The 144179-nt window shown below is 39.3% G+C and overlaps 3 protein-coding genes and 1 long non-coding RNA gene across 5 annotated transcripts; 1 reads left to right on the forward strand and 3 right to left on the reverse strand.

Moving 5' to 3' along the window:
* The first annotated feature begins 15134 nt into the window (after positions 1-15134).
* LOC118909796 (uncharacterized) lies at positions 15135-49802 on the forward strand. Of its 2 annotated transcripts, none has more exons than XR_008992040.1 (4): positions 15135-15855; positions 23797-23934; positions 27001-27082; positions 49701-49802. It is a non-coding gene; the product is annotated as an uncharacterized LOC118909796 (long non-coding RNA). The 2 variants fall into 2 exon arrangements; XR_008992041.1 differs by lacking the exon at positions 49701-49802 and adding an exon at positions 36732-36862.
* MARCOL (MARCO like) lies at positions 33464-41528 on the reverse strand. The gene is made up of 3 exons (XM_057486800.1): positions 41383-41528; positions 36640-37631; positions 33464-33678 (listed from the first exon to the last, which is right to left on the reverse strand). Exons 1-3 carry the CDS (start codon positions 41429-41431, stop codon positions 33670-33672), a joined length of 1050 nt encoding a protein of 349 aa, XP_057342783.1. The 5' UTR covers positions 41432-41528; the 3' UTR covers positions 33464-33669.
* Positions 49803-49854: 52 nt separating the features above from the next.
* On the reverse strand, positions 49855-61047 carry LOC118909798 (serine protease inhibitor Kazal-type 12-like). Its single transcript, XM_057486802.1, has 5 exons — positions 60505-61047; positions 59044-59069; positions 56722-56748; positions 50218-50342; positions 49855-49973 (listed from the first exon to the last, which is right to left on the reverse strand). Exons 1-5 carry the CDS (start codon positions 60563-60565, stop codon positions 49928-49930), a joined length of 285 nt encoding a protein of 94 aa, XP_057342785.1. The 5' UTR covers positions 60566-61047; the 3' UTR covers positions 49855-49927.
* Positions 61048-76923: 15876 nt separating this feature from the next.
* LOC118909795 (serine protease inhibitor Kazal-type 6-like) lies at positions 76924-91328 on the reverse strand. The gene is made up of 6 exons (XM_036880529.2): positions 91235-91328; positions 90908-91058; positions 88098-88120; positions 82543-82617; positions 80241-80356; positions 76924-77252 (listed from the first exon to the last, which is right to left on the reverse strand). The coding sequence occupies exons 2-6, from the start codon at positions 90963-90965 to the stop codon at positions 77207-77209; spliced, it is 318 nt and encodes a 105-aa protein (XP_036736424.2). The 5' UTR covers positions 90966-91058; positions 91235-91328; the 3' UTR covers positions 76924-77206.
* Between the last annotated feature and the right edge of the window lie 52851 nt (positions 91329-144179).

The following is a 144179-nucleotide window of genomic DNA, read 5'->3' on the forward strand; positions in this document are numbered from 1 at the left end:
ATATTTTCTGGCCTCCCGGAGACGGGAAAACATTCCATTTATGAGCTCTTAGAGTGCTGCTAGAACTTATCATGACTGTTAGTTTTAGTTTAGTTTAATTTTACTTTTAATCTAATTATGTTTAATGTGTTTTCCTTCCAGTAGGTTATAAATTCCATGAAGGTCAAGTATCTGGTTTTACTCAACACTGAATCTTATCTAACACAGTGGATGACATAGCAATTGTTCAATAAATATTTGTTAAATCAACAACCAGAAAGTTTGCAATACTCACTTGTTCATTCACTGTTTCCAATGCAGAGTATATATTAACCAAATGCAGAGTAATCAGGTTTCTTTCCCACTAGATATGTTAACCTCTTTAGAATTTGTTTCAAAGTTAGAACCATTCAGAAAAAAATCACACTGTAAAGAGTCTCTTCAGTAAATGTTGTTGGGAAAATTGGACAGCTACATGCAAAAGAATGAAACCAAACCACTGTCTTACACCACTTCCAAAAATAAACTCAAAATGGATTAAACACCTAAATATAAAACCTGAAACTATAAAACATAGTTGTTATAGAACTAGAAGAAAACATAGGCAGTAAACTCTTGAACATTCACATTAGTAATTTTTGGGGGGATGTGTCTCCCCAGGCAAGGGAACCAAAAGCAAAAATAAACAAGTGGGACTACTTCAAACTAAAAAGCTTCTGCACAGCAAAGGAAACCACCAACAAAATGCAAAGGCAGCCTACTGTATGGGAGAACATATCTGCAAATTATATATCCAATACAGGGCTAATAAACAAAATATATAAAAAACTCATACAACTCAACTCCAGAAAAATAACAAGTAATCCAATTAAAAAGTGTGCACCATACCCAAATAGACATTTTTCCTAAGAAGGCATATAGATGGCCAACAGACATGAAAACATACTCAACATCACTAATCATCAAGAAAATGCATATCAAAATCACAATGAGATACTTCACACCAGTCAGAGTGGCTACTAATATCAAGAAGACAAGAAATAACAAGAATTGGAGAGGATGTGGAGAAAGGGAACTCTCCTAAATTGTTGATGAGAATGTAAGTTAGTGCAGCCACTATGAAAAGCAGTATGGAGGTTTCTCAAAAAATGAAAAATACCATACAATCTAGTAATTCCACTTCTGGGAATTTAACCTGAAGAAAACAAAATCACTAATTCAAAAAGATATATGCACCCCTATGTTCACTGCAGTATCATTTACAATAGCCAAAATATGAAAGCAATGTAAGTGTCCATCACCAGACAAATAGATAAGGAATATGAGGTACATATGTATATAATGGAGTACTACTCAGTCATAAAAATGAATGAAATCTCACCATTTGCCACACAGATGGACCTAGAGGATATTAAGCTAAGTGAAATAAGACAAAGACAGATACTGTATGTGGAACCTAAAGACAAAACAAATGAACAAAGAAACAAAAGAGAAACAGTTTCATAAACACAGAGAAGAGACTGTTGGTTGCCACAGGGAAGGAGAGAGGGGGATGGGTGAAATACACGAAAGGGGAGAAAATTAGTTAGAATGTCTGATATCTTGATCTCAGTGATAGTGACATGAATATATACACATGTCAAAATGCCTCAAGCTATACACTAAGATTTGTGCATTTTATTGTAGGTATCTCAATTAGTAAAATACGTGTATCAATGAAAAGTCATTTAGACTAGGTTTAAGTAAAAAAGAATTGCTACATTTTATAAGCAATATAATAGGGATTTATGACATTTTTTGAAAATTACATCATTCATACAATAAGTGATAAACTATGCATTAAAATTTATTAACAAATGTTTCTAAGTGCCATACCCTGCTGGTGGCATGAGGTAACTATACAGCATTTGCTAACCACTGTAAACCAAACTTAACTACTAAATTGCAGAGTTGGTACTCAGTTGCACTGCATTTCAATCATGGAAGAGTTAGACTCCAATTTTAAAATTCCAATTTAAGAAGTTCTATGCTTGCCAGTACTGCATTAGGGAATTTTTAAAAGCAAAGGGAATGTTTCATGCACTTAGTTTCATGCTGATACCAAAAAAATGCTTTCCTATCCTTTTTTTTCAGTATGTATACTGACTTTAGTGCTTATCCTTCAGTACACTGACTTTTACAGTACCAGTGGGTAGGCAGTAAGAAAATTTGAAAAGCTCAGTGTATTAAAAAACATAAGTATATTCACTTTACATAAAAATGCAGTTAGTTTTATTTTTCTCATGACTACTCACCTCAAGCACTTTCCTCTGAGCATTTACATTTTTGTTCCACTGACAGCTAGCGAGCTACCAATAGCCTTTCAGTTAGGATTTAAAAGGTTGACAATGCATTTGCACCTATTATGAAGCTGGTTGACAGATAACCCAAAAGTCAACAAACAGGCCTAAAACACCCAATATCATCAGAAGGCCATGCACTGTTTGAAGGCCAATGCATTTTTTTTTTTTGATTTTTCAACCAAAAGCACACAGAACTATCACTGTTAGAAATGTGAAAAAAGTATGATTTTGATGGAGGGGAAGGAAGGAAAGAGAAATAAAGTGAGCGGGAGAAAATAGTGGCATAATAATGGAAATCCTATGTGCTGACAAAGAAGAAATAAAATGAGAGAAACGACAGGAAAAAATAAGAAGACAGAAACTGAAGGACAAATTCATAAGTCATCACTAAGACTGACAAGCCCAAGCTGAGCGCTTCCAAACAGCAAAAGAACGCATTTAATATAATCTATGAGAGCGGGAGGAGGAGTGAAGATTTGCACACAGGAGCACACAGCACATGTGCTGGAAGGGAGGCGTCAATGAGAACCCAGCCGTGCAGAAGCCCTCAGTTACCCTGGTAATGTAACCTGCATCACCTCTTCAGTTAGACAATGACACAAAACGGGAACCACAAAGAGCAAAAGCCAGCAATGTCCAACTCAAGGAGATTCCAAGAAGAGTTCCCCTGCTCAGAGACTTAAGAAATCCAATGTGTACTGGAATAACTCAATAATGGAGACAGATGTATCATAACTAAACTGAATCATGCAACTAAAACAAAACCCTTTCGGTGGTTCTACATACCAAGCAGCTAACGTAGGTCAAAGGAAAGGAAAATAATGTGTTTTACAAGGTGAACGCTCCTATCTACATTAGATATATTTCTTAATAAGCCAGCTTTCTTATGACTTCTGTAAGCTTATGATTAATGTGAATTTGCTTTTGAGAGAATGACCTATACTTGTGGGGTGACACGGATAACACATTTCTGATCTACAAAGCTGAGAGCAAACATTGTAAAGGAATGCAGGAAACACCCTAGAGCGAGAGCCACCCAGTTTCCATACCCTAAGAGGGACGAAACTCGTGACAAGACATTAAGGAATGCTCGTGCAAAGGTCAGGCAAGCGGCGGGTCCTCGTTTCAACTTTATTGGTTAAAATATGGGATGTGTTTTAAATTCATTGGTTGTGGTAATGTGTGGGCTTTGGTGCAACGGCTGTGGAAATCCTATATAATCTATACCTAAAGTTGCTTGAAGGTCGACAGCTCGGACTCGACCTGCGTGTCAGGGGAGGTGCTGTCGGCCCCAGCTAGCTGGCTGAATAAAGACTTTGCTTGGATTTACATCTCCATGCCTGTGTGGTTTGTTCTCTGGAGAAGCCCCGGAGTCCCAAACCCTAACATTTTGGGGGCTCGTCCAGGATCCGAGCGACTTCCCGGAGAACAAGGGATGGCTGGAGGCAAGGTCTGATTGTCCGGATGGGGCAGTGTAATTCGAGGTTTGCCCTCTCGTGTCTGCATAAATCCAGTATAAAGGAGTCGCCATCCCATGTTTGGTCTCGGGTTAGTGATCCCGAGTAAGGAAGTCCGGGTTGGTAGTCCTGGCCCCCAGGTTAGTGACCCTGGGTGAAGCCCAGGTAACCAGTCCTGGCCCTAAGGTCCGAGTGATTCGGCCTTAGGAAGGGAAGTCCGATCGGCAGGAACCTGGTGCCCGAGGAGGAAAGGATCGAGCTTGTCACCCTGCGGCAGTCCGAGTGGACGCCTTTCGGGAGAATCACAAGAGTTCTTGAGGATCCTGAAAGTGGTGAGTGTGGTGCGCACCAGAGTGAGAGAAGGACCGGTCCGAGCGAGTGCGATCAAATGTGGTGTGTGTGTTTGGTGTTATTGTTGATTGTTTTATTGTGTATTGGTTTATATTTCTTTTTGCACTTTTCCCTTTAAGTTTCTCTTACTCTGAGGCTCTCCTGTTCCTGTTCTCTCTGTTCCTCCTTTCTGCCACTAAATCATTCCCCTGCGGGCACGGGTCAGGCAGTTAAGAGCCATTAGGGTGCCCACCGCTGGAAGACTCCCGTGACAGGATAAGGGGGTCACAGCCACGAATCCCAGGTAAATTCGCGTCCCCCGCAGAAGAAAAACTGTGCAACGACAGGCACCCGTCCACAAGCACATACACCAGTCATCATCTTGTTTAAAGTGGCACTTCTACTTTTCGCCTTTTGTCTTCCTTGCATTATTCACCATGGGCCAGACTCAGGCTACTCCTAAAGGTCTGATCCTTTCCCACTTTCCAAAGGTCAAGGAACAGGCCCTAAACATGAGTCTTAGTATCAAGAAAAGTAAGCTTGATACCTTTTGTTCAGCTGAGTGGCCCTCCTTTGGAGTAGGCTGGCCGACCCAGGGGTCTCTTTCCCTGGACCTTACTGGCAAGGTCAAAGCCGTCATCTACCGGCCAGACCCTGAGGGCCACCCTGACCAGCTTCCCTATATTCTTGTCTGGGAAAATTTGGCCAAGAATCCCCCTTCCTGGCTGAGGCCTTTTTTGGTGGGGAAATTTCACACTGACCCGCTAAAAACCTCTGTCTTAGTTGCCCAGGAAGATCTAAAACCCCCTGATCATAGAGCCAGAAACCCTGTGCGCCCGAGTGCGCCACCTGTTCTCCCTGACAGTTCCCCCCCTACCCCCCTCTGCCGATTGAGTGGCCACCCCCGTATGCAGGAGAAGGGGGTGAAGTTGCCGGGGGGGTAGAGAACGAGGTTGGAGAGCCCAGCAGGGATCTGGCAGCCACAGCTTCCCCAGACTCTTCAGCAGAAGGCAGGAGGCCAGAAAGAGCTTCCTCACGCTCTCCCGCCCTAGCTCCACACTGGGCGCCAGGTAGAGCAGGAGGAATGCAGTTGAGGCCTCGAGGGGCGAGGGAGCAAGAAGGGGAGGCCCCCTCCTCCACCTCAGAAGAAGCAGTGCCGGTTCTGCCCGTGCGTGCCATCGGTGCAGGCGGTCCGGGCGGAGCTCAGCAATATCAGTATTGGCCCTTTTCATCTAGTGACCTTTATAATTGGAGGACTCAGAATCCTCCCTTCTCGGAAGACCCCAAGTGTCTTATAGGGCTGGTAGAGTCCATTATGTTCACCCATTGTCCCACATGGGACGACTGCCAGCAGTTGCTCCGCACCCTCTTCACAACGGAAGAGCGAGAGCGCGTCCTCAATGAAGCCAGGAAAAATGTCCTCGGAGAAAATGGAAGACCTACTACCCTCCAGCCCATCATTGACGAGGCGTTTCCACTTACACGCCCAAAGTGGGACTTCAGGACTGCAGAAGGTAGGGAGCGTCTCCGGGTCTACCGCCAGACTCTGATGATTGGTCTCCAGGCGGCCGCCAGATGGCCCACTAACCTAGCTAAGGTAAAAACTATTGTTCAGGGAGAAAAGGAAAGCCCGGCCGCGTATCTGGAGAGGCTGTTTGATGCTTACAGGCAATATACCCCCATAAACCCAGAGGCAGAGGAACACAGATCAGCTGTAGTCCTCTCATTCATCAACCAGGCAGCCCCCGAATCCGGAGGAAACTCCACAAGCAGGATGACTTAGGAGAGATCTCTATTAGAGAAATGCTGCAGCAAGCGGAGAAAGTCTTCAATGCTAGAGAGACTCCGGAAGATAGGGAAGAAAGGCTGAAGAAAGAGAAATGGGAAGTGCAGGAGAAAAACAGGAAAGAAGACAGAGAATTTCAGAAGAGGGAGAACAAGAAGCAGAGAGAGGAGATCGCTAGGATATTCTTAGCTGGAGTAGAGGGGAGCCCTAGATCTCCTCGAAGAAAGGGACCCCGCCCACCCCGGCTAGGACAAGATCAGTGCGCCCTGTGTAAGGGATATGGGCACTGGAAAAGAGAGTGCCCCAAAAGGAAGGAACAAGGAGGAGGGAACCCCGTTAAGACCCTGCACCTAGGAGAGGAGAATTGACGGGGACGGGACTTGGCACCCCTCCCCGAGTCCTGGGTAACCGTATGTGTGGAGGGGACTCCTATTGGGTTCATGGTAGATACGGGGGCACAGTATTCAGTTCTCAACCAAGCCCATGGTCCCCTAAACCCAAGATGCACAAGTGTAGTCCAGGGAGTAACAGGGTACAAGAAATGTGCCTGGACTACTAATAGAAAAGTGGACCTAAGAAGACATCAGGTCTCTCACTCATTCCTGGTTGTACCCAAAAGCCCCGCACCGTTACTGGGCAGAGACTTATTGACCAAGGTCGGGGCGCGCATTCATTTTGAACCCGAAGGGATAAAGATCATGGACAAAGAAGGGCAGTCCCTACAACCAGTGCATGTACTAACCCTATCCCTAGCCGACGAGCATCGCCTGTTTCAGGCAGATCAAGAAAAGGGGGGCCAGGGAGAAATAGACTCTTGGTTGCAGAAGTTCCCTTCTGCATGGGCCGAAACCGGAGGAATTGGTCTCGCCAAACATCTGCCCCCAGTTGTTGTTCAGCTCAAAGCCGCGGCCCTGCCCATTCGAGTCCGGCAGTATCCAATACTGGAAGAGGCTAGGAAAGGGATAGCACCCCATATCCACAGACTGTTAGAGGCTGGAGTCCTTAAATCCTGCCAATCTGCATGGAATACGCCCCTGCTTCCAGTAAGGAAGCCTGGCGGCAGAGAATACCAACCGGTGCAAGACTTGCGAAGGGTTAATGAAAGGATCGAGGACATCGACCCCACAGTGCCCAACCCTTACACCCTACTCAGCCACCTGCCACCCTCACATGTGTGGTATACTACTCTGGACCTGAAAGATACCTTCTTCAGTATCCCCCTTTCTGAAGTTAGTCAGCCTTTGTTTGCCTTTGAGTGGCAGGAACCAGGGGGAGGAAGAAACGGGCAGCTTACCTGGACTAGACTGCCACAGGGTTTCAAAAACTCAATGAAGCCCTAAGCCAGGACCTGGAGCCCTTTCACAGGAGCCACCCCCGCGTGACACTGCTGCAGTATGTGGATGACTTGTTGCTGGCCACAGAAACCCGTGAGGAGTGCGAAGAAGCCACAGGGAACTTGTTGGCTGAACTAGGCAAACTGGGATATTGAGCCAGTGCCAAGAAAGCCCACATCTGTCAAAGGTCAGTGATCTACCTGGGGTACAAAATATCTAACGGAGCCAGGTGGCTAACGCAGGCCATGAAACGAACTATTCTGACTATCCCCATCCCTTTCTCACCCCGGGGAGTGAGGGAATTTCTTGGCTCAGCCGGGTTCTGCAGGCTCTGGATTCCAGGGTATGCAGAAATAGCCCGACCGCTATATGAGGCGACCAAAGAAGGGCAGGGCTGGCAATGGACTCAAGAACAACAAGAGGCTTTTGACAGACTAAATGAAGCTCTCCTCCGGGCCCCCGCCTTATCTTTGCCAGACCCAGAAAAACCCTTCATCCTGTTTGTAGATGAAAAGAAAGGAGTGGCTAAAGGAGTCCTGGCTTAGCAGCTAGGCCCATGGAAAAGACCTGTGGCCTATTTGTCCAAGCGACTAGACCCCATGGCCTCCGGATGGCCACCTTATCTGCGTATCCTAGCAGCCATTGCTCTACTGGTAAAAGAGGCAGACAAGCTCACTTTTGGCCAGAACTTGAGGGTAACAGCCCCACATACTGTGGAGGGGATCCTCAGACATCCTCCAGGAAAATGGATGACGAATACAAGACTCACCCACTACCAAGGGCTCCTACTAGATTCTCCACGAATTGCCTTCTCCGACCCTGTGACCTTAAATCCTGCCACCCTTCTGCCGGACCCAGATCTGTCAACCCCCATCCACGACTGTAGAGACATCCTCTCCAGAATTATCCAGATGCAAGCAGACTTGAAGGACACACCATTACCGAACTGTGAGGTAAATTGGTACACAGATGGGAGCAGTGTGAGAGTAGAAATAGGTTAAATGTAAGAATAGAAATGGGTTAGCATAAGAGTAGCCATCTTTAGGGCCTAAAAGCCATTTCCTGAGTGTGTGTGAACTGAAACTGGGTAAGGCTGGGAAAAACAAGATAATCAATCATGAACACTGGAATAAGGCAACGGTGACCCTTGGTCAGCTAACCTTGGTCAGTAAAACCTACATACCAAGCTTATCGTGCGGAACCACCCTGACAATTGAGGGATGGTCTTACCCTGACCTCTTGCTTAACCCCAGGATGTATGTCCACCCTGACAATTGAAGAATGGTTTTATCCTGCCTAACCCCAGGATGTAGTATATATGTCTTGCAAGAATAATGTATAGCTGTAGGAAATTACTATGAGTTAAGTGCTTTGAAAATGATATATAAACCCTTGGTTTCGAATGCTCGGGGTCCTTGCTGGAACCCGCTGTGTCGGGCAGACACTTGGACCCCAGCTAGCTGGAATAACAATAAACCTCTTGCTTGTTGCATCGATCTGCCGTGGCCTTCATCTCCTCACTGGGGGGGAGCGCAGACTGGAATAAGGCCTTTGGGTCTTACAGCAGCTTTGTGCAGGAGGGAGTCAGGAGAGCAGGGGCAGCGGTGGTGACCCACGGGGGGCGGGGGTAGTCTGGAGCGCAGCCCTGCCCCCTGGCACCTCAGCACAGAAGGCGGAACTTATTGCTCTTGCTGAGGCCCTGGAGAGAGCAGAAGGCAAGCGGGCCAACATCTACACAGATAGCAGATATGCCTTTGGCACTGTCCATGTCCACGGTGCCATTTACTGGGAAAGAGGATTCCGCTCCGCAGAAGGAAAGGAGCTGAGGAATCTACAAGAAGTCCAAAGATTACTGGCTGCTATCGAAAAACCGAAGGCAGTAGCAGTTATACATGTACCAGGCCACCAATCAAAGAAGACGCCTGAGGCCATCGGCAACAAACATGCTGATGCGGAAGCTAGGAGGGCGGCCCTCTTGGACTCCCTTGTACTTGCAGCCCTCGAGGTACCCATACCTGAACTGCCCGCCTTGCCACCCAAACCTGAGTATTCCCCTCAGGATCTTGAGTGGATTAGGAAACAAGTCTCGGGTAGAGTATTTGAGGAGAGAAATTGGAGTAGGGACCAAGAAGGTAGATTGATCCTGCCAGAAGCATTAGGACAGTACATGCTTGCTAATCTGCATAAGTCCACCCATCTAGGCTGGAAAAAACTGCTCAGCCTTTTCCAGTCTGTGCAGTTGGTGTTTCCCCACCAGAATGAGGCAGCTCGTCAGATCACGAGAGAATGCAGCAGCTGTGCAATGCTGAAACCAGCCCCAAGAGGGCCCCACCTGACAGGTACTCAGGAAAGGGGGAGGACTACCGGGAGGAGCTGGGAAATAGACTTCACCGAAGTAAAACCAGGGAAGTATGGGTACAAGTATTTGCTAGTTATGGTAGATACCTTCTCAGGGTGGGTGGAGGCTTTTCCAACCAAGCATGAGACAAGCCAGGTAGTAGCAAAAAGATTAATTGAAGAAATTATCCCCCAATATGGGGTCCCTGAAGCCAAAGGTTCAGATAACGAACGGCCCGGCTTTCGTTAGCAAGATCCTGCAGGGACTGGCCCAGGCTTTAGGGGTAGATTGGAAGTTACATTGTGCTTAGAACCCACAAAGCTCTGGGCAGGTAGAGAGAATGAATCGGACCTTGAAGGAGACCCTTTCTAAATTGGTATTAGAGACTGGCGGGGACTGGGTGACCCTCCTTCCCTTAGCCATCTTCCGTGCTCGAAACTCCCCCTATGTACATGGTTTAACTCCATTTGAGATAATGTATGGAGCTCCTCCACCCATAACTCGGCGAGTACAGCTTTCCGGGGCAGGGGACCCGGCCCCTGACTACCTGAATGTGTTGCAAGCTCTCACTAAAGTGCAACAGGAAATCTGGCCCCTGATTAGAGCATATTATGAGGGCAGGAAGATTCCGAGCCCGGAACATGGCATAGTCCCAGGGGACATGGTGTGGGTCAAGAGACACCGAGTGAGGACACTCGAGCCCAGGTGGAAGGGACCTTACGTTGTATTGTTTACCACCCCCACTGCCCTAAGGTAGATGGTATCGCTCCCTGGGTGCATCACACCCACGTTCGGAAGGTCCTGCCTCATAAGGATCCAGGAGCCCGTGAGGAAGAGTGGAAGGTGCAGCAGCATCCTGCGAATCCTCTAAAACTACACCTAAGCCGAAGATGAAGTAGATCCTGCTGATAAGCGCCTTAATATGGACTTTCGAGGGAACCACATCTGTGAAGCTGATTCCAGAACCCGCAGGAAGACCAGGTTTGAGTCCGTCCAGGTTAGATAACCCCTTGTAGGAGATGGTGCAGGCAGTAGCAGAAACTCTGAACCACACCACTCCCTCCTCCACTGATCCCTGTTGGTTGGTTATGCTACCCAGGTTCACCCCCCTTCTATGAGGCAGTTGGGATAAATGGCTCCTACACTATCAACGACTCCTATCCCACTCCTTGGGACAGGGGACCGAGGGGACTTACGATCGCTCAGGTCTCAATCGCTGGTACATGTGTGGGCACAGTCCCTACGGCCCAGAGTCAGTTATGCTCCTCCTATAATAACACCACGTGGGAGCCAGGAAAGTGGGTTATACCCTCCTCGGGTTGGTGGCTCTGTTCAAAGACAGGCCTCACCCCAGCCCTATCCACCCTTGTGTTCAATGCTAGCAGTGAGTTTTGTGTGCTTGTGGCCATTCTACCTCGCCTAATATATCGTTCTCATGAATCCCTCCTTTCTTTTTGGGAAGAAGTGCCGAGCCCCCACCGGAGAAAGAGGGAGCCTGTTACTGCCCTGACAATTGGGGCCCTCTTCTCCCTAGGGATAGCAGGGGCAGGCACTGGGGTCGCAGCTCTTGTAACTCGGGAACAGGGGCTCACAGCCCTGAGGCTGGCAATTGATAGGGACCTAGAACAACTCGGACAGACAATGTCAGACCTGGAGCAATCCCTCACTTCCTTGTCGGAGGTGGTTCTACAGAACCGAAGAGGCCTGGACCTCCTGTTCTTAAGAGAAGGTGGGCTGTGCGCAGCCTTAAAGGAAGAATGTTATTTCTATGTAGACAAAACAGGTGCAGTAAGAGACTCCCTGGCCAAACTGAAGAAAGATCTAGAGAAGAGACGTAGAGAATATGAAAGTAGGGAAGGATGGCTTGAGTCTTGGTTCAAATACAAACCTTGGTTCGCTACCCTCCTCTCGGCCATTGCAGGGCCACTGGTCATCCTGCTGTTGCTGCTTACGATTGGCCCATGCATAATTAACAGGCTTGTTAGGTTTGTGCGGGAAAGGATTGACACTGTCCAACTTTTAGTCCTTCATCAAAGGTATCAGGCCCTAGATGCCGCTGTGGAAGATTCCTCAGTTTAGTCAAGAAAAGGGGGGAATGTAAAGGAATGCAGGAAACACCCTAGAGTGAGAGCCACCCAGTTTCCATACCCTAAGGGGGACGAAACTCGTGACAAGACATTAAGGAATGCTCGTGCAAAGGTCAGGCAAGCGGCGGGTCCCCGTTTCAACTTTATTGGTTTAAGTATGGGATGTGTTTTAAATTCATTGGTTGTGGTAATGTGTGGGCTTTGGTGCAACGGCTGTGGAAATCCTATATAATCTATACCTAAAGTTGCTTGGAGGTCGACAGCTCGGACTCGACCTGCGTGTCAGGGGAGGTGCTGTCGGCCCCAGCTAGCTGGCTGAATAAAGACTTTGCTTGGATTTACATCTCCGTGCCTGTGTGGTTTGTTCTCTGGAGAAGCCCCGGAGTCCCGAACCCTAACAACATAATGGTAAAATCTACTTTGAATCGACTTTCATTTGGCTATCTGCTGGCCAGTCAACTAGCCAGCCTCTTTTGGTAATGCACTGACTCTGCCATGCATTTTAATTAACCTGCAACAAAACCCCAGGGTTCTTAGCAAACAATTATTCCAAGAGCTAGAACTCTTCTAGGGAAGCTTGCAGTACGAAGAAAAATGAGTTATTAAGGATCATAAAAATAATGCCTCAAGTTTTCATTCAACAGATAAGCACTGAGGATATGATCAGTAAGCAAAAATTTACTGACAGGCGGAGGGCATAAGACCTCTCTCTCATGCGCACACACACAGAGAGCAATGACCAGAAGTGCTAAATAAATGGTGCAACAAGAGCTTATAAAAGGGGTAAAAAAGTCAAGAAAGGTTTCCCTGAAAAAGTGAAAAGTAAAGTAGAAGTATGAAATGTAATAATGAGAGGAAAAAGAGCTTCGGGTAAAAAGAACACCACGCGCAAAGGATCTGTAGGTGCTGTGCTGGACAGTGGAGGAAGGCCAGCGCAACTGAAGCACAGAGACTAAGGAGGATGTGGTATATCTGACACAAGGGGAGAGACTGACCTCATTTAGACTGCTCTTCACCAAAACCAACGGAGCTACCAACTAGGTTTCAAGAAAGGGGTGGGGAGGTCACATGATCAGATTTATGTTTTGAAGACAGAACGCCAGCTGCACTAGAGAGATCAGATTAGTAGTAGTGAAGGGTCAAGGAAAATAGCTGGGAGTTGGTGGGAGATACAACCTAGACTAGGATGAGGGTGTTGAGTAAACAGTAATGCAGAGATCTGAAAGATAATAGTGAATTTGAACTCTTTTTCAGATACTTTTTTTTTCCCTTGAAGTTAATTCTTTTGCCAGTTTTCTATGACACATTCTCTTTAATTCTCATGAGCTATTTTATAGTAATGACATTAGCTGTTTATGTCATATTTGCTGTATTTTTTTTCTAATTGGTTGTCCAATTTTTTTCCTTTGGCATGTTCTTCAGTTTTTCTGTAGATGTATCCATATTTTTTTCCCTTTGTAGTTTTTCTTTCATTTATTTTCAATTTCAACACCTTCCCTCCTCTCCACTTTTTTCTGTCTTTTTTCCCCCCACCTTCATACTAGAACATAAAAAATTACTTCAGTGTAGAATTTGTATAGACATCCAGCAAACATTTACAGAGCACCTACATTGTAGGGGAGAAACAAAACAGAGAAACAGGTTCAAGTGTTTCCAAAGTAGAAAGCACTCTGGCTGCACACAGAACAGACACCTCGCCCAGACTGAGCAGAATTAGTCAAGACTCCCTGAAGGTCAAATTTTAACTGTTCTGAAGGAGCCAGGAAACTAAGTGCAAGAAGAAAAAGCCTTAAATGAAGAGAGGTAAATGACTATCACTCCTACTCTTGGAGTAATTTCAGAATTGAATGGGAAGCTCACTAGCATTTTCCATGAATTCCCAGGGATATATCATTCCAGGTAAGATCTCAGACTACCTCAGAGGTAACCTAACGAACGGTAAAAGCCCACCAAATGTTTTCTGGAACTAGCACAAGCTTAATGTATGCTTATGAATATATACTAAATGCCCTGTTTCCCTTTTCAGTATATTTAAAATGAAATCTAGGCTTAAAACCTAGCAGCAAAGCAATAACATATTTCAGTTTTATTTTCCTATTTCACCCCACAAGTTCCCATCAATGGAGAGTTATCTATCCCTATACGTTCCAAGAGGCTTCCTACTGCCACCTCTTCCCTGCTTATTCCAGTCCCTCTGCCTGGAATGCCCTCTTCCCCTTCCCTAATCACCAACTGCGATTCCTGTGTAAGATCCTTAAAAACCAAGAACAAATATCACTCACCTCATTTTGCTCTGGGCATTATTCTATATCATAAGTGGATGTTTCTTACCCTTTCCTATCTGAGTGTGGCTTGCCTGACTACTGAAAGGGTGTCATACACAGCTACATAAAGTATGAACAGTGACTTACTCACGGGCAGACACCTTCATACCCACTGAATAAAGATAACAAAAAACTTCCTTTGCTGTAGCTGTGAGATCCTCATTTGACCCTTGCTTTCCCAGATGACTTTAGGTCTTCAGATGACCTATGACTCCCTTGAAGAGAAGCGGAAACTGGAAAGACGATAGGCGCAGAAAGGGTAGCCTACTGATATTGACACGTTATGGTGGAGATGATGAGAGCAAATGCCCGATTTGGGGCTGGATTTACTAAAGAGAAAGAGAAATGGATACAGCACGCATCAACAGCTTTCTCTTAAAATTTCGGTGTGAATGGAGAGAAGACATGCGGCAACGAACACACACAGTTATAAACAACACGGTCTCTTGCAAGAGCTGCCGTGTGTTAGGAAGAACGCACGGGTCCATCCCGCCCTCCCCTTCCGGCGGCCAAGAAAGGCGGGTAACGCGGAGTGGCAGTTTATTAACTGTTCGCACCGCGCGCCTCACGGACTCCAGTCAACCCAGCTCTCACGACCTTGGGAGGAAAGCACCACGAGCTTAGTGTACAGGCAAGGGCACCGAATGCAGAGGCTAAATCATCTTCCCAAAACCCCACACAGAAATCCACGGGGTCTAGGAGCCAGACACACGCCCCTCGTGCGGACGCCTGCAGCCCGAGGGGGGGCGTTCCCGCTGCCGCCCTGCGGGCCCCGGGAAACCGCCCGCAGCCGCGCTCCCCGCCCTCGCACCGCGTTAGACCGCGCGCCCGCCGGAGGGACGCAGAGGGGCCGTTCCGAGGCCCGTAGAGGCCACCAGACCGCGGCACTTACCTCGTTACTGAGGCTCGGAGTCCCCGGCGAGGCCACGACGAGTCCAGGAATGGGGCAGCCCGCCGCCGCCGCCTGGCAAGTGAATCGCACCGGCCGGACGGCGGCTGCGTGGCCACGCCCCCGTACGGCAGGCCCTTCAGTCCAAAACTCGTCAGCAGGCGGCTTCGGCCGACGCCTGAGGAAAAGTGAGACTGGCTATGACGCGAGAGTGGTACTGAGGGGAACCACTTCCGGAGCAGAGGGACACGCACCGGAACTGCGCGCTCCTCTGGAACCCGGGCTCCGGCCGGCGGCCCAGAGGACGCTGTTCCCGCAGTGCCTGCACTCTGTAGGTGTTCAGGATGCTCATTTTATTATACTCGTTTGTAGACGTGGCCTGGGTTTGGAAGGACATTGGGTTTGTGTCCCAATGTGAGTGAAGGAGCTTTGATAGAAGGATTAATTGAGTGATCAGTCTTTGTGCCGAGTTTTTATCTAGTGTTTGTGATGATTCCTGCCCTTCTAACAACCACACCTTATCGTCCAGCCTTACATTATAGCTCAGCCTCGGACATACTCTTCTGCACACTGTAAGATTTAAATTTAGATAGTAAATGCTTAAAGCAAGACCAGGATGCACATTTACTGCTGCCTGTGGAAATAACTGTTTTGAAGGATTAGCCTGCGGAAGAGGAGGCGTAAGGAAGTGAGTCTGAATTAGAAAATATATTAATAGTTAACACCTGGTTTAAGTGAGCGTTGAAATGGGTCAAGCGCAAGGGCAATCACTTTGCATGAATTATCTCCAAAATATTCGTAGATATCCAGTGAGCTAGGAACTATTATCATGATTTTACAGATGTAGAAACGGACTTCGCAGGAGTCAACTATTTTATTTAGCCAGAGTTGACCAGCTGGGAGCGATCACTGCTGCTGAACTCCAGAGCTGGTTACATGGTCGGCGAGGCCCAGTGCAAAAAGAAAATACAGGAAACCTCATTCAAAAAGTAGGAAAAATGTCTTCTTTTTTCCGTGGTGTCTTGGTGTGTCATGTGTTTTTATTTGGCATTTAATCTGGAGCTCCACAAGCACAGAAATACTAATGGGGCTCATCTAGACCCTCACCTGTGCCTGGGACCCCTGCCGCAGGACTAAAAGAGGCGGGTCCTGGAACAAGAGGATGGTAGTTTCTGGGCAAAGACCCGGAGGTGGGAAGCCTGAGAACCCAACTGGGAGGATGTGGGAGGCAGGACACCACACGACCTGAAACTAAGACCTTGACAGGTTTTCCATTGGCCCCCTACATACAAAACTCAGAATTCAGATGAAATTATTGAGAGTTTCAAGACTGTGGTGAAAGCACATTTAAGCCAGTCCCTCTTATGACACTCTAAGAAGACAGCCCTGTGTGGAGCCCATGTTCTTCATTTGTGACTCTGTTTTTAAATTATGGGAATTCAGACTTTTATTTGGATTGGTGTTCTAGTTTCATGTGTGATTTGGATACAGATACTTTAATGACTTCTTCCTGTTTGACTAGTGTCACATAAAGATAATTTTTGCCATTAATAAATCATACACTGAATTGTAATTGTCTCCTTATTCATCTACTTCCCATGATTAAAACTGAGCTCTTGGAGTGTAGGGGCTTTTAACCCACGTGGTCGTAGGCACAACATACAAAAATACCTAGGAAAAGACATCTTAAAGACAAATGTAGAGCTTTATGGAAAATGCTGCTCTTGTTTGGGAGAGAGGTGTTAAAAAAATTGCTTCCATGTTGCTTCGTGTACTCTTCATGTTCTGTCTACACATGTCACAGGCTCTATAATGCTTTCTCTTGAGCACCCCTCTTGTTCTCCAGCACCTGGTTTCCCAGCCACCACAGTGTCCTCGAGCTCAGCAAATTTGTTTTTTACCTTTCCATAGCCCAAGCGCTCTCCTTGGCCTGGGATGCCCCCCTACCACATCTGGGTTCTCAAGTGCTACTTTTCAAGACCAGGTCAAATTCCACCCATCCTTTTTAAGAATCTTATTAATAGCCCCAAAGCAAGTTAATTTTTCTCATCAGCAGTTCATTCTTATATTGTTTTCAATAGTCTAATTTGAAATTTCTTTTGTACTATTTTTTTTACATTATAAGCTCTCAACAACCTTAGGTAGTCATTTTTAAAACAACTAATAGTTTTTCAGTGTCTCTTGCGTATTATTTCCAGGTCAGTCTATTTCCTCCTTTTGGTGCTAAAATCTCAAAAATTATTTTCATTCCTTACAGAGATTATTCTACTAATCTGCTCCGATTAAGCTATGCACATTTCCTCTAGTAATAATAATGTATTGTATTAATCAGGTTAAGTTTCTCTAGAAAGCAACACATCAAAGCCTACCTCTACATTTTATTCTTGAAGGTCTGATCTGGATCAGTTAAATGCTGTCATGTATCAGATAATGAAATTATTACCATTAAAAGCATCTAGTGTGAGACTGTTTCTCCTCTTTATTACAGTGTTCCAATTAGTGGAAGTAAGGATCCACCAGCATGTTCAGTGGGGGCTCAAGTTTTTTAATTTCAGTTTTCTCAAGAGTTTCTCAAATCCCACTGTATGTGTCTACTTGGTTACCATAACAAAATATCACAGACTGGGTAGCTTAAACAACAGAAATTAATTTTCTTTCAGTTCTGGAGGCTAGAAGTCCAAGATCAAGGTGCTGTCAGGGTTGTTTCTGATGAGAGCTCTCTTCCTGGCTTGTGAAGGCTGCCTTCCTGCTTTATCCTCACGTGGCCTTTCCAACGTGAGGGTAGAGACTCTAAGATAGAATCTGAGATGCAGACTCCTCTGGGGACTCCTCCCCTTCTTATAAGTATACCCATCCCTTTGGATTAGGGCTTCACATTTGTGAATTCATCTCATTTCCCTACCTCTCTAAAGACTTTTGTCTCCAACAACTATCACATCAAGAGTTAGAGCTTCAGTGTGAATTTGGGGGGACACACTTCATTCCATAGCACCCACTTTCTTTAGGAAAAGAAAATTACCCCAAAAGTAATCTTTTCCTGACAACTTTTTTTGCACTATCATTTCACTTTCAAAAATTGTAGCCATACATTTCTGGATTACAAGTAAAATCATGGGTATTTAGCAATCAGAAGGAAATTGAGAAGTAGACCCACACGTACATTGACAACTGATTTTCAAAAAAGTTGCAAAGACATTTCAGTGGGCAAAGGTAGTTTATTTCAAAAATTGTTCTAGAGCTATTGGACATCCACATGAAAAAATTTGACATTGACTCATATCTCACACCAATACAGAAACAATTTAAAAAGGATCATACCCCTAAATGTAAAACTTAAAACTATTATACTTCTAGGGGACAACATAGGACAAAAACACTGTGACCTAGGGTTAAGTAAAGATGTCCTGGATATCAAACAAAAACAGAATACATGTAAAGATACATTAATAAATTAGAGTGAATCAACATTAAACTTATACTCTTCAAAATACACTCTTAAGAGAGTGAAAAGAGAGGCCACACATAGAAAAATTTTGCAAATAATGTTTTATAAAGGACTCATCTATAATATGTAAAGAACTCTCCAATCTCAATAAGTAAAGAAACACCTCAATAAAAAAATAGGCAAAATATCTGAACAGATACGTCACCAAAAAAAATATGTAGACAGCAAACAAATTCATGGAAACATATTCAACATCATCATTAGGGAAGTGCAAATTAAAATCACAGTATGATATCATTACACACCTATTAGAATAGTTAAAAAGTCTGATCATATCAAGTGCTGGTGAGGATGTGGAGCAACTGGAAATCTCAAGCATCATTTGTGCACATGGAAAATGGAACAATCACTTTAGAAAGAGTCCAGGAGTTTCTTAAAGTATGCATTCAACACCCATATGATCTAGGCTTTCTCCTCTGAGAGCAATAAAGAAATGAAACTAACTCCATATAAAGAATTGCACATAAATGTTCAGAGGAGGTTCTTTTGTAATATCCAAAATATAGAAAAAAAACTCATTTCCATTTAATAGAAAAAGGAATAATCTGTGGTGTACACACAGACATGCAACAAACCAACTATCAGAAATAAGAAAGCATGATATACGCTACAATATGGATATATTTCAAAATAATTATACCAAGAGAATCTAGACAAAAGGAGTACATACTGTATTATTCCATTTATGTAAAATTCTAGAAAATGCAAGCTAATGTATAGTGACAACAAATAGATCAATGGTTGCCTGAGGACATGAGAAGGAAGGATAGAATGACTGGAGAGAGAAATTATTAAAGTTCATCAGGAATCTTTGGGAGTGATACATTATCTTGATTTCAAGGATAATATAACATTATATACATATATCAAAATATACCAAGCTGTGTACATTAATTTTTGCAGTTTATTCTTTCAGTTATACCTCAGTCAAGCTATTAAGTATATACACTTACCATTGAACTAGCGATTCTACCTCTAGAAAAATATGTAACAGTTATATTGGTTCAAATTAATTATTCATATATATATAAGGATATTCATTACATAACTATGTGTAATAAAAGATTGGAGGCAACCTGCCTGTCAACACATAACTGATTAATGGATACATGAAGAATAATAATCAGCTATTTATTTACTGGAATGGAAGGCTCTTCATAATAAATTGTTTAATGAATAATTCAAGTGGCATTACACTATAGTATGCTATTTTTTAGTGTGTTTGGAGGTAAGATATGTACATACAAATATCATATTTACTTGTTGGTATAGCATCTTGTTCTCTGGAGGGCAAGTCAGTGCCAGAAAACATGCATTAAATCTTTCCACTAATGTGCCCTTTTATATCTTTGAAATTTTGTACCATGTGTTAGTATAAACTTTTAAAATAATTTTTTGTTGCAGCTGTGAATTGAAGGCATATTTTCTCTCATTTCTGCCTATATTAACTGGCAGTGCCAGTACAGATACAAGCTATGATTTTTTTGATGTATTTATTGTTCCATCACTTACCCAAATTTTTCTTTTTGGAGAGAGGAGAATTTTCTAGGTATACAATAAAATATCAGAGAATTACATCTATTTTTCCAGTTTTTATTACTAATTATCTCATTTTTTGTATTAAATGTCCTAGAACTTTTAAAACAATGATAAGTAATAACACTAATAGCATTCATAGCTTGTTTCTGATTTTTTTTCTAGTTTTATTAAGAAATAAATGACATATATCACTATGTAAGTTTAAGGTATACAGCATGATGCTTTGCTTTACATATGTTGTGAAATGGTTACTACAGTAGGTTCAGCTAACATCCATCTTCTCTCAGGTAGGTAAAATAAAAAGGAAAGAAAAAAGAAAAAGGAAAAATTTTTCCTTGTGATAAGAGCTCTTAGAATTAACTCTGTTTTAACAACTTTCCATTGTATCATACAGTAGTATTAGCTATAGTCATCATCTTGTACATTACATCCCTAGTACTTATTTATCTTATAAATGGAAGTTTGTTTCTTTTGACTACCTTCCTCCAATTCCTCCTCCCCCTTCTCTCCACCTCTGGTAACCACAATTCTGATCTCTTTTTCTGTGAGTTTGGTTGTATGCGTGTAGTTTTTGTTTTGTTTTGTTTTCATATTCCACACATAAGTTAGACCATACAGTATTTATCTTTCTTTGTCTGGCTTATTTCACTTAGCATAATGCCTGTAAGGTCCATCCATGGTGTTGCAAATGGTAGGATTTCCTCCCTTTTATGGGTGAAAAATATCCCATTTTTTGTTTAGACCACAACTTCTTTATGTATTCATCAACTGACATACACTTAGGTTGTTTCCATTTCTTAACTATTGTAAATAATGCTTCTGTGAACATGGGGATGCAGATATCTTTTTGAGTTACTGTTTCTGTTTACTTTGGATGTATTCCCAGAAGTGGAATTGCTGGACCATATGGTATTCCTGTTTTTAATTTTTTGAGGCTTCACCATATTCTTTTCCATAGTGGCTATACCAGTTTACAGTCCTTTTCTCCATATACATGCCAACATTTGTTATCTCTTGTCTTTTTCATGAAGACCATTCTAAAAGGCATGAGGTGATATCTCACTGTGGTTTTAATTTGCATTTCCCTAATGACTAGTCAGTCATGTTGAGCATTTTTTCATGTACCTATTAGCCTTTTGTGTATCTTCTTTGGAGAAATATATATTCAGGTCCTTTGCCCATTTTTTAATTGGTTTGTTTGTTTTACTATTGAGCCATATGAGTTATTTGTGTATTTTAGATATTAACCCCTTATCAGATACATGGTTTAGGAATATTTTTTCCCATTCTGTAGGTTCTCTTTTGCTGTGGAGAAGCTTTTCAGTTTGATGTAGTACCGCTTGTTTGTTTTAGATTTTGTTGGTTGTGCTTTAGGTGTCATATCCAAAAAATCATTACTAAGACTAATGTCAAGGAATTTTATTCCTATGTTTTCTTCAGGAGTTTCATGGTTTTAGGTCTTTCATTAAGTCTTTAGTCCATTTTAAGTTAATTTTTCTGAGTGGTGTAAGAAAGGCTTCATTCTTTTACATGTGACTATCCAGTTATCCTAGCATCATTTATTGACGAGACTGTACTTTCTCCATCAAGTATTCTTGGCTCCCCTGTCAAATATTAGTTGACTGATATGCTTGGGTTTATTTCTGGGGTCTTGATTCTGTTCCATTGTCTATTTGTCTGTTTTTCTATCAGTACTATACTGTTTAATTTACTATAGTTTATCGTAAAGCTTGAAATCAGGAAGTGTGATGCCTCCTGCTTTGTTCTTCTTTCTCAGAATTTCTTTGGCTGTTTGGGATCTTTTGTGGTCCCATATAACTTTTAGAAGTGTTCTACTTCTGTAAAAAAAAATGCCATTAGAATATTCCTAAGGATTGCATTCAATTATGGATAGCTCTTGGTATCATTAACATTTTAATGATATTAATTATCCACTGCATGAACATGGGATGCCTTTCCATTTATTTGTATTTTCTTTGATTTATTTCTTCACTGACTTATAGTTTTCAGAGTAGAGATTTTTTACCTCCTTAGTTAAGTTTATTCCTAAGTGGATTTTTTACATTTTTTATGCTGTTGTAAAAAGGATCAAATTTTTTTTCCAGAAAATTTGTTGGAAGTATATAGAAATGCTACTGCATTTTATATGTTAAATTTGTATCCTGTAACTTCAGTGAATTCATTTATTAGACCTAACAGTTTTTTAGTTTACTATTTAGATTTTTTTAATATATAAAATCATCTCATCTGTAAGTAGAGACAATTTTTACTTCTTCATTTTCCAATTTGTATACTTTTTCTTGCCTGATTACTCTATCTAGGACTCCTAGTACTATGCTGAGTAGGAGTGGTGAGAGTGGACATCCTTATCTTGCTCCTAATCTTAGAGGAAAAGCCTTCAACCTTTCACCATTGAGTGTGTATGATGTTAGCTGTGAGTTTGTCTTATGTGTACTTTATTATGTTCAGATATGTTTCCTTCTATGTCTAATTTGTCAACAGTTTTTATGATGAATAGTGTTGAATTTTGTCAAATGTTTTTTCTGCCTGTATTGAGATGGGATCGTATGATTATTTTATTCTATAAATGTGTTATGTCACATCGATTAATTTATGTCATATATTATGTCATATATTGAACCAGCCTTGCATCCCTGGGATAATCGCACTTGACCATTGTGAATGACCTCTTAAATGTGTTGCTGAATTCAGTTTGCTAGTATTTTATGGAGAATTTTTGCATCTATATTCATTAGGAATATTGGCCTGGTCAGATGGGGCTGCAAGACACTCTTCCCAGTGAGGGGGGCTATGTCTGAGCCCCCTTGCCTGGGCAGAAGGAAGAGGGATTGTTCCAGGCTACTCTCAATTTCCCAAAGAGGCTCTTGGGTCAGGAAGAGCCACAGCTACCTGCTGCCTTGTCTGTAATTTGATATCCCTCGTGTGCATAACACAGGAACCTTCCACACCAGGTACTTGCTTTTCTCTGGGGACAATCAGGGCTGCTCACCTTCCTTTCAGCTCAAGCTCCACTGAACTACACCATTTCAGGACTTTGTCACCAGCCCTTTTGGTCAGATGGGGCTGGAAGATACACTCCACAGTGGATGGGACTATGATTCAGTTACTTGTCTGGGTATGAGCAAACCAGATGTTAGGGCCAGCAAAACTGCTTGAGGATCCAAATCAGGCAGGTCTGTGCCCCACTGAGTTCCATGATCAGATTACCTCCACAACTTGGTTCTGCTGATGAGCAAAGCTGCTGGTTAGAATTACTCCCTGGGCACTGCAGGTATGAACTTAGTCTGCCAAGATCCCTTTGCTGGTTATTGCAAGCCTCTCCTCTCTTTTCCATTGTGGTCAGGTTCCAGTAATTTTCCCCACAAATTCCTCTTTAACAAAAATTCCCCAAAATGCTGCAAGCTTAACAATATATTCCTAAGTAATCAATGGCTCAATGACCAAATAGAAAAAGAGATCAAGCAATATATGGAGACAGATGAAAACAACAACACAGCAGACCAAAACCTGTGGGATGCAGCAATGGCCATTCTAAGAGGAAAGTATATTGCAATACAGGCCTACCTCAAGAAAGAAGAACAATCCCACATGAACAGTCTAAACTCACAATTAATGAAACTAGAAAAAGAAGAACAAATGAGGTCCAAAATCAGTAGGAGGGACATAATAAAGATTAGAGCAGAAATAAATAAATTTGAGAAGATTAAAACAATAGAAAGAATCAATGAAAACAGGAGGTCATTCTCCCAGAAAATAAACAAAATAGATAAACCCCCAGCTAAAGTTTACAATATAAAAAAGTTAATTGTTTATCTTCTCCACTTCTATCATGATTAACTTACTGTAAATCTGAATTCTAATGCAGGTCCAAAAGAAGTGTTTGCAGCCAACACACAGATGAAACAGTTAAAAATGAAGAAAAAAAGAAGAAGGAGAAGGAGAAGGAAAAGGAGGAGATGGAGAAAGTATGGGAAGAGGAGTGGGAAGAGAAGAACCATCTTTGGTAAACAGGGCTCATATTCTTAATAGCAGAAATCTATGCAGCTTGCTCACTCAAGACCCTACAATAATGAGGCAAGCTTTCATGTCATTATTAGCAAAATTAAGAATTCACAAAATAACATCAAACTTGGAAACACATTAAAATTCCCAATTATTCTTACTCAGTGAAAAGTAATTTTACATATTATTTTTTAATAATACCTAACATCCTACTTTAAAGATATCATTATTTTTTTGGTTTTGGGGTTTTTTTTTTAATTTTTATTAAGGTATTATTGATATACACTCTTATGAAGGTTTCACATTAAAAAACAATGTGGTTAGTACATTAACCGTATTATCAAGTCCCACCCATACCCCAATGCAGTCACTGTCCATCAGTGCAGCAAGATGCCACAGATTCACTATTTGCCTTCTCTGTGCTACACTGTTCTCCCCGTGACCCCCTACACCATGTGTACTAAACATAATACCCCTCAATCCCCTTCTCTCTCCCTCGCCACCCACCCTCCCATACCCCACCCCTTTGGTAACCACTAGTCCCTTCTTGGAGTCTCTGAGTCTGCTGCTATTTTGTTCCTTCAGTTTTGCTTTGTTGTTATACTCCACAAATGAGGGAAATCATTTGGCACTTGTCTTTCTCTGCCTGGCTTTTTTCACTGAACATAATATCCTCCAGTTCCATCCATGTTGTTGCAAATGGTAGGATTTGTTTCTTTCCTAGGGCTGAATAGTATTCCATTTTGTGTATGTACCACATCGTCTTTATCCATTCATCTACTGATGTTCCATATCTTGGCTATTGTAAATAGTGCTGCGATAAACATTGGGGTGCGTATATCTTTTTGAGTCTGAGAAGTTGTATTCTTTGGGTAAATTCCAAGGAGTGGGATTCCCGGGTCAAATCGTATTTCTATTTTTAGTTTTTTGAGGAACCTCCATATTGCTTTCCACAATGGTTGAACTAGTTTACATTCCCACCAGCAGTGTAGGAGGGTTCCCCTTTCTCAACATCCTCACCAGCATTTGTCATTCTTAGTCTTTTTGATGCTGGCCATCTTTACTCGTGTGAGGTGATATCTTATTGTAGTTTTAATTTGCATTTCCCTGGATATCACTGTTTTTATAGATGAGATATCCTAGACAGGACAATGCTTTAGAGCATGTTGCTTAAATATGAAGAATTCAGTTAGTAATTAATCAGTACTCTGATTCAATGTGTGTGTCTATCCAATACCTCACAGATTCCTTATTCTGAAATTCATGGCCCACCTTGAGCTCCATGAAAGATTACTTTTGCCAAAGGTGTCAATGTGTTCTTTTCTTAAGCAAAGGCTTGTCTTGTGGGACACAGAGTAGGTGACCAAAAAAGAATATCAAGCAATGCCAGACCTAGTAGAGATCAGTCCTCCCCAAAGATTGCATTTAACAACCACGGAATCTAACCTTCAAAAAGAAAAAAAAAAGAATCTAGATAATTTTCTTTAGTAATAGATGAACAAAGAAGTTCTACTACTCATTCTAAATTCTAAACCACTACTCTGTCTTCACTTGTCCAAAATGGGAAATGAGAAAAAGCAATCCACTGATATAATTTTAAAAAGGCATTTGTAACATGCCTTTTTCACTTTACCAGTTTAAGCTTTAGTTTTAAAAAAGCTCCTCCATTGTTGTTTCCTGCATTTTCTAAGATATGTGAAATATTTCACCTTAGACTGGAAAATAAAGAGGAAATTCCAAGGCGATGATAAAAATAGCTTTGAACCATGATCCATCATTTTATTAAGTCTGTGAAAGAACCTTTGGCATGTTTATATCACATGGCACAGGGGAAATATCCTATTTCCAGATATGTTGAAAGAAACCCTTTCATCCTCCCGCAGCCACCAGATTCCTAGTTAATGTGAACTATTCTCTTTTTTCTTCCCCCAACTCTCAGTGAACACAAGGCCAACTAGAGATGTGAGAGCATTCCCAGGACAAGTCCTCTTTGCACATTTACACAAGGACCTGGCTGTATTTAAGGAAATGTACACATTGAAGTCTCAGTTTTTCCTTGGAACATAGAAACAGTTATTTCAGGAAGGACTGAACTGGAACAGGCCTCACAGCAAAGCTGCACACCAGGGCCCCAGCTGTAGATTCCCTGCCTGACCTACCTGAAACAGAGAAGCCAGTAGAGAGTGAGGGCTTCAGTTCTAGGGACTGCCTGTTTTGTCCACCTTTCCTTCTCAACCATTTCCACCAGCTGAGGAGCCTCCTTTATTGGAGTGTTGGTGAGGAACGTGATGGGATAAACAGATGGCCCAAGGCAGATAAGACCCTGAGGCATTCTGTGTTCTGCCTCATAAAGATGTTCCAATAGATCTCTCAGCAGGAGGTTTGGAGAAATTTGATCTGATGAACACAGAAGTATGAGGATTCAAAAAGATAGTGAGACTAGTTATAGATCCTAAGATAGACAAAAAATATATGTATGCTTTCCAAGCTACTGAATTGGAAAAGACAAGAGAATCAAAGCCAGCAGAGAAAAGCAGTTTTCTGAACCATAATTGGATGCATACACAGGTCCTTAGTATTTTGCTACACTAGAACATAGTAGACTCAATTGGAGATTTGTTTTAAATCTAAACTCTCCTTAGAGTTTAAATTTAAGCTTTTTATTTCAAGATAGTTGTAGATTCACATACAATTGTGAGAAATAATAGAGAGTTCTCCTTAAACCAGTTTCTCCCAAAAGGAATGTCTTGTAAAACTATAGTACAAATTCCCAACCAGGAATTGATGTCAACTGGAGACCTTTTATCAGTGTCTGGTCTCACCACCAAGATTATGAACCAACTGTTTGCATGTGAGGTCTAGACAGTGGGATTTTTGGAAAGCTTGCAGATGAGTATTGGGGCAGCCAGCCAGCTTTGATACCTGGCCTAGAGGGTAGCATGTGAATAGTAGGAACAGGAGAGATAAACTTATTGAGGTGATCATTTCTCAATAGATACGTATATCCAATCATCATGCTGTATACCTTAAAGTTACACAATGTTATATGTTAATTGTATCTCAACAGATTTGGAAAAAAATAAAAGAAGATTCACAGGAGTGATCTTGAAACCACATGGAGCAATGCCTTAAATTACATGTTAAGTAAGGTAAGTAGGTGACATTGGAGGCTTTGAAGTAGGGTAAAATTTAATGAGTTATTGTCTCCCTAATTAACTATTCTCCTTAACAGTCTGATTTCTGGAAAAAGTTTTGGGGGTTGAAAGATCTGAGCTCAGTATGCATCTACCACTAAATAACCTTAACACAAGAGTTAAAATTTCTAATATAACCTTTTTTATTTTAAATTGTGGGAGTAACAATTCCTATCTCTTAGATGTTTTGGATAAAATATTTAAACAGTCTACATTCAAGTTGTTCTACTGCAACTTGCTTCACTTAAAATGTTTATAATTCAATGAATGGTACAACCACACAGCTGGTTACACAAGTCAGAAATTACACATCTCTTTGATGCACCCATTTATCCAGCTCACCAACGTTGTGCTTCTGTATTCTTTCAAATCCATTTATTCTCTCAGTCTTTACTAGCAACCAAATGGTATAGGATACTATATTCTCTTGTACTATTACAATGATCTTCTAAGTATTTTGCATGTATCCATACAGCCTGCTTTATCCCAATATGGACTCTGTGTGATATATAACCACAGGGATATTTTTTTAAGGCAAATCTTATCATAGCCTCTCTTTCCTTAAAATAGTTCTCATGCATCAAAGGCTCAAGGCAGATGAGCACCATCCTTATCATGGCTTCAAATCCTGCATGTTTTGCCCTTCTTTACCTCTCCCCCTATACTCTATACCTTGTTTCATGTGTCCCTTTATTTTCTGTTCTTGACCTTCATATTTCCTTATTTACATGGCATGCTACTTATGAACCCTGGGCAAGGAACCCTATTAACTGCTACACTCTAAAATACCCCTCAATGGACCCATTCTTATACTAGAAAGGTACTCCTCTGATGGTTGACTTGTTCTCATAAATTGCATAATGCTTTCCAAAGCTCCTTTACAGTTCAGGGTAGTTCAGGACTCTCCCATCCAACCTCTTGTCCCTCACTCTTTCATGCTGAAGGAGTTCGTGGTCTAAGATTCTACAAGCCTCCTGTTTTTCTGCCCAATTTTTCTTTTCTCTCCCCACATGTATTTGGTCCCTAATGACTTCTTACATCTGGTCTGAAAACTGGGTGAGGACTGAGCAAGCAGAAAGTGTCCAGTGGCCCCAGAGTGAGGAGAAAACATATGCAAGGACAGTAAACAGCTGGAGACCAGCTGCTTGAACACATGGAGTACAGCCTTTCACTGTATCTGAGCTCAAATATTTCTTATTGAGTAGCACTTTGTGCATTTCCTAAGGAGCTTGTGTTCTTTTAAGTATTTCTTTTTCTTTGTTTCTCATTCTTCCTTTATGGGAAAAATGGTGGCATATTTAACTTTCCTCACTGTGTAAATGGCCAGTATTCAAAATTTGGTTGGGTTGTCAGCAAACCTCTGAGATAAATCTCAACAGCATCTTCCCCAAGATCAGATCCCTCAGTGTAGACTGATATTTGGAAAGCCACAAAACCAGAATGGACAGCGATATCAAGATCAAGATGACAAGATACAAGATGGGAAACTCTCAGACTCCACAGAAATTAAATGGACAATGACATGACTTGATCTTGAGGAAGAGCAGGCTGGCTCTTACCCTTACAGGTACTCTTTCTTCAGGTCAAAAAAACAAGATAAATGTATGCTGCTTCAAGAAAAAGACATTAAATACAGATATGGATAGATTAAAAGTAAAAAGATGAGACAAAAATACACCATAATGAAAAAAAGCTAGAGTGGCTGTATCAATATAAGGCAAAACAGGTGCCATAGGAAATCATATTACCAGAGATGAGTTAGGTCATTTCTCAGTGATGAAGGGGTCAGTTCATCAACAGTATTTAGCATCCAAAATGTTTGTGAACCTAATAACAGAGCTTCTACATAAATGAAAAAACAACTAACAGATCAGTGAAGAGAAAGAGAAAAATCCACTATTTTAGTTGGCTGTATCATATCCTTTTCTCAAAAATTAATAGAATGGGTAGAGAGTAAATCAGTAAGGATATAGAAGACTCAAAGAACACCATCAACCAACTTAACTGAATCTACATTTATAGAACAAATAACCTAAGGAACTAACCAAATAATCATTCCTTTCAACTGCCCACAGAATGTACACCAGGATAGGCCATATGCTGAGCATTAAAAGCAAGACGCAAAATTTTAAAGTAGATTAAGCCATTCTAAGTATATCTCTGTACTAATTAAGTTAAATTAGGAATCACTAATAGAAGATATCTGAGAAGTCCCCAAATATTTGAAAACTAAACAAAACACTTAGGTCAAATAAGTAATCTAAAATAAAATTAGAATATATATGCAAGGACTAGTCTGTGCCAAAGGAATCAGACACATTACCTTTATCTAGCTTAAGACAGAGTAGGGGAGGCAGATCTCAATCAATAATTCATACAATTACAAGTTATCTATGCCATGAAAGAAAAGTATATTGTGTATTTAAAGGATATTATATACCAAGAGGACAGTGGATATGGTCAGGGAAGACATCTATGAATGAAGTATTCTTAAAGTGCTAAACAAAGACTAAGTAAAGCTTAAATAGATAAGGTAGGGTGTCAAATAGTATGTTGAATTTCTGAGAGGACAAAATGTATAAAGAACGTGTTCAAAGCAATAATGGAAACTTCTAGATTTGGGGGGAAAAAAGTCACCACCATGCCTGGATTATAGCTTATAAGGAGGAGTTTAGTACAAGAAATATTTTAATACACTCAACGACTTGTACATCAGGCATAGAATGTGGAGGTTGTCCCAAATATTAGGGGCCCAAGTGTTACCAGCTAAGATAGTAGAAGTGACATTATAAGATTTGCATTTCAAACAGCTCATCCTTGCTACTCTGTGAGGAATGGATTAGAAAGATGAAAAGTAAAGGTATCCAAACCATTTAGGGAGATCTTGCACCATTCAAGGAAGAGCGAATAAATGGCAGCTTGCACAAACACACAGGCAATTAAGGATGCAAGTGAACAGCACCTGTGTCCCTGGTACACTGCTGCATTAATCCCTCATTGATTTATTCATTAAAACAAGCTCTACCAAGTTCCTTCTGTGTACAAAAAAAGAGTAAAATTTTCTCCCTGAAGATGTTCACTGTATATTTGAAAGATGCCATCAATATCTTTTCTTGTGATTATCATCAAATGCCTCTCTGTAGTGTATCATCACAGCCTAATTGTAGTGAACAGACTCAATTGTGGCTTGAACAAGAAAATACTTTCCTGAGATAATTCTTATGGTAAAACATACAGAAATAGCTATTTTTGTTGTGTGTATGCAAAAAAAACCCTCTGGTTTAAATATTGAACTTCATCTTTTATCCTCAAGTATTTAAGGAAAAGTTACAAATTCTGTCTCTGCAGTGGAATCTGTGTATCTGAAGGCTGAGGTCTATGTTTAGTCTAAATTGTATTGCTTGCTAATAATTTGAATGAAATTAATTTATTAAACAATAAGTTCTGAGGTATTTTGCAGCATTAAATTCTTTTCTTACTATGAACATGTATTAATTTCAAAATACTTATTCACTTCCTACCATATGAGGCATTTTGCTCAGAGCTCATTTAATTAAACTCTGTTTAATCTTCCATTAAATCATATCATAAGGAAACATGTTGGGGTACTGGGACTAGACCAACATAGAACAAAGTTTATCTAGAGTCTGTTGATTGAATTTGGGATTGAGTTTCCAGCTGAACCTTCATCTTCCCTGAGCCAAACTTATGAGGGGATTCCACATATGACCTCTGAGTTTCATTCATTGCTAGTTAGATGTAGGATTGAATGCCCTTCATAATGCACCTTTTTAAGGACCTACGTTTCCTTCAGCTATAGCCTTCTGCATCTTTTCTTCCTCGCTTTTCTAGACCATAGCTCTCCATAACACTTGGGGCTGCTGTTATGTTTCCTTTTCCTTAGATGTAACCACTTATCCTATCTGATTCTGCAGCCTCTGCACTTTATCTGGACCATGTGTCCTGTTCCATGGTCTGCTTTTCTGCTACATTTGTTGTGTTGGATCCATACAGTCCAAATATAAGTTGCTGTCTGAATTCCCTACTGCTAAAAAGAGCTCCCTTGGATATAAAAGAACTTGCATTTATCACTGACCTCCAGCTCTTGCTTCACCTCTCTGAAGTCATTTTCATTTAACTATTCTTTTTACCAGCCCTGGTTGATGCCGGGGTTCTTGAAGCCGAAGAATGATCTTCACAAACACTCAAGGTAGGAGAGCAAGGTACAGGCTTTTATTTAGAGATGAAGTGAGAGAACAGAGGTCCCAGCTCATGCCAGGAGGGGACAAGAGAGTCCGTGGTTGGCTCATTGTCTAGGGGTTTTATGCATGGTTGGGGATTTTCAGGAATGAGGGTAAAGGGTTAGGGGTGCAGACTTGTAAGACAACCTGCCCTGCCCACAAGGTGGTCTGGGTTGTTGTCTGTTTGCTTGGGTTGTTTATAGTTGAGATTGCTTGCCAAAGTAGTCTTTTGCCTAGGTTGCAGATTACTTGATTATGATTAGAGAATGGAAAATAGCACATAGTTACAGTTAAAATAAACTGGGCCTTTTAGCAGGATAAAGTAAAATTTACATTGTCATGATGTAATTGATACAACAAAATGATGGTTTATGCTGAGATACTTTTCTTTATCTGCAGAACACTCAAACATTCCAGGCCAAGTTGCTCCTGGCCTTTTGAGCTTTAAGCAATTTCACTAAAGAATGTCTATATTCCTAGTCATGTATACAAATCTTTACCCTAGAGAATTAATTAGTGTGACTCTGACTTTACATAATGCTTAACACAGAGTTTTGATAGGGACTTCTTTGCATATTGTTACATTGTTCTGAGTGTAATTATCTTGCTCTGCTTTTCTCTGGAGGCCCTCACCCTACTCTGCCTAATCCCATGGTTCCTGTCTCATGGTCCTGTCATCATGTTGGGTCTTGTTTGCTTTCTTGAGCCCCATGTTACTAACCAATATGATAATGTCCTGGTGAAATCCTTCTAACCATCTGGGTTTTACATTATGCCAGACTGTAACTACAATGGGAAAATATGTTCCCAGCCTGGGGCAAATAACCTTTAAAGCCAAAATCAGCCAAACGGAGAAATAAAGTGGGAGAAACCCATTTATTGCTTACAAGCAGTTCTCTACTTCTGCTTGCCATGTCTCTTGCAACCGGCTGCAAAAGGGGCCCCACCATACCTCTCTGGTCCAGATCTGCCTTTGTTTCCCTTGTAATCACTTATTGATATAGAGATGGACTACTTCTCTCCACCCCTTGGAAACACCTATTGTTTTGGAGATGCACTAAGGCCAGGTGAGAGAATGTGGAAATATTGCACATGGAGATTCTGGAAATATTGTAATTTTACCCACACAGACTTAAAATACAACTCAGATAAACACATTAAATTTCCACGTTTCAGTATCTTGTACGTCAGTTGTTTTTAAATCTATCTGTGCCCACATAGGGTTATATATCCCTTTAAGAATCTAATGAGAATTTTGGACACTCTTAAGAAAAAAGTACATAGAGAATTTATTTTGCATTTGGTTCCATGTTTTAAGAAGGAAAGGACTTGGCTTGGTGTCGCAGGGAAGTCAGATATAGTGAGATGAGAGACCAAAGTCAAGAAAGCAGAGTCAGTTTTAATGCACTCAACACAGAGCAGCAGAGAGGGCCTGCCTAAGATAAGACAGGCAGGCATGGATGCTCATTATGAGGCTTCTTTTATGTGGTTTTGGCTGGGCAGAGAGGTCCTTGATTGACAGTTGTCAACTCTCTAGGCTTCTTCTCATTGGTGAAATGGGGATGGGGCTGTGCTGTGCCTCTGATGTTTCTTATCTGGGGGACCCAGGACATTTCCTGAGTCACTCTTGGACCCTGTGGCTTTATCTGATTAACTCTTTGAGTCATTTCTGGCTTTCTGGTTCTATTTGATCAACTCCCTGAGTCATCTTTGGGGGGCCCTTTCTCCTTTTCATCCTGCTCATTTCTGTCTTTCTGCCTAACACATGGATCCTCTGAAGCACATCAATACATCCTTAAAAAATCATAAATCAGTTTCATGTCAAATGTCCAGAGACCACCTTCATTAGAAACACCTGAAATGTGGTTTAAAGCTGCAGTTTTTTTAACTCTATCAGAGACCTACAATTTCAATATTTCTGAAGTGGGAAATCTTTATGTTTGACAAGCAATCCGGACACTCTTACATCTACGAGGGTTTACAAACTGCTGTTGTAGGTCCTGAAGTAGTAACCATTTTGGTGTGTTGGGCACAGATGGATCATAGACACAAGGTTTCAAAAAATCTAGAAAATAAATCTCCCAGAAATCAGAAGCAAGTCTGGACCTGACTTTATTAGCAGTGGAACAAACTTGAAAATAATGCAGGATCCATCACACCTTAAGAACTCTTGCTGACCTCGGTGAAACTCCCAGGGAAATCCATTGTTAAGAAGACTTCAAAGTAGATTTTGAGGTTCCAAGTAATTTGGTTCCTCTAAATACTTAGCATTTCCCTTCATGGTTCATATTCAGTTTTCCATTACTCAACCTGAAAAGAAGATAGTGAGAAAAGCCAAGGGTCAAGTAATTGTATCACCACCATAGAGAGACAATGTGATTATTTAACAATCACATGAGAAAAGGCAGGCTTCAGCTCTGGCTCACCTGGGTCACCTTGACTACTCTGAGAATTCATGCACTTTATACAGATTTCTTGCCCTTGCACCTTATCTATAAAATGAGAGAATGGGTGTCCAGTGTCCCTTCCAAGTCTAACTTTTAGACCATATAGGACACTTACCTTAACATTTATTTCTGCAATAATGATCCACCAAGCACTCAATAAATTTTGGAACTATTAAAAATGAGAAAGGTATAATTTTCACTTTATTCCTACCTTCATAGATAAACATTCATTAATTTTGAAAGCTGAGGTATCTCTTTTTTTGCCATGTGATCTAATTTTAAAAAGCCTTCTTATCATCTTATTTATATATAGAGTTGTTTGAATGGCTCATCAGATCCAACCTTTAATATTGTTATTCAAGTTTAAAATATATTTTAGTGGTCAACACTAAGTAATCCGTGGGATTCATAATGCTCTTCATTCTCTGATATATTTTGATTGTTTGCTGTCTTCTGCAAAATGACAGCTCCATGGAAGCAAGAGGCAGGAGATTTTATATGTTTTGCTTACTACCTTACCTCTAGTGCTTAGAGCAATTCCTGGCACATAGTGGGTGTTTAATAAATACTGGCAGATGAATGACTCAATAATACATTTATTCCTACTTAAAAGCTGAATGTATCACATTTTCTCAGAAAATGAGTTTACTATTCAAGTGCTAAATATCCTCTTATGTTTCCTTTGGACAAACACCAAAGGCACATTTGAGAGAAAACTAGAGACACAGAAATATGTTCTATTACTCCCTCTGGATAAGAATAGCACTTCCTGATACAATGAAACATAACATCCTGACTTTTTGCCTCATTAAAGAGGCAGTGGTTGCCACAGGCCTTCCCATCAGAGCCACAGACGTGTTGGTAGGCAGATTGACTGTTTGTTTGTCCAGTTGGGTTCTCGTTGCTGGTACTGCCAGTCTACAGTAATGTTTAAGACCATTAGGTGAGTATAGGGAACTTAGTTTAATTCTGATATTGTAATAAAATTAATTATTGATTAAGCATTGTGCTAAATCAATCATTTTGTGGTCCTTTGTATTTTTATTTAATCCATGCAACAATATTGAAAGGAAAGTATACTGTGCCCTATTGTATAGTCTCAGGCACACAAGGTATTTCAGTGACAAGCCCACAACAATATGAGGATTAAATACCCATGCTGGGATCCAAACCCTGAGTTATCTGACTCTGGAGCCCCTGCTCTTACTACATGCCAGACTGCTGCCACTTTAATTCTTTGTAGACAAGCCTTTCCCTACCTGAGGAAGCAATAATTAAGGAAAAGTCACATACATATACAAATACAAAACACAAATGACCATATTTTTTTAGCCTTTCTTATTTTATATCCCATGAAAGAAAATGAATCAGGAGGTGGAATTCTGCAGAGTTCAGTTGAGTAGTACTTGAAGCATTTTCTCAGAATCAAGTTATAGAATGACAAAAGCCTGTGAACATAAAGAAGCTTTGACTAGCGGATGAGGACAGAGACACTACATGGAAGGGTGAGGAACTTCAACAGAAGGCTCAACGCTCTTACAACCAAGGAAGATGAACAGGTCTCTTGGTCTTTTCCATTGGTTCTAGGTAACCATGCTTTTCATACTAATCCATTACTTTCACTCACACATACTCTGTGAAATGGACAGGGTTAGCATCCCTGTTTCAGAAAAGAATATACAACTGAGAAATTTTAAGTGACAATCTAAACACTCAAAAACCTGCTGGTGGTGACATTAAGGTGTGGATGATATGAATGTCCCTGGGAGATTACTGCTTCATGCCAGCCTAGACATAGACCAGGAGGGACAGGCATATTTCATTTGAATGGATGTTGAGGAATGATAAGTTATGAGTTTAAAAACTCAGTTTCTGTTAAGATAATGTGATGTAGTAAGTGTTCTTGAACACTATTGGATGTGTTAAGTGTAGTGTCTAGGGTCATTGTTAAATGGATTTAGGAGACTGGTGGTTGGGAGAAAGACTGGCTAGGGAGGCAGTGCCCAGCAGGACTGAGAAGGGAAGAGATGAGCCACGGATGTGCACATGTTTGCAGTGATGACTTACGAATATCTCTTGTTCACTCATCTGACAAATAGCTCACGAGAATCTATTATATACCTGCCTTGTTCTAAGATCTGGGGATATCATTTGAAAAGAAATGCCACTTTAAGGAGTTCATGATACAATTGAATAAACAAATCAATTACAGAGTGATATGACACAGTCTATGTTAAAAGCAATCTTTAGATTTTCCAATACTAATTCATGGAAAATCAAAGGATTCTGTACAATGTGGATGATATCTGAGTGAGAGTGACATGAAATATCCAGTCATGTCCAATCATGGACATGGTTTAATCATGAAAAGTTTTAAGTGCCATGCTTAGGAATTTGGATTTTATCTTCTAGGTAGTGTGACACTACTGAAAATTTTTCAACAGGGTAAAATACATTAGATTTGTGCTTACAAGTAGCACTTAAGTGGTTTGTATATCATAGATGGGATGGAGATGGGCATGAAAGTTAAATTTGGTGGAGATATGGGCTCAGTTAATGAAGGTCTGAGCTAGTTCAGTATAGGTAGAAATGCTTGAGTGAAAAACAGAAGGCAATGAGAGATGAAATGGAAGGGCATACTTGCTACTCCTTAATAATCTTAGGTGTATACAAAAACAATCATCTCTAAATTCTTTCTCATTTCATTGAATTAGTGTCATTAGCGTTTATCATTAGTTCAGTGTTTCTGTTAACTATTTCAAGTCTTGAAAAATATAATGGCTGAGGTAAGTTACTGAGGGGAAAAAAAGAAATTAACACTAACCTGAATCTCCTTTAGATTGTGATTCAAAGGGTTGTCTACACTTTTTCTTTCTTGTTGAGTATAAAAAGGTCTTGATCTCTGTTGTTGCCTAGACAATCCTGGTTTTCCTTGCTGGCCAGAAGATCCTGGCTTCCCTTGCTGACCAGAAGATCCTGGTTTTCCTTGGTGGCCAGAAGATCCTGGTTTTCCATGGTGGCCAGAAGATCCTGGTTTTCCTTGCTGGCCAGAAGATCCTGGCTTCTCTTGCTGGCCAAAAGATCCTGGCTTCCCTTGCTGTCCAGAAGATCCTGGCTTCCCTTGCTGGCCAGAAGATCCTGGCTTCCCTTGCTGGCCAGAAGATACTGGCTTCTCTTGCTGGCCAAAAGATCCTGGCTTCCCTTGCTGTCCAGAAGATCCTGGCTTCCCTTGCTGGCCAGAAGATCCTGGCTTCTCTTGCTGGCCAGAAGATCCTGGCTTCCCTTGCTGGCCAGAAGATCCTGGTTTTCCTTGCTGGCCAGAAGATCCTGGCTTCCCTTGCTGGCCAGAAGATCCTGGCTTCCCTTGCTGGCCGGAAGATCCTGGTTTTCCTTGGTGGCCGGAAGATCCTGGTTTTCCTTGGTGGCCGGAAGATCCTGGTTTTCCTTGGTGGTCAGAAGATCCTGGTTTTCCTTGGTGGCCAAAAGATCCTGGCTTCCCTTGCTGGCTGGACAATCCTGGTTTTCCTTGGTGGCCAGAAGATCCTGGCTTCCCTTGCTCATTAGAAGCCTCTGGATTCCCTTCCTCATTAGATCCTCCTGAATTCCCTTGAAGACTCCCAGGCTGATTGGAATCCCCTGGTTCTCCTGGCTGGTTAGGATGCCCTGGTCGTCCTTGCATGTTGCTGCCTCCCAGCTTAGTCGATTCCTTTTGTCCCCTTTGACTGTTAGCTTCGTTTGTTCCCTCTAGAATAAGTGCAGATTCTGGACCCTCTTGTAGTTTAAAAACACTTGTTTTCAAAGGTTGGGTTGAAGATACTGGAATATACCATAAACACAAAAGTAAAAATGAAGTTATTCAACTTAAAGAATTTAAATCAATAGCATTCATTCCCACAATATAGTATGTATTTAATGCCTCTTTGATTTTTTTTAACCAAACCTCAAGGCAGAATCTTCCCATTACATCTCATAACCTGAATATTTTGGTCCCTTCATTTTTTTTCTTGACCGTATTACACGTTTTCCAACAATCATGGGATCAAGCAGGCTTGTCCTGCTTCTAAATTGGAATCTGAATTATTTGAACTGGGCCTTCATACTATCCCAAGTTCCTTTTAATGATTCCCTGATGAATCAAGCATGTGCTCTGTAATGCCTATTAAAACCTTCTTCACATCACAGAACCCTTTCCAATATTTCCAGCCTTACCCTACAGAAGATGCCATCATAAACATTCCAGACATAAAAGCTGTCAGGCATGAGCTCCCCTCTGTACTCTCTTCATCTCTCTGCTTTCTGTGGCCAGGTTCTTCTCCCTTGCCCCTGTCCTAAAGGCAGTGGTTTCCCTTCTTCAGAACATACTTTCTTTTTCAGTCAGCTTTAGGTCCACCATGTCCCATTAAGGCCCTAGCATCAATCAATCAACCATACTCTCTCTGGTGGTTACTTGTTCCTTTCTTTAGTGGGCAAACTCCTCAAGGAGATGTTAGATATTATCTGACTATTTCTTAAAACCTACATTTCGTAACTCATCTTTTCTACTGCTTCTCAAGTTTATTGTGGAAGTCCATCCATCACTATATATATATATACATATGTACAATTCATATATTCCAAAATGAGAAGCATCTAGAAAACAATGAATAAGAAAATGGAGTGGCTTTGGGGCCACTGAATACAATGGTATCCACTGGGTATTATGCTTCTTGTTCTCAGTTTGGTACAAATGTTTCTTTTTGGCCTCCTTACCTTTTCCATTTGATGATTCCTCTTTCTTCCCTCACTTCTTAAGTTGGGATTTCCTCAAAAGTTTTATTCAGTCAGGCTCACTTTCACAAGGTTCCTTGGTAATTTTTTCAGTTTATACAATCTTAAATTATTTCAATATAAATGGTTCCAAATCTATACCTAGGGTTCCACTTGCATTTACAATTGCCCTGCTTTACATTCCAGTGAGTGTACACACTTGTGCCTTGAAATAAATTTAACTAAGGTTAAATCCATCCATTGAGCATCCTATGGAAACCTACCTTGTTGGTGGTTAGGGTTCTAGCCCAGGCACAGAAGTTTAGATCAGTAACCTGGCTTACTAAACTGTGATAGAGCATGGAGCAGGGTCTGTGGATGTAATCCAAGCATTCATTCAAATTCACCAAAAACATTACAACAAATTTAAAGTCTATTACTATGCCAGAACTATAGTAAGATTGAGAGAGACAATTATAAGGCACTTATGGTTCTGCCCTCAAGAAACTGACAATCTAACAGTGGGTGCAAACAAACAAACAGGAATTTATAGTAGTATGATCAATGCTACAATGTAAGAAGTAAATCAGACAATAGACCCAGAGTCAAGATAGCAGAGAGTGGGTATCATTTCCCCTTTCTGAAGGAGGTGACACATAAGAAGTATAGGCTATAGTCAGAAAAATGGGTAAGGAAAGAAATATTTTCAGCTGAGAATTGAGTACATGATGTGATTTCTAAGAACCAAACATCGCTCTTAACAAGAACTAACTTCAAGTAGACATCAATTAAAATAGAGAAATAGATAAAATGAGGGAAAAAAACAGATTGGTGATCTTTTTAGTTGTTAATTGTGTTTAGCTTTTTAGTAGGTTATACAAGAAAATTGAATCAAATCCTAAAGATGAAAAGGGTAAACAGTTTAAAATAGCTTTCTCTTCCCAATACCCTCCATCTCTCTCCCTACCTAGAACCCAGTTATATGTACCAGGTTTTTCACACAAAATACATTATCGATAATGTATTTTTAAATATATTTTAATGTCTTTCCACACAATTGGTAGCACACTGTATACACTGTTTTATTCCTTATTTTCTCCTTTGACAGTGCAATGAGGATATCTCAATGTCAATGCATATAAAGCACCTTAATTATTTTCCCTAATTAGCTGTTTATTATCTCAGTTGTTAAGTTTATTATAATTTATTTAACCAGTTTCAAGGAATGAGCAGCTAGTTTATTTCCTCTTCTACTATTACAATGATTTCATAAAAATCCTAATAATGCATCATTTCTCATATTTATACATTTGTAAGATAAAAATTAGGGGTGGAATTCTTAGGTAAAAAAATAACTAAGATATCAAAATGTGGTTTTGATCATCTATTTTTTAAGTTAAATTTTTATAAAATAATTATCTTCAATTTTGTAGTGTATTTTTCTCTTCTGATTTTTACAGACTCTAAATACATGCTGGGCCTTGCTTTATTGTAATAGGCATTCTCTCTTCTTCACCCTCCAGGTCAATATAACCACTACATCTAGTATTAATATACTTTCTTCCAACAACAAATACCTGCTGAATACATACTAAATGCCATTTAGCAAGACACTGAAGTACATAAGAGATGTGGTACCTGCCATCATGGAACACACATGTCCTAGTAAGGGATATTATCTGCATGCTATTTTTTCTCTAATATATATATATTATATACATATACGTATATGTATATATACATATATGTATATAATAACCACCAGAAAGAGTATGGTTTTATATATATATATATTCTTTTCTCCTCCCTTTTCTATCCCATCACTTAGCTCTATATTCTTATTTCTTAACTCTGTTACTACAACAGCTCCCTAAGTGGCATCTCTGTACAACTTTTCTCATACATAATCCATTTTTGATATCACTACAGATTGATATTTCCCAGCAGAAGGGTTCTGATCACACCTACACTTAACAATCTGAAACAACTACAATGTTTTCAATGAAAAGAGAACCACTATTTCTTGTGTTCCAACTACAAGGAGCTAAAGGTCATAGACACTTTACTTTTGGTATTTCCTTTCACTAGATGTAAGAAAAAATTGTCAATAGGAGGTCATAATTTGGAGATAAGTTGGATTCTGTTTCATTTATTGTAATCTTACATTGAAAAACATATACTATTTGTGCCATTTATCTTGAGAAATCTACATCACCAGCTGAAAATTTCCAAAACAGATAACCTAACGGTACTAAGGTAAGGAATACAGAAAAGTATGTTGAGTGATAGGCACTGAAGAATTCAAGTAATGGCAGCTGGTGCTAATGTACACATGATTCCTGTAACAATCTGTTATTTCTATTTTAAAAAATGAGAAAACTCAGGCTAAAGTAAGTTGTATTTTCCAAGAGCACATACATAGAAAATTGTAAACCCAGGATTTGAACCCCTTTCTATATGACCATACAGTCCTAGATGATTATGCAAAAACCATATCCTTAAAGGTAGATGAACCTGAATATTCACAGACTTCATAATCCTTTTAGACAAGTTTTCTTTCCACTGTAATGTTTTGCTTTCCCTCTTCCCTTCCCCTGTTTCTCCTAAGCCACACCAAACTATTCATTGTTATATCATCCAGTTACTGGTTTTATGCCTCTTGTCTATATTTATGTCATCTGAAATTACTTCTTCCATCTTTCTGTGTGGCAGATATTTCCCATTTAAAAAATTTCTGACAAAGTATTACTAAGTCACTCAACATTTCTACTTCTTTACTTTGAGAGTTGAAAGCAAAGTCATTGAATGTGACTTTTCTTACCTGAGAATATGGCCAAGAACATCAAGGGAAGGAAAATGGAAGCCCCCATATTAGAGTCAGTTGTTTCAGACTTGGTTGTTGGATGGTTCTAAGGATAACTCTTCAGTAGATCCTTTCTGAATAAACCATGCTGATCACCACCATGTTATATATTTGAAAAATCCTCCACCCTAATTGCTACACATTGTCACTTTGTTAAAAAATTACAGAGTAACATTCACAAACTGGAAGGTGTTGCTTCTTGAGTGGATTGTCATTTTTAAAATTAGCTTCACACCCCAACTCCCATAATAACCAGACTTTAATATGCTTCTATCAGATATCTTCCTCACAGAAAAAAAAGAAAAAAAGGTGAAACCCATCTGAGAAAGTGGTAAATTCAATGTTTACTTTTTTATTGTTGATAGATGACTTATCTTCAGTCAGTACTGTTATTGACCCAGTAAATTTTTATATTCACAATAAGATTCCCATGACATTTTCCAGCAAATCAATTATGTGCCAATTATTTACCTCAAATTATATTTTAAAAGCAAGTAAAAATGCATTGAGTGTTGGTCATTAGTAAGTGATGAATGCATCTAGTATGGAATGATGATAGGTAATGCATTTTTATGAGGTAACAAGGGACAATAGATCTCACATTGGAGAACAACATTACACCGCTGGCCCTCATGCTTCAAGCTATTAAGCCAAACAGAAACTGCTGTGAAAATCACTTTGGGCTCTTAGTCTGTCATAAACTCAGTATTATAAAACACTGGAATGCTGTGTTCAAGACTGGTTGCCTTATGTAAGAGAAACTTGAATTAGTGGAATCATGTCCAAAAGAAGATGACCTTGATAAGTGAGGTCTAGAAGCCATAAGGCATGAGGTTGGTTTATGGCAGGCAGAAATATAAGCTTGAATAAAGGCTGACTTAAGAGTGATGTTGCCACTGGGTTCATCACTGAAGGGCGTTGACATGGAAAAGGAAGTTATTATTTTATCTGAGTAGATCCAGATGGAGATGCAGGATAAACATTTATGACTTCTAAAGAAAATTTCAGTTTTAGGAAGGGAGGTGAGCTAGATGATTCTTACAATCCTTTCCAATTCTAAAATCCTCAGATTTAGTGTTTCTGGATTGTGTTCGATTTTCACTTTAGCTTATTTAGAAGAGAAATTTTGAAAATGAAAAATTATTTCTTTTAACAAAGCCAACAATTTCAAGACATCAAAAAGGACTGGTTTTAAATTTTTCTCTAGTAAGCAGGAAACATTTTTTTACTCCTACATAAACACTCTCTGTGCTAACTGGGATTCATATAAATGTCAAAAGAGGCTTAGTGAGCCAGAACCTTGGATTATGCATATATATAATATACTTCTATTTAAAGATCAGATAATTTCTACCAAAATTTCATCATGAAGTTTCAAAATACAAATTGAAAGAACTGTACAGTGAAAACCCATATACATGCCACCAAGATTCTTCAATTAATATTTTGCTACATTTGCTCAACCATATGTTGATCAAAGGGTAAATTTGATGCAAGTTGTTTTCACATCCAGATATTCATGTCAGAACTCAGTGCCGTAAATTCCCAAATATCAAATGGACCACAATAGCTGAATTTGCAATTTGCTCAAACAATGCTTTTTACATACTTAATGCCATCATCTGTCTTATCTATGGTTTTTAGTATACTAGCACTGGCACACAGCAGACATAAATAGTATGATGTGAGTGCCTTGTACTTGAGGATACTGCAGTGAGACAATAAAGTCTCATGAAGCCTATGCTCTGTGGTCTCAGAGACTACCTCCGCAGGTTAGTTGAAGAGTTTCTTGGTTGCATTAAGGCAGTGTTCTCTCTCTTTAGTTTCCAAACCATTCCAAAGGTCCTTTGAATAATTGCTTTGAATCCTCCTATTTTCTTAAATGAACATTTAATTTCTCCTTTAACGATGGGAATTCTCCCACCTTTAGAATTGTCTTCCATTATCTTCCTTTACATCTGGAAATATGATTAAAATTCTGTCTTGGAGTAGGCTCAGAAAATGCTCACCACAGCCACACATTAGGGAAGGGGGAGGGTATCTCACATATCTTGGATTGGGATTCTAGGTCAGGGCTGTTCTTTCACTAGTCATCATATTTGGGTGGAAGTAACAAAAGCAATGGGGTCAGATACCTGAGGTATCTGTTCCCCTCCTTTTTAGCTATGTGATCTTATGCATGTTAATCTCTCTCTTTCCATTTCTCTTTTTTTCTAATTTTTTTCTCCCTCTTTTTTCTTCCTACCTACCTTTCCTCTTATTCCTAAAATCATGATAATAATACCCACTGAAGGAGTATGTTACTGGAATTTGGTGGGGAAACTTCTTATGTGCAATTAAGTGACCTTGGTTTCTGATTGTAAACTTTTATAGTTTTCTGTGTCCAGTTACCTGATTTGATCCTATCAAACCATTTGTCATGCAGCCAGAGGGAAGGGAACTTTGAACTCCTTTTTAGCTTTCTTTTGTTGAATACTTAAGCCGCTATGTTTCCTTTCAATTCTTCCTTAGAAAAGAATAGGACATGTCGCGTTTGGTTCTTTGGGTCCCAAGAGGTGGGTAAAGATTGAGCACAGTAAAGGAAGGAAGGCATCAGCTGTATAGCATTCATCGGGATATTCAGATGTAGACACAGATAGGTTGACCTGAATCCAGCAGACAAATTGAATGTTTGGTCAGGACTTTTAAATATAATTAAAAATACATGGAAGACGTAATTCCTCTTAAATTCAGTATCACCTTGCCTAAGTTGTCAGAGGCAGACTTGCCAGTTTGTTACCAAGTCTCATTAAATACTTCAAAGTATTAGGAAAGACACCAAAGGTCAAGCATTAGGTAACTGCTACCTAATGCAAGGCCCTTTGCCATTTCTCACCTGACTTACTTATTTGATCATTTCACCCAGTCTGCACCCTCACGGAGGCACTAGTTTCATAATGCCGAGTCATGAAGGGTAGCACATACTTGAGATAGAATCTTGGGTAACTTCTCTGCTTTGGGCATCAATTTCTTCATCACAAAATTTCAGTGCAAACTGAAATTCAAATGTATTCAGTTTCATCATTTATTGAGATGATACATATGTCTGACACACACACTTACATGTCCCATTAATGTTCGCTATTGTTATTATACTTAGGTAAGCATCTGAGATTAGAAACATAACCTCTGCCACCTTCACTTCAGTTGAATACACATGCGGTAACTAAAGGACAATAATAAAAAACAGCCCATAATTATAATAGTCATGGACTAAATTGGCTATAATAGGCACTTACTGACTTATTCCTGAAACTTTCATTATGTGGAAATTTTTTGATGTGCAAGTTTGCAAATATAGGGATAGAATCTGAAATATAATCTCTCTCACACCCCCAGATTACCCTGTTTATCACTGCCACCATAAATTATTATAGTGACTTTTCTTAAAGATCTCATCTTCATACTTAAAGAGAAAACAAGTTAAATGACTTGGTCCCATGTCGCTTATCAGATTTATTAGTTTTAGCCATTCAGGTCCAGGTTTTCTATAACTCATTTCTCAGACTTTACTTCCAGTTACTCTCCATATTATGTCCACTCCTAATCAGTCTTACAATTATATTTCAAAGGAAGCAGCATGTTTTTCAAGTATTATTTACAAAGCTTGACATCAAAAAGTCCTCACATCACTCTCATGCATGTCACACCTCTCCTAAAGAGGAGCTCATGCCCCTTTCCTGCCCTCAACCCTGAGCCAGTCATGTCACTTTCTGCGGCTGTCAGAACAGCAGATGTGAGGACATACCAATTTTAGGTCTAAGCCATAAGAACCTGGCAGAGCTGGATGAGAGATTATGGAAAGAGAGACAAAGGCAGAGACAGAGAGAGGAATCTCTGTAGCCACCCCACTGAAACATCAGAGTTGTGACTGAAGTCACTGTGGATCCCAGCAGAGCCACTCAGCCAGCATACAGAGCAGAAGTAGATCACACCTGCTGAGCCTGCACAAACTGCACAACTGTGGGCCAATGAGACGGTTTTTGTTTTAAGCCTTTAAATCAAAGGTTATTGTTGTGTAGCAATAGATAATTGTTATAATATTGTTGACAAAACAATGATTATTTTTTCACATTGAATCAAGACCCCATAGTAACTATAATAGGTACCATTTATTGAGGTACTTTATATGCTTTTAATACTTGATTTAATACTTAAAACATTACTTTTGTAGTACTAAATATTTAATGAGGAAAGTGGGAATACCCTTCCTAGAAAGAGAGTTTTGGAAAATAAACATTTGATTTAGAGATTAGCCTGTGAGTTCCTCAGTTGGAGATCAGCTGGTCTTTGGTACAGAACTGCATTTCCAGTGTAAGTCAGGGCTGGAAAGAAATCTTGGTGCAGCAATATGGAAAAGATTTCTGAGTCTCCTCTAGTACACACTGGGTTATACCTCACATGTTAATGCTAGTTTACATCTCTGATACCAAGGGCAAATCCTTGCTCAGTGGAGATATGGGAAAACCTCTAGCATAGTGATTTTTAATTTGAGATAAATGGTTCCATTAGTCTATGGAACAAAATTTCCTGTGTATGTATATTTTCATTTCCTGAAGAGCAAGCTTGTGGATGCCATTGTATTTTCAAAATATCTGTGGCCATGAAAAACCACACAAACAAATTAGTTCTATAATCTATTGATTGGGGAGGTCCCAAAAAAGAAATCAGTCTTTCTTGAACAAAGTCTACATGTTTTTTGGCATATTACCTGTTATTTTAATACTTTTTTCTTTAAATTGATTAGCTATTTCTGCTTACAGCCATTTTAATATTACTTGTTTATGGGCTACTTATATTTTTCTAAATCCATCTTAAAACAAATGTATTACTATTGATTTTTTCCAAAAGAGCATATTATATACTAGATAGCAGAAATACCAGTTAGGTATTTTAAGAAATATTGTGTTACTACTTCTGCCACCACATTTTCCAAGGATTTGAGGATGTTACATTTTTATTTCAATGCTTCATACACTGATCAACACCTACTATATGCAAAGAACTTTGGGAGATGTCTTAATTACAGAATTACACAACTATAATATACCTTAAAGAACATCCAGCCCAAATCCTAGATTTTACTTACGGGAAAGGGAGGATCAAGAAAAAATCACTGGTGTTCCAAATGTAATGGCAGAGCTTGGGCTAAATTCCTACTCCAGTGTTCCCTCCTCCGTGCATTTGCTTACCGTACAATGGCCACAGGATATAAATGGCCACATGTATGAATATAGGTATTATGAGTGTATGTGGCCCTTTATGTGCTATGGCCAGGTCAGATATGGACAGCCTATGATGTCTGATGCCATCACATACTTGAGGCTGTTTTCTAGACTCAGAAGTCTTGGAACAGTGAGCTTGGTCTCCATGGGACCCCACAGCCCTAAATGTGGCTGTAAAAGGGAAAACAGATTGCCCAAGGACATAATGTTTTTTGTTCTCATATCATCTCTGTCGCACTTGTATCCTGATTCACTGGTCTTTTCATAATATTTTGCTTTCTATTTCTATATCCTATATTAAAAATAACTAATATTTATTAAAAACTTACTAAGGACCAGACACAGTGCCAAGTACTTTACATGAGTAATCTCATTCAATTCTTTAAATAACCTATTATATAGATACTATTTTCATTTCTCTAATGAGAAACAGAGATTGTCATAGAATTACATTGTGAGAGAGTCCATGTTCTAAATTTTTTCTCTTAATTACCATAAAATACCACCTGCTTGTATCAGAACTCAAACAATACAACAGGTTCTTCATCTTTATCCGATGTCACCCACTTGGTGTAGTATGACGCTCCAGGGTGTGTTGGGGGATGAATATTTCATAATTGGCCTTGCAGGTTTAATGCTCAGGCCTATTTATTTCCTTTGCTTTTCGTTGGTACCTTGGAACACTTTAGACACTAACTTAATAAGTCCATGAAAAGAGTATTTACACAATTTTTACATTAAGGGTCAGTTTGCCTGAATTTAAATTCTGTCTCTGCCTCTTATTGACTTGGTTACTAGTCACAGACATCTGTGTATCAGAGTCCTCTGATGTAAAATAAATATTATACTACTACCTACTTCATTGGGCTTTTGTGAAGACTTAATGAGTTAATGTACATAAAGTGCTTAGAACAGTGTCTGGCACATAGAAAACACTAAAGTGCTCCGTGAATGTTAGCTAATATCACTAATCACTGTATCCATAAATTGACACTAGTGTAAGCTGACATTATGGAAACAAGGGATTTTAAATGACTGCTGATACAGCTGATGATATTCTATTGTAAGAAGGCAAGCCTAGAAAATATTTGAAGGCAAAGTGTGAAAAGGGAAGTGGAAGGGGCGTGCACTGTGTGTCCCTCTGTATGTGTGTGTGTGTGTGTGTGTGTGTGTGTGTTTCAAGGTTGTTAGGAAGCCATTTTTGGTGTGTCATTTTGAAGGAAAAAGAAATATTACCACTTGGTGAAAGTGATAAAGAGGCAAATACTAACTCACTATAAAGAAATCGTTCTCTAGTGATAGAGTGGGCTGCTTCTTTAGATTGTGAGTTTTCCAAAATCCAGAGTACTCAATGAGATGCTCAAAACTGTTGTGGCTTAAAGTAGAAAAACAAAACTCATGTGCCATCAGGAAGCAGAACCAGCGTGAATGGGTGAAGCTGATCCTGGGGACACTATGTGAATAACTTCAACTAAAGGATCAGAAGTCAGCCAGTTGTGGCTTAGTAAGGAATATGGATGCTGTATAAGCAGATTTCATTTTTTAAGAGTTTCCAAAAATCCAGTTTTTTATGGAAACTTTTTTAATTTTTAAGTATTGGCATCTAACTGAAAAACAATAACACCATGTAATCTAAAACATCCGTGAGCCACATGCAGCCATTTTGCCATTTGTTGGAGACCTCTGCTTTAGAAGCAGTGTGTTAAAGCCTCTAATTGAAGTGCCCCATCTTGGGTTCTGACCTTGCTTTTTCCACATACTTGGTCAGAGACTTCGGAAACAACCTTCTCAAAGACACCATTTTTTCACCATGTTTCTGTTGTTTTTTCTTCTGCTTAGACTCTTACTCCCTTCTTTTCAACTGGTAAATTTCTCATATGTCCTGGAACAGCTAAAAAAGCCATCCCTTCTGTGAAGTCTTCCTTTAATGCACTTCAGTTATTTCCTGTAACTATTAGGATGAGATCTGAATGCTTTGACTGAGCTCCCAGGGCTCTATGAACTGGCTCCGGTTACCCTTGATCCTGCCAACCTTATTTGCATTTCAAGACTTTGTGGGGGGTTTTTTTTTTTTTTTGGCATTTTGTTGTCTTTACGTTTGTTCTCTTTGCTTGGAACACCCTTCCCCCAAATCCACATGTGCCTGCATCCTTCTCAGCTGTCAGGAGTCAAAGTAACCAACTTCAAATGATTCCTCTTTCCAAACTGTACCGATTGTATCTCTCATCACATGTCTCAATTTTGTTTGCTTTCTAAATGCACGAATAACTGAAAGGTATTTTCAAAATCTATTTTTGTGTACCCACTTAAACCCAAAGGCGGAAGATTCTTTAATGTAGGGATCTTGTCTTTGCAATAGTATCTCAGCTATCATGAGCACTGAATAATTATTTGTGAAATTAATCAATGGAATGCTTCATTCCCTGGGTTTTTTAAACTATATTTTAGTTAGTTGGTGTATATATATATATATATATATATATATATATATATGTATGTATGTATGCTCTCCAATTGTAAACACTGAAGATGTTGAACTTGTCTGTCCATTTTTAGGTTTCTAAGCATCCACAACATACCAATCAACATATACTTTCAACCTTTCTCACAGCCACACATTTAAAATTATAACATGTTATGTATTTACACTGCAGTAAACTGACAAAAGCAGAGACAACTAGCCTAACAGTTTCAGGTGTCCCACAACCTGTTCAGCTGCCCCAGCGATTGACATGACCAACATTCTGTCTCAGTTGTTATTTATTGTCTTAGCATGCAATCTGAGAAGCTCTAAAACAAATTCAGTGTGTCCCTTAGGGCAAAATGCTCCCTGAATACACCATATACTATCAAATACTAATTTATGACAGATGGTGTATGTTTCCTTAGGTAGAGCTTTATTGACCTTGAGTTTATCTGCATAATTCTGAGGAATTGAGACTCAAAGCACCAATTGGAGAACTCCTGACCAGAAAAGTGTGGTAATATTCTGTGCCCTGTGATCGTTTCCAGGTTGCATCATTTCATAGGAAGATGGTCCAGCAATTACAAAGTTGACTCTATCATTATCTAAAAAACACATCAATGTAGAATGTCAGCCAAGATAGCTTTATTGAAACTGCTTTCTGTTATGCATAATAACTGGTGAGAAATACATTGCAAGGAAGTCTGGGTAACAGGGAGTTAACCTGTGGCGAAAGGCAAACCGAGACCCTTCCAGCATTGCAGCATCAGAGGAATCAACATTTCCCATTGTGTTTGAAACCAAGCTTTCCATTTCTTTCCCTGAAACAAAAGAGATGGTGCTCAGAATGAAATGCAATGGAAATTGGTTAAGCCCAGGCTGGATGAACTGGGAAAGGGTACTCACACTGTGTAGGTCTGCTTGGGGATAATACTATTGCCTTTTTAAAATAAGAATCATCTGTAAAATACTTAGCACAGTAAGGCTTAATCAGTAATTTCACTGACTCATACCCATTAGCCCAACCTAAGGGTGCTGTTCTAGTAGCTTCCTCCATTTGCTTACTTAGCTGCTTTGCAGAATTCACAGCGATTATGGTAAGTTTGTTCATCAGTACCACAAACTGCTTTGTGGATCTTGGGACAGGGTTTTCCACCTGTAGCTAGTTGCTCATAGTTGCTGCAAAAAGCCTGTAATTTAAACGAAGTTCTTTTTTTTATTTCATGGATAATGGCATTGACATCAGTAGCTCTATCAAAGAATGAAAAAATATGCTAAATTTATGCTTAGAAATTCTTTTTAAAAGCTTAGATTTTATTATTACAATTAAAATACATGTTGAAAATAAAAAGTAGAAGTCATATATGTAGTCTTAGTGCCCAAGAATACCCTTTCTTAGCATTTTCTATTTTTATATCTATTCTGTATGCATTTTATTTCCATTCATATAACATTAAAAATAGAACTACACTGTATATATGTTCTATTTATTCTTTATCATTTACCATTTCTATACCATTATGCACATTCTGAAAGGTGTGATTTTGTGGCATAATACACCACCATAAACATATGAAATTATTTACTTTACTAGTACTTCAGTGCTGTATGTTTTTTTTTTAAAGCAGTTGGGCTGGGAAGACCGTTTTACATATAAAATACTTGTATATAACATAATATAGGGGGGCACAGGGAAGGCAGTACAGCACAGAGAAGACAAGTAGTGACTCTATAGCAACTTACTATGCTGATGGGCAATGACTGCAATGTGGGGGAGGGGCTTGATAATATGGGTGAAATAGTAACCACAATGTTGCTCATGTGAAACCTGAGCATAAGATTGTATATCAATGATACCTTAATAAAAAACATACTTGTACATATTCTGTATTTTCTAAGGGTATGTTTTTTGTTTTTTTTTTAATTAATTTATTTTTTTGTAGATAATTATTTTTTATTGAAGGGAAGTTGACACACAGTATTACATTACATTAGTTTCAGGTGTACAACATAGTGATTCAACATTTATATACATGACAATTCTAGGTACCAGCTATCACCATACCAAGCTATTACAATATCTTGACTATATTCATTACATCCCAGTTACTTATTATTTTACCATTGGAAGTGTATACTTTTTTTTTGAGGGCATCTCTCATATTTATTGATCAAATGGTTGTTAACAACAATAAAATTCTGTATAGGGGAGTCAATGCTCAATGCACAATCATTAATCCACGCCAAGCCTAATTTTCGTCAGTCTCCAATCTTCTGAGGCATATCAAACAAGTTCTTACATGGAGAACAAATTCTTACATAGTGAATAAGTTCTTACATGGTGAACAGTACAAGGGCAGCCATCACAGAAACCTTCGGTTTTGCTCATGCATTATGAACGATAAACAGTCAGTTCAAATATGAATACTCATTTGATTTTTATACTTGATTTATATGTGGATACCACATTTCTCTCTTTATTATTATTATTTTTAATAAAATGCTGAAGTGGTAGGTAGATACAAGATAAAGGTAGAAAACATAGTTTAGTGTTGTAAGAGAGCAAATGTAGATGATCAGGTGTGTGCCTGTAGACTATGTGTTAATCCAAGCTAGACAAGGGCAATAAAACATCCACGTATGCAGAAGATTTCTCTCAGAACAGGGGGAGGTGAGGTTCTAAGCCTCACCTCTGTTGATCCCCAATTTCTCACCTGATGACCCCCCTGCGACTGTGCCTGTCTTAGGTTGTTCCTCCCTTGAGGAATCTTACCTGTCTCTGGCTAACCAGTCATCTTCCGGGGCCATACAGGGAAATGTAAAGTTGATCAGTGAGAGAGAAGCCTTATTGTTTGAAATGGTTAGCTTTTTATTTCTTTGCATATTTATGCCCTGTAGCTTCTATGCCCAGCATTTGTCTTGAGGTATCTTTACCACTTGGAAGAATTATGATACTCGGTAAATTTGATATGAGGCACGAATTTTATTTAAGGGTTGTAATTAGGAAGGAAGAAGAAAAGCTATAGAAGTAGCAGGCGGAAGAAAACATGGGAAGATTGATTATTTCTTTGACATATCTTCTTGTAGAGTAACTTCAGCATGTATAGGTTTTAAGCTACTGCTTAAATTGCACACACACATTAACATAATAGGAGTATAGCTACATAACCAAAGCATACCTGTAATTACCAGCCATCTCCAGTGAAACCAAGAAAACCAGTTAGGCACCTTAGGCATTTGTGAAAACTTATCTATGATATGGTGGATATTGTCCAACTGAACTTGAACAGTCTGAGAGAAATCAGACAAATTAAAACAACCCATTCCTGGGGACTGTTCACATCCCTTATGTTCTTTTAACAGTAAATAGTCTGTAGTTGTAAGATTTTGGAGCGCTACAATTTGCACTTCTCCTAATTCTTGATTGAGTTCCAACAGTATAGATCCAGTCAAATTTGTTGTTTTACTGTATGCACAGGCCAGCTTAGATATCTCCTTCCTCATTCCCATGGCAAGTCCAGGAACTGGTGGGATGAGTGCATCTACAGCTGTAGCAGTGTGTGGATCTTTGTTGGGGTTTTTGATGATCATCTTCTGGCATGAGTCTTCCAGAGAGTGCTGATGTTGGAAGTTCTTTTTCATATCGTATCTTAGTTCATTTTCGGGGTAGCCCAATTAGGCTTTGATCCTCTGTATAAACACAAACAGACCCTTTGCCTACACTTTTATATGCCCTTTATACTCTTGTGTTGAACTCATTGGAGGTTACCCACAGGAACTGCCCTTTTTTTTTTTTTGTATCACTAATCTACACTTACATGATGAATATTATGTTTAGTAGGCTTTCCCCTATACCAGGTCCCCCCTATAAACCCCTTTACAGTCACTGTCCATCAGCATAGCAAAATGTTGTAGAATCACTACTTGCCTTCTCTGTGTTGTACAGCCCTCCCTTTTCTCCTACCCCCCCATGCATGCTAATCTTAATACCCCCCTACTTCTCCCCCCCCTTATCCCTCCCTACCCACCCATCCTCCCCAGTCCCTTTCCCTTTGGTACCTGTTATTCTATTCTTGAGTTCTGTGATTCTGCTGCTGTTTTGTTCCTTCAGTTTTTCCTTTGTTCTTATATTCCACAGATAAGTGAGATCATTTGGTATTTCTCTTTCTCCGCCTGGCTTGTTTCACTGAGCATAATACCCTCCAGCTCCATCCATGTTGCTGCAAATGGTTGGATTTGCCCTTTTCTTATGGCTGAGTAGTATTCCATTGTGTATATGTACCACATCTTCTTTATCCATTCATCTATCGATGGACATTTAGGCTGCTTCCAATTCTTGGCTATTGTAAATAGTGCTGCGATAAACATAGGGGTGCACTGATTTTTCTCATACTTGATTGCTGCATTCTTAGGGTAAATTCCTAGGAGTGCAATTCCTGGGTCAAATGGTAGGTCTGTTTTGAGCATTTTGATGTGCCTCCATACTGCTTTCCACAATGGTTGAACTAACTTACATTCCCACCAACAGTGTAGGAGGGTTCCCCTTTCTCCACAGCCTCACCAACATTTGTTGTTGTTTGTCTTTTGGATGGCAGCCATCCTTACTGGTGTGAGGTGATACCTCATTGTAGATTTGATTTGCATTTCTCTGATAATTAGCGATGTGGAGCATCTTTTCATGTGTCTATTGGCCATCTGTATTTCTTTTTTGGAGAACTGTCTGTTCAGTTCCTCTGCCCATTTTTTAATTGGGTTATTTGTTTTTTGTTTGTTGAGGCATGTGAGCTCTTTATATATTCTGGATGTCAAGCCTTTATCGGATGTGTCATTTTCAAATATATTCTCCCATACTGTAGGGTTCCTTTTTGTTCTATTGATGGTGTCTTTTGCTGTACAGAAGTTTTTCAGCTTAATATAGTCCCACTTATTCATTTTTGCTGTTGTTTTCCTTGCCCAGGGAGATATGTTCAAGAAGAGGTCACTCATGTTTATGTCTAAGAGGTTTTTGCCTATGTTTTCTTCCAAGAGTTTAATGGTTTCATGACTTACATTCAGGTCTTTGATCCATTTTGAGTTTACTTTTGTATATGGGGTTAGACAATGGTCCAGTTTCATTCTCCTACATGTAGCTGTCCAGTTTTGCCAGCACCATCTGTTGAAGAGACTGTCATTTCACCATTGTATGTCCATGGCTCCTTTATCAAATATTAATTGACCATATATGTCTGGGTTAATGTCTGGATTCTCTAGTCTGTTCCATTGGTCTGTGGCTCTGTTCTTGTGCCAGTACCAAATTGTCTTGATTACTATGGCTTTATAGTAGAGCTTGAAGTTGGGGAGTGAGATCCCCCCTACTTTATTCTTCTTTCTCAGGATTGCTTTGGCTATTTGGGGTCTTTGGTGTTTCCATACAAATTTTTGAATTATATTTTCAAGTTCATTGAAGAATGTTGCTGGTAGTTTCATAGGGATTGCATCAAATCTGTATATTGCTTTGGGCAGGATGGCCATTTTGACGATATTAATTCTTCCTAGCCACGAGCATGGGATGAGTTTCCATCTGTTAGTGTCCCCTCTAATTTCTCTTAAGAGTGACTTGTAGTTTTCAGAGTATAAGTCTTTCACTTCTTTGGTTAGGTTTATTCCTAGGTATTTTATTTTTTTTGATGCAATTGTGAATGGAGTTGTTTTCCTGATTTCTCTTTCTGTTGGTTCATTGTTAGTGTATAGGAAAGCCACAGATTTCTGTGTGTTGATTTTGTATCCTGCAACTTTGCTGTATTCTGATATCAGTTCTAGTAGTTTTGGGGTGGAGTCTTTAGGGTTTTTTATGTACAGTATCATGTCATCTTCAAATAGTGACAGTTTAACTTCTTCTTTACCAATCTGGATTCCTTGTATTTCTTTGTTTTGTCTGATTGCTGTGGCTAGGACCTCCAGTACTATGTTAAATAACAGTGGAGAGAGTGGGCATCCCTGTCTAGTTCCCAATCTCAGAGGAAATGCTTTCAGCTTCTCGCTGTTCAATATAATGTTGGCTGTGGGTTTATCATAGATGGCCTTTATTATGTTGAGGTACTTGCCCTCTATTCCCATATTGCTGAGAGTTTTTATCATGAATGGATGTTGAACTTTGTCAAATGCTTTTTCAGCATCTATGGAGATGATCATGTGGTTTTTGTCTTTCTTTTTGTTGATGTGGTGGATGATGTTGATGGACTTTCGAATGTTGTGCCATTCTTGCATCCCTGGGATGAATCCCACTTGGTTATGGTGTATGATCCTTTTGATGTATTTTTGAATTCGGTTTGCTAATATTTTGTTGAGTATTTGTGCATCTATGTTCATCAGGGATATTGGTCTGTAGTTTTCTTTTTTGGTAGGGTCTTTGCCTGGTTTTGTTATTAGGGTGATGTTAGCTTCATAGAATGATTTTGGGAGTATCCCCTCCTCCTCTATTTTTGGAAAACTCTAAGGAGAATGGGTACTATGTTTTCCCTGTATGTCTGATAAAATTCTGAGGTAAATCCATCTGGCCCGGGGGTTTTGTTCTTTGGTAGTTTTTTGATTACCGCTTCAATTTCGTTGCTGGTAATTGGTCTGTTTAAATTTTCTGTTTCTTTCTGGGTCAATCGTGGAAGGTTGTATTTTTCTAGGAAGTTGTCCATTTCTCCTAGGTTTCCCAGCTTGTTAGCATATAGGTTTTCATAGTATTCTCTAATAATTCTGTGTATTTCTGTGGGGTTCGTCATGATTTTTCCTTTCTCGTTTCTGATACTTTTGATTTGTGTTGACTCTCTTTTCTTCTTAATAAGTCTGGCTAGAGGCTTATCTATTTTGTTTATTTTCTCGAAGAACCAGCTCTTGGTTTCATTGATTTTTGCTATTGTTTTATTCTTCTCAATTTTATTTATTTCTTCTCTGATCTTTATTATGTCCCTCCTTCTGCTGACCTTAGGCCTCATTTGTTCTTCTTTTTCCAATTTCGATAATTGTGACATTAGACGATTCATTTGGGATTGTTCTTCCTTTTTTAAATATGCTTGGATTGCTATATACTTTCCTCTTAAGACTGCTTTTGCTGAGTCCCACAGAAGTTGGGGCTTAGTGTTGTTGTTGTCATTTGTTTCCATATATTGCTGGATCTCCATTTTGATTTGGTCATTGATCCATTGATTATTTAGGAGTGTGTTGTTAAGCCTCCATGTGTTTGTGAGCCTCTTTGCTTTCTTTGTACAGTTTATTTCTAGTTTTATGCCTTTGTGGTCTGAAAAGTTGGTTGGTAGGATTTCAATCTTTTGGAATTTTCTGAGGCTCCTTTTGTGGCCTAGTATGTGGTCTTTTCTGGAGAATGTTCCATGTGCACTTGAGAATCAGGGTATGTTCTTATAAGAAGAGTTGTTGTCTCAAATATTACAATGTTTAAAGGCTTACAATGCTGATTATCAAATTGCTTTGTCATAGTGTGTTTCCAAGTATAAATTCTTTATCTCTTTCTCAGAATTTCTGGAGATATTTGTCTACACCCCTCTTTTATGTCACCCCTCAACCCATCTGGAAGCATATTACCTTTTTATCCAATTCCTGGGACAGGTCCTGGTTAAAGTCAAATGTTGAAAAATATTTATTGAATGAATGGGAAAAAAAAGAGCAGAAGTTAGAGTGTACATTGCAGATATCAGTGTTACAACTGACTTGCTTAATTGGCAATGATTCTTAGAAAATTCACACCACACCATTCAAAATCCTACACAGTATGGCCCCCTCTATACATTTCCAACTGTGCCTCTATTCTGTCCCAAATAAAAATATCTAACATTTATGGAATGCTTACTATGTGCTATGCACATAAAATACTTTCAATGTAATTATCCATTTTAATCTCCTCAGCAGGCCTATGGAGTTGTTATTATCATTACCACCATTTTACAGATAAGGAAAACAAGACCTAGAGAAGCTTTTTCAAGCTCACATAGTTATGAAGTTGTAGAACCAGAATTCAGTGAGAAAAGTTTAACTCCAGAGCTTATGTTCTCAGCCATTACAACATTATGGCCATCTAAGAACCCACTAATTAAACCAAATTGGTTCATTAATAAGCATTGAAAACTCTTTGCTTTTTTGCAACACTATACAACTCCTTCCTCCTGGAATAAGTTTTCCTTTTCATATCTTTAAGGTACATCTCAATACTGTCTCATACTCTGAAATTTTCCTAGTAACACTCAGGCAAAAGCGAATCGCTCCTGTTTCCAAATGCCTACAACTGACACCAACCTTCAGTAGCATAAACATGTTATCTTTTTTTTTACCTTTTTTTTTTCTACTTTGAATGCAAACTCCTTGAGGAAAAGGATCATAAAATACATATATATATATAACAATAGCTCTATCATGGATCTATTCATTAGCTATCTCTCTCTCTACCTATCAATTATACAAACAATGCATATTTATAATAGAACCTCTAGATTCTATTTAGGAATTTATTTAAATCATAGTAAAGGAATTTATTTAAATCACCCATAATCTATTATCCAGAAATTTGCACTATTTTTGCACAAACTATTAACAAGTTTGTGTATCTCATCCCCTGATATTTTCTGTTTAAAGATTTCAAAAAGATGATCACCCAATTGATAGCATTTTATAAAATGTTTTTCAAACTTGAAATATGCTTCCAATACCCTATGTCAAGTAATATACATTCTATATTACCATTTTGAGTAGTTACCATGTGTTATACAAATTATTAAGCATTTGATTTGTTTTCATGTTTTTTACCAATGCAAACAACACTGCCAGGAATATCTGTATAAATGTATTTTTGGTATATTTCCAATTCTTTCCTCAGGATAGATTTCTAGAACTCAAATCTCTGTGTTTGCATTTGTCTTTTAAAAGAATTTTGATGAAATTATCAAGTAAAAAGTCAGGGATTCTTTTTTCATATTTCTGTTTTCTTTGGGCCTTGAACATAAGAGATGCTCAGTAAACTTTGTTGAATAGTGGAAGGATAGGATAAACATTACCATAAAATTATAAAATTTAATAGATAAACTGGAATAAACTCTAAAATTTTTTCTCATAAGTGAGAAAAAACTTTCAGTGCCCACCTTTCTATCCTTCATTTACCCCTATTTCAACCAGAGAAAGTTTGAATTTATCTGGTATCATCTCTGTATGTTGAGATTTTGCTTCTGATTTTATTAAATCAAAGGATATTTCTTTGAAAAATAATAAGTCCAGCATTTTAATTCTGTAGGTGGGGGCACAGAGGCTCACTTCCTTCCAGAAGATATTCTTCCAGTGTCTCACATGATGTGGTAACAGAGTTAGAAGTAGGTCTTAGATATACCATTACATTGGGCTCTTCTAATTTGCTTCTTATCTTTATTTATCTATCATGTTGATGACTGGAAACCATTTTTCTTAGAGTCTGCCTTTGAATACTAGGTCCCTCCTCTCAAGAAGCTTCTATTTATTCTTATATATCTGTTTGCAAATTATTTGGCATTAAAATATCATAGCAATAATGCAGTTTATAAAGTTGAAGTCATGATATAGTTGCAATAATCTTCAAAATGTATTTCTAAACTTAAAAGTTCAACTTTTAAGGAAAATATGTGACTTCACCAGCCACTTAGGAGTGATTCAAAGAAAGTGGGAGATGATTTTCAAGCTCTTTTCCACCATTAAGAAAAATGCACCTGTGCCAGTGACGACACTGTCAAAATGAGGGTGCCGTGTCATCATTCCCCTTTCTCACCAGACCAGCCGTATGAACTCAGGAGGTTTTAACGGAATAGCCCCTGTACTTCACATCTCGAAATCACCACTGTCAAGACAACTCCTGGAAGAGCAAAGGGCCCCTGGGAGAGAAGCACGTACCCGGCAGCCTCCCTGGCTCACAGCCTCTGCAAGGAGAGAACAGACGCTGGTAAATCACAACAGCTCAGAGAACTTCCAGAATTTTTCTGTTAAAATTATCCTTACAGATATTCCATTACAACTACCTTGCTTTATGAATGAACAACTGAGACCCGCAGAGAAGGGGAAAAAAACTGCTCCTGCACACACAGTGTGTTGCCTTTGCACCTGAGCAAGAGGCTGGTCACAAAGTTTTCACTTCATTTGCTGTTTATGATTTCGGTTGCTTTTATCCAATCATGCTGCTCACTTCTTTAATGTATACCTTAAAACTAGACTATTACTGAAGAAAGGAGGGCAAACTCTAGATCTAGTCTTTGTCAAAGAGGCATGTGTTTAATCAAATAGAAGTTGAAAATTCCAAAATCTAGAAGCCATGTAAATAAAGAAAACTCAAGACGAAATGCAGACAAGGTCTTAATACAATAACTTAATTCAAAACAATTTTGAGATGATTTGAAAAAAATCATGTGATTTGTCACCATCCCCACTAACATTACTAATATCTGCCATCAACTTGGAAGATTTCTGTATATTAAGCACTTTATTAACTCTAATATACATGGAGTAGTCCATTAATCCCATTTTAAAAATAAGAAGACTGAGCTCTGTGGTAAATAACTTCTCTAGTGTCATTCAGCTTGTAAAAGTCAGAGCCAGGAATCCAACCCGGGTCTCTCAGACTCTAAAGCCAATGTACTTAAGCATGACCTTTCATTGAAAGAAATCTTGGAGCATATAAGGCTCACATTCTCTATTTTCATGTAATGAAACAAAAGCCAGAGAAAGGGAGTGAGCTGCTCAATATTAAAGAAAGAAATATTAGCAGAATGAGGATTAGAAGCCAAATCTTAGACTCGTAGTTGTGGACTCTATTTCTCTTTTTCTATCTACCTCTTTATTTTGCTTACCTAGAGTGTAAGAATGACTCAGCTTTCAGTAAAATAGAAGCATCTCAGGAAAATCCAGTTGAAGCTCCTTAGATAAGAATTTCTTCAAGGGGACTTTAAATGAGAATTTATAATTTCAGGTTACATTGTTTCCTTAACGAATGAAGTTTCTTTCTAACCTTCCGCTATTAATGGTGGTCTGCCGAGGGGAACACAGCTGGTCTGGAACGCCTAGACTAGTCACGTGGGGCCCACCTGACTTGAAACAGACCACCCCATGCTACAAGATGTAACATTGTTTTTGCAGTTGGTAAAGCTATCTATTTATAGTTCTAGAGTTATAATTAAAGTAACTCATTTGTAAGAAAAATTCCTTCAAAAGTCAGTGTGATAGGCAGTTACTATCACTAACCCTCATCACCTTCAGCAGCATCATTATAAACTACAACATCACATCATGACTGCCGCCACTTACCAGCCAGCTCCAGAATTCCAATTCATATATAGTTATCTGTACATTCATAGCACTCACCTGCAAAGAGGAACAAATAAGCCACACTGACCAAAAGCAGAAGGCTGCTTGATGGCTTCATGATCAGTGAGTTCTGCAAGCTTTGCAGGGAGAGTGTTAATAGAGTTAATCACTGTGGATGGTGTACAGGCTGTATTTATAAGTGGATGCAAAGGCATGCACCTAAGTACCTATGCATTTGGCAGCCAGCCAGGTTCCCCACCCTAATTGTGTAATCTATTTCCCTAGTGACTAGAGACACCAGAAACCAAAGAAGCTCATTTTTATGCCCTTTTCAAACAGTCAGGAACGATACTCAAAAATGATGTTCAGGCAGAATGAAATGAATTACATGTAACACACACACAATTTGCTTCTGTCAGGACACAGTGATTAACTGCACTCATCATTTTCTTCTAATCTCTAGATTTTGAGTCTGCTCCCAGCAGAGCCTTGGGGCCAGAAAGCTTCCATCAGGCAGTAACCCGTAGGATGGTCTGTACAATTTGTGTACAACATTAATAATTTGGTGTCACGACTACCAGGAAAATAAAAATGTTGATGTGAGGGATTTTGAGGTCGAGGAATTCATTAGATTAACAGCATACCTAAATGGTCATTGCATTAAAAACCCTGGATATTCAAGGTAAATGTAAGCTGGGGGGATCTTTTGTTCAGCCCCTTGCTTTTAAGCAGCACACGCAGGATATTTCCTATTTAACATTTTTGTTTTAACAAGAAGGTGACAGGTGGATTTTAATCATTGTGCATAAATACCTTCTACGCTTGCCTTCTTTCTCTTCCCAAATATGCTATGTACTTTTCACCCTAAGGCTCCTGCTCTTACTGGTCTCTCTGCCTGGAAGACTCCTGGACAAGAAACATAAATGGCTAGTTCCTTTTTTCTAGAAACATTAGTTCAAATGTTATTTGCTCAGTGAAGATTTTCCTGACAATTCATAAAACCTCTACCCCAAATCAGATTGATATGCCTTATTGCCTTCATAGTGCTTTCTAATATCTACAATTATATTTCTCATTTAATTATTTATGTATTTTCTGCCACCAAATATATACATAAAGACACACAAATGCACACACATACATGCTAGGTTATAAGTTCATGGATCATTTTCTCCAGGGTCACCATGCACAGAACAATGCTTTACACATACAAGCACATACACATCATTCTGATTTTATAAATGACTAACCAATAAAAATTCCTTCTTTCTTTCAGAAATAGTAGTTGAGCACCAATTATTCCAAGTATTACTAGACACTGAAAATACAGTAACAAAGACAGATTCATCGAGCTTACATTCTCCATTCTTTTCTCAAACACTTGCTGGGCGGAACCTACTGATTTCAGGAATTTTATTATTCTGGAAATTTGAGGGTGAATAAGAGTAGCTCACAGGCTAAAGGAGACAAAAACGTTTTGATTAAAGTTATACACAGTAAGTAAGGGAGCCCTGAAGGGTGCACATGCACTTGAGTAGGTGGAGGTGTGTGAGAGAGAGAAGGTGGTCATGGCCAGGCTTCCGAGAGGAGCTTTACTCTCAGAGTGGTTAGAAAGTCAAAGGCATTCCAAGAATAAGGAATGATCTGAGAAGAAGAAAATGAATTAGAACCAGCGTGGATTTTAAGAAATTAGTGTTAGAATCAAATGCAGAGACAGACCTTAAGATAATAGGTTTAATAGGCTAAGCTAAGGATTGTAATATTTCTTGCAGCTTGGAGTCCATTAAGATCCCTGGATCTGTAAGTTTACAGTTTTCATCAAACCTAAAAATTTTGTGACTATGATTTCTTCTAATATCTTTTTTGTTCTCTCATCAGCCTTCTCCCAGGCTGCATGAAGTGGTCTCACAACCTACTGATGGTTCCTTTAATATGTTTTTAGGTTTATTTTTCTTTCTGTGTTTTATTTTTGTTCACTTCTAATGCTGTGTTTTCAAGTTTACTAGACTTTTCTTCTGCGATAACTAACCTAATATTAATACATATGTGTATTTTCCTTCTCAAGAACTTTGTTTTCTTTTTCATCTTTAGAAATACACTTTGGTTCATTTTTTTTATATGTTCCATCTATTTACCTAATATTATCTATCTTTCTTTTCCTTTCTTGAACATAAGGGATAACTGATTTAATAGCCTCATCTACCAATTACAACATTTATGTTATTACTGGGTCTGTTTGCATGATTGATGTTTTTCTAGATGCAAAGTCATATTTTCCTTGTTCTTTGTATACCAGACATTGTGAACTTTACCTTTTAGATACTGGGTATTTTTTCTATTTCTGTAAGTATTTCTGATCTCTGTCCTTAGATTGCAATTAAATTAATTAGAAAAAGGAAATAATTATATATATATATATTTTTTTTCACCTCTTGTGACTGGTTTTAAAGTTTTGTCAGATGGAACCAGAATAGACTGGTCTAGAACCAATTTTACACCGCTTCAGAGACAATGACCTCTGAACATTCTACTAAAAGCCCATGCTTTATAAATATTTCCAGTTGGCTAGTAAAAAATATTTTCAAGTCTGACCATAAAACATTTTAACACTGTGTGAGCTCCCAGGATTGTTCTCTACCTGCTTCAATGGGGTGGTTATCTCCTTGTCCTCATGTAGTTTCCCAGCACACAAATGCTGGTAAATACTCAGCTGAAGACTAAAGAGGGTCCCTCTGGAGGGCTCCAGGGCTTTCCCTGCCCTGTGAACTCTAACGGCCTTGTCCTTCTTGATGTCCGCCACTTAAGGAGACCTCAGGTCCTACTCAGCTCTCTTCACGTGCTCACCCCTGGCAGCTGCCCAGGAAGGAAGCTGGTGCCCTCTCAGGGCTCACCTGGCTTCTCTCCTCCCTCTGGAATCAGTGCCCTGTGCCTGGATCAGATCTATGAAAACCATTGTTTCATATATTTTTCCTAGATTATTAGTCATTTCAGTTAGGAGAGTAAATCCAGTCTTCTTCATCTTGGTCAAAGCTGGAATTCTATACTAAAGATTTTGGTTTATCTTATTCTTACTATAAAGGTGATAAAATTTGTATACAGGAATAACATGATTAAAAATAATTACAAAGATTACTTCTTCTATGTTATGGAAAACGGATTAAGGAGGGTAAGGGTGGGGATTCACTGGAGTCTAATTTAGGAAATTATTGTTTAAGTATGCATTAGTAAGTGAGGTCTTCTGTCCTCAACTAAGACATTCAATGTTCACTCCTACAGCTCATCCTCTCTGACTTATGCATCTTATGCCAGCATTGTTGGGGGAGGTGTGGAGGGGGGGTGTTGAGTCTATTCTCCTCTGGTCTTGCCCCCACCACAACAAATAACTGGAGGGCAGAGACACCTTAGTGAAGCAGAGCCGAAGTTTTATTGGAATACACTCCAAGGGAGGAGCAGACCAGAGTCAAGGTAGACAAAGGCAGGTTTACTTGAATAAAGCAGAAAGGAAGGAAAAACAGAGGGAGGAAAGGGAAGCTCATTGAACTGCTGCTCAGCATAAGGCAAACCCTTGCCAGCTCCTATGGCCAATGTCACCTGGGGTCCAGTGTATGCTTGAGTCTGCACAGTGTGAGAATGAAGTTCCTACCTCCCCCTTACCCCCGGATCTGGGGTAGCCGCAGAGCACTGATGGAGTGAGATTATGTTCTGAGAACTTCCTAAAGGCAAAGAAAGGAGATTTCAGGCAGGCTACTAAGAAGCATGACTGTATAGTTGCAGTTCTGTTCAGGTTACCAGGCAATGGAAACTTTCGAGCACAAAATCAGAGCTCTCAGCAGCCCCTCCCTACAAAGAGAGTGACACACTTGAAGAAAGGTGAGCGAGGGAAACCTCAGAGAGGAAGAGGCACGCTCAAAAGCTGGGATTCTGTCTTTTAAGGAGTTTAAAGAATGGGATAAAGGTAAAGGGTCAGGGGCGTGGGTGTAGGCTTGAGAGACAATATGTCACTGTGTGTAGCCAGTCCTCTAGGTGGTTCTGTAGCAGGAACTTTTTGTTCCTCTCCAAGACAGTGGCCTCTCCCAAGTACTGGGAGCACATCAGTTAAGACTGCCTGCCCTGCCTTAGGAGGATAAGCCAGTGGCTGATTACTGAAGAATATGTTAGGAATCTAACCCCCCAACTTTCTACTCTTAGCCTCAAGATAAGTCCTTCTTGTTCCCACTAAGCTATTCACATCTCAGCATTTTTCATCATAGGCAGGAAAAGTTAATCATGATGTTTGTCCCATGTCTTAGCTCACTGAAAAAGAAAAGTTATGGAAAAGTTTGAGGAAGGAAATAATACTAATTATAAGGACAAGTGGTTATCATGCTTGGACACTAAGTTTGGAGCAAAACTTACTGGAAGCTCAGAAAAATAAAGCATGGTAAATAAATGTGGATTATTTGAAAGAAAAAAGAATATAATTGATATCCTAGTTGCACATTTGTTAATATTTTAAAATGTCAAAGTATGTCTCACCTGCATTAGCTGAAGCAAGTCTCAAGGTCAGCCCAGATTCAGAGCATATGGAAGGAACTCACACTGCAAAGGGCATTCACTCTGTCTTTTCTGGCTCTCTGGCTTTATCTGATTAACTCCCTGAGTTCTTGTTGGGCCCCACTCTCTTTTCATCCTGCTTCTATCTGTCTTTCTGCTTAACAGTATCATTGATTCCTTAGTCTCATATTTTTACTTTTGATGCTGCCTCAAAACAGCTTTTGCCCTTTACACAAAACAATTCTTTCAATATTAAAGACCTTCTTTGTTCAAGGTAGGGAAATGGTATTGGTACATTGTTTTACAGGACCCTGCAACTGGTTAGGGATTCCACTCCATTGGTTTTCTGAGACTGAAACAGGTAGAGAATTGGCTAAATTAGAGACACAGTTAAATTCATGTTTGTGCCAGAGGAAAAAATATAGGCTTTAGCATAGTAGACCTGGTTTCTCATTCTAGCTAGCTGAAAGACTTCTAGATAGTTTTGAAAATCAAACCTTATATAACCACTATATCTACTCGTAAGCTTTCTGTTTTCCAGAAAAAGATTTGGAGCAGCTCACTCTAAATTGCATATGCATATAGTTTTGAAAACAGACATTGAAAAAGAAGTTATGGAAAAGCTTGAGGAAGTAAATAATACTAATTATAAGGACAAGTGGTTATCATGCTTGGACATTAAGTTTGGAGTAAAACTTACCAGAATATCAGAAAAATTAAGTATGTTAAATAAATGTGGATTCTCTGAAAGAAAAAATAATATAATTGATATCTGGTTGCACATTTGTTGATATTTTAAAATGCCAAAGTATGTCAAATACACACAGCAGAGTTCCCAAAGCAGTAAACAGACACACATACACTTACCACTCTTGTTTACTGGGAGTTAACATTCCTTGGATGTTTTTATATTTATAAATAAATTTAAAACTTTTTCTAATTCTAAAAGAAACATGGGGCATACAATAATGTGAGAAGTTGTTAGTCAATACAATATTAAAAGAGAAGAATCAAGTCGGAAAATTGACACTATTTGACTAAAGACTTTCTATAGGGTCCCATTTATTAAGTTCTTTGGTATTGGCAGAACAACAGGCAAATAAATCAGTGGAACAGAATGGAATGGAACAGCCAGAAGTTACCCACATGAACATATTAAACTGATCCTGACAATTGAGGAAAGGTAGTTCTATGGAGCATGTATAGCTTTTCCAATAAAAGTATTGGAACAACTGGACATCCACATGCCAAAACAAAAAAGAAGATGACTCTATACACAGACCTCTACATCCTTCACAAAAATTAACTCAATATGGATCATAGACCTAAATGTACAATGCAAAACTAAAAAATTCTTAGGTGATTATGACACTGATGGACAATGACTTCAATGGGGTATGGTGGGGACTCAATAATATGGGTGAATATAGTAACCACATTGCTTGTCGTGTAAAATCTTCATAAGGGTGTATATCAATGATACCTTAATAAAAAAATAAGCTCTTAGATGATAACATAGGATAAAATGTAGATAACCTTGGGTTTGATGTCTTTCTAGATACAACACCAAGGCATGATGTATAAAAGAAAGAATTGGTAAGTTAGACTTCATTAAAATTTTTAATTTCTGCTCTGCAAAGGACAAATGTCAAGAGAAGGAAAAGGTGACTGGCAGAAAATATTTGCCAAAGACACATATGACAAAGGACTGTTATCCAAAATGTACAGAATAAATCTCTTTAAACTGAACAATAAGGAAATGAACAACTTGAGTTAAAAATGAGCCAAAGATCTAAACTTTTACCTCATCAGAGAAGATACACAGAGAGTAAATAAACATGAAAAGATGCTCAACTTCATTTGTCCTTAGGGAATTGCAAATTAACATAATGAGATACCATTATTGTAACTCCAGGGAGAGGAAATCACGGGGTAAAATACCTCTAAAACTGAAATCAGTCAAAGGGAGACATAAAGTTTAAACCCCATTTATTGCTTACATACTGCAGCCTGGGGCCTTCTCTCTTTCCTGCTTCAGCAGAAGCAAACCCAGCCCTCCCCTCACCTCTCAGGTACAGATAAGCTCTTGGTTTCCCAGGTAATTACCCATTGACATGGAGATGAACCTTCCTCCACCCCAACGCCTGATGCGCTAAATCCAGGCGAGATATTCTGGAAATATTACAATTTTACCCACAACTACACACCTTAGAATGGCTAAAATACAAAGCACTGACACCACCAAATGCTGAAGGATGTGGAGCAGTCACAAAAGACAAGGAAGAAAGTTAAATGCATATTTTTAAGTGAAATAAGTCAATCTGGTAAGGTTTGACTTACCAAGCTTTATTATTTGATGTCAAGCCTTATCAGATATTACAGAAATTTTGTGATTTTTCTTATGTATATTTGGTCTTAATCCACAATTGCTGACTTACAGTTCCCAAAAACCCTCAGAATTTCCTAAGTGTTGAGAGTAACAAAGATGTCTTTTTTTATGTTAATGACTTGACTTTTGGAAAGTGCCTAAAGATGGAGGCTGGTTGCCAGAGGATCAAAACCATGTGATTGGAGGGTGGACCTTTCAGTCCCGCCCCCTTGACCTCTGGGAGGGGAGGAGGGCTTGGGTGACTTGATCAGTCACCAATGGGCAATGGTTTTGTCAATCAAACTCATGTAATGAAACATCCATCAAAGGATGGGATACAGAGTCCAAGCTGGTGAACACGTGGATTTCCTCACGCCTTTTGCCCTGTGCATCTTTATGATCTAGCTGGTCTGGAGTTACATCCTTTTATAATAAGACAGTAATCTGGTAAGTAAAATGTTACTCTGAGTTCTGTGAACTGCTTTAGCAAATTAATCAAACCCAGCAAGGAAGTGTGGGAACTTCTGACCTATAACCTGCTCAGGTAGCAATCTGGACTTATGATTGGCATTCTGAGTTGGACGGGGGTCACTGGAACCCCCTGTAGGTCAGGTCACCTTTTAAAATAAAAAAGTGATTCAGTCCTTAGTATAGCGTTTATTCAGGATTAGCAGAGGAACGGCAATTCGGAACAATCAATTTGTGAACCACAGACAAGTCAGGACAACAGAGAAGTGTTCTTTCAGAGAGGAAGGTATGAAGCTGATGGGTTGTTTTGAATACAAGTTCACTGGAGGAAAACGAGAGTTCTAAGATGTGGCAGCTTCTCATTAGGGCAGGCGATGGAAGGGTGGTGGCTGCTTATTGGTTGCAGAAGAGGGTAGCTTGCCTTAGCGCAGGAACTGAGAGTAATTTTCCTTCTTCCTACTCGACTGTGCAAGCTGTGACAGGTGACACGTGCATGATCACCCCCAGTTCATGGCTTCCCGACTCCAGTTTTCAGTCGCGTGTCCATGACACATTTTCAGTCAGAAGCACAGGTGATAATCTGGGCTTGTGACTGGCTTCTGAGGTAGGGGTCGTGAGGGGGCCGGCAGTCTTCTGGACTGAACTGTGATCCTATGAATCTGCTGCTGTTTCCAAGTAGACAGTGTCTGGATTGGGCTGGATTCTGAGGCACCGGGCTGGTGTCTGAGAATTGCTTGGTGGTGGTGTGGGGGAATCCCCTCCCACGTGAAACTGGGAATCAGGAACTATAGATACATAGTCTATGATTCCCACTAAGTGACAGTTTTGGAAAAGGCAAAACTATGGAGACAGTAGAAAGATTAGTGATTGCCAGAGGTTCAAGGGGAAAGACTGATGAAAAGGTAAAGCACATGGTATTTTTAGGGCTGTGAAACTATTCTGTGTGATAAGATGATAGTGGATACATGTTGCTACATTTGCCAAAACCTTGAAAGTACAACAGAAAGAGGGAACCCTATTTTAAACAATGGACTGTTGTTAACAATGATGTTCCAGTGTTCATTCATTGATTGAAACAAATGTATTAGTGGACGCAGTTGGTGGGGGGAGGGGGGAGGAGAGATGTGCATATTAAGGAACCCTCTATTTCCTGCTCCATTTTTCTGTGCACCTAAAAGCACTCTCAAAATAAAGACTATTAATTGAAACAAAGAGGATAAGCATGCCAGAAGCTAAAGACAAAACGAAAAATGTTTAGAAGGTATAATTCATTCTCCTTAAGGCTACTGAGTGCATAACAGGGCTGTTTTGCCAGAGTGGGAATATATTTTCCTTTGAAACGATTATTAACTAAAAACATTTCCTTTTAGGTACTTGACCAAGCACTTTCCAATATGCATGGAAACTTTATACACATTAATTTATTAATTTTTTCTAACATTAAATCTGTAACATCATAACATGATTGTACCTGTGACACTTTTTGAGACTTAGCAAGTTATGATGTAAGTCACAATTGCTAATAGGACTCAAACCAAAGACATCTAATTCCAAATACAGTTTCTTCCAAGGGCTCAGCATCCCTGGAGAAAATAGACTGAGAGACTGTTGACATTACAGAGGTAGCAAGATTACAGAGTGATTTCTAATACAGATGGGGTTGATGAGGGCCCAGAGGCTGCCAAGGGCCCCACTGAGCAGATGACATTTGAGCTAGAGCAGCAAAGAAGGAAATCCATGAAAAAAAATGATTACTGCCTTTTGCCATCTTTTTGTTTTGTTTAGTCTACTAGCCTACAAATTTCCATCAGACTTTCCCTCTCAGTCCGTTTCTGCAGCTCATATTTCTCCTATAGGAAGCATGGAATGGTTTCCTTTAAGGAAGGCATGTAAAGAGCTTATTAGCAGGTACAAGCAAGTCTCTTCCCAAATTTTAGGGTTTGAGGAGCAGAAAGGAGGTGTCCTTAGAGAGGTGGGAATGCAGTCATTCGAGGTGGCATGCTCTTGAGATTTCACAGGTTTCACCTACATAAAAGAGTATGAAGATTTTTAGCAAGTCCCAGAAATTAACCTGTAATTAGTAATGACGCCTGGAGAGGCTCAATGCCTTTTTAAGTACTCAGTAATAAAGTATTTAATGATGTCTGCTTAGATCTATAAAACTGCTTTCAAAGCATTGTGCATCTAGCAAGATTATTACCACAAAATGAGTTAGATTTTATTGGGTGAGCAGTTTTGTGTGTTAGGAGAACAAAGACTGTATTTATTAAGTCAAACTATTCATAAGGGAGGTACAACAATTCAGGAAACCACCACTGCTGCTCTGACCTGAGAATCACGTGATCCCCTCTCCCACTACTGCTTCCTGTGCGTGGTAGATGGTTTTACATACTTTTCTCATAGCACTTTTTCAATACTCTACTTAAACTATAGTCACCATGTTTATAAATAGATCTCCAAAATGTATTCATCGTAAGTTGAAAGTTGGCCAAATTCCTCCTATTTCCCCACCTGTAAGCCCCTGGCAGCTCCCTTTCTTCTCTTTGGTTCTATGAGCTTGGTGTTTTTGATTCCACATATTAAGTGAGATCAGGCAGTATTTGTCTTTCTGTGTCTGGCTATTAAATTTAGCATAATGTCCTCTAGATTCATCCTTGTTACTAATGGCAGGATTTTCTTCCCATTTTTTGGCTGCATAGCATTCAATCAGATATATTGTTTGTTTTGTTTTGTTCTTCTAAGGGTCATGAACCCTCCCAGTGTGCCCAAATCACATACTTTTTGGTGTCGTATGTCTTTTTCCACTAAAATATCAGATACATTGTCAAAGGAGCTAAGCAAGGAGGCCATTAGACTGAGGTGGCCCTAATGCCTTGATAGCTCACACAGGAGCTGAGCCGAAAACTGAGCTGGAGTCAGTGCCCTGGAATCTGCAAAAATAAAACTTTAGAAAAACTCATCACAACCAACTAACCAGGCTTTCCCAAATAAGACTGACTTAAGCTATAACCGATCAAATCATTGCTTTGCTCCCCCGCCTTTAGGAAAGCCCCTTCCTAACCTCAGCTGTTAGAGTGCTTCTGCCACTTTCCTAGTTTGGGGCTGCTTGACTTAAACTGATGTTTGCCCAAATTGTAAATTTTAGTGTGCCTCCATTTATCTTTTAACAATATATACCAAAATTTCTTTATCTTTTCATCTGTGGACGGCCGCGTAGGTTGTCTGTGTATCCTGGCTCTCCCGGAGAGTGCCGGAGGGGCGGAGAGAGGCAGGTGGCCCTTTCGCATCCCGGTACCATTTCCTCTGGACTCGCACCCAGAGGGGGACTGCTGAGCCGTAGGGTAGTTTTATTTTTAACTTTTCAGAGGAATTTCCATACTGTTTTCCATACGGCTGTGCCAATTTGCAGTCTCACCAGTTATGTACAGAGTTCCCTTCCCTTTTCTCCAGTCTTGCCAACACTTGTTATCTTTTTGATGATAGATATTTCATTGTGGTGTTGATTTACATCATCCTTACAACTAGTTATGTTGAATAGCTTTTCATGTACCTGTTGGCCATTTTATGTCTTCTTGGAACATGTCTATTCAGTTCCTTTACCCATTCTTTAATCAGATTTTTTTGAAGTTGCGTGAGTTTCTTACATACTTTGGGTATTAACCCTTTATCAGGTACATGATTTGCAAATACGTTCTCCCATTCCATAGGCTGCCCTTTCATTCTGTTGTTCATTTCTTTTGCTATGAAGAAGCTTTGCACTGTGATGCAGTCCCACTTGTTTATTTTGCTTTTGTTGCTTGTACTTTCGGTATCACATCCAAAAAAACAAGGCCAACATCAGAGAATGCTTTCCCTATGCTTTCTTAGGAGTTGTGTGACTTTAGGTCCTACTTTTAAGTCTTTAACCCATTTCAAGTTGATTGTTGTGTGTGATGTAAGGGTCCAATTTCATTATTTTGTATGTGGATATCCAGTTTTCCTGACAGCATTTATTAAAAAGAGTATTTTTTCCATTGTGTATTCCTGGCATCTTTGTTGAAAATTAGTTGATCACATATGTGTGAATTTATTTCTGCATTCTCTATTCCATACCATTGGTCTATATGTCCATTTTTATGCCAGTTCCATACCATACTTGATTACTATCCCTTTTTAATTTGAAATAAGATAGTGTTATGGCTCCAGCTTTGTTCTTCCTTGACAAGCTGCTTTAGCTTTTCAGGATATTTTGTGGTTCAATTTGGATTTTAGGATTGTTTTTCTATATCTGTGAAATATGCCATTGGAATTTTTATAGGAATTGCATTGGATCTGTAGAACAGTTTGGGTAATACGGACATTGTAACAATATTAACTCTTCCAACCTATGAACACAGGATATATTTCCATTTATTTGTGTTTTCACCAATTTCTTTCATCAATTTTTTAACGAGACAAAGAAGATCATTTTATAATGATAAAAGTTTCAACTCATCAAAAGATGTAAAAATTATAAAAATATATGCATCCAAATTAGACACACACACATAAAGTAAATATTCACAAAGCTGTAAAGAGAAATAGACAACAGTACAGTATTAAAAGGCTTCAATATTTCACTTTAAATAATAGACAGGTAATCTAGATAGAAAATCAGTAAAAAAAAACTTTGTATTTGAACATCTGAGATCGATGGGCTGGGTGGAGCAGAACATCCCACCCAGCAGCAGCAGTGCACACGTTCTTCCCAAGTGCACACAGCACGTTCTCCAGGATAGATCATATGCTAGGCACAAAACAAGTCTTAACAAATTTAAGAAAACTGAAATCGAATCAGGTGTCTTTTTTATCAGAGTTTAATGGAACTGGAAATCAGTAACAGTAGGAAAACTGGAAACTCACAAATATGTGGAAATTAAACAATACATTCCAAAAAAACAATGGGTCAAAGGAGAAATCAAAAGGGAATAAAAAATAACAAAACTTGAGACAAATGAAATGGAAACACAATATACCAAAGCTTGTGGAATTGTGCTTTATTATGTGCACTTTCTTAGTATAGGCATCTTATCAGATTTAAAGGGTAACTGCAGAGAGCTAAACTGGGCCACAAGGATGCCCTTTTCTTAGTAGGTTAGTTATAAATTGTTTCAACCTAAAGCAAGAGAAATCTGTTCTCTGTATTTTCCTTTAAGTCAAACTACAGAACAGACATGAACCAAAATTCTGTAAATTTACAGTTACCAGCTCTGGGAAGACAAAAAGAAAGTCAGAGGAAGACAGAAAACATTTCACCTCATGCCTAGTTCAGAGTCAACAGCCTCTTTGAAGCAGGGCTTCTCAAGCTAGAGCTATAGCCCCACAAAATCAACATGATTGTTCACATATGAGGATACATGTTACCCTCTTTACATGTTTATGTAAGACTTTGTAGAATTATGAATACTTCTATTTCTGAGGTGTCCAAATATATAGGATTAATCCTTTAATTCAACAAATACAAGTCACTCAAATTACTGTGATGACTATGTGAAAGGGAGTTTAGGAATGTGGGATTGACGTGACCATCTTGAGTAAACCTAGACTCTGAAACTCACTGACAGTCATTTATGTCTCTCTACTAAGGCTCCTCTCTTATAGAGTGGGAGTTGGAACTTCACCACTATTGCTAAATTTAAATATAACATTTGGGTACTTAGTACAATGAACATCAGAAATACTCGGTAAATAATTTGGCCAACCTTATTAGTGGTGAATTATTTCAGTCTTTATCTTAGTTATTATTTTCTCTGGTCTTTTTTTCATGTTGCCCTCCTTTACAGTGTGTGTATGTGTGTGTGTGGTGCATATGCTTGTGTATTTCACTTCAAGAAGCCTTTGCATTAGTACATACAAGCCCCCAGACAAACTCCCTTCACTCAAGCCTAATCATTGACACACCATGCCGTTTATGCAATGAAATTAGCTTCAGAAAAAACAAAAAACAAAACAAAGAGGAAAACATCTGAGAAGATGTGACTTGGCAACAGCTGGTGTAGAAAGAAAAATGCCTGAGGATAATTAGTGGTTATGTTTGGTGTGATCCAGTCTGACGATGCTCCCACTGTCATCTGAAGGCATAGTGACAGCTGAGTATTCAGAGCCAGTAAGTTGTTTTTTGTGTGCTTTGAAGAGAATAATACAGACCATACTTAAAACAGTGTGTTCTGTCCCAGGTATCACAGTAATGAGGAACATAAACAGAATTATGAATATTGACTCCTATTGGCAGAGTCTATGGTTTTTCTTTAAATCATTTAACAAAACATTTTTAATGAATAATTTTAAACATGCAGCAATGTTAAAATAATTTTATAGTGAATCCTTGTAAAGCACCACCTGGATTGTATCATTAATAATTTTTAATACTTTTATCACATATCTATTCATCTATCTATCCATTAATCCATCTGTGATGCAATTCAAAGTAAACTGCAGATATCAATACCCTTCCCTTTAAAAACCCTCACATCACGTATCACAGTTAAGACTACACTAAAAAGAATGTATGTTTACATTCTTTTTTTTAAATTTACAGTTTGCAGACTATGACATGCATAAATCTTGTGCATATTCCCTGAGGTTTGACAAATGGATACATTTCCTAACCCAAACTCCTATACTTTGACTATTGATTTTCTATATGTAACTTGCCTCTTCTTTCTAAGAAATATAAGTTTTCTGGTCTTTGTGGTTTATTTTTTATATGCTTCCCTTTCATCCCCCAAAGAATAGCTCAGAACCAGACAATGTATGGTGTTTTGATCATTTATTTAGTTATGGCACCTGAAACAGGCGTTGAGATAAATGGTGGTCTTCAGAGATTTGCATGAGGTCGGCCAAATGGCAGAAGGTGACCCAAGAGGCATTCCAGGCAGGACACGGCAAGGAGGTGGACATGCACTTTTTGTCTAGACAGCTTACAGGAACCTGACCTGGCTAAAGGGGACAGTTCCAAAAGAAGATGGGGTGGCCAGTTGAGAGGCACTATTTTCAAAGATGCACAATGACTCAGTTACCAAACTACATGTAGTATTCTATGTGTTTACACTAGAAGTGTCTAAATTACTTCAGGGAGTAAAAACCAAAGTGGAGAAGAGGGCTTGAGTTACCTAATGAGCAGGGAATTTCATGAACAGATAAAAAGAGGACAGCAAAAAACAGTTGATGTAAATTTTCAAAATGTTCAATGAACAGAAAATGGACATTTAGAAGACTGTTTAAATAAATACTGAGGAAAAGAACAAAAGTATCCTGCTCAGTGAAGACAGTATAAGGCTGAAACTGATGACAGAGTACAATAATAAAAGCTATTCATTTTGAACTCTTTTTACATAGCAGAGACGAAGTGCTTACGTGCATCATTTTCTTAATCTTCACAAAAAGTTTAGGAGGGAGTATCTCCATTTTAGAGATGGAGAAATCATACTACAAAGAAGTACATGTCAGAGCTTATGTTAGAGCTGTGACTCACATTCTAGTGGGTGTGACTCTAAGAGCCATCCTCCTTTAGTCACCTTACCCAAATTATATATTATGTGGTTATTTTTCTCCAGCAAGGGGAATAGTCTTTAAGCTTGGAGAAGGGCAAGTACCACACTTGGAAGAGTAGAAGGTATACATTTTCCCAGCATAACCCAAACCACTCCCTAGCTCTTTATCTGAGTGTCAGATGCTTCCCCTAGTTTGGTGTGGTCCTCTTCAACTATATACATAAAGGGTAATATTTATGTGCGTAAAATATAATTGAGATTATTGAAGTAGGAAACAGTCTTAATATTTATTGTTAACACATTCTAAACATCAGAATAAAGGTGAAAATCTTAACAATGACTACAGAGGCTTGGGTGCTTCCAGCTCATTCCTCTCTGACCCCATCACCTACTTGCCCACTCACTCCACTTCCGTCGCTGCTGCGACCTTGCTGAACCTTGAACAACTCAGGCATGCTCCAGCCTTAAGGACTTCGTTCTGGCTTCTGTTCTTCTGCCAGATATTCGCTTGGCCGACTCTTTCATCTCCACATTCTCCCAATAAAAACCCTCCTAACTACCTGACTTAGCACCGCAGTTGGCCTCCACCTCTCCCCAAGTATTACTACGTCATGTACTTGTTCATCATGTTTACTGTTTTTGTTATTTCTCCCTGTTGGAAGGCAAACGTCATTAAGATATGGAGTTTTTGCCCTCCTCACCCTCTCCCATAACTGTATCCCAAGCACCTTAGAACAAAGCCTGCCACAGAGCAGGCACCCAGTAAATGTTTGTTGTCAAAAGGATGGTTATTACCTAGTACATACATCTAGAGATGTCTTCTATGTGTGTTCATCCAGGAAGATGTTATTTGTAAAAACACGCTGTAGTGCATGAAAGCACTCAGAGGAAGACTCCCCAAAACTTCCATCTGAATTGCTCAGAATGAAATATTTAGATATCAAACTTATCTTCATGGCATTGATACAGCTGCACGGAGACTGAACCCATCAAAACAGTTGTTTTGACCTAGACTTTTCTGCTAACTGGAGCTTTTTTCTTTGACAGTAACTAATTAAAACTTTCCCTGAGCTTTAAGATTCCTCATGATTCATCCAGTTTTCTCATTTCATGATTAAGATCGATTGACTACATCCTTTAAATGACACACTTTTAGGGACTTTATATATCTGTTCACAATTTATTGAATAGTGATTATTTATTAAATGTTTATTCCCTCCTTTCTATCTGCTAGACCCTTTGATATTGGTAGGAAGACATAGTAAATAGTCCAAATCTACCATTCCATAGAAATGAGAAAACTATAGTCTAGAGAGGATAAATGTTTTATATAAATATTTTATTTTTATATAAAATTTTTATATAAAATGCTTTATTTTTATATAAAATAAAAGTAGTTCTTTCCTGAAATTGGGAGAAATGAGTATCACATGGTATAAGACTTAAACAATAGATGTCATAAAATAATTTAAGTGTAATATATGATCATGGTATTAAAAATCCTTCATTATCCACAAGGAAATTCCAAGAATAAGAGAGGAGAAGGATTTTCCCAAGAGGGATTTTCTCAAGTCCCAGAGTGACTGCATGGTTGATTTAGATCAGAAAAAGGTCTTTTTATCCAAGTTTATTCTGGGTGAATTATTCCATATCATATCTGTATGTTTTCTTGATCTCAAAGTAAAAAAATACAAGCAATACTTCTTCAGAATTTACTTTATTGACGAATGAATCAAGGGAAATATATACTGAACTGCCCAAGACCCAGAGTAGAAGATGTCTTTATAAATTTAAGAGATCTGCAAGAGAAAAGTAAAAGCAGAAACAAGAAAAGAAAAATGAGAGACAAGGCAAGTCAGCACAAAACACGGGCTCTAATTCAGCATTTTCCATAATGCTTTAGGCTGATCTTCCCACCACTTTTCCTATAAAAGAGAAAGACAAAAATATATTCATCACAGAAGTTATGTATAGGTTTAGTTATGTCTTAGTCCATGTAGTCACTAGATTCTACAGGTACCCATGTCTATAATTTGGCATAGGTTAATTAAATGCACTTAGAGATCACACCTTGTCAAATTACAGGAAGCATGAATCTTAAACAGTTTTCATAAGGCTTAGAACTTTCAGTTTCAAATGTTCATTTTCTGAGAGTAAATATTCATACAACTGGGAAAGGTAAAAGTGACAGGAGAAATAATGGCAAAGAGACTTTAGTGTCATAGTTCTATCCTGATAGAAGATGTAAGAAATTGAACTAAATATTCAGGCATTTGGCATTTTATAGCACACCATGTATTCAATCCTTCTCAGTGATATGTCCATTAAATTAAATTTCATCTTACCCTACTGTCTTTCTCATAGGAAAAAAATGCTATTAATTAGATATGCTATATATGAATGTAGGCACATATTTATTATGTAGTAATTCAATATTTATTTCATTCTATGTGATTGGCCATATTATTACTATTATTGATAGGGAGTTATACAATCTCCTTGCTCAGGAATTACACAGCAAAAAATGAGGGAAATTAAGCTAGTAGAAATTCTAAGATAAGAAAATGAAGACAGTGGTGAGGAAGTGAGGTAACTTTTATCTGGGTTAAATAAGTGTTATAATTCTCTACTTTTACAGCCAAAACAAATAATCCTAAAATGTGCATTGGAACCACAAAGGACCCTGAATAACCACAGCAATCTTAAGAGGAACAAAACTGGGTGATTTGTTCTTCTTAAAATGTCAACTCTTAGTTTCAGTCTATACTTTTGACCACACTTAGATGGTCAATTAATCTATGACAAAGAGGCAAGAATACACCCTGGGGAAAAGATAGTCTATTTGATTAATGGTGTTGGGAAAACTGGACAGCTCCATGCAAAAGAATGAAACTGGACCACTTTGTATACCATATAATAAAATGGACTAAAGACTTAAATATAAGACCTGAAACCATAAAGGTCTCAAATGAAGACATAGATGGCAAGCTCAGCTTTTTGACATCAGCTTTAATCATTTTTTTTGGATGTCTCTTTACGCAAGGGCAACAAAAACAAAAATAAACAATTGAGGCTACGTTAAACTAGAAAGCTCTTGCACAGCCAAGGAAACCATCAGCAAAACAAAACAACCTACTGAATGGGAAGAAACTTGCAAACAATGTATCTGATAAGGGGTTGATACCCAAAATATATAAAGAACTCATACAACTCAACGACAACAAAACAATGAGTAAACAGTGGGTTGAGGACCTGAATGAGCACAGAGATGGCGAACAGGCACATGGAAAGGTGATTGATGTTATTGGCCATCAGGGAAGAACAAGGCAAACCCATGGTGAGATACTGCATGCCTGTCAGAATGACTGTTATTAAAATGACAAGGAATAACAATTGTCAGCAAGGATGTGGGGGAAAGGGAACCCTCATGCCCTGCTGGGACTGTGAGCTGGTATAGCCCCTGTGGGCATCAGTATGGAGGCTCCTCAAAAATTAAAAATACCCTATGATCCAGAAATTCCACTTCTAGGAAGTGGAATGTTTAATGAAGAAAATGTAAACACTAATTTGAAAATACATATGTACTCCCACATTCATTGCAGTATTATTTACAATAGCTAAGGGATGGAAGCAACTTAAGTGTGTTTGTGCACACACACATGATGGAATATTACTAATCCATAAAAAAGAATGAAATCTTGGCATTTTCAATAACATGGATGGGCCTAGAGGGTATTATACTTAGTGAAATAAGTCAGACAGAGAAAGACAAATACCATGTTTCACTTACATGTTATATCTAAATATCAAAAAAAAGAAACAAACAAAACAGAAACAGAAACAGACTCAGAGAACAAACTGCTGACTGTAAGAGGGGTGTGGTTGGGGAATGGATGAAGAGACGAAAGAGAGTAAAAGGTATAAATTTCTAGTTATAAAATAAATAAGTCCTGGGGATGTAATGTACAGCATAGAAAATATAGACAATAGTATTGTAATCATATTGTTTAGTGACAGAGGGTAACTAAACCTAATGAAGTGATCATTTCATAATGTCTAAAAATATTGAGTCACTATCTTGTATACCAGAAACTAATATATTGTATATCAATTATAATTCAATAACAATAGGATTGATTAATTAAATAAATACATTTTTATTAATTATAAACTGTGTTCCATAGGAAGCTCCCAGTATGTTGGCTAAAATCTATAGCACCTGCTGTGTTCCTTAAAAATATGTGAGTTCAATAAAATTTGGCCCTTTATAAATCTCCCTAGTATACTATCACTAAAGTTTGAATAGTCCAGATAAAATAAAGGTAATCCTCTCCTCTATTCTTTGTTGGAAACCTCTTTTCATGAGACTAAAATAGGAAAGAACGGGAATTGATGTCTGAGCAACATATAGTTTGGTATGAAATAAAATGTCTGAAAATCTAGATAAAATAATATTTTTACTGATGATACATGGTCTCCAAGTTTTTCATGTTTCTGATTTTGATGCATTTTCAAACTTAACTGCATCTCTAAAAATTTCCTTCATCTTTTCCAAAGTTAATAATAATAACAAGAACAAACATAATTGGGTGAATATTATTGAAATTTTAAATTAGAAATAAATGGAAAAAAATGAGAAAATATATCAAAATTCTTAAAGATGTATAAATTTTAAAAAAAATTTTCCAGGATTCATACCTATAATAACAAAGCAAATGATATATGTTTTCAAATAATTTAACATGTACTTTTTTTTAAAACCATTTGTTTTTGATCCATTTTCCTGAAGCTTATTTCTTCAGTCTCTGGGTGTGTATGTGCAGAACTTTCTAGAATATGACAAGGAAAGTGTCACAGTATTATTCTGGAAGGTTGTGCTAGCAAGGGACAGGGTTGGTGAGTGTGATACTTACACCACTGCCTTACAGAAGGCACATCTGTTGCCATATGTCTGGCCATCAGAGCCACAGTGGGGATTCGATTCTCGAGTGCAGAACACATTGGGGTCCTGGAACTCGCTGCAGTCAACCTGCCGAAGTGAGCGCAGTGACATTGACAGTAGTGCATTCTGCCTGAGGGACTGCCCCTCAGAACAGAAGCAAAGCTTCTTGAAATAGAAAATAGCTTCCTGTATCTGCTTGACTAGAACGTATTAAACATAACTGAAACTTTTCCTTGAGACACTGGAAACCTATTTCTGCAGGTTTGTATTCAGAGGAGTTAATGATGCAAGGCAGATGCTATCTGTAGCAGATACATTGTAAGGAATAAGGCAAATTCTATCTATAGACATGTATATTCATCTGCTCCACACTGAATTGTTCCAACTGAGAGCAGTGTTTGTTTTTTAGATGACATTTGCTCCAGGTTTTTGTTTGTTTTGTTTTTTAGTGTATATTATTAATGTAATACCAACAGCACTCGTTCTGCATGCTCGAAGATAGGGATGGTCAGTGCAAGGGCCTCCCAGATGTTAACTGATGGCTTGTTAGTTTCCCTGTGGTGGCTACATCCATTTATTATCTCGTCAAAACAAAATTCAAATGTCTTTTCATTAACTTACTGCCTGAGAGTCTGTTTGGAGAATTTAAACTCTCTGCCTACCACAATCACCCATGAATGGCCACCTAAGCTGCTGTATTAGGAAGGGTTGTGAGGTTGTGTCTAGCCTTGCTGGGAACATGTGCTCTGAGTAATAATTACCATCACAGGCTCTATAGCAGGAAGGCTACCATCTATGCTAATGATATAACCCTACTAATACAGCATTCTCTCAGAGGTAGTCTTAAGAGCTTTATGTTTGGAGTTCTAAGTTTCTGTTCAGTTCAGTGTCAAATGAGTCAGTATCTGGTGTGCAAATGACATTTGAGCCATTTTATTCCAGGATACAGGTAATATGCAATAGGTAGACCTGAACTACTCCAAATGTTAGCTACATGGGATGAAGTGACATTTGAACATGAATAGAGAGACTGTCCCTTTACCCCTATTTTGGTTCCATTAAAATAATACCATCTTACATTTATCAATTGCTTCATAAAACCCAAACTACTCTCATATGGATTATTAACTCAATGGAGTCTCACATTAATCCTGAGATATACATTGAACAATCCTATATTAACCAGTTTACAAATGTGGATTCTGATCCTCAGGAAAATAATGCCTTACCAGTGCCACACAACCAGCAATCAATGAGACCAGTGCTTAAACCTAGTCCTTGTTGCTGATCCTATTTTACCTATTGCATATTGCCTGTACCCTGATTACTGATGCAGAATTTCTAGCAAATCTACTGTGGTTAATTTCCAACTCATCTTCATGGATAGAAGTAAAGATCAACGGTCACTATGTACCCTTGACCACATTTGTAGTTGGGACATGTGGGCTTTATTAACATACCTTATTAGGGGAGTGTACGGGCATAGGTAAGAGGAATCATTTAAGATATCAGTAAGCTGTTGTGTACTGGTAAAGCTCTCTAAAAGTTTTCATGGGGAAATACTCAGCCAGAACCATACAGTTGAGTTTGAAATATTATCACATATATTTAAGCCACCTGAGACCATTCAATAAACATTTTTTTGAAATTTGGCAGTCTTTTAGTATTGAGGTTGGAAAGTGTAGTACAGAGATCTTCTTAGGGCATGATTGGTTACAAGATGCTAGGCTTACAGTCCCACTTTGCAGTCCTACTTTCCCCACAGTTCTTAAAGACAACTGAATCCTCTTGTATTATTTCCAGGACAGTAATCTTCTTTTTAGATCTCCAAATGGAAACACAGTTAGAAAATCTTTAGGGCAGTATAAACCATAGGATAATTTCTTCTCAATTTCTAATGTATTTTCTATTTAAGTCACTGGTGTACAAATTTACAATTGTGTGTTTGAGTCCAGAAAGGACTGTACACCACAGAATCATCACTGATATTTTCATTTATTCCACAGACAGCAGGTAACTATTATTTGGAAGATATGTTGCTAGGTAATGGTGATACAAAGAGGAATCAGTTATAAACACTATCTTGATAAGCTCACCATCTTATCTGCACTAAGGAAGCAGAGAAGAACATGGATAATTGCAGCATGATGTGTAATAAATGCCACAGTGGGACAAGCCCAGGCAATGTGGGAACTGAGAGAAAAGCATCTCGGTCAGATGTATGTTGTCTCTACAGCAGGTCAGTGTGGAAAATAAAAAGGAAAGTCTCTTACATGAAAGAGACACCTCCTTAAGACACCTTTTCTTGGCAATTGGCCCTCTGATCTTGTGATCCAGCCTCTTTTGTCCTTTAAAAGCAAATACGAAAGTGGAACTTGGGGAAGGTGTTCATTTTGAGAGCTTCTAGGCACCACCTCCCTCCCCAAGCCCAGTTTTCTCCTTCCACTGCCCCCTGGGAATGAGACTAGGAAGAAGAAAACATTTCAGTAAATAAAACCGAATCAATCAAATGGCATATGCATATAGTTCTTAGAACATAGATACGTTTCATGCTTTTAAATTGCTATAGTGGCCCTTGGTGATTCCTGAATTAAGCTAAAGACTCATGTTCTAGAACTTGACCGCTATTCGTCATCAGCTCATTGTGTCTTGGGCAAAGTACTCAACATCTGTGCCTCAATTTTCTTCACCAAAATTAAAAAAAAAAAAAAACAGTTGCCATGCTTCTTTCCCAATGTGGTTATAATAAGGATCAAATGTGGTCATACAAAAGTGGGAGAAAGTCGGTGTGGGATATTTGAAATAGCCTTAGACTAAGAGTGCAGGAAACGAGCTTCTGACTGTGGGCCTGCCCGAAATGTAGCTTTCCACGAAAGGGAAAGGTATGTGTAACTCCTATGAAATGCTAAGTACCACATCAGACACTAGAAGGTCTCTAATGGCCATTCCAGCTTTGAGGGTCCAAGACGTAGCAGTGACTTCTTCCAGTGTGGTGGCTTAAATAAAGCTAAGACCTTAGGTCTTCGACTGGGTGGAGAAATAGCAACTACTGCCTAAATGCTCCTTCCTTGATATCTAGAGAACCCTCTTTACTCACTGTGCACCTGGGGACAGAAAAGGGCCACTGAGAGCCCCAGAAGCTAGGAAAGGTGAGTGGGAGCCTTACGGAAGCGACCAGGGTGAGATAGGGGACTGTCAGGGTTGGGACTAGAAAGAGACCACGGCTGGCTACAGTTTCTGAGTGTCATGTGTTTCCTCTAACGAAATTTCCTCTCTTTTACATTTTTATTTAGGCTCCTTTAAATAGAGTCCAAACAATTGGCTTCTCAGTAGAAGTCAAGACAAATCTAGATGTAGGGTGATAGTAGGGTTTTCTTTCTCTCCTTTAACATTTCCTCTATGAGATGTTTAAGAGACCCAGGAGAGCTGAAATCCACTCTCCCACTCCTGCTGCAGACTATTTAAAGTGCCCTAATGCTCTGCAATGGTGGGAGACTGTCCTGTAAGTGGAATTAGACTGACCTGGGTTTGAATTTTGCTTCTCCCACTTATTAGCTGTATTACTGTGTGCAAACACATTGCTGCTCTAAGTTTACATTTATTCATCTTTAACGGGAAGCTGGCACCTATCATCTATGGTTATTGTAATGATAAATCCTTTGGAAACACTGTAAAGTTTCACCTATTGCTATTACACTAGCAATGTAAATTGTATCACATTCTGTAATTTTTGGATCCTATTATTCTTTACTCTATTTTAGCGAGTTTTGAAACCTTTTTTTAATATTTGATATTTAAAAAGAAAAAAACAAGCACCCCCATTTTTTAGTTGGGATGCTGGAGACTACTTGCAGGCACTTGGGTGCCAGTGTTTAGTATCAGTCTGACCTCTTGTGGTTCTTTGAAGCACTGTGCCCTCTAAAATAGCCCGGATGGAGCCTGTCTTTACATCAGTCATCACCACTTATCTTGTCCATAAAATGAGCCTGTATGGGCACTGAATCAGCTGAAGATGGGGATCATTGATATTCTAGTCCAGCGTCTTAATTCCACAAATAAAGCCAATGAAAATTTGCCATCACACCCAAACACACACACACACATACACACCCGGAGCGTGGGGTTTCATCTCTTTCCCTTTACTGAAAAATACTACCTTTGTGTTGAATCAGCTTCTTTCTTGATCATACTAGTTTTCTTAACCCTTCCCTGACTTGGCTTCTAATTCCTCATTTTTACACTCTTTCCATGCCACTAAACGTCTGTAAGAGATGGCACCTCTCAGGGTACACCTATAGGCTCTTGGCTATGTATAAAATGTGCATGATTTTTTAAAAGATACCCTGCTGCTCTCGATCACTCCAGCCTCTTTGAAACTCTTTACTGACTTCTGTAGTATGCCTGTATCCTGATGCCCAACTATTTCTTCTCTATCCCTTTCATCGCCTTTTCTATTTTCCTCCCAAGTATTCATTTTGTCCATTTTCAAGAAAATTGTATATACTTGATTTTTTCTAAGAATATATTTTCCCAGATGATAGTGATGAGTTCCACACTCTTGTTGTTCTTGAATCCTCATCAAAATCTCAAACCTAACTCGTAATTGTCACAAATACACAGTACACCTTTAGTCAACGATTTGATTCACATTTACTACTCCTCTGTGTCCAAAATGTAACTGTATCATTCCCTCCAAACTAGTTTTACATGCCAATTTTTAAAGTTTTTCATAATAGCGCCATTCTTCAGATTCATCAACCTACCCTCAGATTAAATATTACCATTTCTTTCCCCTTGCAAGTGATTCCTTTCATGTATTTCTTTATTTCAAGTCTTCTTCAACAATTCCAAATTTACCACCTATACCCATCCTCAACTTCCCTGGCCTAAAATTCTGCCCTCTCTCTGCTTCCCCCGCTCCAAGTTTCAAAATCCCTCCTATAGGTGGAGACAAGTCATCTTATTTTAAACTACTGTTTTTATTATAGTAATTTGTTGCTTAAGAAGTGAGGATACTAAACACTATTGTATGTTTATTTAGAAAAGTATACTGCTCAAAACACTTCCCCAGGCACTGCACAGGGCTTTCCGTTGCTCACTAGCCATAGCCTGGGGCTATGGATGCTCCATATGGAGGCAGGGGTCCTGAAGTGTTGACCACACAGCTTTACTGCTCTTGGCAAACTTGAGTCACTTAGGTCCCCCTGTTTTCCTATCTGTGCTTAGGTTGTATATGTTAATTAACATCTCCAAATTGTATTTACAGATTCTGTTGGTATATTAATTTTACATGAATTCAAGCCAATTAGGAAAAATGGACAGCCCCATACATACTCAGGTCATGGGGCATTGTTATATTAACTACTAAAATTTACCATATCTTTATCTTAAGATACAAATAAAAATAAACTTAGATATTCCAAAAATTGTTATAAAAGAAAATGGTTGCCAATTATGGTTTTTAAGAAGTTTGTGATGTTAATGCCAATCTGGAATATTTATTTAAACAGCTCTTTAAAGATATGGTCTGTCCCCAGACACACAGCCTGCTGAGAAGTTAGAAAAATAAAGGCCATGTAGTCAATGGTTCCAAAAGAAAAATTTATTTAGTTCAAAGGGCAATTCTGACTCTGAGATTATGTCTTTCAAGCATTTTGGTGTAACACTGTAACTTACTTAATGAAGGCTGGTGATGGTAGATAGTAGTTTTATTTTTTAATTGCTATTATTATTTTGTTATTTTATATTCCTACTTGGCAAATTAAAGAGTTGGTAGCATATTAGTTAGTCATTTACATTTATGGGAAAAATTTTATAGGACCATGAATTCCTAAAGTCCAGGAAGATGCTTTTTGTTTTGCATGAATAATTATTTTGAAAGAATGTGAATCTTTTACAAACCTACAGTGTAGACTGCTGACTATAACTTCCCCTGAGATGCTTTGTCATGGAGATGAGTTCTGACAGGAGGACAGTTTGAGGGCTGGAGAGCTTTCCTCCTTTTGTCTCGTCTGATCAGCATGACCAAGGGTGTCCCCAAGGTCAAGCTTTCTCTGCCCAGCTTTGGGGCTGCCACCCACCTGCCAACCATGCAGAAGATGAATAGCAGCCTTGATACCATCTGAAAGGTGGCACCCTCCCTGTCCTTAGCGTTTGAGTGGGAAAGAGACAGCTGTCTTAACAAGGAAGGCCTGGTTCAGTGATCATTGAACTCAAACCTTCATTTTAGAGAAGCAGGAACAAGTGAATGAGAAGGAAAGAGACACCCCTCAGATCACACAGCCTGTAAGTGTTCGAATGAGGACTCATCTGTGTTGTCTTTATATATCTGAGCACTCTAAAGTCAGTGCTTGCCAGCGCCAGGTAATTATTAAGAATGCAGATTTGAAACTCCCCACCTGTGTGATTATTATTCAGTAAGACTGGTAAATACATATTTAGTAGGCATCCCCAGTGATTCTAAAACAAGCAGTCTATAAGATGTACACTCATCTAAAGGAAGAGAATCAGTAATTAGTAGATTTTAAATGAACTTTAGAAAACACTAAAAATCTGGGAAACTTGTGTGTTAATGAGGAAACTGGGATTAAATTCCATGTGTTTTAAATGTATGTACAATGGTCTTACCACTTTTTTTCTCCCTAATGAGATATAAAATGTGTTGGCTAGATCTCATGTCCTTTCCCTGTTCATTTTGACACTTTGACATATTCCATACTACCATATGTATTTAAACATAAGAAGAAATCAATTTTAAGATGTACAGTTATATATACCAATACAAGCATCATGGATTAGACACATACAAGTGCACATGCACACACACACACACACACACACACACACACACACATGCACCCACACACTGGAGGCTACTTGTAAAGCATCAACCATTGTAAGATGCATCCCAATTTCCTAGATGCTAAAATTTGAAACAAAAAAGTCTTATGCAATGTAGCAGGTAAACTAGGGTTGGAAAATATTTTTCAACTTCTTTGCCGAAGCCAATCAGTTGATAGTAGTGTCTGGAAACTTTTGATTCCAAGTGTTCTTGAGCACAAGGCTAAACAACAACCAGTGCCAAGATCAGGGAGAAATGTTCACTATGGACACAGGTGCAGGACAGGCAGAGCAAATACTTGTTTGTGTTGCCTTTTGGATAGACCAAGAAAAATGGAAACAAGTTGCTGGATTAATTTGGAAAAAATTAGCCCGGCAATGAAGATAATTCTTAAGCCAAATTATTTTTAAGCTTGAGTGAATCTGTTTTTGTGTATGCAGTACAAAATATTAAAGAAGGGTTCTCTCTACTCTTGCCTTACTTCCAAAAAGAAAATAATTTCTGTCATATTAAGTATTCCCAGTCATCCTAAAGCAAGCAGCTTCTATCCTTTAGAAGCTGTTAATTAATAATCATTAAGTCAACCTCTCATAGTTTACCAAATTCTCCCACATAGTTTATGTAATTTAAATCTAATTCTATTATCCCCTATCTATACTTATGTAAATTGCAGCTCAGAAAAGTTGAGTAAGTTGCCCAAGATCACATAGTGCAATCAATAATACATTACCAGAAATTCAACCTATTTTTATTAATATTCATTCTATTTTAACATCTGACGATGGCCACTTAGGTGCTTATAAACTGAAAACAGTTATGCTCACGGAAAAATTATATTTGCAAAGTGCATTATTTCCACTGATTTTTGCATTTGTTTTGTTTGTCCATTGTTTTTGCTCTGTCACCCACCAACAGATCTCTCTGGCCAGGGAATACCAACCAAGCACCACCCAAATCTGAAGAATAGATTTAAAAATATGCACTGACCTGTCCTCCTTGACTGAAGTCACCTGAAAACATAAAATTAGCACACTGTAATCTTTGAAATGTGAAAATAGTGGGATATGCAAAATTAGGAAATCCCCAAGCCTGGAATGATACTTGCTCTTTGTTCTTGACCATCTCAACAAGTCATGGCATGATTGTTCCTTATGTTTATGCCTGCTTACTTATTAGGGAGGAGTAGAAACTTGGAAAGTGATTTAAGAAGATGCACTGTGATGGGGTAATATTTTTTGGAGGTTGCTGTGGGTGAGGGGAAATAGTTGAAAGATCTGGAGATTGATGTTACGGTCCTGACCCAGTCACTGATTTGCTCAGGGAGCGATCTCACCAGCTCTGGTCTCGCTCTGGAGAAGCTGGGCTGGGAGAGTTCCCTCTGGCTGTGCCTGAGCTCACGGGGCTGCTCCCCAGAGCCTTTGTTACAGGCAGGAGGGGAAGGGGACGAATTTGTTCTTTGAGCCCAAATTGTTTTTCTGCCCTCTGTATTCAACCAGCTTTAAAGAGTTGGCCCAAGTATAGACCGGTAAGGACAAATTCATTCTCTTTTCTGTGACTCATTTCTCCTGCTACATCTCTGATTTCCTGAAAGAGAGAAGAAACTCATAAATACAGTCTTCCTTCTCCCTTTTACAGATGATTATACATGTGACTTAATGAGCTCTGTGATTTAAAATGCTGAAATCATAAAAAGTCTTAGGTTCAATCCTTGTAAGAGCTGCTGAATTTTGATTTCTGACTGTTCTGTGGAACTCCCGATGCCAGCACCACCTCCACATGGAAGCCCCATACCCCCGTGATGGGGGGAAGGGGGTGGGTAGGCACTGCCCAGCTCCGGTGCTGGCGACCGTTTGTGAGAGGAGAAATGGAAACGCCATGCAGGGCCTTCTCTGCTGAGGAGAATGAGGAGAGAGCAGGGCTCTTAAATCTGAAAAGAAGGTAGTGATCATCTACTGTGGTGCTTATCAGCCTTATTGCAGTAGTGTGGCTGGTTAATAAAAAATCAAATTTTTAGGACATTTACTTGAAAATTCCATTATATAGGTCAAACAGGGCCTGGAAGTCAATGTTTTCATAATGATTTCAAGTGATTTTTATGCTCAGGGAAAATCACTGTTACAGTTCTCACCAACCCCCGCTGTACACATCTTTGATCAGAAGAGGGGAGGTCTTACCCGACGTGTTATATGCAGAAAAGGGTTAATATTCACAGTGCCTGAGCCCAGCCTAGTACTCTTATTTTAACTTTAAAAGTGGCAATATTCATAGATATTGTTGAACCCCTACTCTGTCCCATCTACTATGTTAAGCACTTAGCATACATTTTCTCACTTAATTACCCAGAAATGGCTAGTCCTTTTATATTCCCATTTTACAGATGAGGAAAAAGGACACTCCAGCAGGCCATCACACCACTGTAAAATGGAAGTGCCAGGACCGAAATTCATTTCTTTTGTAGGCTCTTAGGCACTATGCCTCCCCAAATATGGATATGTCTACGAAGGATCCTGTTTTGGTGTATTTGGTATTAGCCAACCAGTCCCATTAAAAGATCACTTAGTTTTTGTGAAAAGAAGCAATAAGAGTATATCAGTTAATTTCTGGGACCATCTTTGCAAGAAGATTTTAATATAGATCTATTTTTATGCATCTCAGCAGTTGACTGAGCCACTCACTCAAGTTATCTGGCTTTAGTAGTCAAACTCACTGCACAATGTCACAGAAATCTTTTATCTAATCTTTCTTTTTCTCCACATTTCTCAATGTATTTGTTTATGTAAATACGACAGCTCCCAGTGAATAGTCTAACTGACAAATTGTTGTTTTTTACATGTTCAGCTACTTAAAATCTCTGATGGCAGCAAAATTCAACTACTCTTGTGACAGAACATGATACCTCCTACCCGGAAAGTCCCAGGACTCAGTCTCATTTCTCGCCTTCTACAAATGAGAGACCAGGTCAGAGAGCGAGCTTCCCTCGGGTTGACACAGGCCCTGGTCAAGAGTCTCCAGCACGAGCTTCGGCCACTACGGCCACGTGGAATAATAAAGGAGGGAAGAAAGAGACACATAGGACCTGTTCACTCACACGGTCCTGCGATGAAAAACATCAGATTGAAGTGTAATTGTGCTTTGAACACTGTGAATTGATAGGCTACGTGACTGCCACTCATTTAGGTAACCAAAGATAGTCCCCTGCTTCAGGAGAGTACTCCACCAGCAGCAGGTATGGTTCTGCATTTTGAGGTTCAATCACTTTTTCTGAAAGATTCCCTAATTGAGTTGCCTTTTTACCCTTTGTTTCAATTTCAATTATCTGAGGGCAGGAAATCTTTCCTTTGTCTTAAGAAGTAAAACTAATATTTAAAGCAATTACCATCCTCCAGGCTAGTTCTGTGGTGCACACATCATCCGTGATATCTGGGAGACCTGGATTTGAATGCCAAATTCTACTTACTGGTTGAAAGTCCTCTGGCAATTTTCTTAACTTCTTTGTGCCACAGTTTTCTTATATGTAGAATTTGGATTTGAATACCTTGCTGTGTATATTGGAAATAATGTATGCAACCCCTCAGTACAGGCCTGGAGTGTAGCATATGCTCAACAAAATGTTATACTTATCATTATTACTATCACCATTTTCATCCTCACCATCTTTATCATTATGATGATCTCTCAGAATTGATGTTTTGTATCAAAATTGTTAGAATTTTGAAATATGGTAGACAAATACATACTTGTTATTTCCAGTTCAGTATAAATATTGGATTTTAATTTTAAGGAAAAAAAAAACTCACCTGAAAGAAAGCAGAAAAGAGCCAGAGAGAGGAGCAGAGAGACACCTGATATTTTCATGGTGCCAGTTAGCTCACTCAGATCAAGGCTGCCTTGTCCAGCTCTGATTCTCTGTCCAGACACTTCCCAGAGCACTGAACCACACACTCAGACCTATATATAGACATGATTGAGGGAGTTGAGATCTCCACCTTCTTTATAAAATCACATTCTAAAACCATATGCAAATCTATACACTTTAGGCATTTATTGGGACCTCTCACCAATTTAAAGAAATGCTTCATGTTCCCCGTCAACCTGAAAAATCAGGACAATTATGTGAGTCGCACCTTAGATCTTATTAACAGAGGATGTCATTTTCTACCGGTAGTCTACATTTTCCTGACAACCAATATATCCTCCCTGCTCTTCCCTCTTAGGTTTCACTGTATTAAAGGGATGACTCACGGGCAGAGCCCCACTTGATGCCTGTCTCCTTCAGACAGGTCCTGCGGGTCTGTGGTCCAGATGAGTAAGCACAGTGGAATGGAATCCTGGGCGTAACTTGGATTTTCAGCATCCACATCATCCGAGGTGTACCTAAAAGAAGTAGGTATTCTACACTGTCACAGAACTGCATCAGAAAATGCATTTTCTGGGCAGGAATCAGCTTGTAAATTTTTTGAATCATTAGTCAAGTGCCAGTGATTTTCCATTTTTAAGTCAAAACAAAAAAGGGAGTCAATGTTTTTTTTTTGAACTGGCAAAAATACATCATTTGGTGAGGAGCCAAGATGCCGGCATGAGTAGGGCAGCAGAAATCTCCTCCCAAAACCATATATATTTTTGAAAATACAAATACAACTATTCCTAAACGAGAGACCAGTGGATACAGTACAACAGCCAGGCTATACCTACATCTGTGAGAACTCAGTGCCTCACGAAGGGGGTAAGATACAAGTCACGGCTTGGCAGGACCCAAGTGCTCCCCCTAACCCAGCAACCTGGCAGGAGGAAAGGAGTCAGAGTAGGGAGGGAGTGAAAGCTCAGGACTGCTAAACAACCAGCTCTAGTAATCCGCACTGGGAGCACAGACACACAGTGCACAGTGTGCTGGATATTAGAGAAACGGAAAAGCAAAATCAGCGAATGTGTCCCCGCAACCAGCTACCCTGGGACAAAAGAAAAGCGAGTGCTTTTTGAAAGTCTTAAAGGAACAGGGGCCTCACAGCTGGACAGAATCATCCCAGAACACTCAGCCCAGCAGCTGGGAATCCTGGAGAACTCCAGGTGCCCTAACCCCCTGGATGGCAGCACAGCTCTGAAGCCCCTCACAGTGATAAGCAGCCTGCCAGTCATTCCCCCTGCCAGTGCGGCCCCCAACACAGCGGCCCAGTAGCCTGAAAGCGGCGGTGGCAGAGCGGCCTGGAAGAGGGTGAGTGAGCCAACAGTGGTGGCGGCCAAGTGGCCCAGGACCAGGGAGAAGCTGCACACTCGAGGCAGCAGTTGAGCAGCCAGGGAGCGGCCGTGCATGCTCATGGTGGTGGTAGAGTGGCCCAGGAGTGGCCACGCCCCCACCAGCCACCCAGAATGTCCTCCTGGTGCACAGCCACCAGAGCCAGACCCAAAGGCCACTGCCAGCATGCAGCTGCCCAGTGCAGGCAGAAGAAAATGGGGCAAGGTGCAAGGGGGCACCACTCTCACAGGAGAGCACACCAGTATGCCTGCCACTCACTGCAGGGCTCTGGGCTACCCTGACAGTGACCCCAGCAAGGCACCTTAGGGGATTAATCCGGGCCAGCACCAGGAGTGCAGCTAACTGACATAGGCAGCAGAGAAGGGCAAGGAGACCAGCAAACAGGAAAGGACTTTGTTCTCCCAGCTGACACACATGCTGCCTACCTACAACTACCTCTATCACCATGAAAAGGCAGAAGAATTTGATCCAGCCCAGAATTACCTAGACAACCCCCGAGAGAGGACCGGAGGAGATACACTTAACCAATCTTCCTGAAAAGGAATTCAAAATAAAGGTCATAACCATGCTGATGGACCTGCAGACAAATATGCAAGAGCTAAAGGAGCAAGTAGGGAGGGAGAATACAGAAATAAAACAATCTCTGGAAGAACTTAAGAGCAGACTAGACCAGGTGCAAGAGGCTGTTAATGGAATAGAAATCAGAGGACAGGAATACAGAGAAGCTGAGGCAGAGAGAGATAAAAGGATCTCCAGGAATGAAAGAATATTAAGAGAACTGTGTGACCAATCCAAATGGAACAATATTCGCATTATCAGAGTATCAGGAGAAGAAGAGAGAGAGAAAGGATTAGAAAGTGTCTTTGAAGAAATAATTGCTGAAAACTTCCCCAAACTGGGGGAGGAAATAGTTGCTCAGACCATGGAGGCCCACAGAACTCCCAATGCAAGGAACCCAAGGAGGATAACACCAAGACATGTCATAATTAAAATGGCAAAGATCAAAGACAAGGACAGAGTATTAAAGGCAGCCAGAGAGAGAAAAAAGGTCATCTACAAAGGAAAACCCATCAGGCTATCATCAGACTTCTCAACAGAAACCTTACAGGCGAGAAGAGAATGGCATGATATATTTAATGCAATGAAACAGAAGGGCCTTGAACCAAGAATACTGTATTCAGCACAATTATCATTTAAATATGAAGAGGGGATTGAACAATTCCCAGACAAACAAAAGTTGAGGGAATTTGCCTCCCACAAACCACCTCTACAGGGTATTTTAAAGGGACTGCTCTAGATGGAATCACTCCTAAAGCTAAATACATATCAACAGAGAAAATAAAATCACAGCAAAGAAAGCAGACCAACCAAATACTAACTAAAGGCAAAAAATAAAATCAACTCTCACAAAAGCAGTCAAAGGAAACACAAAAGAATACAGAATAAAACACCTAACATATAAAGAATGGAGGAGGAGGAATAAGAAGGGAGAGAAATAAAGAATCATCAGACTGTGTTTATAATAGCTTAATAAGAGAGTTAAGTTAGAAGGCTAGATAGTAAAGAAGCTACCCTTGAACCTTTGGTAACCACGAATCTAAAGCCTGCAATGGCAATAAGTACATATCTTTCAATCATCACCCTAAATATAAATAGATTGAATGCCCCAATCAAAAGACAAAGAGTAACAGTATGGATAAAAAAACAAGACCATCTATATGCTGCTTACAAGAGACTCACCTCAAACCCAAAGACATATACAGACTAAAAGTCAAGGGATGGAAAAAGATATTTCATGCAAACAATAGGGAGAAAAAAGCAGGTGTTGCAGTACTTGTATCAGATAAAATAGACTTCAAACCAAAGAAAGTAACAAGAGATAAAGAAGGACATTGCATAATGATAAAGCGGTCAGTGCAACAAGAGGACATAACCATTATAAATATATATGCACCCAATACAGGAGCACCAACATATGTGAAACAAATACTAACAGAATTAAAGGAGGAAATAGAATGCAGTGCAGTCGTTCTAGGAGACTTCAACACACCACTCAATCCAAAGTAGAGATCCACCAGACAGAAAATAAGTAAGGACACAGAGGCACTGAACAACACACTAGAACAGATAGCCTTAACAGACATCTACAGAACTCTACACCCAAAACCAGTAGGATACACATTCTTCTCAAGTGCACATGGAACATTCTCCAAAATAGACCACATACTAGGCCACAAAAAGAGCCTCAGTAAATTCAAAAAGATTGAAATTCAACCAACCAACTTCTCAGACCAGACGACAAAGGAATAAAAGTAGAAATAAATTGTACAAAGAAAACAAAAAGGCTCACAAACATATGGAGGCTTAACAACATGCTTCTAAATAATCAATGGATCAATGACCAAATTAAAACAGAGATCAAGCAAAATATGGAGACAAATGACAATGACAGTGTAAAGCCCCAACTTCTGTGGGACGCAGCGAAGGCAGTTCTAAGAGGAAAGTATATAGCAATCCAGGCCTATTTAAAGAAGGAAGAATAATCCCTAATGAATAGTATAAAGTCACAATTATTGAAACTGGAAAAAGAAGAACAAATGAGGCCCAAAGTCAGCAGAAGGAGGGATGTAATAAAGATCAGAGAAGAAATAAATAAAATTGAGAAGAATAGAAAAAAATCAATGAAACCAAGAGCTGGTTCTTTGAAAAAATAAACAAAATAGATAAGCCCCTAGCCAGACTTATTAAGAGAAAAAGAGAATCTACACACATCAACAGAATCAGAAATGAGAAAGGAAAAATCATGATGGACCCCACAAAAATACGAAAAATTATTAGAGAATACTATGAAAATCTATATGCTAACAAGCTGGAAAACCTAGAAGAAATGGACAGCTTCCTAGAAAAATACAACCTACCAAGACTGACCAAGGAAGAGTTATAAAATCTAAACAGACCAATTACCAGCAAAAAATTGAATTGGTAATCAAAAAACTACCCAAGAACAAAACCCCTGGTCCGGATGGATTCTCTGCTGAATTTTATCAGACATATAGAGAATACATAATACCCATTCTCCTTAAAGTTTTACAGAAAGTAAAAGAGGAGGGAATACTTCCAAACTCATTCTATGAAGCCACCATCACCCTAATACCAAAACCAGGCAAAGACCCCACCAAAAAAAGAAAATTACAGACCAACATCCCTGATTAACATAGATGCAAAAATACTCAACAAAATATTAGCAAACCAAATTCAAAAATACATCAAGAGGATCATACACCATGATCAAGTGGGATTCATCTCAGGGATGCAAGGATGGTACAACATCTGAAAATCCATCTACATCATCCACCACATCAACAAAAATGGCAGAAACCACATGATCATTTCCATAGATGCTGAAAAACCATTCAACAAAATTCAACATTCATTCATGATAAAAACTCTCAACAAAATGGGTATAGAGGGCAACTACCTCAACATAATAAAGGCCGTATATGACAGACCTACAGCCAACATCATACTTAACAGTGAGAAGCTGAAAGCTTTTCCTCTAAGATCAGGAACAAGACAGGGATGCCCACTCTCCCCACTATTATACAACATAGTACTGGAGGTCCTCGCTACAGCAATCAGGCAAAACAAAGAAATACAAGGCATCCAGATTGGTAAAAGAGAAGTCAAACTGTCACTATTTGCAGATGACATGATATTTACATATAAAACACTAAAGACTCCATTCCAAAACTACTACAACTAATATCTGAATTCAGCAAAGTTGCAGGATACAAAATTAATACACAGAAATCTGCTGCCTTCCTATACACTAATGATGAACTAACAGAAAGAGAAACCAGGAAAACAATTCCATTCACAAATGCATCAAAAAGAATAAAATATCTGGGAATAAACCTAACCAAGGAAGTGAAAGACCTATACCCCAAAAACTACAAGACACGCAAGAGAAATTAAAGAGGACACTAACAAATGGAAACTCATTCCATGCTCTTGGCTAGGAAGAATTAATATTGTCAAAATGGCCATCCTACCTAAAGCAATCTACAGATTCAAAGCAATGCCTAGCAAAATACCAACAACATTCTTCAAAGAACTAGAACAAATAGTTTTAAAATTCATATGGAACCACAAAAAGAGGGGCGGAAGGTGGCGGCGTGAGTAGAGCAGCGGAAATCTCCTCCCAAAACAACATATATCTATGAAAATATAACAAAGACAACCCTTCCTAGAATAAAGACCAGAGGACACAGGACAATATCCAGACCACATCCGCACCTGAAAGAACCCAGCGCCTCGCGAAGGGGGTAAGATACAAGCCCCGGCCCCGTGGGAGCCGAGCGCCCCTCCCCCCAGCTACCGGTGGGAGAAGAATAGGCAGAGCGGGAGGGAGACGGAGCCCAGGACTGCCGAACACCCAGCCCCCGCCATCCGGGCCAGAGTGCAGGGTGCTCGATACTAGGAAAACAGGGCAGCAAGAACAGTGAGCGGGCACTGGAGGCTGGGCGCCAGAGGACATAAGAAAAGCATGCGACCATTTTTTTTTTTTTTGCTTTTTTGCTGTTTTGTTTTGGCGAGCGCTTTTTGGAAGTCTTAAAGGGATAGGGACCCCAATACTAGGGAAACAGGGCAGAAAGACCGGAGAACAGAGGCCTGAGGCTGGTACCGGAGAATAAAGAAAAACGAACAACCACCTATTTTTTTTTTTAATTAAAAAATTTTTTTTTCTTTTTTTTTTTTTGGTGGTCGTTGTTTTGTTTTGGCGGGTGCTTTTTGGAAGTCTTAAAGGGGCAGGGCGGGTCACTTAATCCAGAGGTAGGGAATCCGGGATCTCTGGTCACCCTAAACCCTGGGCTGCAGGGAGCAGGGAGGACCCTTACGGAGATAAATAGCCTCCCAGCAGCTCCTGCTCCAATGCGACTCCACCATTTTGGAGTACTGCCCGAGCCAGGCCACGCCCACAGCAACAGCAGAGATTAACTCCATAGCAGCCGGGCAGGAAGCAGAAGCCCTGTCTGCGCGTAGCTGCGCAGCACAAGCCACTAGAGGTCGCTGTTCTCCCAGGAGAGGAGGGCCACAAACCAACAAGAAAGGAAGTACTTCCAGCCGTCACTCGTCCCAGTTCTGGAGACTATTCCTATCACCATGAAAAGGCAAAGCTACAGGCAGACAAAGATCACAGAGACAACACCAGAGAAGGAGACAGACCTAACCAGTCTTCCTGAAAAAGAATTCAAAATAAGAATCATAAACATGCTGACAGAGATGCAGAGAAATATGCAAGAGAAATGGGATGAAGTCCGGAAGGAGATCACAGATGCCAGAAAGGAGATCGCAGAAATGAAACAAACTCTGGAAGGGTTTATAAGCAGAATGGATAGAATGCAAGAGGCCATTGATGGAATTGAAATCAGAGAACAGGAACGCATGGAAGCTGACATAGAGAGACACAAAAGGATCTCCAAGAATGAAACAATATTAAGAGAACTGTGTGACCAATCCAAAAGGAACAATATCCGTATTATAGGGGTCCCAGAAGAAGAAGAGAGAGGAAAAGGGATGGAAAGTATCTTAGAAGAAATAATTGCTGAAAACTTCCCCACACTGGGGGAGGAAGTAATCGAATAGACCACGGAAATACACAGAACCCCCAACAGAAAGGATCCAAGAAGGGCAACACCAAGACACATAATAATTAAAATGACAAAGATCAAGGACAAGGAAAGAGTGTTAAAGGCAGCTAGAGAGAAAAAGATCACCTATAAAGGGAAACCCATCAAGCCAACGTCAGATTTCTCAACAGAAACCCTACAGGCCAGAAGAGAATGGCATGATATATTTAATACAATGAAACAGAAGGGCCTTGAACCAAGGATACTGTATCCAGCACGACTATCATTCAAATATGACAGTGGGATTAAACAATTCCCAGGCAAACAAAAGCTGAGGGAATTTGCTTTCCACAAACGACCTCCAAAGAACATCTTACAGGGACTGCTCTAGATGGGAGCACTCCTAGAAAGAGCACAGCACAAAACACCCAACATATGAAGAATCGAGGAGGAGGAACAAGAAGGGAGAGAAGAAAAGAATCTCCAGACAGTGTATATAACAGCTCAATAAGCGAGCTAAGTTAGGCAGTAAGATACTAAAGAGGCTAACCTTGAACCTTTGGTAACCACGAATTTAAAGCCTGCAATGGCAATAAGTACATATCTTTCAATAGTCACCCTAAATGTTAATGGGTTGAATGCACCAATCAAAAGACACAGAGTAACAGAATGGATAAAAAAGCAAGACCCATCTATATGCTGCTTACAAGAAACTCACCTCAAACCCAAAGACATGTACAGACTCAAAGTCAAGGGATGGAAAAACATATTTCAAGCAAACAACAGTGAGAAGAAAGCAGGGGTTGCAGTACTAATATCACACAAAATAGACTTCAAAACAAAGAAAGTAACAAGAGATAAAGAAGGACACTACATAATGATAAAGGGCTCCGTCAAACAAGAAGATATAACCATTCTAAATATATATGCACCCAACACAGGAGCACCAGCATATGTGAAACAAATACTAACAGAACTAAAGGGGGAAATAGACGTCAATGCATTCATTCTAGGAGACTTCAACACACCACTCACCCCAAAGGATAGATCCACTGGGCAGAAAATAAGTAAGGACATGGAAGCACTGAACAACACAGTAGAGCAGATGGACGTAATAGACATCTATAGAACTCTACATCCAAAAGCAGCGGGATATACATTCTTCTCAAGTGCACATGGAACATTCTCCAGAATAGACCACATACTAGGCCACAAAAAGAGTCTCAGAAAATTCCAAAAGATTGAAATCCTACCAACCAACTTTTCAGACCACAAAGGCATAAAACTAGAAATAAACTGTACAAAGAAAGCAAAGAGGCTCACAAACACATGGAGGCTTAACAACACGCTCCTAAATAATCAATGGATCAATGACCAAATCAAAATGGAGATCCAGCAATATATGGAAACAAATGACAACAACAACACTAAGCCCCAACTTCTGTGGGACACAGCAAAAGCAGTCTTAAGAGGAAAGTATATAGCAATCCAAGCATATTTAAAAAAGGAAGAGCAATCCCAAATGAATGGTCTAATGTCACAATTATCGAAATTGGAAAAAGAAGAACAGATGAGGCCTAAGGTCAGCAGAAGGAGGGACATAATAAAGATCAGAGAAGAAATAAATAAAATTGAGAAGAATAAAACAATAGCAAAAATCACTGAAACCAAGAGCTGGTTCTTCGAGAAAATAAACAAAATAGATAAACCTCTAGCCAGACTTATTAAGAAGAAAAGAGAGTCAACACAAATCAATAGTATCAGAAACGAGAAAGGAAAAATCACGACGGACCCCACGGAAATGCAAAGAATTATTGGAGAATACTATGAAAACCTATATGCTAACAAGCTGGGAAACCTAGGAGAAATGGACAACTTCCTAGAAAAATATAACCTTCCAAGATTGACCCAGGATGAAACAGAAAATCTAAACAGACCAATTACCAGCAACGAAATTGAAGCGGTAATCAAAAAACTACCAAAGAACAAAACCCCCGGGCCAGGTGGATTTACCTCGGAATTTTATCAGACATACAGGGAAGACATAATACCCATTCTCCTTAAAGTTTTCCAAAAAATAGAGGAGGAGGGGATACTCCTAAACTCATTCGATGGAGCTAACATCACCCTAATACCAAAACCAGGCAAAGACCCCACCAAAAAGAAAACTACAGACCAATATCCCTGATGAACGTAGATGCAAAAATACTCAACAAAATATTACCAAACCGAATTCAAAAATACATCAAAAGGATCATACACCATGACCAAGTGGGATTCATCCCAGGGATGCAAGGATGGTACAACATTCGAAAGTCCATCAACATCATCCACCACATCAACAAAAAGAAAGACAAAAACCACATGATCATCTCCATAGATGCTGAAAAAGCATTTGACAAAGTTCAACATCCAATCATGTTAAAAACTCTCAGCAAAATGGGAATAGAGGGCAAGTACCTCAACATAATAAAGGCCATCTATGATAAACCCACAGCCAACATTATATTGAACAGCGAGAAGCTGAAAGCATTTCCTCTGAGATCGGGAACTAGACAGGGATGCCCACTCTCTCCACTGTTATTTAACAGAGTACTGGAGGTCCTAGCCACGGCAATCAGACAAAACAAAGAAATACAAGGAATCCAGATTGGTAAAAAAAGAAGTTAAACTGTCACTATTTGAAAATGACATGATACTGTACATAAAAAACCCTAAAGACTCCACCCCAAAACTACTAGAACTGATATCGGAATACAGCAAAGTTGCAGGATACAAAATCAACACACAGAAATATGTGGCTTTCCTATATACTAACAATGAACCAACAGAAAGAGAAATCAGGAAAACAATTCCATTCACAATTGCATCAAAAAAAATAAAATACCTAGGAATAAACCTAACAAAAGAAGTGAAAGACTTATACTCTGAAAACTACAAGTCACTCTTAAGAGAAATTAAAGGGGACACTAACAGATGGAAACTCATCCCATGCTCGTGGCTAGGAAGAATTAATATCGTCAAAATGGCCATCCTGCCCAAAGCAATATACAGATTTGATGCAATCCCTATGAAACTACCAGCAACATTCTTCAATGAACTGGAACAAATAATTCAAAAATTCATATGGAAACACCAAAGACCCCGAATAGCCAAAGCAATCCTGAGAAAGAAGAATAAAGTAGGGGGGATCTCACTCCCCAACTTCAAGCTCTACAATAAAGCCATAGTAATCAAGACAATTTGGTACTGGCACAAGAGCAGAGCCACAGACCAATGGAACAGACTAGAGAATCCAGACATTAACCCAGACATATATGGTCAATTAATATTTGATAAAGGAGCCATGGACATACAATGGCGAAATGACAGTCTCTTCAACAGGTGGTGCTGGCAAAACTGGACAGCTACATGTAGGAGAATGAAACTGGACCATTGTCTAACCCCATATACAAAAGTAAACTCAAAATGGATCAAAGACCTGAATGTAAGCCATGAAACCATTAAACTCTTGGAAGAAAACATAGGCAAAAACCCCTTAGACATAAACATGAGTGACCTCTTCTTGAACATATCTTCCCGGGCAAGGAAAACAACAGCAAAAATGAGTAAGTGGGACTATATTAAGCTGTAAAGCTTCTGTACAGAAAAAGACACCATCAATAGAACAAGAAGGATCCCTACAGTATGGGAGAATATATTTGAAAATGACACATCCGATAAAGGCTTGACGTCCAGAATATATAAGGAGCTCACACGCCTCAACAAACAAAAAACAAATAACCCAATTAAAAAATGGGCAGAGGAACTGAACAGACAGTTCTCCAAAAAAGAAATACAGATGGCCAACAGACACATGAAAAGATGCTCCACATCGCTAATTATCAGAGAAATGCAAATTAAAACTACAATGAGGTATCACCTCACACCAGTAAGGATGGCTGCCATCCAAAAGACAAACAACAACAAATGTTGGCGAGGCTGTGGAGAAAGGGGAACCCTCCTACACTGCTGGTGGGAATGTAAGTTAGTTCAACCATTGTGGAAAGCAGTATGGAGGTACATCAAAATGCTCAAAACAGACTTACCATTTGACCCAGGAATTCCACTCCTAGGAATTTACCCTAAGAACGCAGCAATCAAGTTTGAGAAAGACAGATGCACCTCTATGTTTATTGCAGCACTATTTACAATAGCCAAGAATTGGAAACAACCTAAATGTCCATCGATAGATGAATGGATAAAGAAGATGTGGTACATATACACAATGGAATACTACTCAGCCATAAGAAAAGGGCAAATCCAACCATTTGCAGCAACATGGATGGAGCTGGAGGGTATTATGCTCAGTGAAACAAGCCAAGCAGAGAAAGAGAAATACCAAATGATTTCACTTATCTGTGGAATATAAGAACAAAGGAAAAACTGAAGGAACAAAACAGCAGCAGAATCACAGAACTCAAGAATGGACTAACAGGTACCAAAGGGAAAGGGACTGGGGAGGATGGGTGGGTAGGGAGGGATAAGGGGGGGAGAAGTAGGGGGGTATTAAGATTAACATGCATTGGGGGGGTAGGAGAAAAGGGAGGGCTATACAACACAGAGAAGGCAAGTAGTGATTCTACAACATTTTGCTATGCTGATGGACAGTGACTGTAAAGGGGTTTATAGGGGAGACCTGGTATAGGGGAGAGCCTAGTAAACATAATATTCGTCATGTAAGTGCAGATTAGTGATACCAAAAACAAAGCAAAAGAAAAAGGGCAGTTCCTGTTTGGTGACCTCCAACGAGTTCTACTCAAGGGTATAAAGGGCATATAAAAGTGTAGGCAAAGGGTCTGTTTGTGTTTATACAGAGGATCAAAGCCTAATTGGGCTACCCTGAAAATGAACTAAGATATGATATGAAAAAGAACTTCCAACATCTGCACTCTCTAGAAGACTCATGCCAGAAAATGATCATCAAAAAACCCCAACAAAGATCCACGCACTGCTACAGCTGTAGATGCACTCATCCCACCAGTTCCTGGACTTGCCATGGGAATGAGGAAGGAGATATCTAAGCTGACCTGTGCATACAGTAAAACAACAAATTTGACTGGATCTATACTGTTGGAACTCAACCAAGAATTTGGAGAAGTGCAAATTGTAGCGCTCCAAAGTCTTACAACTACAGACTATTTACTGTTAAAAGAACATATGGCATGTGAACAGTCCCCAGGAATGGGTTGTTTTAATTTGTCTGATTTCTCTCAGACTGTTCAAGTTCAGTTGGACAATATCCACCATATCATAGATAAGTTTTCACAAATGCCTAAGGTGCCTAACTGGTTTTCTTGGTTTCACTGGAGATGGCTGGTAATTACAGATATGCTTTGGTTATGTAACTATACTCCTATTATGTTAATGTGTGTGCGCAATTTAAGTAGTAGCTTAAAACCTATACATGCTGAAGTACTCTACAAGAAGATATGTCAAAGAAATAATCAATCTTCCCATGTTTTCTTCTGCCTGCTACTTCTATAGCTTTTCTTCTTCCTTCCTAATTACAACCCTTAAATAGAATTCGTGCCTCATATCAAATTTACCGAGTATCATAATTCTTCCAAGTGGTAAAGATACCTCAAGACAAATGCTGGGCATAGAAGCCACAGGGCATAAATATGCAAAGAAGTAAAAAGCTAACCTTTTCAAACAATAAGGCTTCCCTCTCACTTACCAACTTCACATTTCCCTGTATGGCCCCGGAAGATGGCTGGTTAGCCAGAGACGGGTAAGATTCCTCAAGGGAGGAACAACCTAAGACAGGCACAGTTGCAGGGGGGTCATCAGGTGAGAAATTGGGGATCAACAGAGGTGAGGCTTATAACCTCACCCCCCCTGTTCTGAGAGAAATCTTCTGCATATGTGGATGTTTTATTGCCCTTGTCTAGCTTGGATTAACACATAGTCTACAGGCACACACCTGATCATCTACATTTGCTCTCTTACAACACTAAACTATGTTTTCTACCTTTATCTTGTATCTACCTGCCACTTCAGCATTTTATTAAAAATAATAATAATAAAGAGAGAAATGTGGTATCCACATATAAATCAAGTATGAAAACCAAATGAGTATTCATATTTGAACTGACTCTTTATAGTTCATAATGCATGAGCAAAACCGAAAGTTTCTGTGATGACTGCCCTTGTACTGTTCACTATGTAACTTATTCATTATGTAAGAATTTGTTCTACATGTAAGAACTTGTTTGTTATGCCTCAGAAGATTGGAGACTGACGAAAATTAGGCTTGGGGTGGATTAATGATTGTGCATTGAGCATTGACTCCCCTATACAGAATTTTATTGTCGTCAACAACCATTTGATCAATAAATATGAGAGATGCCCTCACAAAAAAAAAAAAAGACAGACTGCCAATGGTAAAATAAATAAGTAACCGGGATGTAATGTGTAGCATAAGGAATATAGTCAAGATATTGTAACAGCTTGGTCGGGTGATAGCTGTAACCTAGAATTATGTGTATAAATGTTTTACCACTGTGTTGTACACTTGAAACTAATGTAATGTAATACTGTGCGTCAACTACCCTTCAATAAAAAATAATTATTTAAAAAAAAAAATTCATATGGAACCACAAAAGACCCCAAGCAATCCTGAGAAGGAAGAATAAAGCAGGGGGGGTCGCATCTCACTTCCCAACTTCAAGCTCTACTACAAAGACACAGTAATCAAGAGAATTTGGTACTGGCACAAGAACAGAGCCACAGACTAGTGGAACAAAATAGAGAGTCCAGATATTAACCCAAACATATACAGTCAATTAATATATGATAAAGGAGCCATGGACATACAATGGGGAAATGAGAGCCTCTTCAACAGCTAGGTTGGCAAAACTGGACAACTATATGTAAGAGAATGAAACTGAATCACTGTCTAACCCCATACACAAAAGTAAATTCGAAATGGATCAAAGACCTGAATGTAGGTCATGAAACCATGAAACTCTTAGAAAAAAAACATAGACAAATATCTCTTGGACATAAACATGAGTGACTTCTTCATGAACATATCTCCCTGGACAAGGGAAACAATAGCAAAAATGAACAAGTGGGACTATATCGAGCTGAAAAGCTTCTGTACAGCAACAGACACCACCAGTAGAACAAAAAGGCATCCTACAGTATGGGAGAATATATTCATAAATGACAGATCCGATAAAGGGTCGACATCCAAAATATTTAAAGAGCTTACACACCTCAAGAGACAAAAAACAAATAATCCAATTAAAAAATGGTCAGAGGAGCTGAACAGACAGTTCTGCAAAGAGGAAATTCAGATGGCCAACAGACACATGAAAAGATGCTCCATATCACTAGTCATCAGAGAAATGCAAATTAAAACCACAATGAGATATCACCTCATACCAGTAAGGATCGCCACCATCCAAATGACAAAGAACAACAAATGTTGGCAAGGTTGTGGAGAAAGGGGAACCCTCCTACAATGCTGGTGGGAATGTAAACTAGTTCAACCATTGTGGGAAGCAGTATGGAGGTTCCTCAAAAAGCTCAAAATAGAAATACCGTTTGACCCAGAAATTCCACTTCTAGGAATTTACCCTAAGAATGCAGCAGCCCAATTTGAAAAAGACAGATGCACCCCTATGTTTATCACAGCACTGTTTACAATAGCCAAGAAATGGAAGCAACCTAACTGTCCATCAGTAGATGAATGGATAAAGAAGATGTGGTACATATACACAATGGAATATTATTCAGCCATAAGAAGAAAACAAATCCTACCATTTGCAACAACATGGATGGAGCTAGAGGGTATTATGCTCAGTGAAATAAGCCAGGTGGAGAAAGACAAGTACCAAATGATTTCACTCATATGTGGAGTATAAGAACAAAGAAAAAACTGAAGGAACAAAAGAGCAGCAGAATCACAGAACCCAAGAATGGACTAACAGTTACTAAGGGGAAAGGGACTGGGGATGATGGGTGGGAAGGGAGGGATAAAGCGGGTGGGGAAAGAAAGGGGGCATTAACGATTAGCATGTATAATGTGGAGGGGTACGGGGCGGGCTCTACAACACAGAGAAGACAAGTAGTGATTCTACAGCATCTTACTACACTGATGGAAAGTGACTCTAATGGGGTTTGTTGGGGGCGACTTGGTGATGGGGGGAGTCTAGTAAACATAATGTTCCTCATGTAATTGTAGATTGATGATACCAAAATGAAAAAAAATTTTTTTAATCATTTATTTTTTTAAAGTTATGCAGTTGAGGACTATTTGAAATGGGGAAGTTTAATATTTTTCCTTTTTCTGCAAAGTAAAACATAGTCATAATAAAGCTGTTCTTTTTACACTGTGTAAGTTAGATAAATCCCATTACCTATCATGGCCAATTTAATTGCAAAACAAATCAAAGAGTGAGATCCCAAAGCATTCTTTGGGTGAATGAAAAAAATTAAACAATGGTTATACTGATAATGAGAAAGTCTCTAATCACAAACAGCTCTTTAAATTATCATGAATAAAAAATATAAAAATTTAAAGTTTGGGAAGAATGTGCAAAATGAGCCCAATTTAATCACAAATGATTAGTACAATACACATATTCCTGCAATATGCATACATATATATATATATATATAAATAACCCAGAAATCATATATCTAAATATTTGGTTTCCTTTCAAGGTAGTCACTTTTAAAAAATAGATGCATAGTTCAGATACTGTTACTTTTATTTCAGGATGTTTTCTTTTCTGGAGATTATGTGTTTTCAGGAACTTTAATATGATTCATCTCACTTTTTAGGATGAATTTTCTGTCTTTGGAAATAGTGAATATATTTTACTGAATTTGATAAATACGATATTACTGTTTAATCAACAATGAAGTATGATTGGAATAAACATAAGAATTATTTTCTTTTAATTGCTTCTCTGACAATTTTAAAAGACTTTAACTTAAAAGGTGGAAGAAAGAGAAGGGAAGTAGTACAGATAGAAATAAGAGGGAAGGAAAATTATGTGCTTGGCAAGTATTGAAAATGTTTTCATTCTAAGGTGGTGAGATGTAAAACACACACACACACACACACACACACACACACACACACATATACAAAATCTTAAAGTCCTTTCCAGAAGGTATAGGTCAAATGGTAGACCCCCAAAATTTCAAAGATACTAATGAACAGCCTTAAAAGCTATTTTTCTTGAACACTTTATGGAGACTGAAGAGTCTGGCAATATTAAGAAAACAAAGTAATTGGGAACTTGCTCAAGGAAAACAATGAAGTTTTCAAATAAGAACTGTACAATTTTGTCTATTTGTCATTATCTTTAATTATTGTTGCCTGGTTAAATGAGATAATAATACAGAGCCATGCTTCGAACCTTTAAAACTTTATGTGAGCCTGGTTTTAGGTACTGCTACCACCTTCCTCCCTCTTCTCCACTCTGTTCCCAAGGTTTCCTCTTCTGTTTTCACTTTTCCTTTTCCTTTATGAAGTGAGTATATAGGGACAGTCTACACATAACCTTATGTCTGTCCCCCAGTGACAACAGTTCAAAAGTATTAACAAAAGAAAAAATAAAAAGAAGAAGAAAACAATGTAATAGCAGTAGTCGGTGACGTTCCATCCTAAAATCTGTGGCGGTTTTTCTAAAATATGTTTAAACTTCTCCTCTCCCCAAAATTTCCTTTATGGTAATCACTTCTCATACCTTGGTCTAAACTCTAAACTCTCAAAATCACTATTTACCTGAATGTTACTCTCTCTTTAGCTTCCATGCTCTCCCTCCCTACCTCCCCCATCTTTCAAGAGCTTCTCCTCAATAGATGTTTTTGGGTAGAATGAGTCTGCCCTCTTTTCCTGGATGTTTTCAAATCTGTATCTTCCACATCTACCCGGCTCACCACCCCAAAACTCAGGGGCATGAAAATGCTAATTAAGCATTGACTCTGGGCAGATGTCAAGGAAGGAATACTGTATCATAAGCATATGTATTTTAAGAAATCTTGTACCTTGAACATCAACTTTTGTTAGGTTTCTGAGCCCATGTGAAATATTTTTTTTTCTTTTTATAGAACTTAAAGGAAAAGGTGAAAAAAACATTCACTGGGAATCATTTAATTAGCTCCTCAAACAAGAAGCTGAAATAATGGAAGATCGCAGAGATGTTACAGGCAATTATTCACAAACACCAAAGTATGTAATTTTCATCTTTTGGCTGCAGAGTAAGTAGATGAGAATTGTTTGAGTTTTGTTTTCTCTAACACTCTGAAAGGGAAATAGGAAATGTTTTAAAAATCGTAACATTTAAAGGCAAGTAAATGTCAATGAATTGAATCCTGAGGGGGAGAAAAAACAGAAAACGTGAAAAAAGGCCTGGGAGAAGACAGTGCATGCCGTGGATTTCACACTGGAGCAGTAGAAGGGAGTCCAGCAAACACAGAGCTGACTTCCAGAAACTAACTGAGCACATTTCTTTTAGGTAATTAAAGACAGAAACTCTGTAAGATTATATTTTCCATGTACAGTTTATTATATAAACATGACACTTTAATCACAAATATTACCATCCAGGGTAGATTACACAAAGTCATTACATTTTAATTCATATACATTTAAGGAAGTTTAAGGGATTATAGGGCAATTTTGATTCTAAATTTTTTGCTGCTGATTCTATAATATCACTTCACCTACTGAGGTGCAGCTTCATTGCTTTTAGCTTGCTTAGGTCTGGGCTTAGAGATATACACATAAATGTGCTTGTATGTTTTAACATTTTATTCATTCATATATGTTTTCCTTTCCCCAATATTGGTCATGTGTAGTAGAATGTATTATTTGGAAACATCACTTCTCAAACATCTATGTCCCTGTCTCCAAACCCTCGAGCCCTTCCACTATTTAGCAAAGGTCATGAGATAGAACAGCCACCACCTTGATCAAGGAAGTCACTGTTCAGCATTCAATTATGAAGTTTTCAAAACATTCCTAGGCAAACACAGGACTAAAATCAAGAATTTTTTATTTGCAACAATGTATCTTTGTTCTGAGTAAAAAAAATTGTATCGCATTCAAATATTTGTCTCTTCGTTTAGAAATTTCTCTCTTCCTAATTTTCTTTTTTATGTTTCCTTGTATTTCTTCTTGAATTCATTTTTTAAGGTTGAACTTTGTATATGTGTTTTTATATTAGGCCACTTCAAATCTCTTATTTTTCAATTTGAGCATTACAGTTTAGCATTAATTTGGATAAGATTCAAGAGATTATTATAGCATAAGTGTAGGAACGTTACTAAAGGATGACATTATTTATTAGGCATACAACAAACAGGTCAGAGTAACCTTGTTTTCTAATTTAACAAGGTAAATAGTCTAGTAGATTTAAGGTATTTAGTAGACCTTATGGGTTGAATCAGCAAGGCATTAGGTAAAGTCTCCCTTGCTGTAATGGTGAAGGATAAAGACATAAGAATTGACTATTGTAACTGGTTGAACGACTGAACAAAAGTTAGCAGTAGCTGAATTAGCATAACCGGGAGGAATAGAATACTGTCCCAGTCAGTGCTTTTATAACTGACTTAAATGAAGATATAAAAAGCATGCTGTAAATAGGAAGTCAGATCTCTGTCCTCTACTTTTGAGGTTCATTTTCTTGGCGTGCACAGGAAGCATCCGCCTTGCTCCTTTTGGCCAGTCATCACCCCCAATATGTAGAAATCTTTTGGCTCCTGATAGAATCCCACCTTCAACACTGCACTGAACTTACCAGTAAAAATGTTCAAGATGATGGAGTGTCTATTCCTGTGATTATTTATCTCTCTCTTCTTAGAACTGTTATAAATCTGATCCATAAAAGTTGGTCCTGAATTGCTATTTACATCATTTACCAACTGATTCTTGTTTCATGGCTGTATCTACAACATGAAATTATAATGATCTTGAAGGCAAGACAAGGGTTTATCTTATTTTCCATTTAAATTCTCCTTCTTTTCCTTTAATAAAATGAAAACTGTTTTAACATTTATTTAATTTTTAAAATTTGTCAGTCTTTTTGTTACCTTTACCTAGACTTCCTCCGAATTTTCTATGCCACTCAGAACATTTTCATTTTCCAATGGTTTCTATAGGCTGTTTGACTTTGCTTTCTTTATCTTCTCATAACGTCTTGCACATCTTGAACATAGTACTTATAACATTGTGCTATCCCTGCACCCAAGGAGCTGCCAGTTTAGCAAGTCAGATATATACCGCACAGTACAGGCATGCCTTGGAGATAATGTGTACTTGGTTCCAGACCTCTGTAATAAAGCAAATATTGCAATAAAGCAAGTCAAATGAATTTCTTGGTTTCCCAGTACATAAAAAAAGTTGTCTGCACTATATATAATCTATTAAGTGTGCAATAGCATTGTCTAAAAAAATACGTGCATACCTTTGTTAAGAATGCTTCATTTATAAAAATGTTGACCATCATCTGAACTTTCAGTGAGTTGTAATCACTGGTCACAGATCACAGTAACAAATATAATAATAATGAAAAGTTGGAAATACTGTGAGAATTACCAAAACATGACACAGAGACACAAAGTGAGCAAATCCTGTTGGAAAAATGGTGACAGTAGACTTTCTTGGTGCAGTGTTGCCATGAACCTTTCATTTATATATAACAATATTTGCAAAGTGCAAGAAAGCAAAGTTCAATAAAATGAGGTATATCTGTGTTGGGTAATAACATTCTGGAAAATATGTTTTCAAAATTCTATGTGTGCATAAAGATCCAATTAATTTTTCATCATATAATCATTAGAGAAGTTCTCATAAAAAAAAAAGATACACTTGTACAACTGTAAGTTTTGAAAGATAAGTGGGAATTATGTGGCAAAATAAGACTGATTAGAAGTGGAGAAGGGATGCTAAAGAGGAGGAGGATACATAGGCATAGATAAAATTGAGCTAAAATCCGTGGGGATAGGAATGAATGTATGAAGACTACTGACTCTCTGGAAACAAAACAGTTCAGTAGGCTAAAACATAGGATACCTGGTAAGGAAGGCTGCAAAGCAGGCTGGAAACAGTGCAGGACCAAGAGGTTCCTGGAGTGTCATGCTGTCTACAGGGTGTGCAGCGGCTCAAGGTGATTCTGAATCAGACAGCAATAAAAATTCTTGCCGGCATGCTGACTTTCCCTACCATTCTAAATTGGAACATTTATTCACCCTCTGGAAAATGTGATGGAAAACAAGCTAGGGTGAAGTGCACATTGCTAACAATAGTTTCAGTTCAACTAAATGTCTGGCTGTGCCTGTTCCCTCTGAAGCTTAATTATAGCCATCAGAGGAAGCCTCTTAAATGCTTGCTAACACACTCTACAGTATGAGGGGAAGGTTCACCAAAGTCTTTTAAAATCACAAGAAAGCAGTACTGCCCAGGTGATGTAGTTCAAACAAGTCACTATTAGGTTTGCCTGAAACGCTGGAGAATTTATGTCTAAATTCAATAATCCTATTATCTGCTGTACAAATTCTCCCAAGCCTATCAACTAGTCCAGACAAACTACCTGGGGAAAGAAGTGCAGGGAGTGCCTCCCCATTGCCTAAGAAAACTTAGGCAATAAAATTAAAGAGCTTCACTTGGGATTCAAGGTTCTTCTGTGATCTGTCACACCTTCGGTTTCAGTGTCATCTCCCAGTTTCCTTCCCCAACAAACACCAGAGGTTTAAACCACTAGAATCCGGAGTCGCCTTCATTCTTCCTGTACTTCTGCCCATTAATTAATATTTTATCTATCTAAAACACATTGTTTGTACCTCTGTCTGAATCGGACTCAATTTTCCTGACCAAGCTAAAGAAAAGCCTGTTTCTAAAATATTTTTCACAGTTTCCCAAGAAGGAATCAATCTCTGTCTTCTGACTTACAATAAAACATAGCATTTTATTTTGCATGGCATATAGCATATGGTGTATTATATTTACCTTATCAAAGTTATTCACTATTACTTATAATAGATATAATCTTTGAGGATAGAGATTTATTTGAAATACACCAGTATCCTTCATAACCACTAGGAAAAATATTAGAAGTTAAATAGCTATGTTGGGTGGAAGGATCAATGCTGATATGATTCAGTTTTCAAAAGCTAGATTTATTTTATTTAGTTATGTTGCATGTAGAGGGCAATATGTATGACTTGGGATTGTTCCCTGAATGTATGACAAACTGAATCCTGTTATCTATTAGATAATATAACCCCATAACTTCCTTATCTCCATCCCCTTGATGCAGGTAAATTTTGCATCATAACTTTTTTACAAATTGTTTTGATAACAATAATCCCAGTTGATATAACAAATTACTCCTATGTACAATAACTTACATAGGAGGAAGTCTCTTTCTCAATTGTGTAAAGCTGATTGACAAACAGCTTTTGTCCAGCAACGATGAAGAGACCCAGTCTCCTTTTAATTTGGGCTTTAACACATGGCTCAAATCAGCCATGCTTACTTACATCAAGATGATAGGAAGAAGGAACTTATTGTGAAGGCTTCACATGTAATTCTTTACCAACTTGGCTTAAAAGCAAAGCACAAATCATACACTATTGCTGAAAACTAGTTTCATGATCACATGCGTAAGCAATGAGGGTGGAAAAATCAGTTCCCTTGTTGGGCTTCCCCTTTCCAGCTATGATTCTGTATTTATTCTAGCAGTGGAGTATGAATTGTGCAGACAGTTAGATTCTGTGACTACCAGATAACCTTTTTCTCACCCTTAGGATATACTCACTCAGCTCCTCATAGGAAACAATCTAAAGCATTACCCAGTCATTGCAACCAGCAAAAGTTCAGGATTTCTGAAAGCAGCTCTTTATGGAGACCAGTGTGTAGAAAGGATGCTGTCAACCCCATTCCCTCTCCTGTACTCAGTATATGATGGAAGGACTTGGCCAGGACCATCACAGCTCATGCTCTTTATTCAGGACGAGAGAGCAACGAGACACACATAAACGTCACTGGCACACAGCACCGATAAAAATCCACTCTCCTGGACTGGTGGAGGCTCCTGCCCTGGTGTTAGGGCACATTTGTCTGTAAGGCTCTGATTTTGTTATCTGAAACAATGCCCTTTTCCACAGTTCTTTGTGGTTTCTGGCTCCACCCTCCAACAGGATCTTCCCTGCCCTTTGTCATCAGGGACCAACCTGAGACGGAATTCAGAACATGTTCACCTGCATGGCAGGGTGATCTTCAAAACCCCCTTCTTTATGGCCAAGTTCAGAGACTCAGCTTATTGAAGATAAGAGAATCTTTTATCTGGGCTTACAGTTTCTCTGACAGTACAGATCATCAGAACTTAGAAGGTTCCCCAACTATTTCCTTTTACTTGTTTCCTTACACAGTTCACTGTGTTCAAAGTCCTTGCCCAGCTACTATTCTGAAGTCTACCTGTGTCTTTTCTTTCTTGATCTCCTGTCTCTATCTCTATATAGTGGATAGTTGTGATATCTGAAATAATAAGCTTAGATGAGAAATCAGCATCCTTAATATGATCTTGGCAACAAACCTGAGTGATTTTTTAATATGAGAAAATGCATATGACTTCTGTTATTAGAGGGCTTTTAAAATGCTATTTCTTACCGTAGGGGGTCTAGAAGCAAACAACTTTTTAATCTCCTTTGAAGCCTCACATTTCTAGGTGTTCTCCATATTCCCTTTGGTTTCTACTGGTATGCTTCCAAACACTTATCTAAATTCATCACTTTCTTATCATATGTTAAAATAAAAAAGTAAAAGCCAAAACGTACTCCCACTCTGATTGTTTCCAATCTTTTCCCCCAGAATTAGGCACACTAGGCATGTGGGATAGCTTTCAATTTATCCTAATGATGTCATTTTAAAACACAGTCTCAAAACTGCATGTACTTTTCCCATACTTAGAGGTAAGGTCTCTGGCCCATCCCCTTCAGTCTGGGCAGGTCTGGGACTTTGCCAGTTGTTAGAGTAGGTCAGAGGCGAGGCTATGTGACTCCTGAGGATAGGTCATACATGTCCATGCCATGTGTGCCTGGCTGTCTCAGGATGCTCCTCCTGAGAGCACCTTCCAGGACCCAGCCGCCATGCTCTGAGAAGCCCACATTACATGGAGGTGCCCCTTGTAAGTGTTCCGGTCAATAGTCCCAAATGGACTCAGCCTCTGAGTCTTCCTGGCTAGATGTCAGAACCTCCAGATTTCTTTCACATAGATTACACTTACTTGTTCTTGAATTTCCTATAGCTGAATAATATAAAATGTCCTCTTTCTATTGCTGCACATAATGCTCATGAAATTCATACATGTTGATGCATGTATCTGTAGTTCATTCTTCTTAATTATCTAATAGTACATATACCGTGATTTATTTGTCTATTCTGTTGATGGACATTTGGACTGTTTCCAGTTTGGGCTGTTATGAATAAAGCTACTCTGAACTTCTTGTACAAGTCTTTTAGTAGACATGCTTTCATTTGTTTGGGGAGTAGAACTGCTGGACTACAGGGTAGGTAAATTTTTAACTTTATAAGGAACAAACACTTTCTGAAGTGGTTTTTACCATTTTAACACTCCCATCAGCAATATATGAAAGTTTCAGTTGCTTTATTACTCAATATATTTTAGTAAATCAGAGACGTTCCTATTTACTTTTCAATGTCTTCTGTCTCCAGAGACTTTAACAGAATCTTTTTGGTAATGTTAATTTGCAGGTATGTGGGTGTCCAAATTCCAGATGCTTCTTGCCCAGTTTCTAATATGCATTCTCAACATAAACAAATAGAAGCATTTACACAACATACAGAGTCATCTAATTTTATCAAATAGTTCTGTCCCTGAAAAACTTGTTTGTAAGGCTAATTTTTGGTAAATCAAGTCACATACTGAGATAAGTTTCCCCTATTTTAATGTTCAGTTCAAATCATCTTTTTCCATGATGTCTTCTCTTGTCCTGGCCTCAAGATATTTCTTCATTCTCTAAATTTCAGCAGCCCCAGTGATCAAATGTCACTCCTTTGGGCCTTTATCATGCATGACTTGATTGATTAACCTATTTATCCACATGTATACATTTCATTTTCACACAAATATATTCCATACTCAGTATTTTTATTGAGAGAATGAACCACATTTCATACTTAAAAAAAAACACATACTTTAAAAAAATCTTTCATAGGATGCAGTGTAGTTCCTTGTATGCAGGATTTACTGAATAAAATTTCTGACTCAATTAGTTTTCTATTTTTGTTTTGCTTTTGGCAAAGCATAACTTATTTTTTGGCTTAAATAATTACTTGTTTTAATTATATGGTAATTTCCTCAATTTTCCTTTTTTTTTGACTAATGAAAGCCAGGCCTAAAGTTAAGATTGACTAGAATCTGCTTCCCAGACTTCCTTATTTCCTAGTTTAAAGCACACCCTTACAATGTGGTTTGAAATAAAAAGCATGCCATAAGAAGATTAGGGATTCCATCTGGGGTTTCCCTTTAATTCTCCACTGGGGCTGTGGATTGCCATTTACAGGCCTCCACAAAGTACTGGATCCATTTGCCCATCCCTGGAGGATGACATTCTTCAAAGCCCAGCGCACAGATCATCTGCCTCCAAGCGGTTTACTCCTCTTGGATGCAGAGGCCTGTCTGGTGTTTGGTGTACCTACTCTACTCTGTTCATGCCTCCTTTTTAGTACCTGGTACTGTGAAGCAGAATTTATTTATATGTATGTTTGTCCACAATTGGCTATGACTTTTCAGGTATCCTAAGCCTTTAAGGGTTTCTATTTTAACATTTTTTAAAACATGCAAATCTCTGGAGAGGTTTCAGCTGGGGAAAAAACTAATCTCCTTATGGCATTTTACATAACAGGGCTGAAAGTAGAACCATTAATAAGAACAGTATCATCACTCAGAGCACCCAAAGCTCACAGATGAGAAGCAGCCCCGTGACTTTCACTAATGTTTATGTACATGACTTGATTAATATTTAAAGAACATCTTGGTCTCATTTTTACCACTATTAAGGTAACTAACCTGTAATTACAGACAAGTTCCTAATGGGTTGGGTTTTAAAGCTCGTTAGCTGTCTCTGGGGAATGGCGTGCTTTCTTTTAGCGGAGACTGGAGCAGGCCGTTGGGTGCTTCTGTGCACCAGACTCCGCCAGCTGGGTTTTTCGAATGTCATGGCCACCGTCCTCCAATCCGTGGGCCGCCTACCCCTAACAGCAGTCCCCTTCCCCAGCTTTTGCACCCTCATAAAAAGTCAGTTGGTCTTTCAGGTAATGGAGAGACCATGCTCAGTTCGCACGTCTGTCATTGTGTAGACTGGCCGGGGCAGGTGAAAGGGTGTTGTGTAAATGTGGAGTGTTTCTGAGAAGTACAACTAGTAATTACTACACCTAGGGGGTGGGGGTGGGGTCTGAATTTTCAGTCGGGGTGCTGGGATAAACTTGTTAGCCTTTGCTTATCCTGGCATGACTCTCTGATGAGCAAAATGGTATAATTTCATTAGTAGGCTGATCGTGTTGACATCATGCTTTAGAAATTTGCTAAATTTGTGTCCAGAATTCATTGTCTCCAACCCTCATTGCCAAATGAAATTTTTGGAGATGCCTAATTCTGACTTTGACTGTTTGCCCATGAATGCCTATCTGCATCCGTGAGAATGTTCTTGTCTCAGTCCCCGTGATTTTGTATGTGTGAATCTCTACTTTGCTTCTTAGTAAATACTTGAAAATGGTTCATAAAAAGTCTGAGGACTTGGGAAAATAAAATAGTTTAGACTGGCTTATAGTGAAAGGCAATAATAGTCTACTGCCTCTTCCCAGGAGGCAATTATGTTTAGCCCTCTATTTTTATTTCTTTAAGTATTTAGTTCCATAACTCAAAATAATGAGCTTAATATTCCTGTATCTTGGATTTACCAACATTTGGAGTCACACAACTCCTATCTTCCTCCATAGTTTTTGTTATTGAATTTCTTAAATCTTAGATGCCTTTGCTTATATGACTTGTCATTATGTGTGCCACCTAGAAGGTAAAAATATCAGGGCCATGGATTGATCCTGTTGGACCCATCCTGGTTTCAGAGATATTAAAATACGACATATTAAATATTTGTTATGTGCCAGTCACTGATCCATGTGCAGAGCAAACAGGCTTGAAAGAAAAATTATTACTGCCCTTACGTTGCTGAGTGCAGTAGGGGAGATACCCAGCAAGCAAATAAAATTGTATTTTATTTAATCTGAAGCATTTTGATGCTGGTGATTTATAAGCTTTCCAGAGGATAACAGCTAAGTTTTTTCACACAGTAGCAAGGCTGTCACCTGGCTGACTCTAGCTGTAAAATGCTCTGTATGGGGCCAGCAGGAACTGAAGGAAGGTGGTCAGAATATATCCAATTCTGGTTACAAGATAAGTATTAGGGATATAATTTTCTTTTGGTAATTAGGTCTGTCCATACATTGCTATTGTCAGGATTAGATGTATTTTCTTCTGTAACATGTCATAATTGCTCAAAACATGCCACATTTTACTTTCATATTTCAACCCTGATTTCTCTTGCACATTTTGTCCCCAAATAGCCTTTCATTTTTGTTGTTGACTAAGGAAAAATTTGCCTTCAGCATATCTTCAAACTTTTTGATGATATCTAATTGTAAAATAACTATTATATGAGTGTACTTTCTTCCCTCAAGTTTGTTGGAGAATAACCCTAAGTAACTTGGGATGGCAAGAGTTAAATGTTTTGTGTCCTCCGTGATCAAAAAACATTTTGTTTGCCTCATGCTTGATAGTTGGGCTAGGTATAGAATACTGGTTCAACATTTTCCCACAGAACTTAGAAAGTATCATATTGCTCTATTGTCTTCCAACATCCAGTGTTGTAATGTCTGTCTAATGCCAGTGACAGTAATATTTTATTTTGGTAATCGTTTTTGTTTTTCCTCTCTGGAAGCTTTTGGGGTTTTCATCTATCCTGGGTTTTGGAAACTGTATGGTGATAGGTCTCAATGTGGATATTCTGTTACACATCCTAGCTGTTACAAGTGTGTTCTTTCAGCTTAAAGGCTTGATCTTTATTTAACTCTGGTAAACTTACTTTATTCCAGAATTTTTCTGTGCTGTTTTCTTTGTTCTCTCTAGTTGGAATCTTTTGTTTCTTGTTGTCTTCTAATTTTTTCCTATTCTGGGAAATTACTTTGAATCTTATCCAGCTCAATGATGACATTTTAACAATCATGTTTTTAATTCCAAGAAATCTTTTTGTACTGGTATGTCTCTTTCAGCTGTTTCTGTTTTAAAGATGCATTTTCTTTAATCTGTCTTAGGATAATATTTAGGGCTGTCTTTTAAAAATTCTTTTCTGTTAATTGGATTATCCATTTTTCCTCCTAGTCACTTTTTTTTTGTTTGGCTTGGTTTTTTTTGTTTTTGTTTTTTCTTGCTAATAATTCTTGTCACATACTTGATAATTGGTTGTTTACATTTATAAATGGACTAGGTAATGGTTGAGTATTACTGCTTCTGTTCATGTAGTCCCTCCCACCAATTTTTTAAATGGAAGAAGAAACTAGGACTTCTTTCTACATGAATGGGATGTGCTATTGGCCAGCCTGTTGGGAAAAAATACTGAGTTAAGCTACCTTTTTCACGGATTTAAGTAACTTAGCAGACATAAGTAAGGGGTGTGGATGAGGACCATGTACAAAGCTGTTCCATGAGTTAATCCCCACTTTCTCAGTCTGCATCACTTTCCCCTGAAACCACTGTGTGCATGTTCTGTGATAAGTAGTTTTATCTACAATTCGTCATCTAGAAATTTGTTGAAATGTTGGCTAATGATCCCTTTCCTATTCACTTTGGTACAATGGATTTACATACACTTTATTGCCTTTACTTTATTGTCTGCATATAGCAATCTGGAAATCATTTAATTTTGAGCAATAAATGAAGTTTACTTTCTAAGAGAAAAGTAAGAAATGTTTTGTTGTCTGGGTTCATTTAGCTCATATGTCTAAAAATAATTTTCTCTGTTTAATTTTTTATTTGGAGTCAGAGTCTTTGTAATGAGCATGTCTTTCGGTGGATTTATATAAGAAAAAAGTCTTGACAAGTACCAAATGATTTCACTCATATGTGGAGTATAAGAACAAAAGAAAACTGAAGGAACAAAACAGCAGCAGAAGCACAGAACCCAAGAATGGACTAATAGTTACCAAAGGGAAAGAGACTAGGGAGGACGGATGGGAAGGGAGGGAGAAGGGCAGGAAAAAAAGAGAGGGGGCATTATGATTTGCATGTATAGTGTTGGGGGGACACGGGGAGGGCTGTGCAACACAGAGAAGACAAGTAGTGATTTTACAGCATCTTACTATGTTGATGGACAGTGACTGTGAACAGGGATGTTGGGAGGACTTGGTGAAGGGGGAGCCTAGTAAACATAATGTCCTTCATGTAATTGTAAACTAATGATACCAAAAGAAAAGAAAAGAAAAGAAAAGAAAAAAGTCTTGAGAGAATTATAGATTACAAAATTACTTAGTTCCTTTATGGTTCCTCAGTATATAATATACTTCAAAGACAGGAGAATTCATGGGTATGCTTCCTGATGGTGAGAATTTGACAACAGTTTCCATGCAGCTGTTCTGTGATCTAAAAATAGATTTTAGATCATAAGATACAACCACTCTGGGTACATATATACAATGGAATACTATTCAGCCATAAGAAGGAAACAGATCCTACCATTTGCAACAACATGGATGGAGCTAGAGGGTATTACGCTCAGTGAAATAAGTCAGGCAGAGAAAGACAAATATCAAATGATTTCCCTCATTTGTGGTGTACAACAATGAAGCAAAACTGAAGGAACAAAACAGCAGCAGACTCACAGACTCTAAGAAGGGACTAGCAGTTACCAAAGGGGAGGGATTGAGAGGTATTATGATTAGTATACATGGTGTGGGGGAGGTCATGGGGAAGACAGTGTAGCACAGAGAAGACAAGTAGTGACTCTGGCATCTTATCTACACTGATGGACAGTGAGTGCAATGGGGCATGGGGGGGGACTTGATAATATGGGTGAATGTAACCCATTGTTTTTCTTGTGAAACCTTCATAAGAGTGTATATCAGTGATTCCTTAATTTAAAAAAACAGATATAACCACTCTGCTTCAGTCTGAGTTTAATTATACTTCATTGGAAGCCTTTTTGGAGAACCGTTTCTGAGAATGATGATGAATACCATCAGTCAACCCTAAACAAAAAAGCAAAATAAAATGGAATTATTTCAGAATTTCAGTATTTACTAATTATAGAGGAAAACTAGATTAAAGAGAAAATTAAGTATGCTGATCAAACATTTAGTAACTAATCTTATGGATGCATACATTTTTTTTTCCCTTCAGTGATATAGGTCCACGGTCTTATATGTAAAAGCCTTCTGGTGATGTGTTTTGGAAATAAAGCAGTTCCAGTTTTAAGAAGGCATTATGATGCATGTAATGTATATGATATCCCCAGTAGGGTCTGGGGTAACACTCCCTAAAACATATTTCTGCAGGGAAAGATATTAATAGTTACAGTAAGTGGAGACAGGCAACTAAAAATGGCTTCACATCCACTCAGGTCAGGTTTTGTCATCCAATGAGTTAATGAAAATGTTAGGTTTTAGAATTCTGAAAGTACAGATGAGAGTGTGTGGATTTGTGTTTTTAAATTGACTGCTCATTGAATTCACTTACCAGACTCTAGAAATTCTTTTATTCCTCATTTGTTTTGTGTAGTTATTTAAAGCTTGAAAAGCAGCAAAATTCACTGTAAAGTACATTTCTCTCTTGGAGAATGATGAGTTAGGAAAACTGTAATGGGGGCTCACTGGTATGTAATTACTATAATGAGTGTGTTAGGATCATTTGAGAGGCTGAGCAAGCCAATTTATTGTGCCTTCTTTGAAAAAAAATTTTTTAAAGGATGTCCCCAGAAACATGGTTTAATGTCATAGAGTTATTAGGCCCCAAACTCAAGATTAATCTTTGAGATACTATACAAAGATTTTATTATTTAAAGCAGCATTTCATACTTTTTCAAAACAAATGGTGCTTCTTTTAAAATGTAATTTTATTATTTTTTCCCCAAACACAGTAGGTATAGGATTGATTGAGTTTCTTCGTGGTACTTATGCACCTGAAGTTTTGTAGACTTGTACCTCCGTCCCCAAGCATCATTGCTTTGAGGGGATGAGTTTGAGGTTGAGAGATCAAGCCTATGTAGTATAGTGAGGAAACATTCCTCTGATTTTGCTTCATCAGTAGATTGGCGAGTAAATTTATATGTGGATTTGCATGTTTTCATTTAAAAATGGGCACAGATGTTGATTTGCTCCTAACAAGTACAACTGGGACACTGTCAATCACAGTAACAGGAGATGGGGTAGTGTCAAGTGAGAGTACTACAGGAAATTGCAGCATCCTACTTCTTGGACTTGGGGCAGGTTAATCCTTTGCTCCTTCGTTTCCTCATCTGTATGATTGGATAAGGAGTAAGTAGTAGTTTTCTGAATCTCAGGAACAATTAAGAAACAGACCTTTTTCTAGCCTGTCATTTACTTGTCTCATTATAATAGATGAATTTTTACCCAGTTTAGCAATTTGAAGAAAGTAGGAAGTGTACAGAAATGCAAATATGATAGACTAATTTTTTCCTACTACTTCCTTAGTGGAGAATGGTGGGGAATTTTACTATGTATTTGGACTTTATACATTTACTGTTGGCTTTTTCCATAGTTTGTTCACAGATGGATTGAAATTTAGGAAATGCATATAGCTTAAACAAAATCTGCAGGGGTGTTTTAACTTCCATATTTTTTAGTTTTCAAACCTAAAATAATAAATGGTGATCTGCTTAAGAAGTTTTCTTTGTAAGTAGGATAATTAATTGAAAAAACAAAAACCATCATCCCATATATTACTTGGCCGTTTGTTTGTGTCCTAATTTTGCTGTGGTAGAAGCAAGTTGACAGTAACACCCCGGTGTTAATATGACAGCTGTAAAACTTTGTGTTAGATACTGCTTTAATTTTCAAGGGAAGAACTGGAATGATGAAACCCATACAATTAGTCTTAAGTCTAGGAAGCAGGTCCTAAGAAATTTAAATTGCCATGACACTTCCTTCCTATGCTTTCAAAGGATGTTTGGTAGAGCAAGATATCATTTGGAGTTGTTTATTTAACCTAGGGAATTAGACTAGGTAATCTTCTGGTGTGCCCATATTCAAGGAAGTAAACACGGAATGAAAGATAAAGCACTTAAAATATGTCGCTTAGTCTTTTTTCCTCACACAGTGTATATTCTTTCATATGTCCAGATGTTGTCATTTCTGGTATGCCTTGAGTTAGAGATCTTCAGAGTTTTATATCATCAGTGTAGATGTATTTCATGCACAGAGAGTGGGGATGAACCCCAGGTGTCAGTTAGGTGATGGGACCCTGTCTGACTGAAGTTCCCAGTTTTTTTCAGAGATCCAAGGACATTTCCTAATCAGAATTTTTTTTAACTCTTTTTCCCTTTCTACCTCTGTGATAAGGTTATTGTGTTTTGGCTGCTACATTTGGAGTATTTTTTAAAAGTTAACATTTTTGATACACAAAAATTAGTTTGGATAAATACAAAATATAGATGAACACCAAGAAGAAAAAAATCACCTAGTTTCATAAATAAAAGCTCTGAAGATTCTCTATTCATATCCGTATTATAGAAAAAAAAAAGGTCCATGATAAATACTGATATGTAACCTTTTTTTGTGAAACACTTATTTTGTAAGCATCTTTACATTTCATTAAATGTACTATACCATCATTTAACACATTTTGAAGATGGGTCAGTAACCTTTATTGGCCACTTAATTTGCTGTGTCCAAGAATGTGGGCTTTAGTGGCTGTATCTGTTCTATTTCTCAGACGCCACAGAGGACCATGGTTATTATCCTCTTTTGCTGACAATACCAGATTTCTTCCCCACCTCTGTTAACTTTATGGTTAAATGTTAACTACTTCACTGGTTAAATGTTAACCATTGGATAAAGTAATTACAATTTTGCCAATTTATTGATGCCACAAGCAGCAGATGAGTGTCCATTTCCTGTTTGAATTTAATTTTAATTTTTGGAGGTTCATGCTAGTTCTTGATCATTTTTGTTGTTATGCTCATGTTGCTAACATAAAGGGAGTAAAAAGGTCAAAATGTGGGTCATAAGCTTAGGTTTCTGCTGATATTTATGGAGCATGATAAATGTTCTTAGCTGATCTATTTATTTGGTCCTTTTTTAATTTTAATTTTTTGCTTTCACTGCATTTGGATTTATTTTATTTTGTAGTTTTTGTAGTTGAAATTACTTATCCTCATTAAGTGGGATAAAGAAGAACAAAGTATTATAAACAGCAATTAAATGTAAAGGAATGAAGATATAATGTATCCTTGACTTGATTTTCCAACCTAAGTATTTCTGTTAACCACGGATTAGCATGATTACTGTTTTTTTTTATATTGAGATACATACAATAAAATGCACAGATCTGAGTATACAGCCTAATGAGTTTCGATAAAGGCATGTAACCACCACCCAGATAAAGATGTCAAACATTCTCACTGATTCTTTCCCCCTACACCTACTGTATCCATCCCTCTACCCACCTCACCGTGGATTTGGATTTATTGATCATAGATAGAATTGCAGCACTTTTTCCTCTCTAAGAGGTCTTAGAGCATATGATCTAACCAACTTATTGTGTAGATACAGAAATTGAGACCTAAAGAGATTAAAATCCTTGTGTAAGATGCAGGACAGAAAGAGCTAACATTTATTTTGTGCTGCTGTTTGCCTGGCACTATCTAGATAACTTATAGATGCTCTCTTTTTTGTTGGTTTTGTTTTTTCTGTTTTCTTTGTGGGGTTATATATTCTTTTTTATTTTTTATTACAGTATCATTGATACATGATCTTTTGAAGATTTCACATGAGCAACATTGTGGTTACTACATTCACTCACATTATCAAGTCCCTCCCAACCCACTGCGGTTACTGTACAGACACTGCCTTTTAAGCCTTATAGTAACGCTGTTTGATGAGAGAGGAAGCGAGCTCAGCGAGGTTTAAGTATTTTGCTCAGATAATTTAGCAAATACACGATAGGCCTAGAATAGATCCGCACTTTGTTTCTAGCATTGCCAGAGGGGTTTTATGGGTATCACTTAATTTAATCTTTATATCATTGCTGTTCTGCCATCATTATTCCCGTTTACTTGACTGAAGCAGGCTCACAGAGCACTGCATCTCTCCTTGGGACAAAAGTCTTACATAGGACAGAAGTCTAACATAGGACAACAGAAGAAAAGTGCTACTTTTGGAACTGGCAGTAGATGTGTGCTTCACAGTGGTAGTTCAGCTCCTGGGGAGTAGTTTTGGATTTGTCGGGATGGTAGTGATAAAGCAGCTGTGTGAAATACCAACTGTGGGCTTCACTTACTAACAAGGAAAGGATGAAGATGAATTACTGAGAGACCTCTTCAAACTTAAAAAGTGATTTTCTTACTTCACGCCTTAATCATAATTTTTAAAGTAATTAAAATCTTTAAATAAGTCTTTGGTACTCCTGACAGAAATGTTTTCATTTTTTATTCAGCACACATTTGTGGAACAAGTACTATGTGCCAGGCCTTGAACCAGATGCTGTGAACAGAGAAATGGGAGGCTCAGACCTTGTTACCAAGTTGCTTACAGTTTAGTGGGGAAGACAGAAAACAAACATTGCATCAGTATTGTGATACTTTATATATAAACACATTCCATGATACAGTGCAGTGAGTGCTATGAGAGCAGTATCCACATGGTGCTTTGGAGAAAAAGTACCTAAGGCAGGCCAGAGGTTTTGTGAAGTTTTGAAAGACATCCCAGGGGACTTGGGGATGCAGTGAAATCTGAGCGAGTGTTGGGAGGTAAGCAGGTGTTAGCTTCTACAGGGAAAATGGTGTTGTCCTGAATGGCAAAATGGAGAGGGTGTTGCGTGAATGGCAAATTGTTCACCTAACAAGAGCCGTGTGTGTGTGTGTGTGTGTGTGTGTGTGCATGCACACGTATGTGTGCGTGATGAGGGGAGGAGAGTTAGGTTTTTAGGTAATGAGGAGTCTCAAGAATGACATGGTCAGTCTGGCTATTCTCTTACTCCCTGGAGGAAAAAAGGAGTAGAGATAAGAACACTCATAAGGAAATGGTGAGCAGTGAGGTGGCCCCTGTACTGAGGTCTAGGCAGCGGGAAAGGACAGAAGGTGGGAAATTAGGGAAATAGAGTCAGGATGACTCTGCTTCTGAGCCTGGGAAGTGAGCATTGCTCTTAAAAGAGATTGATGGGGGAAGGAACCGGTTTGGACGACCCTGCTCAGGGTTAGTCGTGAGTGAGTGGTATTTGTTGGACTTCCAGAAGTGAGCTGGCAATTTGGAGAACTCTGAAATTCTGACAAGAGACCGACTGGAGGTACAGTTTTAGAAGCTTGTGTGATCGTGGGTGATATTTGGGGGTAGACAGAGGAAAAAGAGTGGCAAAGTCAGAGAAATGGAAAACATCTACATATCAGGACTAGATAGAAAAGGGAAAACCCACAATAGAGATGATCAGTAATAGCCAGAGAGGTCCAACAAGAACGGAGTCATGGAACGAGGAGATACCGGAAGGAATGCTATACATTTTTGGTGTGATAAGGCCTAAAAATGCCCATTGACTTTGGTGCCTGGGAGATTATTGTTCACTCTGAGGACTGCCTAGTGCCAGTCGAGGACAGTGAGGTCAAAACCACTGATCGTTATCAAAGAAAGGAATAGGAAGAAAGAGATGGTTTTAGCTTAGTTGTACAAGAATGTCGGCTGTGAAAAGGAGACATTCTTAAAGGTCTATTTAAAATAGACGCTTTCTTGTTACATAAAAAAACATTGGGTAGGGAACAAGACTGTGCCTCTAAGATTGTGCACTAAAAAAATGTGCTCACTTCACCCCTTAACTTCAGTAGCCTCTAGGATAAAGACAAATCCTTAGTAGTACCGAATAGGATGACCACCTAATTTAGCATCCAAACAGGGATATTTTTGAGTGTGAAAAGAGAGAACTTTATTAATAATTATTCTGGGACAGCTGACATAAATGGAAATTGTCCTTTGCAAACTGGGACACAGTGGACATCCTACCTGACAGTTCTCGCTGCATGAGCTCTGGCTCCTGCTGGTCTGTCCAGCTTTCTCTCACACCACACTTGGTCTTGCCCCCTCTTCTCTAACGGTGAAGTCGTTTATTCAGTCCCTTTTACATGCTCCCTCTTAGAATGGCAGGACCTTTGCATATGTGGTTTCCTTTGTCTGGGCTTGGTGCATTGGGTTAACTCCTCACCCTTCAGATTCCCACAGCGTTCATCACTTGGGGAACTCTTCCCTCTCAGTTTTCTAATACGAGCCTGGGAAACATCCCCAGCCTATGAGTGTGCAGCAGCATGTACGTGTGCACGTAATTTAAGGACTCAAGAAGAGTTCTCCAAGGCTTCTCATGACAAAGAATACCTTCAACTATTTTCACTGCTCTTTGGTATCTATCTGTATACGTAAATGCCATTTTCGACTTTGTGCTGTGGCAGATGAAGAATTGAGTTTTTCATTGTATTTTCCATAGCACATCTTGTCCCTTTCCCAATAGTCATACATTGTATTTTAGTTTATATCGGTTTAGATAAGTTTTTGGTATTTAAAATATTAATTCAGTGTGTTTTGCTACAAATGCTTTTATAACACCAATTAGCTCATACTATAATTGGAGGTTGTGTTGATTTACATATGACTCCTCCTGGTGAAGGGAAGCCAAAATACCAGGAGTAGAGTTCAGAGGGAAAGCCCTCAGCTCCACTTTCAACTCTGTTTCAAGAAAATTAAAAGTTCCTGTCCGCAGGTTTCCCTCCCCCAGAGAGGTAGCAGGTGTTCTGTTCAGAGCTTTACTTTATCTCTGTTGTATCAATTCCTGTAAGCCAGAACGGCCACTCTGGCCTCGTGCATGTTCAAGCAATGTCTTGAGGCAGGGCTAGTCACATGAAGTTGACTGCCTGAGTTGTCCAGGTCATCTCCCGAGGTATTAATTATTTACATCATTGCTGGTGCTCTGATTACAAAGCTGAGTAGGTTTAAGTGGCTTGTTCCAACCTTATTTTTCCCATCTGCTGTTATTTTTAACATATGCAGAATGCAAGACTTTTCAGGAACACATCTATTGTATTGTATCAAATACCTATGGTATATGTACATAGACCAGCAGAACTCAGTGGTATACTATGATTCGTTTTCTTCCCTTTACCACCTTTTGATTGCCTATGAAAATATTATTTTTCCCACGGAGTTTTGTCTAATTTTATAGAAAGACTTGATGCCAATAGTTAAACATTGAGTCGTTTGGCGTCAGGAGGTTTTCTGTTTTATCCTATTAAGGAATATGGTTTGGAGCCTTACACTCTTCTTTACTTGAATTGCATAAGCAATGATAGTTTGATACAGGATTTTAGTTGTAAAAAAGTATTTCCTCAGGATTTGAAGTCATGTTCTATAGTTTCCTACCTTTCATTGTTACTAAGAAGCACTAACACATGAAAATTAAAAAGCTTGTAGGAGCTTTTGGCCCAGTTCTGAAGTTCGACAAAGATGTTCCTTGTTGTGGGTCTCTCTCCATCTGTGGGAATTTTTCAGTCTGGAAATTTGTGTTCTCCAGTTCTTGGAGACTTTCTTACATTGTTTTCCTGATGACTTTTTCCCTCTTTTATTACTTTCTGAGACTCCTGTTATTCACATGTTGGGACTCTTAAATCGATTCTTCAGTTTTCTTTTCTGTAGAAGATGTTCTCGATTTTACCTTCTGATTTTTGCCATCATTTAAAATTTCTAATAGCTTCTTTTTGTTTTATTTTCCTGGAGTTTCTTTATAGCATCCTGAGCTTGTTTAAATTTTATGGGTTCCATAGCTTCTCATCTTTTCAGAAGTCTTTATTTTCCTTCATAGTTCTTGTTTGTTACAAATTAATTTCTTTTTCTATTTGTCTAGGTCTTTGTATCTGTCAGTGCAGGAAATCAAACTTTTAGATATTGAGCAGAAAAGAAAACTATGGGAAGTAGATGCTTAGAAATAAATTATTAGACAGGCTAGGGGAGCAGGAACAATGCCTAGAACATTGTAGAACTGATATTATGTCTGAGGTCACCACTGAAACCACTGAATTAAAAAATAAACAACATTGTATAACTAGAAATCATGACCAGGAAGATGCCACTCCTGCTGTTGAATGAACAGCTGCCTTGTGACACCAAGCAAACCAGAGAATGGATACTGGAACACTATTTCCTAAATACTTGACAGACCACACAGAACTCACAGACCAATATCCCTTATGAATATAGGTGCAAAAATTCCCAACAAAATACTAGCAAACCAAACCTACCAACATATGCAGAATACACCACCACTAACTGGGATTTGTCCTGGGGATGCAGAAGTGGCTCAGTCTATAAAGTCAACAATGTAATACACCATTATTAATAGAATAAAGGATAAAAACCACATATGATAATTTCAGTAGATGCAAAACAAACATTTGACACAGTATACCACTCTTCCATGATAAAAACATTCAAACATGGGATAAGAGGGAACTTCTAAACCTGATAAAGGCTATCTATGAAAAACCTACGGCTAACATCATAGTTAATCATAAAGACTGCCTGCTTTTTCCCTAAGATGAGGAGCAAACCAAAGATGCCCACTACACTCAGCATGTGCTGGAGGTTCTAGCCAGGGCAGTCAGGTAGGAAAAAGAAATAAGGGGCATTCAGAGTGGAAGAGAAACTATTTGCAGATGACATGATTTATTAGGAAGTCTAAGGACTATAGAAAAATGAAAAACTCATTTGAGAGCTAATTAACAAGTTTAGCAAGGATACAAGAGCAATATATAAAACTCAGTTGTATTTCTATATGCTAGCAATAAACAATGCACAAATGAAATTTTAAAAACTCCATTTGCTAGAGCATCAAACAGAATGAACTACTTAGCAATAAATTAAACAGAAGCATGAGACTTGTGTAATGATATCTATAAAACATTGTTGAGAGGGGATCGGAAGATGGCGGCGTGAGTACAGCAGCGGAAATCTCCTCCCAAAACCACATATATCTATGAAAATATAACAAAGACAACTCTTCATAGAATAAAGACCAGAGGACACAGGACAATATCCAGACCACATCCGCACCTGAGAGAACCCAGCTCCTCACAAAGGGGGTAAGATACAAGCCCCGGCCAGGCGGGATCCGAGCACCCATCCCCCCAACTCCCGGCGGGAGAAGAATAGGCAGAGAGGGAGGGAGACGGAGCACAGGACTGCCGAACACCCAGCCCCAGCCATCCGGGCCAGAGTGAAGACACAGTGCGTACACAGGGGGCCCTGGATACTAGGGAATCAGGGCAGCAAGAACAGTGAGCGGGCACCGGAGGCCGAGCGCTGGAGGACATAAGAAAAGTGAGTGACCAATTTTTTTTTTTTACTGTTTTGTTTTGGCGAGCGCTTTTTGGAAGTCTTAAAGGGATAGGGACCCTAATACTAGGGAAACAGGGCAGCAAGACTGGTGAGCAGATGCCTGAGGCTGGTGCCGGAGAATAAAGAAAAATGAGCGGCCACCTTTTTTTTTTTTTCTTTTTTTTTGTGGTCGTTACTTTGTTTTGGTGGGTGCTTTTTGGAAGTCTTAAAGGGGCACGGCGGTACACTTAATCCAGAGGTAGGGAATCCGGGAATCTCTGGGCACCCTAACCCCTGGGCTGCAGGGAGCAGGGAAGCCCCTTATGGAGATAAATAGCTTTCCAGACGCTCCCCCTCCAACGCGACTCCACCACTTTGGAGCAGCTGCCGAGCCAGGCCACACCCACAGCAACAGCAGAGATAAACTCCATAGCAGCCGGGCAGGAAGCAGAAGCCCTGTCTGCGCGCAGCTGCCCAGCACAAGCCACTAGAGGTCGCTGTTCTCCCAGGAGAGGAAAGCCACAAACCAACAAAAAGGGAAGTTCTTCCAGCCATCACTCGTCCCAGCTCTGCAAACTATTCCTATCACCATGAAAAGGCAAAGCTACAGGCAGACAAAGATCACAGAGACAACACCAGAGAAGGAGACAGACTAACTAGTCTTCCTGACAAAGAATTCAAAATAAGAATCATAAACATGCTGACAGAGATGCAGAGAAATACACAAGAGATATGGGATGAAGTCCGGAGGGAGATCACAGATGCCAGAAAGGAGATCGCAGAAATGAAACAAACTCTGGAAGGGTTACAAGTAGAATGGATAGGATGCAAGAGGCCATTGATGGAATTGAAACCAGAGAACAGGAACGCATATAAGCTGACATAGAGAGAGATAAAAGGATCTCCAGGAATGAAACAATATTAAGAGAACTGTGTGACCAATCCAAAAGGAACAATATCCGTATTACAGGGGTTCCAGAAGAAGAAGAGAGAGGAAAAGAGATGGAAAGTATATTAGAAGAAATAATTGCTGAAAACTTCCCCAAACTGGGGGAGGAAATCATCGAACAGACCACGGAAACACACAGAACCCCCAACAGAAAGGATCCAAGGAGGACAACACCAAGACACATAATAATTAAAATGACAAAGATCAACGACAAGGAAAGAGTTTAAAGGAAGCTAGAGAGAAAAAGGTCACCTATAAAGGAAAACCCATCAGGCTAACATCAGACTTCTCGAAAGAAACCCTACAGGCCAGAAGAGAATGGCATGATATATTTAATACAATGAAACAGAAGGGCCTTGAACCAAGGATACTGTATCCAGCACGACTATCATTCAAATATGACAGTGGGATTAAACAATTCCCAGACAAACAAAAGCTGAGGGAATTTGCTTCCCACAAACCACCTCTACAGAACATCTTACAGGGACTGCTCTAGATTGGAGCACTCCTAGAAAGAGCATAGCACAAAACACCCAACATATGAAGAATCGAGGAGGAGGAATAAGAAGGGAGAGAAGAAAAGAATCTCCAGACAGTGTATATAACAGCTCAATAAGCGAGCTAAGTTAGGCAGCAAGATACTAAAGATGCTAAAATTGAACATTTGGTAACCATGAATTTAAAGCCTGCAATGTCAATAAGTACATATCTTTCAGTAGTCACCCTAAATGTTAATGGGCTGAATGCACCAATCAAAAGACACAGAGAAATAGAATGGATAAAAAAGCAAGAACCATCTATATGCTGCTTACAAGAAACTCACCTTAAACCCAAAGACATGTACAGACTAAAAGTCAAGAGATGGAAAAACATATTTCAAGCAAACAACAGCGAGAAGAAAGCAGGGGTTGCAGTACTAATATCAGACTAAATAGACTTCAAAACAAAGAAAGTAACAAGAGATAAAGAAGGACACTACATAATGATAAAGGGCTCAGTCCAACAAGAGGATATAACCATTCTAAATATATATGCACCCAACACAGGAGAACCAGCATATGTGAAACAAATACTAACAGAACTAAAGGGGGATATAGACTGCAATGCATTCATTCTAGGAGACTTCAACACAAAACTCACCCCAAAGGATAGATCCACCGGGCAGAAAATAAGTAAGGACACGGAAGCACTGAACAACACAGTAGAGCAGATGGACCTAATAGACATCTATAGAACTCTACATCCAAAAGCAACAGGATATACATTCTTCTCAAGTGCACATGGAACATTCTCCAGAATAGACCACATACTAGGCCACAAAAAGAGCCTCAGAAAATTCCAAAAGATTGAAATCCTACCAACCAACTTTTCAGACCACAAAGGCATAAAACTAGAAATAAACTGTACAAAGAAAGCAAAGAGGCTCACAAACACATGGAGGCTTAACAACACGCTCCTAAATAATCAATGGATCAATGACCAAATCAAAACGGAGATCCAGCAATTTATGGAAACAAATGACGACAACAACAACACTAAGCCCCAACTTCTGTGAGACACAGCAAAAGCAGTCTTAAGAGGAAAGTATATAGCAATCCAAGCATATTTAAAAAAGGAAGAACAATCCCAAATGAATGGTCTAATGTCACAATTATCGAAATTGGAAAAAGAAGAACAGATGAGGCCTAAGGTCAGCAGAAGGAGGGACATAATAAAGATCAGAGAAGAAATAAATAAAATTGAGAAGAATAAAACAATAGCAAAAATCACTGAAACCAAGAGCTGGTTCTTCGAGAAAATAAACAAAATAGATAAGCCTCTAGCCAGACTTATTAAGAAGAAAAGAGAGTCAACACAAATCAACAGTATCAGAAACGAGAAAGGAAAAATCACGACGGACCCCACGGAAATGCAAAGAATTATTGGAGAATACTATGAAAACCTATATGCTAACAAGCTGGGAAACCTAGGAGAAATGGACAATTTCCTGGAAAAATACAACCTTCCAAGACTGACCCAGAAAGAAAGAGAAAATCTAAACAGACCAATTACCAGCAACGAAATTGAAGCGGTAATCAAAAAACTACCAAAGAACAAAACCCCCGGGCCAGATGGATTTATCTCAGAATTTTATCAGACATACAGGGAAGACATAATACCCATTCTCCTTAGAGTTTTCCAAAAATAGAAGAGGAGGGGATACTCCCAAATTCATTCTATGAAGCTAACATCACCCTAATACCAAAACCAGGCAAAGACCCCACCAAAAAAGAAAACTACAGACCAATATCCCTGATGAACGTAGATGCAAAAATACTCAACAAAATATTAGCAAACCGAATTCAAAAATACATCAAAAGGATCATACACCATGACCAAGTGGGATTCATCCCAGGGATGCAAGGATGGCACAACATTCAAAAGTCCATCAACATCATCCACCACATCAACAAAAAGAAAGACAAAAACCAAATGATCATCATAGATGCTGAAAGAGCATTTGAAAAAGTTCAACATCCATTCATGATAAAAACTCTCAGCAAAATGGGAATAGAGGACAAGTACCTCAACATAATAAAGGCCATCTATGATAAGCCCACAGCCAACATTATATTGAACAGCGAGAAGCTGAAAACCTTTCCTCTGAGATCAGGAACTAGACAGGGATGCCCACTCTCTCCACTGTTATTTAACATAGTACTGGAGGTCCTAGCCACAGCAATCAGACAAAACAAAGAAATACAAGGAATCCAGATTGGTAAAGAAGAAGTTAAACTGTCACTATTTGGAGATGACATGATACTGTACATAAAAAAACCTAAAGACTCCACCCCAAAACTACTAGAACTGATATCGGAATACAGCAAAGTTGCAGGATACAAAATCAACACACAGAAATCTGTAGCTTTCCTATACACTAACAATGAACCAGCAGAAAGAGAAATCAGGAAAACAACTCCATTCACAATTGCATCAAAAAAAATAAAATACCTAGGAATAAACCTAACCAAAGAAGTGAAAGACTTATACTCTGAAAATTACATGTCACTCTTAAGAGAAATTAAAGGGGACACTAACAGATGGAAACTCATCCCATGCTCGTGGCTAGGAAGAATTAATATCATCAAAATGGCCATCCTGCCCAAAGCAATATATAGATTTGATGCAATCCCTATGAAACTACCAGCAACATTCTTCAATGAACTTGGAAATATAATTCAAAAATTTGTATGGAAACACCAAAGTCCCCAAATAGCCAAAGAAATCCTGAGAAAGAAGAATAAAGTAGGGGGGATCTCACTCTCCAACTTCAAGCTCTTCTATAAAGCCATAGTAATCAAGACAATTTGGTACTGGCACAGGAGCAGAGCCACAGACCAATGGAACAGACTAGAGAATCCAGACATTAACCCAGACATATATGGTCAATTAATATTTGATAAAGGAGCCATGGACATACAATGGCGAAATGACAGTCTCTTCAACAGGTGGTGCTGGCAAAACTGGACAGCTACATGTACGAGAATGAAACTGGACCATTGTCTAACCCCATATACAAAAGTAAACTCAAAATGGATCAAAGACCTGAATGTAAGTCATGAAACCATTAAACTCTTGGAAGAAAACATAGGCAAAAACCTCTTAGACATAAACATGAGTGACCTCTTCTTGAACATATCTCCCCGGGCAAGGAAAACAACAGCAAAAATGAGTAAGTGGGACTATATTAAGCTGTAAAGCTTCTGTACAGAAAAAGACACCATCAATAGAACAAGAAGGATCCCTACAGTATGGGAGAATATATTTGAAAATGACACATCCGATAAAGGCTTGACGTCCAGAATATACAAGGAGCTCTCACGCCTCAACAAACAAAAAACAAATAACCCAATTAAAAAATGGGCAGAGGAACTGAACAGACAGTTCTCCAAAAAAGAAATACAGATGGCCAACAGACACAGGAAAAGATGCTCCACATCGCTAATTATCAGAGAAATGCAAATTAAAACTACAATGAGGTATCACCTCACACCAGTAAGGATGGCTGCCATCCAAAAGACAAACAACAACAAATGTTGGCGAGGCTGTGGAGAAAGGGGAACCCTCCTACACTGCTGGTGGGAATGTAAGTTAGTTCAACCATTGTGGAAAGCAGTATGGAGGTACATCAAAATGCTCAAAACAGACTTACCATTTGACCCAGGAATTCCACTCCTAGGAATTTACCCTAAGAACGCAGCAATCAAGTTTGAGAAAGACAGATGCACCCCTATGTTTATTGCAGCACTATTTACAATAGCCAAGAATTGGAAGCAACCTAAATGTCCATCAATAGATGAATGGATAAAGAAGATGTGGTACATATACACAATGGAATACTACTCAGCTATAAGAAAAGGGCAAATCCAATCATTTGCAGCAACATGGATGGAGCTGGAGGGTATTATGCTCAGTGAAACAAGCCAAGCGGAGAAAAAGAAATACCAAATGATTTCACTTATCTGTGGAATATAAGAACAAAGGAAAAACTGAAGGAACAAAACAGCAGCAGAATCACAGAACTCAAGAATGGACTAACAGGTACCAAAGGGAAAGGGACTGGGGAGGATGGGTGGGTAGGGAGGGATAAGGGGGGGAGAAGTAGGGGGGTATTAAGATTAACATGCATGGGGTGGTAGGAGAAAAGGGAGGGCTGTACAACACAGAGAAGGCAAGTAGTGATTCTACAACATTTTGCTATGCTGATGGACAGTGACTGTAAAGGGGTTTATAGGGGAGACCTGGTATAGGGGAGAGCCTAGTAAACATAATATTCGTCATGTAAGTGTAGATTAGTGATAGCAAAAAAAAAAAAAAAAGGGCAGTTCCTGTGTGGTAAACTCCAACGTGTTCTACACAAGGCTATAAAGGGCATATAAAAGTGTAGGCAAAGGGTCTGTTTGTGTTTATACAGAGGATCAAAGCCTAATTGGGCTACCCCGAAAATGAACTAAGATACGATATGAAAAAGAACTTCCAACATCTGCACTCTCTGGAAGACTCATGCCAGAAGATGATCATCAAAAAACCCCAACAAAGATCCACGCACTGCTACAGCTGTAGATGCACTCATCCCACCAGTTCCTGGACTTGCCATGAGAATGAGGAAGGAGATATCTAAGCTGACCTGTGCATACAGTAAAACAACAAATTTGACTGGATCTATACTGTTGGAACTCAACCAAGAATTTGGAGAAGTGCAAATTGTAGCGCTCCAAAGTCTTACAACTACAGACTATTTACTGTTAAAAGAACATATGGCATGTGAACAGTCCCCAGGAATGGGTTGTTTTAATTTGTCTGATTTCTCTCAGACTGTTCAAGTTCAGTTGGACAATATCCACCATATCATAGATAAGTTTTCACAAATGCCTAAGGTGCCTAACTGGTTTTCTTGGTTTCACTGGAGATGGCTGGTAATTACAGATATGCTTTGGTTATGTAACTATACTCCTATTATGTTAATGTGTGTGCGCAATTTAAGTAGTAGCTTAAAACCTATACATGCTGAAGTACTCTACAAGAAGATATGTCAAAGAAATAATCAATCTTCCCATGTTTTCTTCTGCCTGCTACTTCTATAGCTTTTCTTCTTCCTTCCTAATTACAACCCTTAAATAGAATTCGTGCCTCATATCAAATTTACCGAGTATCATAATTCTTCCAAGTGGTAAAGATACCTCAAGACAAATGCTGGGCATAGAAGCCACAGGGCATAAATATGCAAAGAAGTAAAAAGCTAACCTTTTCAAACAATAAGGCTTCCCTCTCACTTACCAACTTCACATTTCCCTGTATGGCCCCGGAAGATGACTGGTTAGCCAGAGACGGGTAAGATTCCTCAAGGGAGGAACAACCTAAGACAGGCACAGTCGCAGGGGGGCCATCGGGTGAGAAATTGGGGATCAACAGAGGTGAGGCTTATAACCTCACCCCCCCTGTTCTGAGAGAAATCTTCTGCATATGTGGATGTTTTATTGCCCTGGTCTAGCTTGGATTAACACATAGTCTACAGGCACACACCTGATCATCTACATGTACTCTCTTACAACACTAAACTATGTTTTCTACCTTTATCTTGTATCTACCTACCACTTCAGCATTTTATTAAAAATAATAATAATAAAGAGAGAAATGTGGTATCCACATATAAATCAAGTATAAAAACCAAATGAGTATTCATATTTGAACTGACTGTTTATAGTTCATAATGCATGAGCAAAACCGAAAGTTTCTGTGATGACTGCCCTTGTACTGTTCACTATGTAACTTATTCATTATGTAAGAATTTGTTCTACATGTAAAAACTTGTTTGTTATGCCTCAGAAGATTGGAGACTGACAAAAATTAGGCTTGGGGTGGAATAATGATTGTGCATTGAGCATTGACTCCCCTATACAGAATTTTATTGTCGTTAACAACCATTTGATCAATAAATATGAGAGATGCCCTCACAAAAAAAAAAAAAAAAAAAGAAAGACAGACTTCCAATGGTAAAATAAATTAGTAACCGGGATGTAATGTATAGCATAAGGAATATAGTCAAGATATTGTAACAGCCTTGTAGAGTGATAGCTGGAACCTAGAATTATGTATATAAATGTTCTACCACTGTGTTGTACACTTGAAACTCATGTAATGTAATACTGTGTGTCAACTACCCTTCAATAAAAAATAATTATTTAAAAAAAATAAAAAATAAAGACAAACAACAACAAATGTTGGCGAGGCTGTGGAGAAAGGGGAACCCTCCTACGCTGCTGGTGGGAATGTAAGTTCGTTCCACCATTGTGGAAAGCAATATGGAGGTACATCAAAATGCTCAAAACAGACCTACCATTTGACCCAGGAATTGCACTCCTAGGAATTTACCCTAAGAATGCAGCAATCTATCGCGTTCGCTCCTTGTGGCGGTGACGACAGCGATACGTACACAGACCTGGTTCACTTCAGTTCTTTATTGTTGCTCAGAAGGTCGGGAGAAGGTGAGTGAGAAGAAGCAACAGCCGGAGGGAGCAAGTGAGAGGGAGAATGAGAGGAGAGAGAGAGAGCTTCTCTTTTCTGCTTATGCCTTATATAAAGGAAGCTGGCCTATGGTGATCAAGATCATGCGTGACCTTTAAGCTGATTCGTAGCATGCCTTCTGCATGAGTTGAGCACGAGCGCGGAAGCATGGGGCAAGCCTATAGGAGCAACTTCCTTATGCTAATGCCACCAAACCAGGAAGGGTGGCACTCAGGAAGCGGGCGCCATCTTAGGGTGTTGGTCAGCTACAGTGGAAGGGCGGTGTTCAGCCATAGTGGGACTCAGCCTCGGCCGTAGGCCGGCCCCTACATCTCCCCCTTTTTTGTTTTTTAACACAATGAGGCTCGGGGACCATGCCTGTCTTAGGTTGTCAGGGTGGCACAGCATCCTTACCCGTCATAGGGCAACAGACAGCTAAGGTCTGTGCCCTGTCTGAGGTTGGTATGCGTACCTCCTGATCTCACCTGTCTTTGACTACTGGTCCAACATATTGAGATGCTTAGGGGAGATGCCTTCCTCTATAGCTGCCATGGCCTGCACCAGAGCCATCCGCACTTCCCGATGTTGTCATTGCATGGAACAGCCTTTTCTCCCAAGTAGGAGAAGACCTACAAGGAGTAATATGCCCATAACACCCATGCCTGACCAGGCTTTGGTGGCATTTAGCACGGCTTCAGCAAACTGAGCTACAGACAGCGCCTCTACCTTTTGGCTCAATATTTCTAGCCGTAGCTGAGTGTTGAGCACATCAAACTCACTGGACCAATTGGTGGATAACATCTTGCCTAATTCCCTGGACATATTGGCAGCTTTAGAGAGGTTATGAAAAGGAATGCCAGTAACACATAGAGCTGTCAAAGGGCAGATATGGGAGATTAAGTGTACTATTGGTAGAGAAAAAGGCGGGAAAGATATGTGCAGTTTCAGTCACCGGGAGTGGTAGAGGCCAAGCCTTCACCAGACCCCATAGTTCTCTGGGTTCCGCTATTGCCTGCTGAAGGATCAGTAGCAGGATCAGCATCAGTGGGGTCGGCATCTCGCACTTCCGGTTCTGGTCTTGCCACTCTCCGTGTCAGGCGTTCAGGCACCCAGATGGGATTGTTTCGGTCCTGTGGGAAAACACAAACAGAGCCTCGGTTCCAGATTAACACTGGATCCGGGCCTTCCCATGATCCTTCCAATACATCCTTCCACATAACTGCGGGCATGTCTTTAGGCCTGGAACAGCGATTATGCCGCTCTGCTGCACTGTGGCCATCTTTGTCCAATGTCAAAAAATTTAAAATGAATAATATGTTGTTAAGTTTGTCTCTGGGGGATCTGAAGTCTGCCCCTATTCCCCCTTTTTGTTTATAGAGAGCATTTTTAAGGGTCAGGTTGGTGCGCTCTACCACGCCTTGCCCTTGAGGGTTGTAGGGAATACCTGTGGTATGGGTGATATCCATTACCCTTAAAAATCTAAGAAAGGATTGGGATGTATATGCTGGTCCATTATCAGTTTTTACATGCTTGGGCTTTCCCCAGGCCGAAAACGCCTGAAGGCAGTGAGTTACGACATCTCTAGTTTTTTCCCCTGTATGGCAAGAGGCGAAAATGATGCCTGAGCAGGTGTCAACAGACACATGAATATATTTCATCTTGCCAAACTCTGGAATATGAGTGACATCCATTTGCCAAATGTGATTGGGTAGTAGTCCCTTTGGATTGACTCCCTCTGAAACGGTGGGTAAGAGTGTAACACACCATTTACAACTTACTACTATGGCTCTAGCTTGGTCTCTAGTAATATTATATTTTAAGCAAAGGGTGTTTGAATTCACATGAAATTGTTTGGCTTGTTCTACAGGGTCGAATATCGCTGAGATGTTAGACTCACGGGTCAGGGCATCGGCACATCTGTTTCCCTCAGCAATGGGTCCTGGGAGGGAAGTGTGGGCTCTTACATGTCCAATAAAGAAAGGTGTTGATCGATCCCAGATCAGTTGTTGTAGCTTTCTGAAAATACTGGCAACGGGGGAAGACTGGCTAATATAACTTACATTCTCTAAGATGGACACAGCATTCACTACATACTGACTATCTGCTAAAAGGTTAAAAGGTTCCTGTGAGAAAAGTGTAAAGGCTTGTGCTACAGCCAACAGCTCTGTTTGTTGGGCTGAAGTGGTTGGAAAACTGAATGTCCAAGATTGGTCACCAGTGACCACAGTCCCGATGCCATTCTTTGACCCATCAGTGAACACCACCTTAGCCTTGGGTATGGGATTACATCTTGTGTTTTTTAGGAAAGATGATGGTATTAGAGAGGCAGAACTGTAGCCAAGGATGTTTTGGGTAGTGGTTGTCAAAGGAAGCATTGGTGATGGTGTAAGCAACAGCCCATGCATCACAGCATGCAGTAAGACATTCAATCTGCTCAGCAGTATAAGGTGTTATTATTATGTTTGGGGGAATCCCAAATGTTTTTATAGCTGTCCTGATTCCCTTGATGATCAAATCAGCTATACTCTGAGGATACCATCTTAATGTTTTTCCTGGAGAGTGGGCCAGATATACACAGAGAATTGGCCCTTCCTGCCAAAGTACCCCTGTTGGGCTATTATTACTGGGTATCACTATAAGGAATAACAATTTGCCATAGTCTATTCTATCTACCTGGGCAAGCTGCAAGCGGGATTGGACTAGGCTCAAGGCTTCCTTGGCTTGCTTACTGAAAGAGCGTGGAGATGATAAATCAAAATCGCCCTTCAGTGTCTCATATAATGGACTGAGCTCTTCATCTGTAAGCTTTAGGAATGGCCTTACCCAATTTATATCTCCAAGGAGTTTTTGAAAATCATTGAGGGTGCTTAGATGATCTGTTCTTATGATCACTTTTAATGGTCTAACAATAGTATCTTCCAATTTTATTCCTAAATACTGTTTGGTACAAGTTACCTGTACCTTTTCTGTTGCTAGTTCTAAGCCCCATTGTTTAAAATGTTCTTGCAAGAAGCAAAGGCCTTCTTCTACTACACTGTTCCTTTCATGACATAAGAGAATATCATCCATATAATGATAGATAATCACTTCAGGGAACCTTTTTCTAACTTCTGCCAGGGCCTTATGTACAAACAATTGGCACATAGTAGGGCTATTCGCCATGCCTTGTGGCAACACCTTCCATTCATACCGCTCATCTGGGTGACCATGATTGACGGCTGGTACTGTGAAGGCGAACTTTTTACAATCCTCAGGATGAAGAGGGATGGAAAAGAAACAATCTTTGATATCTATTACAATGGTCTTCCAATCTTTTGGCAGGGCCATAGGCAATGGTAAACCTAATTGTACTGATCCCATGAGAATCATCTGATTATTTACAGCTCTTAGATCATGCAGCAATCTCCATTTTCCTGATTTCTTTCTTATGACAAATATGGGTGTATTCCATGTGGAAGTAGAACTTTGAAGATGCCCTGTGGCAATTTGCTCTTGCACTAATGTGTGGGTTGCTTCTTTTTTCTCTCTGGTAAGGGGCCACTGAGGAACCCACACGGGCTCCTCTGATCGCCATTGTATTTTTAGTTCTTGTCTGTCCTCAATGGCCCCGAGGAAAAACCCAGTCCTGGGCCTCCAATCCTACTGGGTACCACTCCTGAGAGCGGGATGGGTGTCTCTCTGCCAGTCAAGTTTTTTCCTATGCCTCCGGTCCCTGTATGGCCCTGCTTCCTCATAATGGACTTTGCCTGATTACTATAGAAGGTTTCTCTTGTTAGTTTAAGATTCATCTGGGTCAGTATGTCTCTTCCCCAGAGAGACACCAGTATGCTCAGCACATAAGGTTGAACTACTCCCTCATGCCCTTCCGGATCTTTCCAGGGGAGTGTGGCAGCACTACATAATGGGGCTTGAGCTATGCCCAGCCCTCTTAGAGTCTGAGCAGCTCGGTTTAGAGGCCAATCTTTAGGCCACTCAGCTTCCCTTATAATGCTGCGATCTGCCCCTGTGTCTAATAGTCCTAAGAAGTTCCTATCTCTAATCTTCAGGACAAGCATAGGCCTGTCTCCCAGCTCCATTGTGAAACAGGTCAGAGGGGCTCCAGATGATCCAAATCCTGATTGACCTCTTTTCATGTTTTTATGTCCATATTGTCTATGCTTACTAGGAAGCATAAGAATTTGAGCAATATGGTCTCCAGAATTGATGGCTGTAACGCCTCTTGGGGAGGAGACCATAATCTTTACTACTCCCTCATAATCTGGGTCAATAACTCCTGGGTGTACTATCAATCCTGCTTTGGTTGTGGAACTCCGGCCCAATAGGAGTCCCACTGTGTCCTTAGGTAATGGACCTTTAAAATCTGACTCTACTAACTGGACCCCCATCTCGGGTGTCAATACGAGTCTGGTGGTGGCACGGATGTCCACTCCTGCGCTCCCTGCGGTGGCTCTCCTTGGTTCTTCAACTCCAAGCTGGATCCTTGATCTGTCAGATGAAAATGTGTCCTGGGAATTTGTTGGATCACCCCATACATTTGAGGGCCCTGAGGTGGGAGGCCCGGCCTCCCATTTTTTGCCTGCTGCGGGGGTAGTGGGCATCCCTCCACATCTACTACTGATCTGCACTCTCTTGCCCAATGGTTTCCTTTTCTACATCTGGGACATAATCTCGGTTGTGGTTGGATGTTGGTCACACTGGCTCCTCCTCCGCCTAATTTCGGGCAATCTCGCTTTAAATGACCCATCTGCTTGCAATGGAAGCATGCCCCGGGAGGGGTACCCCTGATACGTGCGCCTGTTGCAGTCCCTGAGTTATGGCTGTGGCTATCACTTGTCCTTGCACTACACTATCATTGATGTCTCGGCAAACTTTGAGGTACACATTTAAATCTTTATTTTTCCAAGGCCTGATAGCTTCTTTACACCATTTATTTGCTTGCTCATAGGCCAACTGTTTTACTAGGGGCATGGCTGTGTCAGCATCTCCAAATATACGGCCTGCAGTTTGCATCAGTCTCGCCAAGAAGTCTGCATAAGGCTCATTTGGTCCTTGGAGTACTTTAGATAATTGACCCTGTAAATCACCAGTGCCCTGGAGTGTCTTCCAGGCCTTGACAGCTGCTGTAGCTATTTGCATATACACTGCAGGCGGGTAATTTATCTGATTATGCTGTCCTAAGTAAGGTCCTGTGCCCATTAGCATCTCTAGGTTCCACTGATTGTTCCCTGCGGCAGCGTTGCGCCAGACAGTGTCTTGTGAAAGCTCTGCCCACGCAGTTTTGAATAGCAGGTACTGACCTCCAGTAAGGCATGCTCTGGCTACATTAGCCCAATCATCTGGTGTTAGATTCTGAGTGGCTAATGACTCCACTATGGCCACAGTGAACGCTGCTTGCACTCCATAGGTGGTGGCAGCTTCCTTTAGGCTTTTTACAAGCTTAAAATCTAGGGCTTGATGGTATCTTTGCTGGGTGTTTGGATCTTCTATTACTGGGAAGGCTGCATTCCCCTCCATGGTTAGCCATTCCCTCCATCGATTCTTGCCCAATTGTTCTTGGCACCCCTGGCCACCACAACATGAGTAACTCTGGTAAAAGGGTGGCTCTGCTCTATAGGTTGGAGAGCAAAATGGATGATTTGGGGCGGTTGGCACAATCTTTTCTACCTTACTGCTCTTATTGGGGAGAGGGGCTGAGCTAGTCTCTCCTTCCTCTCTGCTTATTCTCAGTTGGCTCAGTGAGGGATACAATGTGGGCCGATGTCCTCTCTGAGCAGCCCTAGCCCCTAACTCTTCTCCTGATAATTCTTGGTCCTCTTCCTCATCAGAGGACCCCCCCTGTGTCAGAGGCTCTTTCTTCTTTCAAGAACCTCCTCTCCTTCCCTTATGGCTTATCACTAATTTACATTCGTCGCTTTCCCGCGAACTTTCCTTGCTTCGTCGCTATCCCGCGAACTTTCACTGGTGCCCTAACTTTTCATAACATTTTTGACAAAACAAAACAGTACAACAAAGAACACTATGATGGACAGACAAAACAGAAATCCCCACCACAGCCGCTTGCTATCTCCTTTCCTACTTCTACTTTCGCTTTGCTCATTGGTCCACTCACCCTTCTCTGAGGCGCCTTCCCGAGCGATCCTTCCGAATGGGGTCCACCGGTACTGCTTCAGGGTAAGAAGTTCTATGGCGTCCGCATCCGCCAGTTTCTCCTCTGGGTGGTTGGAGAAAAATTCCAGGGTTTCGGCACCAGATATCGCATTCACTCCTTGTGGCGGTGACAACAGCGATACGTACACAGACCTGGTTCACTTCAGTTCTTTATTGTTGCTCGGAAGGTCGGGAGAAGGTGAGGGAGAAGAAGCAACAGCCGGAGGGAGTGAGTGAGAGGAAGAATGAGAGGAGAGAGAGAGAGCTTCTCTTTCCTGCTTATGCCTTATATAAAGGAAGCTGGCCTATGGTGATCAAGATCATGCGTGACCTTTAAGCTGATTCGTAGCATGCCTTCTGCATGAGTTGAGCACAAGCGCGGAAGCATGGGGCA

This window comes from Manis pentadactyla, chromosome 10 (assembly GCF_030020395.1).
Source record: "Manis pentadactyla isolate mManPen7 chromosome 10, mManPen7.hap1, whole genome shotgun sequence".
NCBI lineage: Eukaryota > Metazoa > Chordata > Mammalia > Pholidota > Manidae > Manis > Manis pentadactyla.

Coding starts and splice junctions, on each gene's coding strand:
- MARCOL (XM_057486800.1), bottom strand. CDS start 41,431: ATGGGGGCTTCCATTTTCCTTCCCTTGATGTTCTTGGCCATATTCTCA. Junction 37,632..41,382: donor GTTCTTGGCCATATTCTCAG/GTAAGAAAAGTC, acceptor GGTATATTCCAG/TATCTTCAACCCAACCTTTG.
- LOC118909798 (XM_057486802.1), bottom strand. CDS start 60,565: ATGAAGCCATCAAGCAGCCTTCTGCTTTTGGTCAGTGTGGCTTATTTG. Junction 59,070..60,504: donor TTATTTGTTCCTCTTTGCAG/GTGAGTGCTATG, acceptor CTCTCCTTGCAG/AGGCTGTGAGCCAGGGAGGC. Junction 50,343..56,721: donor CCCAGGAATTGGATAAAAAG/GTAATATGCTTC, acceptor TTTAAATTACAG/GCTTTTTGCAGCAACTATGA.
- LOC118909795 (XM_036880529.2), bottom strand. CDS start 90,965: ATGAAAATATCAGGTGTCTCTCTGCTCCTCTCTCTGGCTCTTTTCTGC. Junction 88,121..90,907: donor TCTTTTCTGCTTTCTTTCAG/GTGAGTTTTTTT, acceptor TTATGTTTTCAG/GTGACTTCAGTCAAGGAGGA. Junction 77,253..80,240: donor GCCTTCTGTAAGGCAGTGGT/GTAAGTATCACA, acceptor TCTCTTTTATAG/GAAAAGTGGTGGGAAGATCA.